The 144,179-nt window shown below is 40.4% G+C and overlaps 5 protein-coding genes across 5 annotated transcripts; 4 read left to right on the forward strand and 1 right to left on the reverse strand.

Moving 5' to 3' along the window:
- The first annotated feature begins 5,458 nt into the window (after positions 1-5,458).
- Positions 5,459-11,438, forward strand: LOC139764979 (gonad-inhibiting hormone-like). The gene is made up of 3 exons (XM_071692032.1): positions 5,459-5,943; positions 8,973-9,160; positions 9,818-11,438. The coding sequence occupies exons 1-3, from the start codon at positions 5,908-5,910 to the stop codon at positions 9,930-9,932; spliced, it is 339 nt and encodes a 112-aa protein (XP_071548133.1). The 5' UTR covers positions 5,459-5,907; the 3' UTR covers positions 9,933-11,438.
- A 9,878-nt stretch (positions 11,439-21,316) lies between these two features.
- On the forward strand, positions 21,317-25,348 carry LOC139764980 (molt-inhibiting hormone-like). Its single transcript, XM_071692033.1, has 3 exons — positions 21,317-21,718; positions 23,616-23,800; positions 24,942-25,348. The coding sequence occupies exons 1-3, from the start codon at positions 21,665-21,667 to the stop codon at positions 25,054-25,056; spliced, it is 354 nt and encodes a 117-aa protein (XP_071548134.1). The 5' UTR covers positions 21,317-21,664; the 3' UTR covers positions 25,057-25,348.
- A 6,492-nt stretch (positions 25,349-31,840) lies between these two features.
- On the forward strand, positions 31,841-33,994 carry LOC139764981 (molt-inhibiting hormone-like). The gene is made up of 3 exons (XM_071692034.1): positions 31,841-32,102; positions 32,562-32,746; positions 33,344-33,994. The coding sequence occupies exons 1-3, from the start codon at positions 32,037-32,039 to the stop codon at positions 33,456-33,458; spliced, it is 366 nt and encodes a 121-aa protein (XP_071548135.1). The 5' UTR covers positions 31,841-32,036; the 3' UTR covers positions 33,459-33,994.
- Positions 33,995-44,172: 10,178 nt separating this feature from the next.
- LOC139764982 (molt-inhibiting hormone-like) lies at positions 44,173-46,341 on the forward strand. Its single transcript, XM_071692035.1, has 3 exons — positions 44,173-44,446; positions 44,905-45,089; positions 45,686-46,341. Exons 1-3 carry the CDS (start codon positions 44,381-44,383, stop codon positions 45,798-45,800), a joined length of 366 nt encoding a protein of 121 aa, XP_071548136.1. The 5' UTR covers positions 44,173-44,380; the 3' UTR covers positions 45,801-46,341.
- Positions 46,342-60,452: 14,111 nt separating this feature from the next.
- LOC139764993 (uncharacterized) lies at positions 60,453-79,389 on the reverse strand. Its single transcript, XM_071692046.1, has 4 exons — positions 79,155-79,389; positions 69,960-70,101; positions 61,831-62,005; positions 60,453-60,665 (listed from the first exon to the last, which is right to left on the reverse strand). Exons 1-4 carry the CDS (start codon positions 79,387-79,389, stop codon positions 60,453-60,455), a joined length of 765 nt encoding a protein of 254 aa, XP_071548147.1.
- Between the last annotated feature and the right edge of the window lie 64,790 nt (positions 79,390-144,179).

Here is a 144,179-nt window from a genome sequence, read left to right on the forward strand (position 1 = left end):
ATAATCTAAACCAATACTCTTTTTTGCGCTGAATTGACGCGTCTGAAATTTGATCGTCTTCGTACGATCTGAATAACTATGAATATGTGTATAGGTTTCTGTTCCCATGTATGCAATGGAGGATTCAGTATGAGATCATGGGCATCCAGGTGAAATCAAGTAGACTAGTGTATGTTTACCTCTGTCAGTGTGTTTAGGCAATATTACATGTGTGGCCATTTCCCGTAGACTACTTGAAGGCAATAAACAGCCATATTTTTAAAGATATATCTAAGAAGTACTGAGAATTCCCCTCGAAAAGTATTGCTGCTTTGTGATATCTTTTCCTCTCATGGGAGTATGGAAGGGAATAAAGACAAGCAATTCGGAAGGCGCCAAGATATATTTCACTGTGAAAAAGACAAGCAATTCGAAGGGCGCCAAGATATATTTCACAGTGAAAAAGACAAGCAAGTCGGAGGGCGCCAAGATATATTTCACTGTGAAAAAGACAAGCAATTCGGAGGGCGCCAAGATATGTTTCACAGTGAAAAAGACAAGCAATTCGGAGGGCGCCAAGATATATTTCACTGTGAAAAAGACAAGCAATTCGGAGGGCGCCAAGATATATTTCACAGTGAAAAAGGGGAATAATTATGACCTAAGGCCCGTCTTAATCTGGTTACGTCACGAGGGGTTAGTAACACCGGCAGATCGGTAAAGCCAACGAGGGAGTGATCAATGTTCATCATGGCAAATGTGAAGGTAGTGAGGTGAAGGAGTTATATCGAGCGCAAGACTTTATTCTTGGAAATCTTTCAACTTTAGCAGCAATCTCTCAGAGAGTAATCGCTTCGGCTTATAATCATTCCCTATTATTTTTCTGTTAACAGTTAAGGCATATTATCATCATAAACAACTTTTAAGATCACTTTTGATATTCGTATACTACGAAACAACAGTTTCTATATGTAGATGATTAAGTTAAACATGACACAGATAATTCAGACTAATTATTGTTATTCTGTATAGTGCCTTAGTCCAATTCTAAAAGCAGAAACACAAACATGCATACAAACACACAGACCTACACACACACACACGAGTCACTATGGTGAACTAGTTAGCGTTAATAGCCACTCGTCAACATTGGTTCGGATCCTGGGCCTAGGAGTCGGCCCACAGTCAACCCAGCTCTTCATCCTCACCTCTCGGGTAGCCGATAAGTGGGTACGTAAGTTGCGTGGGTTCGGATATGTATGTGTGTGTAAACATAGAGGTCAAGACATGGTACATATATACAAGGTTGAGACGTGGCAACACGAATGTTGAACCCTCTCCCTGTAACACACAAGCACAGAAATAGTAGTGTGTGGGTGTGTGTGTGTATGTGTGTGTGTGTGTGTGTGTGTATCTGTGTGTGCCCGCGTCATACCCTAATGACAAGCACTACTGGTTTATTTTCTGATGATAAGTGGTAGACTAAATGGAAGACTCAGTCACAAGGGGATCGGACCCAAATAATCATCTCTGGCTATGAATTAGATCGAAACAACTCTCCTGCTTGAGTTTATTCTTGGGGGTTAGGCTGCACAGACTGCATTACATCCCTGGTATACACTCATTTCAGGTCCAAATATAACTTTGGATATTACCTGACCAAAGGTCAGAGTCTCCCCTGACATGAATATGGTATAATAGTATAGTTCAGTTTGATATATAAAGTTGGCGAACTTGACATTCAAGAGGGTAAGAAAAAGTTATATAATCCTATATCAACAATTTGATTTGCATACAGCTAATGTGACTCCTCCCACTCCCTACCCCATTTCATATCTTTATCTCGTAAAATGTATTGGAATTGTATCATACCTTACGTTGAAGGCTTCAGTAAGACCTTTTGCCTCTCTTAGTACACTTACATAACCCTCCCTAAAGCAGAGTCTGATGGCACGTGTGTGTAAACTGAGTTCCATATGGGATAACCATCTTCGGCACCTGGTGTATCGGCTGATGAGTAGGTGTGTGTGTGTGTGTGTGTGTGTGTGTGTGTGTGTGTGTGTGTGTACGCTGAAAGGCAAGAGTGACTGAGTGTCCCCCTTCATTGCATGACCGTGCAACACGCAACTCCAGCAGGCAGCCAAGATTCGTTAATTAAGGTACATCTTGTGCCTATAATGCGTGGTCTCAGAGCCACCGTATTGGTCAACTGCATTTGTATATATATATATATATATATATATATATATATATATATATATATATATATGTATATATATATTGATGGAAATCGACCTCGGCCTTCATTCAGAGTCTTCTGCAACCTATGACGGTGGTAAACCGGGTAACTGTCGAGGATAATTGTCCTTGCAGTGGCTAACGAGGTAACAAGCACCTCGCCATGACTCATTTTGAGGAACTGGTGGCGATGCAAGTATCGTAAAGGTATATTAGATGACGCTAAATTATAAGGGGGAAGGAAGATGAAATATAGTTGTAAGCTAACTCAACAAGGCTTCGTCGTTATTATGTCAGTAACCCCAGTGGAGTGACACAGTTGTCCAGTTCTTTTATTAGACTGAAGTTTTAGGAGAAAAATTAGAGCAATGGTCGTTTCGGTCGTGGTGAAATCGGAGACCAGACGGAGGAACTGGTAGACGTTAAGGGTGGAGGATGAAATCCTATGGTAGCGACTGGACAAGATCGCTTTACACGTTCATTTCTCGCTATTAATTTCCACGACTTGCATCCAACAATGCGGCATCTGTTGAGGCAGCGAGACCACCACCACCACCTCCTCCTCCTCCGGAGCCCATCCCTCCCAACGGTGTTCACTCGAAGGGCAGAACCACAGCTCACAAGTGAGGTAAGGAAAATTAGTGGAGAAAGATTTGACGTAGTCTGTCTGAGATGTTTGACGAAACTGGCTCCCCCGCGTTAGATCAAACACTTGCTTGCTTGCTCTGGGTAGCGCTTTTGTTCAAGCATTAGGTTAGCGTCTTTTTATAGTTCAAATGAGTTGATAATATTCTAAATGTGTTCTTCCCCCTACAAATATCTTAGGTCTACTGGTTAGTGATGGCAGCCTACAACACACACACACACACACACACACACACACGTATGGGCCACCGTGGTGCAATGATTAACGTCAGTGACAGCATAAGCCAGGCCTAGGTCGGATCAGCAGAGGTTCGAATAAGGGCAGTCAGCCCTTATCCAACTTGGATATCCACCCTCCCTTCGAGGCTAGTCGACAAATGAGTACCTGGCTTCGGCTGGAATGTATGCATACATAGGAATAAAGACATGATGCATTTGATCGAGGTCAGGAGACGGGGCAACATATACCACACGTATAGTTGTCATACACACATAGGTAGTAGTTGGGACTCGACAGCCAATCAACGAGTTATGACCGCCTGGGTACAGGGAGGAGGAGTGACGACGCGCAAGTGCTGTCAAGTGCCCTGGGCGAGGGCTTTACCTCCTCCTCCTCCTCCTCCTCCTCCTCCTCCGCACATATGTATGGGAACCTGGCGTTCAGTCCACAAACTCACCATCTGCCTCATACATTACTCTTACAGACTAGTATCTCGCATTCCTTTTTATCAACTCGAAGATTTCCTGCGGTGAACACTACGCGCTAACTTACCCAGTGTCACAATCTGGAGCCCAACGAGAGTAAAAATTTGATAGGTAATTGCACATACGCATATACACGTCTGTATCTCTCAGTACGGTGAGGTTATCCGAAATAATTTCGGTTATGTTTAGTGGTGTCCGGTAAGTATTAAGTCCACTGTGGGAGAACCGCACGGTCCTTACAGCAAACGTGATGAGGCATGTGGCCATCGTCTCCCTCGCCCGGACATTCCGGAGTCGGCTCGACCATGACGAAACGAGATTAGCGAATCGTGGACCCCCATGAGGCAAACTGAACCGTCGGACGTATCGTAATTTCCTTGTGCGAGTCCCGTCCCTCGACTCCACATGGGCGACTCTCGGGCCGTAGCGACAAATTTTGGGAATATCCAAGAGTTTTCAGAAAGGTATATATATATATATATATATATATATATATATATATATATATATATATATATATATATATATATATATATGATGGAAAGGATCAAAATTTTGCGCGTGATCAAGATATTCCTATGAGTCCACGGGGAAAATGAAACACGAAAAGTTCCCAAGTGTACTTTCGTGTCTCCCCTGATGATGTGATTATTACACGAAAGTGCACTTGGGAACTTTTCGTGTTTCATTTTCCCCGTGGACTCATAGGAATATATATATATATATATATATATATATATATATATATATATATATATATATATATATATATATATATATATATATATATATATATATATATATATATATAACTGATACCTGAAGTACTGAATCCCGCTTCATATCCCGTTCTTTGGACACCCCAGGACAAAAGGCCTGCGACATACCAAGCCGCTGCAAACGGGCGAATCGCACTCCCTCCCTCCCTCTCTCTGCCGAGCGACAGGTAGGTACGTCCCACGCTCGGACGGTCAGTCAGTTGTTCGTTGTTCCAAGGTGAGGTGTATCAGCACATCCAGATTGTAACATCATTCTCAGGTGATAGCATCACAAGGGCTCTCATTCAAGTGGATCATTAACAACGTGTGATACGCCGGTTGTTGCGTCATTTCCCCTTTGGACGCGCTGCCTGCCCGCGAGTGTAGGCTGCTCACACCACGGAGGAGACGCCGCCGATTGCTCACTCAACCCCAGGGTAATCAAGAGGCAGTATCGTCCCGACTCGAGAAAGTGAGGTAACTCATGTCATAGTCTTTGACGTATTGCATGAAAAAGTAATTTGGAACTGGCTCCAACCGATGGGAATCTATTCCCTCTCTGGTAGTTCGAAGATAGGTGGGCAAGGGACTACATGCATCCGCTCAGGCGCGGGGTTTGTGGCGGAGCGAGACGCACGTAGATTCCGGGAACGAATTTCCTCACGGATGGACTAGACGCTTTTGACGAGTGTTTGTGGAAGGCGTATATCTCTCTCGTCCCTACCAGGAGGACGTGAGGCTACCGCACCGGAGTAGAGGATATTTTCGGTGTTGAGGGGAAGACTTGGTGTTGTTGATGACGTTAGGGTAGGAGAGAGAAGATTCTCCCTCTGAAATTACGTCGGTTCATTGATAAGTAAATAGTGATGACGCCGCACGTGAATGAATGATGGGGATTACCGAAACTATCCCTGGAGAGATTACGCCATCTGACGACTCAGAGGTGCCGTATTAGGAGTGAACGTTTATGATACGTGGAGAGAAGGATAGCATGCCAAGTGTCGCCTGATTTGCCATAGCTAGGGAAGATCATGTAAGGAAGCGGGTGTGTTGGGTGGCAGAAATCATTTACTGCAGCCAGAAAAGTGAGTCTCGGTGACCAATGGGAGAACCGGAGAGGGAGGGATGGTGGTGGTGGTGGTGGTGGGGTCTGTGTGTGTGTGTGTGTGTGTGTGTGTGTGTGTGTGTCGCCTCCCCACCACCACGAACGTGTGACGTCATGAGGCGGCGGTGCCTCGGCATATAAGAGTGGCTATACGTCGACGTCTAAGACCAGGCATAGAACGAGATCCTCCGCAGCCGCGACGCGGTGCATCTTGACTCTTACCATTCAGGACTCTACCTCGATCGGCTCACCTGCGGCCACTGACCTGCTCCACCCACGTTGTACCCCTGACTCCTCCTGCTGCTTGTCTTTGACGGTGATTTACCCCATCGCATCACCCGGTGGAGGGACCATTCCATTAGAACTTGACCCTCGTTTCTGGACGCTGTTGTCACGAGTTACCCAGAGAGAACGAGACCTGCAGGCTGAGAAGGTATTACACTTTGCATCTCGACGACTGAAGTTATCTCGCGAGGGATGGTGTCCCAAGCGGCGTTAGGCCTCTCTGCACAGGTTAGTCCCTTCTCCCCCTGCCTGCTTGCTGAGGACATCGTCATCTCTCTCTCTCTCTCTCTCTCTCTCTCTCTCTCTCTCTCTCTCTCTCTCTCTCTCTCTCTCTCTCTCTCTCTCTCTCTCTGCCTATTAATTCCATTCGCCTGTCATAATTTTGTTGTGGGTGTCAATTAAACATCGATGTTACCGCCAATTTCATATATAAATATATATATATATATATATATATATATATATATATATATATATATATATATATATATATATATATATATATATATATACATATATATATATATATATATATATATATATATATATATATATATATATATATATATATATATATATATATATATATATTAGTATATGGACTTTTGTCTAGTCGCTTGGAACTTGGATCTAAAATTTTGAGTACATTGCTAATCTAATGAATACCCTAAAATATTTTTTCACATACGAACTAACAATCAAAGATATTTATCAGTTTACGAAGGACATCTCCATTCCCATACTTTCCCCATCATCTTGACATCCTATTCACACGTCCACTTTTCATCCAATATCCACACGGTGTAGATGAGTCCATCAGCCCCGTGATAACACAACTCGCACTCTGTCTTATGCACTAACTTTCCTCACCAACGTCACCGCCTCAGTTTCATTTTCCCGCTACCAACGCTTGAACGAATAAGCAGACAGTACTTCCTTGTCCACTTCCATGAGTCTATCACCTCGTTAACTTCATTCCCATGTCTATCTTTCTGTTTTTGTCTCTCCCTCCCATTCCATTATTCTCATCTTTATCCCCGCACGCTTCCCTCATGTCCCTTCGACGTTGAGCCGCTCCAGTGCTTAAAATGGTAATTATCTCTTTCTAGGAACAGACCCTCAACAAATGTCTAAGAGGTGCTCGTTTCATGACCCTTATGACTTATTGTGACCACCCCCAACTGGTCAGTGACCCGTAGCCCCGTAGTGTAACCTAGAAAACACAGGACACGCCTCATATCATGAGGGGTAAAGTGATAATATATATATATATATATATATATATATATATATATATATATATATATATATATATATATATATATATATATATATATATATATATGGGGATAGGGGAGAAAGAATACTTGCCACGTATTCCCTGCGTGTCGTAGAAGGCGACTAAAAGGGAAGAGAGCGTGGGGCTGGAAATCCTCCCCTCTCGTTTTTTTTTTTAATTTTCCAAAAGAAGGAACAGAGAAGGGGGCCAGGTGAGGATATTCCCTCAAAGGCCCAGTTCTCTGTTCTTAATGCTACCTCGCTAACGCGGGAAATGGCGAATAGTTTGAAAGAAAGAAAGAAAAATATATATATATATGTGTGTGTGTGTGTGTGTGTGTGTGTGTGTGTAATGCGTGACGATATCAGGGATGCATGACATTCCTGATGGCAGACACTTCTTCAATCACGTCTGTCTAATGATGCCGTGCATTTGCCAGCAATTATAACTTTCATCTTTAATCATCATGTTATCAGCTGCCAGTAATGATGTAATTACCCCTCGTGCATTTTCTACGTTTTCTGTTCAATGGCGTTATCAGAGATAAGCTACGATAACCTCCCTCTTGATAATGGTGGCGAGTTTGATGCCGTAGTTTATCACCAGGTTGTCTGATGAAGCTTAGGTGAGACCTTGAGAGAGAGAGAGAGACAGTTGGGAGCATCAGTGTGTTTGAGAGCCTCTTGGTAGGTGGTGTAAGGGGGACAGACGATGATTGTGCATGCCAGTGTCAGCACATTTTCCAGTAGCTCCCGTTGCGTAATGTGTTAAGAGGGCGGAAGACCAGTTGAAGAGGATTGAATGAAGATGATAAGAATGAAAAGTGTATCAGTGAGTTTCGCTTCAAGTACAAGGAACACGGGGAGATAAGAAGATAACAGCAGTTGAATGTTCATTCCAAATTGGTGTATCATCCAGAATAAAATCACACTAAGCTTGTAGGACAGGGAGGGAGGAAACTGGGGTTTGATAAACAGCTTGGGTTAGGACATGGTCCAATTCTGAAGGTTGTGTGAGAGGGAGAGCTAATGCCATTATTGATACTGATGGTAGTAGAGTCGTCTACGTAGTTCCACAGAGCAAGTGGATCCGCCAGGGAATCATTTATATGTATAAAGCAGCAAAGGAATCCCATCCCAGTGGCCTGTGGGACGCATTTAATGGTAAGGGATTATATATAACTATGATAACGATACACTACAACCAGTAGCAGGGAAAGGATGGACTCTCTTGGAGTTCTTCGTTGAGATTGTACTCCGACGATGTAACCTTGCTGAGGGTATTTTTTATACTTGGGGTGTAACAACAAGCAAGCGGAGTCCAGAAATGCCTATCTATCTATCTATCTATCTTCACACACACACACACACACACACACACATATATATATATATATATATATATATATATATATATATATATATATATATATATATATATATATATATATATATATATATATATATATATATATATATATATATATATATATATATATATATATATATATATATATGGGGATAGTAGAGAAAGAATACTTCCCACGTATTCCCTGCGTGTTGTAAGAGGCGACTGAAAGGGGAAGGAGCAGGAGGCTGGAAATCCTCCCCTCTCGTTTATAATTTTTCAAAAGGAGGAGCAGAGAAGGGGGGGCCAAGTGAGCCCTCAAAGGCTCAGTTCTGTTCTTATCGCTACCTCGCGAACGCGGGAAATGGCGAGTAGTATGAAAAAAGAACGTGTGTGTGTGTGTGTGTGTGTGTGTGTGTGTAACATGATCCTATATAAATAGCTGGTAACTAAAAATAAGATGTTTCATCACGAAAACCTTTGTCGGGAGGAGAATAAAAGGATACGGAGCTTATGAATGGACGCCAGAGTGTCGTGGTGGCGGGGCCATAAATTATCAGCCATCTATCATACCCACTCGCGCTAACGTTGGGCTAAACCCTCCTCACACCCTGTACTTCTATCTTTACAGAGGGTTCGCGTGCTGGTCGTGGCGGCAGTCGTTCTGGGAGGTTTCGTCGCCCAGGAAACGTCAGCCAGATTCATTGACCACGAGTGTGTGGGTGCCATGGGCAATCGTGACATCTACGAGAAGGTGGTATGGGTCTGCGACGACTGTGCCAACATCTTCCGCAACAATAACGTCGGGGAGAGTTGCAAGTGAGTATTCTGGAGACGTTGTGAGGGAGGGATAATCTACGTCGAACCTTGGCCTCCAGGAGACGTGGAATGTACCAGGGGTACGTCTGGAGGGGAGTGTTATTTCTCTACACGAGGTCAAGGAGCTAGAACTTAACACATAGTACTTTGAATTACACCATTTGTCAAGGAGGAGTAATAAGAGGCGTTCAAAAGATTATCAGTTTTCATGACTTTCAAGAAAATTTGCACGCGCACACACACACACACACACACACACATATGTTGATACACTAATATATATTTTGAAAATCCAATCGTATAACAAGGATTACAGTTGATTGTGTTGTCACTGTTAACAAAAGGGCATATTCACTCAGCAATACGTAGGTCATAAAGATAATTGAATCAAGTACTTTTACAAGGGTAAGGAAGGTATAACGATGAAGACATATGGTGATATGAGTATTAGTTCTCTTGTTGGGTAAAAGTAATAGTTATGATTTAACTGATGAATGCTTGTGTCATTTTATATCACTATGTCTATACGAACATATGAAAAATCATTTGAAGAATACGTTGTGTATGGTATTTTGACGAGGAAGGGAAAGATATAAGACTGCCTTCATTAAATACATAACTTGAGTTCTTAACACAGATGTATCTACGTTTCCTCAGGAAGAACTGCTTCTACAACATGGATTTCCAGTGGTGCGTCTATGCCACGGAGCGACATGGAGATATGGAACACTTCAAGAGGTGGGTCAGTATTCTCAGTGCAGGACGCAAGTGAAGGGTGGATCTCCTCTCCTTACTCCAACTGGAACGCCTGCCTTTACGAACACACCTCCTACTCCTCCGCAGCCATTACTCTCCACATAATCCTCACGGGGATTGACAATTACGGTGACAGGGTACGAAGTCCACAAGTATACTTCTGCATGATATCACTGACGTCCATTTGTTTTCATTCACATAAGCCCTCTACCAAGCCTTTGACTGTACAGTTCTCTCTGTCCCTCTCATCATCCACAGAATAGCGATTAGTCTCATATTTTCTACTTGAATCAAGCACTCTGTTAAGGGGTCGCATGATCTAATTCAGATATATTGCTTCATAATTCATGATATCACATGACGAAATGACATGACAAAGTGTTTTAACCAAACACACAATATACCACATCTACAGTTTGACATGTAGAACTTAGAAAACACAGTTTCTTCACCGAGCTGATCAAATCAGCTCAGGGACCTGTTTGAGGTAGCGTATGCCATAATGTTCTAGTCGACTGTCTTGATCAAGGGAGCTGTTAATGTCAGTTGACCAACCATGGTGAATGGATAGTTTCCCATGGGGTCAACCTTCATATAAGCGTTGCTTTGTGTTGCCAATGCGTCTTCTTGATCTCAAGCCAAGAATATAGTTTTTTCCCGATACAAGTATATAATTTTCGAGTATATTTATTTGTGATAGATATATATTTACATTTTTGTACTTATCTTTTGTATAATTTATTATTTTGATATGTTATTCTCTTAGATAACTTGTGTCAGCCATAACTTAAAGGCTGACTGCCATATCTAAGAAGAAAGAATATACGAGGAGTCGAGCGCTTTCGTATGATTTCAATGTCAGGACTGTGTACAGATATACAGAACCAGAATATGATACACCAGGTGAAGGGATTAGGGCACAGGTCACACTCGACGACCTCACCTCTCTCAAGTTACAAACTCAGGTTAACCTATGTTCTGGGAAACATATACATTTTTTTTACACTTATAAAGTTACCTGATTTATATAAACCAACATTTTGATTCGTAGTGATATTTGTTATGTTTGGTAAGAGATGATGCAACAATGTTTCTCTCCATCACTGATTTATTGTATGTAATAACTTCAACACTGTTCCAGTCAGTCTGGTGACTAAAGTTTTTGAGGTGGATAAATATTGCATTAGATCCTTGATCATACGTAACATTAATTTCATGTTTCTACCCTGATATCAAGAACCTTACCAGCTTGACCACTCAACTCTTCTGACAAGTTACAGAATTTGTGACAAGACTTTTCCTGACCTCACTATCATTGCCGAAGACTACATTAATGCCAAAGTTAAAACAAAACAGTAACATTAAGCAAGTTCTCACAATAGGTTATTATTAGCAAATTTTTGTTCACAAGTGGTTCTTTAGGATGAACATTGTAAAGAGATTCTTTAGCAAAACTACAAGTGAATTAAGGAAATGTCTCGGACACTATTATTTAAAGTGTCATAGATATTGCAGCGTTCATCAGAGTATATATATATATATATATATATATATATATATATATATATATATATATATATATATATATATATATATATATATATATATATATATATGTATATATATATATATATATATATATATATATATATATATATATATATATATATATATATATATATATATATATATATATATATATATATATATATATATTTATTGGAAAGGATCACAATTTTGCGCGTGATCAAGATATTCCTATGAGTCCACGGGGAAAATGAAACACGATAAGTTCCCAAGTGCACTTTCGTGTAACAATCACATCATCAGGGGAGACACAAGAGAGAAATATAAGTCAGTTGATATGCATCGAAGTGACGAAGCAAGGACGCCATTTGGTAAACATGACGTGTGATGATCACATCGTAGGGGAGACACGGGAGAGAAATGTGAGTCGGTTGATATACATCGAAGAGACGGGGCTGGGACGCTATTTGGTAGATATGCAATTGTCAAATTGTCTTGGACAATTGCATGTTTACCAAATGGCGTCCTAGCTTCGTCACTTCGATGTATATCATCTGACTTATATTTCTCTCTTGTGTCTCTCCTGATGATGTGATTATTACACGAAAGTGCACTTGGGAACTTATTGTGTTTCATTTTCCCCGTGGACTCATAGGAATATATATATATATATATATATATATATATATATATATATATATATATATATATATATATATATATATATATATATATATATATATATATATATATATATAAGATTGATAATGGAATGGGCATTAGAAAATGTTTATTTGAACACCATAGCTTATTTCTTCTATAGATATCTGTCTGAAAGTCACAACTACTTTATTTTGTTCGTCCCAATTTACCATTAGACAACATGACAGCCACGAACGCAGCATCAGCTTGAAATCCACCATGATACAGACGAAAGCCTTGTGGAGTCAGTACTCTCAAGGAAAATATGATAGAGACATGTTCTTGATTTATTCCTGTACTGTATCGAGTTGAACCAAACTTAATGATGGGGTCAGCTAATCTGTAGTGAAAGATGGCCATATCCAAGTGTTTCCTGGGAAGTCTGCTGTATCCTGACCACTAGGTATGCCTCACCAGGAGCCATATGTGAGGAATCTCACCTTACTATGAGTTTTAAAGAGAAAACCTGATGTGTTAACTGATATTCAAATGTGAAATATAAACTGTATATAACAAAGACCATTTTTATTTCCCTGACTGATATTGTGTGTCTATGAATATAAGAATATAGTGGCTTCATTGATGAAGCTAACATGTAGCAAAAGTAAAGCAAATAAGTGAGAATACCATCAGCTCATTTGCATGTGGTAGGTTGGTGTCTGTACGGGTGGGTTGCTGTGTGTGTGGTAGACTTGTGTTTATATAGGAAGTTGCTATTCATGTGATGGGATGGAGTCTGTGAGGTTGGTTGCTAACCTAACCTTACCAACCAGTCAATAATACAGTCACCCCCTTTTTTAATAAATTCCACTGCAATTTGTTTATGGATGGGGTTGTTAGGGAGGTGAATGCAAGAGTTTTGGAAAGAAGGGTAAGTATGAAGTCTGTTGGGGATGAGAGAGCTTGGGAAGTGAGTCAGTTGTTGTTCGCTGATGATACAGCGCTGGTGGCTGATTCATGTGAGAAACTGCAGAAGCTGGTGACTGAGTTTGGTAAAGTGTGTGAAAGAAGAAAGTTAAGAGTAAATGTGAATAAGAGCAAGGTTATTAGGTACAGTAGGGTTGAGGATCAAGTCAATTGGGAGGTAAGTTTGAATGGAGAAAAACTGGAGGAAGTAAAGTGTTTTAGATATCTGGGAGTGGATCTGGCAGCGGATGGAACCATGGAAGCGGAAGTGGATCATAGGGTGGGTGGGGGCGAAAATCCTGGGAGCCTTGAAGAATGTGTGGAAGTCGAGAACATTATCTCGGAAAGCAAAAATGGGTATGTTTGAAGGAATAGTGGTTCCAACAATGTTGTATGGTTGCGAGGCGTGGGCTATGGATAGAGTTGTGCGCAGGAGGATGGATGTGCTGGAAATGAGATGTTTGAGGACAATGTGTGGTGTGAGGTGGTTTGATCGAGTGAGTAACGTAAGGGTAAGAGAGATGTGTGGAAATAAAAAGAGCGTGGTTGAGAGAGCAGAAGAGGGTGTATTGAAATGGTTTGGGCACATGAAGAGAATGAGTGAGGAAAGATTGACCAAGAGGATATATGTGTCGGAGGTGGAGGGAACGAGGGGAAGTGGGAGACCAAATTGGAGGTGGAAAGATGTAGTGAAAAAGATTTTTTGTGATCGGGGCCTTAACATGCAGGAGGGTGAAAGGAGGGCAAGGAATAGAGTGAATTGGATCGATGTGGTATACCAGGGGTTGACGTGCTGTCAAACCTACATTCACTGAGAACCAATCACTTTCCTCTCTTCCTACACGTACACATGCCTTACATCCTCGATAAAAACTTTTCACTGCTTCTAACAACTTGCCTCCCACACCATATATTCTTAATACCTTCCACAGAGCATCTCTATCAACTCTATCATATGCCTTCTCCAGATCCATAAATGCTATATACAAATCTATTTGCCTTTCTAAGTATTTCTCACATACATTCTTCAAAGCTAACACCTGATCCACACATCCTCTACCACTTCTGATACCACACTGCTCTTCCCCAATCTGATGCTCTGTACATGCCTTCATCCTCTCAATCAATACCCTCCCATATAATTTACCAGGAATACTCAACAAACTTATACCTCTGTAATTTGAGCACTCACTCTTATCCCCTTTGCCTTTGTACAATGGCACTATGCACGCATTCCGCCAATCCTCAGGCACCTCACCATGAGTCATACATACATTAAATAACCTTACCAACCAGTCAATAATACAGTCACCCCTTTTTTTAATAAATTCCACTGCAATACCATCCAAACCTGTTGCCTTGCCGGCTTTCATCTTCCGCAAAGCTTTTACTACCTCTTCTCCCTAACCCTCTCACTTTGCACACCACCTCGACCAAAACACCCTATATCTGCCACTCTATCATCAAACACATTCAACAAACCTTCAAAATACTCACTCCATCTCCTTCTCACATCACTACTACTTGTTATCACCTCCCCATTTGCGCCCTTGCTCCCTTGCTCCCTTGTCTTACGCACTTTATTTACCTCCTTCCAGAACATCTTTTTATTCTCCCTAAAATATATATATATATATATATATATATATATATATATATATATATATATATATATATATATATATATATATATATATATATATATAATGTAAGAACTTCCATGTGTCCAAATGTTCCATATATTCACAGGGATTCGTCCAAAACTAATAACTGCTGAATCATTTAACTTGTGGACCCCTTGCATGCAACCTACGAGGTCTTTAGTGAGTTGGCCACTAGAGGCGCTGCTCTCCAACACTTGAAGCATCCATAGTCACTTTTGTTTAGACTGTCTGATTCCCCTCTCTGTGTCCCGGTGGTTGATCTCAGTGGTATTGGACTCTATGAGAGGAGATTAGCCATTGTTTCACCATTTGTGCTTAAATCAGCGCAAGTTTATAGACATGATTGTCGGGAATCAGGAGAAAAGAAGTGAGAAGTGAGAAAGAAGTGACTCAAGGACAAGACTACATCTTAAGTTTAACACAGGAGAGGGAAATCTGAGTGAAGGCTCCACTTCACTTACAAATATGTTGCAAGGACTTGAGAGGAACTTAAGTATCTGTTTTGGTGATTGTATATACAACACAGCTCCGCATGATTATTTAATTCTAATATTTTCTGTTACATTTCACTGATATGAACAGAGCGTTGTCCTGAACTGTCTAGGGGTCTGAATATTACAGTTATCAGAGTTACTTCAGGACTCAAAGTTGTCGGAAATCGTACACTCACTGTAATGTATATATATATATATATATATATATATATATATATATATATATATATATATATATATATATATATATATATATATATATATATATATGTGCGTGTGTATGTGTGTTCAAACTACAGAAGTGTACGTTGCATGGGAGGGTATTGATTGAGAGGGTAAAGGCATGCACATAGCATCAGACAAGGAAGGAAAAGTGTGGTTTCAGATGTGGTAAAGGATGCATGGATCAGGTGTTTGTGGCATTTATAGATCTGGAGAAAGCATATGAGAGATTTCATAGAAATACCTTGTGGGAAGTTTTAGGAATATACAGCGTTGGAGGAAATCTGTTAGAAGAAGTTGGAAGTTTTCGTCAATGGTGTAATGCACCTGCACATGTAAGGAGAGAGAAGAGTCGATTACTCTGAGTAATGGCTGGTCTGCGGCATGGGTAGTGTGATGTCATAAGGCCTTTAATTTCTTTATGAATAGGATGGTGAGGAAGGTAAATGCGAGAGAGAGAGAGAGAGAGAGAGAGAGAGAGAGAGAGAGAGAGAGAGAGAGAGAGAGAGAGAGAGAGAGAGAGAGAGAGAGAGAGAGAGAGAGAGAGAGAGAGAGAGAGAGGGGGGGGGGGGGGCAAGTATGCAGTCTGTGGGGGATGAGAGGGACCATGAAGTGAATCGGTTGTTTTTACTGCTGATGGTGCAGCTCAGTGGCCGAATAAATGAGGTGTTGCAGATGATAATTACCGACTGGAAGATTGTGTGAAAGAAGAAAGTTGAGAGTAAACGCGAACAAAAGCAAGCTGATTGGGTTTAGTATTGTTAATGGACAGCTTTGTTGGTGTGTTTGAATAGGGGGAAAAAAAAAGAATGAAGGAAGCGAAGTGTTTGTATGTCTCGGAGTGCCCGTTGCGGCGAATGGAACTATAGAAATGGTAGATTCATAGGTTTGGGGAAGGAGTGAATGTTCTGGGAGCGCTGAAGGATGGTTGGAGAGAACGTTATCTGGGAGGGTAAAAATTGGTATGTTTAAAGGCTTGGTAGTCCCAACAATATTGCATGGGTGCGAGGCATGGACTGTAAATGAGAATGTGCAGGGGAGAGTGGAAGTGTTGGAAAATCTAATGCTTCAGGACAATGAGTAAGTAATGAAAGGGTAAGAGCGATGTATGGTAACAAAATGGGTGTGACCGAGAGAACTGAAGAGGGGATGCTGAAATGGTTTGAACATATGGAAAGAATTAGTGACGATAGTTTGACATAGGAGATATGTGTCAGAAGTGGAGGGAACATGGGGAACAAAAAGACCAAATTGGAGATGAAAGGATGGGGTGATAAAGATTTTGAGCGATCGGGGCACGAACATGCAGGATGGTAAAAGATAAGCACAGAAGTGTGTGAATTGGAAACATTTGGTATACTGGGGTCGACATGTTCTCATTAGAATAAACCATGGAGAGGTCTGTAGGGCCTGGTTGTGGATAGGAAGCTTTGGTTTCATTGCATTACACATGACAGCTAGGGAATAGATGTTGGCGGCTGCAGCCTTTCTTCGTCTGTTCCTGGCGCTACCTTCATAACAAGGAAACAGACGATTATATACATATATATTTTCTTTTTCTTTTCTTTCAAACTATTCGCCATTTCCCGCGTTAGCAAGGTAGTGTTAAAAACAGAGGACTGGGCCTCTGAGGGATTATCCTCACCTGGCCCCCTTCTCTGTTCCTTCTTTTGGAAAATTAAAAAAACAAAAAACCAAAAGAACAAAAAACAAGAGGAGAGGATTTCCAGCCCCCCGCTCCCTCCCCTTTTAGTCGCCTTCTACGACACGCAGGGAATACGTGGGAAGTATTCTTGCTCCCCTATCCCCAGGGATAATATATATATATATATATATATATATATATATATATATATATATATATATATATATATATATATATATTATCCCTGGGGATAGGGGAGCAAGAATACTTCCCACGTATTCCCTGCGTGTCGTAGAAGGCGACTAAAAGGGAAGGGATCGGGGGGCTGGAAATCCTCCCCTCTCGTTTTTTTTTTTTAATTTTCCAAAAGAAGGAACAGAGAATTGGGCTAGGTGAGGGTAGTCCCTCAAAGGCTCAGTCCTCTGTTCTTAACGCTACCTCGCTAATGCGGGAAATGGCGAATAGTTTGAAAGAAAAAGAAAGATATATATATATATATATATATATATATATATATATATATATATATATATATATATATATATTTTTTTTTTTTTTTTATACTTTGTCGCTGTCTCCCGCGTTTGCGAGGTAGCGCAAGGAAACAGACGAAAGAAATGGCCCCCCCCCCCATACACACGTACATACACACGTCCACACACGCAAATATACATACCTACACAGCTTTCCATGGTTTACCCCAGACGCTTCACATGCCTTGATTCAGTCCACTGACAGCACGTCAACCCCTGTATACCACATCGCTCCAATTCACTCTATTCCTTGCCCTCCTTTCACCCTCCTGCATGTTCAGGCCCCGATCACACAAAATCTTTTTCACTCCATCTTTCCACCTCCAATTTGGTCTCCCTCTTCTCCTCGTTCCCTCCACCTCCGACACATATATCCTCTTGGTCAATCTTTCCTCACTCATTCTCTTCATGTGCCCAAACCATTTCAAAACACCCTCTTCTGCTCTCTCAACCACGCTCTTTTTATTTCCACACATCTCTCTTACCCTTACGTTACTTACTCGATCAAACCACCTCACACCACACATTGTCCTCAAACATCTCATTTCCAGCACATCCATCCTCCTGCGCACAACTCTATCCATAGCCCACGCCTCGCAACCATACAACATTGTTGGAACCACTATTCCTTCAAACATACCCATTTTTGCTTTCCGAGATAATGTTCTCGACTTCCACACATTTTTCAAGGCTCCCAAAATTTTCGCCCCCTCCCCCACCCTATGATCCACTTCCGCTTCCATGGTTCCATCCGCTGACAGATCCACTCCCAGATATCTAAAACACTTCACTTCCTCCATTTTTTCTCCATTCAAACTCACCTCCCAATTGACTTGACCCTCCACCCTACTGTACCTAATAACCTTGCTCTTATTCACATTTACTCTTAACTTTCTTCTTCCACACACTTTACCAAACTCAGTCACCAGCTTCTGCAGTTTCTCACATGAATCAGCCACCAGCGCTGTATCATCAGCGAACAACAACTGACTCACTTCCCAAGCTCTCTCATCCCCAACAGACTTCATACTTGCCCCTCTTTCCAGGACTCTTGCATTTACCTCCCTAACAACCCCATCCATAAACAAATTAAACAACCATGGAGACATATATATATATATATATATATATATATATATATATATATATATATATATATATATATATATATATATATGTATATATATATATATAATATTTTTTTATTTTGCTTTGTCTTTGTCTCCCGCGTTAGCGAGGTAGCGCAAGGAAACAGACGAAAGAATGGCCCAACCAACCCACATACACATGTACGTACATACACGTCCACACACGCACATATACATACCTATATATCTAACATATACATATATATACACACACAGACATATACATATATACACATGTACATAATTCATACTGTCTGCCTTTATTCATTCCCATCGCCACCCCGCCACACATGAAAATAACAACCCCCTCCCCCCTCATGTGCGCGAGGTAGCGCTAGGAAAAGACAACAAATGACCCATTCGTTCACACTCAGTCTCTAGCTGTCATGTAATAATGCACCGAAACCACAGCTCCCTTTCCACATCCAGGCCCCACAGAACTTTCTATTGTTTACCCCAGACGCTTCACATGCCCTGGTTCAATCCATTGACAGCACATCGACCCCGGTATACCATATCGTTCCATTTCACTCTATTCCTTGCACTCCTTTCACCCTCCTGCATGTTAAGGCCCCGATCACTCAAAATCTTTTTCACTCCATCTTTCCACCTCCAATCTGGTCTCCCACTTCTCCTCGTTCCCTCCACCTCTGACACATATATCCTCTTGGTCAATCTTTCCTCACTCATTCTCTCCATGTGACCAAACCATTTCAAAACACCCTCTTCTGCTCTCTCAACCACACTCTTTTTATTTCCACACATCTCTCTTACCCTTACATTACTTACTCGATCAAACCACCTCACACCACATATTGTCCTCAAACATCTCATTTCCAGCACATCCGCCCTCCTCCGCACAACCCTATCCATAGCCCAAGCCTCGCAACTATACGACATTGTTGGAACCACTATTCCTTCAAACATACCCATTTTTGCTTTCCGAGATAATGTTCTCGACTTCCACACATTCTTCAACGCTCCCAAAACTCTCGCCCCCTCCCCCACCCCATGTTTCATTCCGCATCCATGGTTCCATCCGCTGCCAAATCCACTCCCAGATATCTAAAACACTTCATTTCCTCCAGTTTTTCTCCATTCAAACTTACCTCCCAATTGACTTGTCCCTCAACCCTAATGTACCTAATAACCTTGCTCTTATTCACATTTACTCTCAGCTTTCTTCTTTCACACACTTTACCAAATTCAATCACCAGCTTCTGCAGTTTCTCAAACGAATCAGACACCAGCGCTCTATCATCAGCGAACAACAACTGACTCACTTCCCAAGCTCTCTCATCCACAACAGACCTCATACTTGCCCCTCTTTCCAAAACTCTTGCATTCACCTCCCTAACAACCCTATCCATAAACAAATTAAACAACCATGGAGACATCACACACCCCTGCCGCAAACCAACATTCACTGAGAACCAATCACTGTCCTGTCTTCCTACACGTACACATGCCTTACATCCTCGATAAAAACATTTCACTGCTTCTAACAACTTACCTTCCCACACCATATATTCTTAGTACCTTCCACAGAGCATCTCTATCAACTCTATCATATGCCTTCTCCAGATCCATAAATGCTACATACAAATCCATTTGCTTTTCTAAGTATTTCTCACATACTTAGATCCACACATTCTCTACCTCTTCTGAAACCACACTGCTCTTCCCCAATCTAATGCTCTGTACATGCCTTCACCCTCTCAATCAACACCCTCCCATATAACTTCCCAGGAATACTCAACAAACTTATACTTCTGTAATTTGAGCACTCACTTTTATCCCCTTTGCCTTTGTACAATGGCACCAAGCAAGCATTCCGCCAATCCTCAGGCACCTCACCATGAGTCATACATACAATAAATAACCTTACCAACCAGTCGACAATACGGTCACCCCCTTTTTGATAAATTCCACTGCAATACCATCCAAACCCACTGCCTTGCCGGCTTTCATCTTCCGCAAAGCTTTTACTACCTCTTCTCTGTTTACCAAATCATTCTCCCTAACCCTCTCACTTTGCACACCACCTCGACCAAAACACCCCATATCTGCCACTCTATCATCAAACACATTCAACAAACCTTGTAAATACTCACTCCATCTCCTCACATCACCACTACTTGTTATCACCTCCCCTCTAGCCCCCTTCACTGAAGTTCCCATTTGTTCCCTTGTCTTACGCACTTTATTTACCTCCTTCCAAAACATCTTTTTATTCTCCCCAAAATTTAATGATATATATATATATATATATATATATATATATATATATATATATATATATATATATATATATATATATATATATATATATATATATATATATATATATATATATATATATATATATATATATATATATATATATATATATATATATATATACTAATGTAATACTCTTCTAACAGCTATTGAAATAAAGGCTCACATCTTTAAGAACATTTCTTGACCACATTTCCCTTTTCTCCATAATTTGCCACCCCGACCTGACGTCAGAGTTAGAGAGGAGGCTGTCGCCATATATAAGAGGCGCCATCAAGAGCAGGACGCAAGATCTTCACAGCTGCGCTCTGGTGCATCTCAGGCGACAGCCTCTGACCCATCCTCCACCTCCCTAGTAAAGCATTTCCTCCAACTCCCATTTTCCGGACCTCCTCTCCCTGTCCCACCGCGACCATTACTACCCTCCGTGACCCAAGTCCTTGCCACACAGACAGTTACACCCACCCACACCCACACACTTGCTATAGACCCTTAGGGTAACTAGCAACACACACAACGTCCTACAGAAACTCCTTTGCTAAGCTCTATCCTGAGCTGTAAGTGTCTTGGTAACTCGGCAATCAAGCGCTGTAGTTAGACCACACCGTGGGGATCTTGCCCGAAGATATGAAGGCGCCACAAGCAACTGTTCCTCAAATGGTTCCAAGCTTCTCTCTGCAGGTTAGTGTCGTGGCTCATAGGCCCTACCTTCTTCTGTAGTAAAGTGTGTGAATGTCTGTACTTCCCTTTCTACGTGTTCTCGACACATCAGTCATTTCAAGACTCGTCTACTTCCTATCATGAATCTGTTTCTTTGTGTGAATATATATTTCACTCGTATCTGTAAGTCTATTCCTCTGTTTTCATCTCTGCTTTGATATTTGTTGGGCTTATTTCTGTGTGCATATCTGAACCTGTGCCTCAACATCTGTTTATATGATTTACCCGGTACACTCTGTTTATATTTCCATGCACACACACACACACACACACACACACACACACACACACACACACACACACACATATATATATATATATATATATATATATATATATATATATATATATATATGTATATATATATATATATATATATATATTCTTTCTTTTAAACTATTCGCCATTTCCCGCGTTAGCGAGGTAGCGTTAGGAACAGAGGACTGGGCCTTTTTTGGAATATCCTCACCTGGCCCCCTCTGTTCCTTCTTTTGGAAAATACGTATATATATATATATATATATATATATATATATATATATATATATATATATATATATATATATATGAGAGAGAGAAAGAGGCTGACGTGTGTATGTGTGTGTGTGTGTGTGTGTGTGTTACAGAGGAATCCAGATAGAAGCAGAGCAGTGAAGAGGCCTTTTGAAGCTCTTTGTAAAAGTGGAAGTTTAGTTCGTCTGGTTGGCTCGTATGGTATTTGTTCGTCAGTCCGGAAATCCTCTTGGTTGCTTGCCACTATAATCTCTCTATTCTCTCTTTCAATTTTGGCTGACCAAGACTGGGCTCGATATTCAAAGTGAGAACACACCAGTGATTAATGAATATTGGGGATCAGACTGAGTGAAATGCTATACGTATGATGTCCTGGAAATATTTCGATTCATTTTTTACTGTCTGTATGCATTACTTGGCTATAGGTGACCAGACATGAATACCTTTTACCAAAAAAAAAATGTCTCCTTTATGACTGTTGTTTTCAACGAGCTCCAATAGGCACCATTTATACGAGATAATGTATCTATATCTTATGACGAGTAAATGGAAGATTAATTTTGCAATAGCATGCAGAATGGAGACACAGGGGTTAGTCAATGATCAAATCTTCGACCGTGAATAGTTACGATGTGGAGGAATGGAAGACTGATCAATGTGGAGGGATAGTTGCTCTTGTATATAGCCAGGTGGTTGTTCAGAGCAGAGTAATGTGCACTGTAACATGTGTTATGAGGAGTCTGGCATGTTGAAGACACAGCCCAGATGTGTAATCATATGCTGTGTATTTTGTCTGTGGAAAAGAAATGGTCCGGATAACAGAAGAGGTTTGTATTGTTCTTAAGTAGGATGGTGGAAAGTAAGATTCAACATATTTCATTTACCTTATTAATCATTATCTTTACTGAGTGTATATACTCTTCCTTAATGCAATACATACCTTATTGGTGAGAAGTTCATAAATATCTTATATCACTAAATGCTAATTGACATTTTACTAAATATGTTACTCTCTTCCTAGACATATTACTACTACTATATACATTACAATATCACTAAATATATTGCTATATTCCAAGATATATCGCAATTACTATATACATGACAATATTACTATATATATCGCTTTATTTCTAGAAATATTTAACCTTTACTAAACATCTACATACATTACTAAATCAGCCACGTTGAGCCACTAAGGTACAAGAAATATGGTGAGATTGCAGTGTGGAAGCGTGGTCTGTGTCATGACTGTGTGTGTGTGTGTGTGTGTGTGTGTGTGTGTGTACCCGTAAAGGTAGGTATCTTCTGGGTTAACGACGACTCTCTGTGACAATCCAAACAGAGAGTGTGGTTGCTGCTGCTGGTGGCACTCGTCGGCAGCTTCCTGGTGGAGCAATCCTCGGCCAGGTACGTCTTCAACGAATGCCCCGGCATCATAGGCAACCGGGACTTGTACAGCAAGGTGGAGAGAGTTTGCCGAGACTGCTACAATCTCTTCCGAGATGACATGCTGGAAGTTAGCTGTAGGTGAGTGAGTAGTTGCTTGGGGCCTCCTCTACTTACTATACCGCAAGCTCTTCCTCAATACAGCACAAATAGGTTAATTGATTTGAGTGAGTAATATATATATATATATATATATATATATATATATATATATATATATATATATATATATATATTTCATTTTATCTTACTTTGTCGCTGTCTCCCGCGTTAGCGACGTAGCGCAAGGAAACAGGCTAAAGAATGGCCCAACCCCCACACATACACATGTATATACATACACGTCCACATACGCACATATACATACCAATACATCTCAACGTATATATATATATATATATATATATATATATATATATATATATATATATATATATATATATATATATATATATATATATATATTTTTTTTTTTTTTTTTTTCCTGTCTCCCGCGTTTGCGAGGTAGCGCAAGGAAACAGACGAAAGAAATGGCCCAACCCACCTCCATACACATGTATATACATACGTCCACACACGCAAATATACATACCTACACAGCTTTCCATGGTTTACCCTAGACGCTTCACATGCCCTGATTCAATCCACTGACAGCACGTCAACCCCGGTATACCACATCGATCCAATTTACTCTATTCCTTGCCCTCCTTTCACCCTCCTGCATGTTAAGGCCCCGATCACACAAAATCTTTTTCACTCCATCTTTCCACCTCCAATTTGGTCTCCCACTTCTCCTCGTTCCCTCCACCTCCGACACATATATCCTCTTGGTCAATCTTTCCTCACTCATTCTCTCCATGTGCCCAAACCATTTCAAAACACCCTCTTCTGCTCTCTCAACCACGCTCTTTTTATTTCCACACATCTCTCTTACCCGTATGTTACTTACTCGATCAAACCGCCTCACACCACACATTGTCCTCAAACATCTCATTTCCAGCACATCCATCCTCCTGCGCACAACTCTATCCATAGCCCACGCCTCGCAACCATACAACATTGTTGGAACCACTATTCCTTCAAACATACCCATTTTTGCTTTCCGAGATAGTGTTCTCGACTTCCACACATTTTTCAAGGCTCCCAGGATTTTCGCCCCCTCCCCCACCCTATGATCCATATATATATATCGTAATCTGTATGTGTGTATTTTGCTCTGCAGGAAAGATTGCTTCGTCAGTCGCAAGTTCGGATTCTGCCTAGTTGCTCTCTTTAGGAGCCACGAACACAAAGACTTCCACCGCTGGATCAGCATTCTCAACGCTGGACGAAAGTAAGGCCCACATCCGTCGACTGGAACCACATCTCATGATCTCAAAGAAAATGTTGCCCTCCTCCTCCTCCTCCGCCTCCGCCTCCTCACCCTACGAGCCTGGTCCATCCGCCCTGATCAAGCTTAGCTTCAACTGTTTCAAAATTACTCACCTGTGTAATCCTTTGCATAACGCCTGCAGTTGCAAAACACAAGAGCTTAAAATTCAAGCTTTAGTCACTGTCCTACGTACTGACAAATAGTTAGTCTCTAATTTAGTTTCTCTCTCTCTCTCTCTCTCTCTCTCTCTCTCTCTCTCTCTCTCTCTCTGCCTCTCTCTATCTATCTATCTATATACATACATACATATATATATATATATATATATATATATATATATATATATATATATATATATATATATATATATATATATATATATATATATATATATATATATATATATATATATATATATATATATATATATATATATATATATATATATATATATATATATATATATATATATATGTATACAGTGATTGATTTGTAGACAAAATTAAAGTGAAACAATAAATTATTATGCACTTGCTGCATATACTTACTAAAAAAAAAAATTTCTTTAAAATTTTTACATCCTAGACAAAATTCTGTAAAGGTATGTACAAACAATCACTTTCAGAAATATTAGGGTATTTTCTTCATACGAGATGGATTGGAACGCCGTTTCAAATGGTTCTGTCTTAAATCAAATACTGTAAATATACATAAACGAATGTACGTATATATGTGTGTGTGTGTGTGTGTGTGTGTGTGTGTGTGTGTGTGTGTCTGTGTTTGTGTTTGCAGTTCAGCGTTTCCACTCGAGAAGTTTAGTCTATATGTCTCACCAGCCAAGTATCTGCCAGTTTCATGTATTCGTCAGCTTTCCTGACCGAGCCACAGCCAGAGAGACGCAAGCCTTTCCCAATTTGAGCTTACAACAAGGCACCAGTAATTCATGATGGAATCTCAGTCATTAGATATATCTATTGTTGAAACAAGGAGGCATTCGTTTTGAACCACGCGATTAATTCCCTGAATAGATAGCTTGCACGTCTGTCGGGATCATGTAAGTGAATGTGTGAGGTTATATAATCCACCCTGGCTTATGGCATCATTATTCTCAACGCGATTGATCTCGTTTAAGTAACATGAGCTTCTGATTTCTTGAAAAAAAATATCCATCCGCTGCTGAATTTGTTTTGCGTTTTGCATAGATCATTTTCTCAGTTTTTTTCAATAGGCATTTTCTGTACAAAGTCCAAATAGTCTTTATATTCATCATATCATGTTTCTGCTGGCTTTAGGGAATCGTTATAATGTTTCTATCTTATCATAAGTATGTTCGTATGTTTGTTTACTTTGTGCGTGTTAAGTTGTACATGTGTGTATGAGTGCTAATTTGTGTGCATGTTTACGCATTTCTTTGTTTCTGTGTGAGTGTGTGTGTGTGTGTGTGTGTGCACTTGAACGACATCGGTTTTCGGTTTCACGTTTTACCAGAAAGATATTTTGGGTTTAACTCAACCAATGGTAGAATGATTCAACAACACAGATTAATCCTGCTTGAGAATGTAGAAAAGAAATTTGTTCTAGTTTTTTTTTTATGCGTAATCTGTTGCTTTTAATTGTAACTCGATATACAAAACGAAAAGTTATCTCATCACAGTTACACTATGTGTTTGATTGTACCATTTATATCATCCAGATCATCAATGCTGCCAATGATACTATATTCCGATATGCATCTCATACCGAACTGCAGATAATCAGTATTCTATACAAAATACTACGTGTATTGCCCACACATATGTCAAGGTCTCATTTCCATATAAACTTGTACATATTTGTATTTATCATTATTATTATTGTATTTATCATTGTTATTGCTATTATTATTATTATTATTATTATTATTATTATTATTATTATTATCAAATTTGTCATTATCATTAATATTATCATTATCAAATCTGTCATTATTATTATCAATAATGTCATTATCAAATTTGTCATTATCAATTTGTCATTATCATTATTAATATTATCACTATTATTATCATTATGATTATCATTATTATCATTATTATTCATATAAGGTACAAATCATTGCAATTGATTTCCAAATGTATGTTTAAGCCCTCTAAGGAGGAAGAAGAAGGAGACAGAAGCAAATAACGTTTTATCATTTTTGTCAAGTGCTGCACTTTAGACATTTGCCATATATTAGGAGTCGAACTTTAACATATTACTGAGCCCAAAATTATGAATATTGTATGAAAAATCAACAAAAAAAAATATATTTATATACACCCCATAAACTATGGACTATAATTGATTATCCCTGTATCTAAGAAGAGACTAAATAGGAGAGAATACCTTGATTGCATAAATGCATTGATTTAATGTGATCAAGAAATTATATGGTCGACACTATCCAAAGTGTATGGTTATCAGGTACTTGTGAGGATTCCAAAATGAGATTGCGAAATTGATGGTAAATGACTCATATTTTACCTTCACTTTGTCCCATGAAAGTCAACGGCTTCTTAACTTTATATTGGCTTTACTTATGTCCGTTGTTCCCATTGTATGATGTCCCTATTGTCATACCCTTCCCTACTGCAACATACTGCAGGTGAATAGGACATTATCTATTTCGTGGTTGCTATCCCCTCCCTCTCGCCCTGGCACTTCTCACTACCAATTATTCCTGTCGTATGTGTATTCTGCCACTTGGAAGTATATCCAGATGTATATCAGAGCATGTAATGTTCACTTGCACATCAGTCTCAAGAAATCTACCATTGCACCGTCTGTCGAATCCATTCTCTGTAGCCAGGGTTCGACTCTAGGGCGCACAACGGTAAAAATCGTTGATTTATCCAGACGCTTTTGTTTTGTCATGCACCATAGCCATCCTTTTCCTTGAGATCAGATCATTACACACACACCTTTACATGCAGTCCTTACACTTCACGATCCTCCGTATAGTGTCTTATCTCCTCACCACTTTACCTCCCACTTATGGGGAAGACGGTCCACACTTGTCGCTTATTTCATAACTCTTCCGAGGCACTTTACAGGTACCCACTGCAGCATGAGATGAGAGTCCCACTCTGAAAGCCTCTTTACACTCTAGTGTTCACCGTCACCCCACCTGGTTGTTTAAGCTAAAGGACACATACGAATCTCTACTCATATAGTAGGAATGGCTTTCCATCACCCATCTTCGGCTCTTTTTTTTTTTTTAAAAAAGGAATAGAAATCCAAGCTCTTAAAAGCTTGCCGTATTAAGTGGTTATGTGAAAAGATCGACTTCTTTATACTTATCTAAGGTCTTTTTAGATTGAACTTTTTCTATTTTGTCACATTATAACTTTTAACATGTCACTGTCCTACCCTTATATATATCAGCATATGTCCAAAGAAACCGTAGTATATATATGTTTAACCATTTTGAAAAAAAATTCAAGAGTACTTTTTAGAAGATGGTGACGTAAGTCATCAGCAAGACTGAAGCTTTGCGTTTTAGCATTGACAGTGACAGGATCTGCTCTACACACGGGCCCTGGCTGCCATAGATCTGTTTTGTCTCTTAATATGGCGAGGATTTACAGAAATGCAAAGACATACTGGATTTTCAGTATCGTCATTATTATATCTATTACTATCATTATCATTGTAATTATCATTATTATCATTATTTCTATTATTACTATTATCATTGTTATTATCATCATTATTATTACTATTTTTATTATTATTACTATTATTATTATTATTATTATTATCATTATTATTATTATCATTATTATTATTATTATCATTATCATTATTATCATTATTATTCGATATCATTATCAGTATTAGTGGTAATAGTATTTTCATTATCATAATTCTATTCTGTTCTATTATACTTTGTCACTGTCTCCCGCGTTAGCGAGGTAGCGCATGGAAACAGAATAAAGAATGGCCAAACCCACCCACATACACATGTATGTACATGAACGCCAACTCACGCACATATATATACTCAAACATTTCAACGTTTACATACATATACATACACAGACACATACATACATAAACATGTACATATTCATACATGCTGCCTTCATCCATTCCCGCCACCATCCCGCCACACATGAAATGGCACCCCCATCGCCCCGCGTGCAAGCGAGGTCGTGCTAGGAAAAGACAACAAAGGTTGTCATGTGTATTGCACCGAAACCACAGCTCCCTTTCCACGTCCAGGCCCAACAGACGCTTCACATGCCCTGATTCAATCCACTGACAGCAAGTCGACCCCGGTATACCACATCGTTCTAATCCACTCTATTCCTTGCACGCCTTTCACCCTCCTGTATGTTCAGGCCCCTATCGCTCAAAATCTTTTTCACTCCATCCTCCCACTTCCAATTTGGTCTCTCATTTCTCCTCGTTTCCGTCACCTCTGACACATGCATCCTGTGTCAATCTTTCCTCATTCATTCTTCCCATGTGACCAAACCATTTCAATACAAACTCCTCTGCTTGCTCCACCACACTCATTTCTCTCATATCTCATATCTCATATCTCTCTTTCCCTTTCATTACTTACTCGATCAAACCACCTCACACCAAATACTGTCCCCAAATATCTTATTTTCAACACATCCACCCTCCTCCGCACAACCCTATCTATAGCCCATGCCTCGCAACCATATAACATTGTTGGAACCACTATTCCTTCAAACAAACCCATTTTTTTCCGCACATTCTTCAACGCCCCCAGAATCTTGGCCCCTCCCCCACCCTGTGACTCACTTTCGCTTCCATGGTTCCTTCCGCTGCTAAATCCACGCCCCCAGAACCTTCGCCCCCTCCCCCACCCTGCGATTCCATTCCGCTTCCATGGTTCCATCCGCTGCTAAACCTACTCCTAGATATCTAAAACACGTCACATCCTCCAGTTTTTCGCTATTCAAACTTACCTCCCAGTCAACTCGTCCCTCAATCCTACTGAACCTAATAACCTTGCTCTTATTCACATTTACTCTCAGCTTTCTTCTTTCACACACTTTACCAAAGTCAGTCAACAACTTCTGCAGTTTCTCACACGAATCAGAGCGTGGTATCATCAGTGAGCAAATGACTCACTTCTCAAGCCCTCTCATCCACAACAGACTGCATACTTGCCCCTCCCTCCAAAACTCTTGCATTCATCCCTTAACACCCCCATCCATAACAAAGAAAACAACCATGAAGACATAACGCACCCCTGTTGCAAACCAACATTCACTGGAAACCAATCACTTTCCTTTCTTCCTACTCGTACACATGCCTTACATCCTCGATAACAACTTTTCACTGCTTCTAATAGCTTACCTCCCACGCAATATACTCTTAATACCTTCCACAGAGCATCACTATCAACTCTATCATATGCCTTCTCCATATCCATAAATGCTGCATACAAATCCATCTGTTTTTCTAAGTATGTCTCACATACATTCTTCAAAGCAAACATCTGATCCACACATCCTCTACCACTTCTGAAACCACACTGCTCTTCCCCAGTCTGATGCTCTGTACATACCTTCACCCTCTCATTGAATACCCTCCCATATGATTTCCCAGGAATACTCAACAAACTTATACTTCTGTGATTTGAAACTCACCTTTATCTCCTTTGCTTTTGTACAGTGTCACTAGGCATGCATCCCGCCAATCCTTACGCACTTCACCATGAACCATACATACATTTATTGTCCTCACCAAGCAGTCAACAACACAGTCACCCCCCCCTTTTTTTTTTAATAAATTCCACAGCAATACCATCCAAACCCGCCGCCTTGACGGCTTTCATCTTCTGCAAAGCTTTCACCACCTCTTCTCTGCTTACCAAACCATTTTCCCTAACCCTCTCACTTCGCACACTATCTCCACCAAAACAACCTAAATCGGCCACTCTATCATCTAACACATTCAACAAACCTTCAAGATACTCACTCCATCTCCTTCTCACTCCACCACTACTTGTTATTACCTCCCCATTGGCCCCCTTCACCGATGTTTGTCATAATATTACTTTTTTTTGGGTGAGACTTTCCATACCAGCAGGATGCAGAGTGGCATTCTTAGGGAAAGGATCGAAAGAATCTTTAACCATACACAGACTTTATTCCATCCAGGAAGAAACTGACCCTACAAATTATGCGATTTGAATATTAAAAAAGAAGACGAGATTCATCGTATTAATGTTGGGATATATATCACTTCCTCAGGAACATAAGTGTTTGGAACCCTCTTGCTTGTGTCTTTCCTAATAACTAAACACTACTCATTTTCGAATATCAAGCATTCCACTTGCTCAAAGTATTTATTTCTGTTTCCTTCCATTTTCCCTTACTGCTAACTTTCTTTTTATCTCATTTCCATAATTCGTCTATGGCTTGAAAAGACTGAAGTATTCTGTTTGTGAAGTTTTTCTATTAGTTTTAGAGATTTCTATTTCATATTTCAATGTTTTCTTGCCATAGGAATGTGTCTCTTTGCGCGGACGAGTGCGCGCGCGCGCGCGCGCGCGTGTGTGTGTGTGTGTGTGTGTGTCGTTTATCTTTCTTAACCATTAAACAAAATAACCACGGGTCATTATCATGAAAACCTCACGTCGGAGAGACCATTTGATAAACCCGAGTTTTTTCAAGTTGTGCGCACTGACGTCACATACGGAACACTGGCCGAGTATATAAGGGGCACCATCGCCTGCCGAGGACAGGATCTCCACAGCTTTTGCCCTGGTGCATTTCCACTGGCGACACCCCCTTGCCTGATCCCTCCCTCCTTCCTCCTACCATAACTTCTCCACCTCTCTCACTGTTCACCCACGACCCTCCCTTCTCCAGCCCTTCACACCCACACGCATACCGACAACTTCGAAGTTGACCAGCGACACATATCACCCCGCCAAATACCATGTCTCAAAAGATGAATGCATCCCAAGTGACCGCAGCCCGAACGGTGCCAGGCTTCTCCATGCAGGTTAATACCAGAGTCGATGAATTCTCAAGTGTATTCTGCAGCTTCTGTGTATTATATGGCAAGAGTATCTTGTGGATATATTTCATGTGAGAGAGTGGTAATCTGTGCTTATAGATGTTCACAATTCCCTCTGTGCCGAAATCTAAACAAGTTTAGTATGAGTGTAAAGGCTGCGTGAGGCATTGACTTTGTTTTGTATCTCATAAGATATGTAGTCAGACTGGTGTATGTGTTACCCTCGACGTATGGTGTGGCAGACGAGAAACGTCAGATAATTCGATAGTTTTGGCAATTCACACATAAATAGTTTAAAATCATATTCGTAAATCTTGACACGAAATAGTTTTGTTAAAAACATAGGTATCGTTGAACTAAAACGTTATTCCAGTGTATACGATATGGAGATCGAGAGGTATCCAACACCTTCCACATTTAACATCATTTCATTTGACCCAACAGAAGGTGCAGCTGATTCTGTTGGTAGTTCTCCTGGGATGCATCATGATGGGGCAGTGCTCTGCTAGATTCTCCTTCAATGAATGCCCCGGGAAGTTCGGCAATCGAGACGCGTACGACAAAGTGGAACAAGTCTGTGATGACTGCTACAATCTCTTTCGTGATGAAGAACTTTCTGGGAAATGCAGGTGAGCTTCATCCTTGTCCTTACAGGGGCACTAGGTGCCATAGGTACGCTGCCGAAGAGGAGGACAATGATGATGATCTGCGTCATATCCAGAAATCACGACTCTCTAGTGACACAAATACGTCATAGAAATTTTTCTTTTTATGTTCACTCTCTACATTCTCGCAGATACGTAGGATTACTGGTGAGGATGTAATACGAATGAGTAACTGTGTTATACAAGTTTGTCAATCAAATATAATTCTGTCAGGATATGGTGGAAATATGATGAGGATGAACATCAACACGAGAAATGCTAGAGGTCAAAATGTATTATGCTGTATTTGGTGTTGGTTCAAATTAGGTGACCGTCTGACATGGCACAAAAAGAGGAATATATCAAAACATTGTACTAGATTTAGAATTTGTCCCTATGATTCTTAAAGACTTTTAACGTAGTTATCTAAGTAATATAATTCACTCGATAATCTTTTCCGAAACATATAGAGATATTGATAGTGTACTTGCATGTGCAATGGAAGGAGGCATAGGAAAATGATTGTTTTATAGAGCACTTGTTTCTGTTGAAAGGAACTAAGTATAATTCTTTGTTTTGCAGGGCAAACTGTTTCTTGAACAATTACTTCTTCGTGTGCCTCTTCGCCATGGAAAGGGAAAGCGAGTTGAAAGACTTCAGCCGTCGGCTTAGCATTCTAAACGCTGGACGATGGTAAGGATCACACCCATCAGCTCGAACAACGCCCATGATCTAACAACCATCAGGTCAACCATTCACGCCCCTACCACACCCATGGTCTCCAGCTACTTACCTACACATATACGAGCCACACCCATGTTTTCCTCAGTTCCTGACATCCTCTCCCACGATCAAGATTGATGGCCTCCAGGGAACATTCTTCACGCCCATAAACCATGCCAGATAACAGCTGTGATTGCGAACTAGGGTCATGCATAGTTGATGGTACGAATATACGACTGGTAGCATTATTCATGCCATCCATGTCTTGCAAAGTAATGCCCATACTTAAATCAACATGCATTTCATCAAAAAATTCCAAAAGCTCGGAAATTACCGAGAAAAGTAATCAAAGTGTATTTTCGCAAATAGGTATGGCCATTTTCGTTACAAACAAGCTTTTTTTTGTATAATTCATGGAACAGCTATCTTTTTATGTATGCATTTTTAGCAGTTTCTCTGGAGGTGATATATATATATATATATATATATATATATATATATATATATATATATATATATACACGAACAAATGCATATGAACGAGCACCTTCATCGAACATAGAAACCTCCAACAGACAGGATCGAACCCGGGATCCTGTGCAACAGACGGAAGCGCTACCGCTAGGCTATGATCATAGCCTAGCATTAGCGCTCGCCTTGTTGCACAGGGTCTCGAGTTCGATCCTTGCCTTGGGAGGTTTGTATGTTCTATGAAATATATATATATATATATATATATATATATATATATATATATATATATATATATATATATATATATATATATATATATTCAGATTGTAAAAGTCAATAATCTTATATTTTTTCTTAGTCATCTTACATTTACTAAGTGTTTGGAGTAGGCTGAAACCCTGGGGACTGTATGTTTACTGAGCCCTAATTATAAACATTCCACGAATAAACAAAATGTATATATATATATATACATATATACATATATCGATAGCAAGTCATGCATTTCAAGTCATCCTTTTCCTTTAAGAGAAAGAAATTCTGGACCCCAAGCCAATTAAGTTACTTGAATGGCAGTTGTACAATGGAACAAATACACTGGAAGCACCCAGAAGGTAAGGTACGTGTGTACTCGACTATGGGACGACCAAATTGTCGAGTGATAGACATATGCAATGCATAACCTGAAGCAAACTCAGGTTTTAAGATCTAACTTTAATTAATGATTCTCAAGCAGGAGGCCTCAGGAACAGTGGTACAATCCAGGCATCTCCTTAGTGTGACGCAGATATCTCCTCCTTGTACCGGTGATATCTTGCTGGTGTGACGCATGTATATCCTCTTCATACCGGTGTGAAGCAAATACCTCCCGTTTGCTGCGTAGAATTACCTGCCTGATGTAAGTACAAATCACTGACATTGAAGGAAGGGTGCCTTGAAATGTCGGGAACCAATGCTTGACATGAAAACTCTTTCAAGTTATTTAGTAATCGGAAAACTACTTGGTCGTTTCCTTATGAAATGGTACAAGAGGACACTACGCCTTTCTCTTACAGAAAATCCTAAAGGAGACAAGTCGCTAAGATGAAGGTTTAACAACGAACATGAATCATGAAAGCTATCACCTCTCCTTGATTCAATAAGTAAACATTGATGAATCTAATATCATGACTGGACTGAGGGAAGCCAAAGATATCCCTCTCGGTTGACGGTCAGAAACCATATATTTCCACTCCCTAACACCAGACGCTTCGAAGTAGAATTCCTAGTGTTGAACAATCTTGGCTGTGGTTTGATTTTTTTTAGCTTAGCTTAAGTTCATCTCATTTCAATTACTCTAAGGAAGAGAATATTCATCAATAATTTTCATCCATTTTCAGAGGATGAAAAGGATGACTTCAGCCCTGTTTCATACAAGGGGAATAATATTTCTTGTTCATAGGACACTAACAGGTTGTGTCAATACTGAACAAGTAGATTGAAGGCATTAAGGTCTCTTGACCTAGACACATAAGAATTCCATCTCATCTCCAGGTAACTCGTCCCGTTCTCAAAATCGTCTTAACACCTAAGTATTGCGATCAAGGGAATCGCCTCTTATACAGTGCAGTGTGGGCTTGTGTGTGTGTGTGTGTGTGTGTGTGTGTGTGTGTGTGTGCGTATGTGTGTGTTTGTATGTGTGTGTGTGTGTGTGTGTGTGTGTGTGTGTGTGTGTGTGTGTGTATGTGTGTGTGTGTTTGTATGTGTGTGTGTGTGTGTGTGTGTGTGTGTGTGTGTGTGTGTGTGTGCGTATGTGTGTGTTTGTATGTGTTTGTATGTGTGTGTGTGTGTGTGTGTGTGTGTGTGTGTGTGTGTGTGTGTGTGTGTGTGTTCTTGTGTGTGTGTGTGTGTGTGTGTGTGTGTGTGAGTGGATGTGTATTTTTGCATACCAGACTTGGGTTGTAATCCCTGACTGTCTTTATACATCGTCTAGTCCATACCATTTTTTTTTTTCATGAATAATCAACCATACCATAAATCTGTATCTGTTGATCATTCATTATACACCTAAAGCTTAGATATGAAGGTAATGTCTTTGTTGTTCTTTTTTCAGATTTTCTTCGAAAGTGGAACTCGAAGAGATCGCAGATTTCATATTACAGAGGAAATACATCAGATTCAGATATATATATATATATATATATATATATATATATATATATATATATATATATATATATATATATATATATATATATATATATATATATTGTATGGGATCTATGTAAACCATGAGTGATTAACATCTTATGTATTATTAACATTTTATTTAAGATAAGTAAATCATCGTGCGTTACTATTGTACAGGGATGAGGTGTGAAATGGAGTGACGCGCTGCGTATCTCTACAATCTTTAGTTTGTTGTTTGGTGTCATGTTCGATGAGAAGTGATGGAAGGGTTCTCGTCATGTTCAAACGTTTGCGAGGGAAAGGAATGCTTGCACGGACTTAATTCATGGCATTGGACCTCATGGGTATAATAGGTATGTTTTGCGGAGGCTTCAGTGTTTATTTTTCATTTGATTCTGGTAAATCATATGAGTTATGAGGTGAGGAAGTCTCATGGTGGCTGTGTCTTGCTCCGTTCATGGAGTCTTACTTAAATAGACAATTAGTATCTTGACATTTTCACTTACATATTTGTCACTGAATTGAAAAATGCAAATGATGTTGGATAAGGTATGTTTTACGCTTGTATAAATGTTTGGTTCATTGGAATCATGATTTCTGGGAGTCACTGGTACAGTCGTTGACTGGAGTCTTGAGGGTTCACTGGCGAGCTCACGGCTCTCGTATTCGAGTCATTATCGTATCGGAATCGTTTCGAATCTCGAGCCTTTGAATCATAGTGAGTGAACCCAGTTGCCTCGGTCGTGTAAGACCGTTGCTCTGGTGAGAGTGTAGGTGAAGGATACGATAGACTTACCAGAGAATCATTTGCCATATGATAATTCTCGAGGTGTTGAATTACATTCACTCAGAATTGCCACAGTTAGTTAGTTGTTGACATTGGTTTCCTTAACGATTTAGGGTTGTTTCAAGCTTATTTGATTTTAAGATTATATTGTTATGCTCTATAATGGTCACGACCTCGACACGGAACCAGGCATCTCTCTCATTGCTTATGTTACCTGATGAAATAGTATTTTCGGGTTAGAGTAAGAACAGAGAAACTCGGCAACTTGAGTTAGTTTTCTTTTTTATATAATTCACTTTACGCTTTCCTTGCTGAACAACAAAGAGCCGGGTTGGAGGGTATTAGGTGTTTTATGCAAGTGCGCGTTCATATGTGATATATTCGTGATCATACACCTCCGCGTTTGTATAGTAAGGTTCTATGAAATGCTACCTGTTGGTAATGTGAGCATGATAGGATTTGACTGATATAGACTCAGTTGCTCATGGATGTGAGACGAAGGGTATTCGATTACTAGCAATCGAATAGTCATTTCCCTATTAGAGGCGATCATAGCCTAGCTGTAACGCTCCAGCCAACCACACATAAGGTCCTGGGTTTGAACCTTGGCTGTTGGAGTGTTATCTGTTCAATGAAAAGGCGCCTTCATATGCACTCTATTCCTATACACACACACACACAGACACACACACGCACACACACACACACACACCCATATATATATATATATATATATATATATATATTTATATATACATATATATATTGGAAAGGATCACAATTTTGCGCGTGATCAAGTATATTCCAAGGAGTCCAAGGGGAAAATGAAGCACGATAATTTCGCAAGTGCACTTTCATGTAATAATTTCATTATCAGTGGAGACACAAGAGAGAAATATAACAGTCAATTGATATACAAGGAAGAGACGTAATTAGGACGCCTTTTGGTAAACATGCAATTGTCCAAGGTAGACAACGAGTGTATCATAAACTTATTATGTAGACAAGAAAGTGAAATGTTCACAAATTCTATGAAGAAGAAAGTTATCCAATTTGTATAGGCCATCAATAATATCATGATCTTTGCATATCTTATAATAGAAGATTCAATGATATTTCTAGTGATACTGGAGTTAGAGTTAATAAATGATGTTGTATTACTCCAGTCAATACAATGATCTTAGTTTTTATCATGATTAAAGAAGGCATTTGATCATTGTCCCATTCTTACAATATATTGCTATTACTTAAGTCGGCCAGAAAGATCCTTACCAGTCTGCCAAACATAAAACTTGTCAGTTTCTACATTGCACTTTATATATGCACCCAGGAGAATTTTCTGGTGAGTTCCTGATGAAGATATTCTTTATAGTATTATTGTTGCTGAAGGCAGCATTTACATTAAAGGATTTAAGCAACATGGGAATAAAGTAAAATCATTATTAAAACCGAGAACTAAAAGATTCTTGGTGTCAGTGGAAGGTTGGGGCTGAAGTCTATAAAATCATTTCTTTGCTAACTTAAGGGATTTATCAATGAAAGTTCAGGGTACTCTAACTTCGATCCAGTAGAAAATACCATTTCAAACCCATCATCGATATACTCTGGACTGCAAATGCGTAATGCCCTAAGAAACATAGACTGAAATTATGTTAATTCAGCTCTGTCATGTTGAGATGAGTAATAATGGATATATGAGCATACATTGGTAGGTTTTCTGTACATGCTAAATCTAAACTTTTTTTCTTGCCTATGGATCATGCAATGTAAAAAAGGTAACATACCATTATTTTCATTTTCTACAGTAAATTTGATGGAAGGTACTGAACTGTTAAGTAAAGGGAGAAATATTTGGCAATTTTCAGTTGTTGGCCAAACACAAATTACATCATCTTCATACCTAAATCAAAAAGCATTAGAAGGTAAGATACCCTTTAGTAATTTTGTTTCAAAAAATTCCATAAAAAGATTACTTAGTACAGGTGAAAGAGGGTTACATATTACCATGCCAATTCTATAAGCATAGTATCCATTGAATTAAAATACACAAGCTTTTATACACAATCTTATCAGTTTAGTGAAAACAGACTTTGGAACAGGTAAATGAATATCATTCAAAACATCAAATAAATATTTTACAAAGTCATCAACTGGAACTTTTTTGAAAAGTGAGGAAACATCCAAGCTAACAAGTTTGAAATCAAAATAAACATTGATATTGTTAAGCTTGTTAACTAAAACTATATTGTTCATATTAGATTTTGATATCTTACCCACTAAAGGGCTTAATGAAGAAACTAACCATTTTTATAATCTATATGTGATCGAGCTTACTAAATTCGCTTTAGGTCTTTCTTGAAAATTTTGTTCATGTGTTTTAATAAGTCCATACATATATGGCAATGAAGGGGACAGAGATGGCAAACTTTTGATAAGAAAACCTTTACCTTTCATCAACTTTATTTCTTTATTGAAATGAGAATTAAATGCTTCTAGGGGATTCCTTTTAGATAATTACTTTGGTCCATGATCACAACACTGTTGGTCTTATCTGCTTTAGTACATCACTGTTATTTTTTTCTAAGGTGTTGATAGCTATCATAAATCTTTTCTGGCAATTAGGTTCCACTGATTTTGATAACCTGGCATACACCAAACCCTTATGGATATCAATTTAATCGTTAGTTAAATTACTGTATTTCTCTAAATAGGAAAAGGACTTTGTGACATCAACACAGCTGGCTTCCCTGTTAGAGCACACAAAACTTAATCCGAATCCAAAAGCACACAAGTAATCCTTATCTAGATGTTTATTGGACCTCACGTTAGCGAGGTACTGCATGGAAACAGAAGAAACAATTGCCCAACCCACCCACCTACACATGTATATACATAAACGCCCACACACGCTCATGTTCATACATATACATTTGAACGTATTCATATATGTACATGCACAGACACATACATATATACACATGTACAAATTCATACATGATGCCTTCATCTATTTTCGCCGCCACCGCGCCACACATGAAATGGCACCCCCCTCCCCCCGCGTGCACGCGAGGTTGCGCTAGGAAAAGACAATAAAGAACAGATTCGTTCACACTCAGTCTCTACATGTTACGTGTAATACACCGAAACCACAGCTCCCTTTCCACATTCAGGCCCTACAAAACTTTCCCTGGTTTACACCAGACGCTTCACATGCCCTGGTTCAATCCTCATCTTTCCAATTCACTCTGTTCCTTGCACGCCTTCCACCCTCCTGTATGTTCAGGCCCGTAAGGCTCAAAATCTTTTTCACACCATTCTTCCACCTCCAATTTGGTCCCTCAGTTCTCCCCATTCCCTACACCTCTGACACATATATCCTTGGTGTCAATCTATCCTCACTCCTTCTCTCCATGTGACCAAACCATTTCAATACACCCTCTTCTGCTCTCTCAACCACTCTATTTTCATTAACACACATCTCTCTTACGTTTTCATTACTTACTCGATCAAACCACCTCACACCACTTATTGTCCTCAAACATCTCATTTCCGACACATCCACTCTCCTTCGCGTAACCCTATAGCCCATTCCTCGCAATCATATGACATTGCTATAAACACTATTTCCTCAAACATACACATTTCTTTTCTCCGAGATAACGTTCTCGCCTTCCACACATTCTTCAACGCTCCCAGAACATTCGCCCCCTTCCCCCACCCTGGGACTTACTTCCGCTTTCATGGTTCTATCCGCTGCTAAATCCAAACTCATATATCAAAATTCTTCACTTCCTCCAGTTTCTCTCCATTGAAACTTACTTCCCAATTTTCTTGTCCCTCAACGCTACTGAACCTGATAACTTTCTTCTTATTCACATTTACTCTGAGCTTTCTTATTTCACACACTTTACCAAACTCGGTCAACAACTTCTGCAGTTTCTCACCCGAATCAACCACCAGCGCTGAATCATCAGTGAACAACAACTGACTCACTTCCCAAGCCCTCTCATTCAGAACAGACTGCATACTTGCCCCTCTCTTCAAGACTCTTGCATTCACCTTCCTAACAACCTCATCCATAAACAAAGTAAAGAACCATGGAGACATCATGCACCCCTTTTGCAAACCAGTAATCGCTAGGAACCAATCACTTTCCTCTCTTCCTGCACGTACACATGCCTTACATCCTCGATAAAAACTTTTCACTGCTTCTACCAACTTACCTTCCGCACCATATACTTTTAATACCTTCCTCAGAGCATCTCTATCAACTCGATCATATGCCTTCTCCAGATCCATGAATGTTACATTCAAATCCATCTGTTTTTCTAAGTATATAATACATACATTCTTGAAAGCAACATCCTCTACATCCTCTACACATCCTCTACAACTTCTGAAACGACATTGCTCTTCCCCAATCTGATGCTCTGTACATGTCTTCACCCTCTCAATCAATACCCTCCCATATAATTTCCCAGGAATACTCCACAAACTTATACATTTGTGATTTGAACACTTAACTTTATCCCCTTTGCCTATGTACAATTGGAATATGCATGCATTTCGCTAATCCTCAAGCTCTTCACCATGAACGATACATACAGTGAATATCCTCACCAACCAGTCAACAACACAGTCACCCATTTTAATAAATGCCACAGCAATATCATCCAAACCCTCCGCCATTCCTGGTTTCATCTTCCGCAAAGCTTTCCCTACCTCTTCTCTGTTTACCAAACCATTCTCCCTAACCCATCTCACTTCGCACACCATCTCCACCAAAAGACCTCATATCGGCCACTCTATCATCTAACACATTCAACAAATCTTCAAAAAACTCACTCCATCTCTTCACTTCACCTCTATTTGTTATTACCTCCCCATTAGCCCCTTTCACCGATTTGACCTTTGTTTTCCTGTCTTACGCACTTTATTTACCTACTTCCAAAACATCTTTTTAGTCTCCCTTGATTTTAATAATACCCTCTCACCCCAACTCTCATTTGATCTCTTTTTCACCTCTTACACCTTTCTCTTGACATCTTGCCTCTTTCTCTTATACGTCTCCCAGTCATTTGCACTATTTCCCTGCAACGCTCGCCGAAATGCTTCTCTTTTCTCTTTCTCTAAAAATCTTACTTCTTCATCCCACCACTCACTACCCTTTTTAATCTGCCCATCTGCAACCTTTCTGATGCCACACCCGTCTTTTTCCATTCTGCCGTCAATATCTGGTACTTCCTCACAAAGGTGTCCTTTCCAAGCTCACTTACTCTCACCACTCTCTTCACCCCAACATTCTGTCTTCTTTTCTGTAAACCTCTACATATCTTCACCCTCGCCTCCACAACATGATGATGAGACATCCCTCCAGTTGCCCCTCTCAGCACACTAACATCCAAAAGTCTCTCTTTCATACGCCCATGAATTAACACGTAAACCAATGATTCTGTTATTGTTATTACTATTATTATTACTATTGTCATTATTATTATTATTGTTATTATTATTACTATTAGTATTATCATTATTATTATCATTATTATTGTTGTTATCATTATTATTATTATTATTACTATCATTATTATCATTATTATTATTATCATTATTATTGTTATTTTTAGTATTAGTAGTAGAAGTATTAGTAATAGTAGTATTAGTATCATGATCATACTTTATCATTACTATTACATTATCATTATCTTATCCTTATAGTTATTATTTATCTAGTGTTTCTATAATCCATGAAATATGTACAGATTATATTCTTCCTTCGTCCATTAGCGAAAAATGAAATAGTATTTCGTAAACTCGAAAAATAGTATTTCGTAAATCTCTCTATCATATCCCTATCTCTTTGATGGAGAAATGCAGGAAAGGGCTTTTTTTGTTTCCCTTATGCTAGAGTTACCTACTTATGAATTCTTTCTTTGCTGGTTGCTGTCTATATAGATAATTTTTTTTTCAGTTTAGTGGCTCCAGAGCAAAGACTACACTATGGGAATGCTACACTATGGGAAGGATACAATATGGGGAAACTGTCTTTTTATCAAGGAATGTAAATAGCTGAACAGAGATTACAGCGATATCAAAGAGACTAAAACTAATATAGGTAACTCTTTTACTTACAAAGTCCAAAGCTCAGTCGCGAAATGCAGTATGTCTCAGTCCTTAAATATCTATGTATCGGAACTCATTACTGTCAAGGAGTTTTACCAGCATTACTTAAAGAAAACATGACGAAAAATGTGTAAATTTTGGTAAAAGTTGCTTAGAACTGTTGAATTTTGACCACCATAGAAATGACAAAAAAAAGGTAAGTAATAGATTTGACCTCCGTTATGCCTGATTTGAGGCAGGAAAGAGACATTTATGTTCCTATCTTTAGGAATAACAGGTGAATTATTGTAAAGGAATGGGGAATACGTGAACTTTATTCCCTACAGAGTAACATATTCTAGAGTTCATTTTTAGGGTAAATCCATTACAGAATGTTTTAATAGCACAATGGTCATAATCTTACTTTTTTTTGGTGGGTCTTTCCATGCCAGCAGGATGGAGAGTGGCATTCATATTGAAAGGATCGAAAAGATCTATAACCACACACAGACTTTATTCCATCCAGGAAGGAAGTGACCCTAAAAATTATGCTATTTGAATATTAAAAGAGAAAATTAGATTCATCGTATTAATGTTGGGATATATATGACTTCCTGAAGAATATAAATCTTTGGTACCCTCTTTCTTGTGTCTTTCCTAATAACTAGAAACTATTGATTTTTGAATGTCAAGCATTCCACTTGCTCAAAATACTAATTTCTGTTTCCTTCTATTTTTTGTTAATGTTAAGTATCTTTTTATCTCATTTCCATGTTTCGTCTTTTGCTTGGAAGGATTGAAGCATTCTGTTTGTGAAGGAAGGCTTCAGTATATGAAAAGGTATCTTATTAGCTGTAGAGACTTGTATTCCATACTTCAATGTTTTCTTGCTATAGGAATGCGTCTCTTAGCGTGAGTGTGTGTGTGTGTTTGTGTGTGTGTGTGTGTGTGTGTGTGTGTGTGTGTGTGTGTGTGTGTGTGTGTGTGTAGGTGTCATTTATCGTTCTTAACTATTATATAGATTAACCACGGGTCATTATAATGAAAACCTTTCGTTGGAGAGACCATTTGATATACCCGAGTTTTTTCAAGTTGTGCGCACTGACGTCACATACGGAACACTGGCCGAGTATATAAGGGGCACCATCGCCTGCCGTGGACAGGATCTCCACAGCTTTTGCCCTGGTGCATTTCCACTGGCGACACCCCCTTGCCTGATCCCTCCCTCCTTCCTTCTACCATAACTTCTCTACCTCTCTCACTGTTCACCCACGACCCTCTCTTCTCCAGCCCTTCACAGCCACACGCATACAGACATCTTCGAAGGAAGTTGACCAGCGACACATATCACCCTGCCAAATACCATGTCTCAAAAGATGAATGCATCCCAAGTGACCGCAGCCCGAACGGTGCCAGGCTTCTCCTTGCAGGTTAATACCAGAGTTGATAAATTTTCAAGTGTCTTCTGCAGCTTCTCTGTATTTTATAGCAAGAGTATTTTGTGGATATATTTTATGTGAGACAGTAGTAATCTGTGCTTATAGATTTTCACAATTCCCTCTGTGCCGAAATCTAAACAAGTTTAGTATGAATGTAAAGGCTGTGTGAGGCATTGACTTTGTTTTGTATCTCTAAAATATGTAGTGAGACTGGTGTATGTGTTACCCTCGACGTATGGTGTGGCAGACGAGAAACGTCAGATAATTCGATAGTTTTGGCAATTCACACATAAATAGTTTAAAAACATATTCGTAAATCTTGACACGAAATAGTTTTGTTAAAATCATAGGTATCGTTGAACTAAAACGTTATTCCAGTGTATACGATATGGAGATCGAGAGATATCCAACACCTTCCACATTTAACATCATTTCATTTGACCCAACAGAAGGTGCAGCTGATTCTATTGGTAGTTCTCCTGGGATGCATCATGATGGGGCAGTGCTCTGCTAGATTCTCCTTCAATGAATGCCCCGGGATATTCGGCAATCGAGACGCGTACGACAAAGTGGAACAAGTTTGTGATGACTGCTACAATCTCTTTCGTGATGAAGAACTTTCTGGGAAATGCAGGTGAGCTTCATCCTTGTCCTTACAGGGGCACTAGGTGCCATAGGTACGCTGCCGAAGAGGAGGACAATGATGATGATCTGATTCATATCCAGAAATCACGACTCTCTAGTGACACAAATACGTCATAGAAATTTTTCTTTTTATGTTCACTCTCTACATTCTCGCAGATACGCAGGATTACTGGTGAGGATGTAATACGAATGAGTAACTGTGTTATACAAGTTTGTCAATCAAATATAAATCTGTCAGGATATGGTGAAATATGATGAGGATGAACATCAACACGAGAAATGCTAGAGGTCAAAATGTATTATGCTGTATTTGGTGTTGGTTCAAATTAGGTGACCGTCTGACATGGCACCAAAAGAGGAATATATCAAAACTTTGTACTAGATTTAGAATTTGTCCCTATGATTCTTAAAGACTTTTAACGTAGTTATCTAAGTAATATAATTCACTCGATAATCTTTTCCGAAACATATAGAGATATTGATAGTGTACTTGCATGTGCAATGGAAGGAGGCATAGGAAAATGATTGTTTTATAGAGCACTTGTTTCTGTTGAAAGGAACTAAGTATAATTCTTTGTTTTGCAGGGCAAACTGTTTCTTGAACAATTACTTCTTCGTGTGCCTCTTCGCCATGGAAAGGGAAAGCGAGTTGAAAGACTTCAGCCGTCGGCTTAGCATTCTAAACGCTGGACGATGGTAAGGATCACACCCATCAGCTCGAACAACGCCCATGATCTAACAACCATCAGGTCAACCATTCACGCCCCTACCACACCCATGGTCTCCAGCTACTTACCTACACATATACGAGCCACACCCATGTTTTCCTCAGTTCCTGACATCCTCTCCCACGATCAAGATTGATGGCCTCCAGGGAACATTCTTCACGCCCATAAACCATGCCAGATAACAGCTGTGATTGCGAACTAGGGTCATGCATAGTTGATGGTACGAATATACGACTGGTAGCATTATTCATGCCATCCATGTCTTGCAAAGTAATGCCCATACTTAAATCAACATGCATTTCATCCAAAAATTCCAAAAGCTCGGAAATTACCGAGAAAAGTAATCAAAGTGTATTTTCGCAAATAGGTATGGCCATTTTCGTTACAAACAAGCTTTTTTTTGTATAATTCATGGAACAGCTATCTTTTTATGTATGCATTTTTAGCAGTTTCTCTGGAGGTGATATATATATATATATATATATATATATATATATATATATATATATATACACGAACAAATGCATATGAACGAGCACCTTCATCGAACATAGAAACCTCCAACAGACAGGATCGAACCCGGGATCCTGTGCAACAGACGGAAGCGCTACCGCTAGGCTATGATCATAGCCTAGCATTAGCGCTCCGCCTTGTTGCACAGGGTCTCGAGTTCGATCCTTGCCTTGGGAGGTTTGTATGTTCTATGAAATATATATATATATATATATATATATATATATATATATATATATATATATATATATATATATATATATATATATATATATATATTCAGATAGTAAAAGTCAATAATCTTATATTTTTTCTTAGTCATCTTACATTTACTAAGTGTTTGGAGTAGGCTGAAACCCTGGGGACTGTATGTTTACTGAGCCCTAATTATAAACATTCCACGAATAAACAAAATGTATATATATATATATACATATATACATATATCGATAGCAAGTCATGCATTTCAAGTCATCCTTTTCCTTTAAGAGAAAGAAATTCTGGACCCCAAGCCAATTAAGTTACTTGAATGGCAGTTGTACAATGGAACAAATACACTGGAAGCACCCAGAAGGTAAGGTACTTGTGTACTCGACTATGGGACGACCAAATTGTCGAGTGATAGACATATGCAATGCATAACCTGAAGCAAACTCAGGTTTTAAGATCTAACTTTAATTAATGATTCTCAAGCAGGAGGCCTCAGGAACAGTGGTACAATCCAGGCATCTCCTTAGTGTGACGCAGATATCTCCTCCTTGTACCGGTGATATCTTGCTGGTGTGACGCATGTATATCCTCTTCATACCGGTGTGAAGCAAATACCTCCCGTTTGCTGCGTAGAATTACCTGCCTGATGTAAGTACAAATCACTGACATTGAAGGAAGGGTGCCTTGAAATGTCGGGAACCAATGCTTGACATGAAAACTCTTTCAAGTTATTTAGTAATCGGAAAACTACTTGGTCGTTTCCTTATGAAATGGTACAAGAGGACACTACGCCTTTCTCTTACAGAAAATCCTAAAGGAGACAAGTCGCTAAGATGAAGGTTTAACAACGAAGATGAATCATGAAAGATATCACCTCTCCTTGATTCAATAGGTAAACATTGAGAAATCTAATATCATGACTGGAATGAGGAAAGCCAAAGATATCCCTTTGGGTTGACGGTCAGAAACCACATATTTCCACTCCCTAACAACAGAAGCTTCGAAGTAGACATCTTAGTAGTGAACAGTCAGCTGTGGTTTGATTTTTTTTAGCTTACCACAGGTTTATCTTATTTCAATTAATCTAAGGAAGAAAATTTTCATCTATAATTTTTATCCATTTTCAGAGGATGAAAAGGATGACTTCAACCCTGTTTCATTCAAGGGGAATAATATTTCTTGTTCATAGGACACTAACAGGTTGTGTCAATACTGCACAAGTAGATTGAAGGCATTAAGCTCTCTTGACCTAGACACATAAGAATTCCATCTCATCTCCAGGTAACTCGCCCCGTTCTCAAAATCGTCTTAACACCTAAGTATTGCGATCAAGGGAATCGCCTCTTATACAGTGCAGTGTGTGTGTGTGTGTGTGTGTGTGTGTGTGTGTGTGTGTGTGTGTGTGTGTGTGTGCGTATGTGTGTGTTTGTATGTGTGTGTGTGTGTGTGTGTGTGTGTGTGTGTGTGTGTGTGGTGTGTGTGTATGTGTGTGTGTGTTTGTATGTGTGTGTGTGTGTGTGTGTGTGTGTGTGTGTGTGTGTGCGTATGTGTGTGTTTGTATGTGTTTGTATGTGTGTGTGTGTGTGTGTGTGTGTGTGTGTGTGTGTGTGTGTGTGGTGTGTGTGTTCTTGTGTGTGTGTGTGTGTGTGTGTGAGTGTGTGTGTGTGTGTGAGTGGATGTGTATTTTTGCATACCAGACTTGGGTTGTAATCCCTGACTGTCTTTATACATCGTCTAGTCCATACCATTTTTTTTCATGAATAATCATCCATACCTTAAATCTGTATCTGTTGATCATTCATTATACACCTAAAGCTTAGATATGAAGGTAATGTCTTTGTTGTTCTTTTTTTCAGATTTTCTTCGAAAGTGGAACTCGAAGAGATCGCAGATTTCATATTACAGAGGAAATACATATATATATATATATATATATATATATATATATATATATATATATATATATATATATATATATATATATATATATATATATATATATATATATATATTGTATGGGATCTATGTAAACCATGAGTGATTAACATCTTATGTATTATTAACATTTTATTTAAGATAAGTAAATCATCGTGCGTTACTATTGTACAGGGATGAGGTGTGAAATGGAGTGACGCGCTGCGTATCTCTACAATCTTTAGTTTGTTGTTTGGTGTCATGTTCGATGAGAAGTGATGGAAGGGTTCTCGTCATGTTCAAACGTTTGCGAGGGAAAGGAATGCTTGCACGGACTTAATTCATGGCATTGGACCTCATGGGTATAATAGGTATGTTTTGCGGAGGCTTCAGTGTTTATTTTTCATTTGATTCTGGTAAATCATATGAGTTATGAGGTGAGGAAGTCTCATGGTGGCTGTGTCTTGCTCCGTTCATGGAGTCTTACTTAAATAGACAATTAGTATCTTGACATTTTCACTTACATATTTGTCACTGAATTGAAAAATGCAAATGATGTTGGATAAGGTATGTTTTACGCTTGTATAAATGTTTGGTTCATTGGAATCATGATTTCTGGGAGTCACTGGTACAGTCGTTGACTGGAGTCTTGAGGGTTCACTGGCGAGCTCACGGCTCTCGTATTCGAGTCATTATCGTATCGGAATCGTTTCGAATCTCGAGCCTTTGAATCATAGTGAGTGAAGCCAGTTGCCTCGGTCGTGTAAGACCGTTGCTCTGGTGAGAGTGTAGGTGAAGGATACGATAGACTTACCAGAGAATCATTTGCCATATGATAATTCTCGAGGTGTTGAATTACATTCACTCAGAATTGCCACAGTTAGTTAGTGGTTGACATTGGTTTCCTTAACGATTTAGGGTTGTTTCAAGCCTATTTGATTTTAAGATTATATTGTTATGCTCTATAATGGTCACGACCTCGACACGGAACCAGGCATCTCTCTCATTGCTTGTGATACCTGATGAAATAGTATTTTCGGGTTAGAGTAAGAACAGAGAAACTCGGCAACCTGAGTTAGTTTTCTTTTTTATATAATTCATTTTACGCTTTCTTTGCTCAGCAACAAAGAGTCGGGTTGGAGGGTATTAGGTGTTTTATGCAAGTGCGCGTTCATATGTAATATATTCGTGATCATACACCTCCGCGTTTGTATAGTAAGGTTCTGTGAAATGCTACCTGTTGGTAATGTGAGCCTGATAGGATTTGAATGATGTAGACTCAGTTGCTCATGGATGTGAGACGAAGGGTATTCGATTACTAGCAATCGAGTAGTCATTTCCCTATCAGAAGCGATCATAGCCTAGCCGTAACGCTCCCGCCAACCACACATAAGGTCCTGGGTTTGAATCTTGGCCGTTGGAGTGTTATGTGTTCAATGGAAAGGCGCCTTCATATGCACTGTATTCTTATATATATATACATATATATATATATATATATATATATATATATATATATATATATATATATATATATATATATATATTGGAAAAGATCACAATTTTGCTCGTGATCAAGTATATTCCTAGGAGTCCAAGGGAAAAATGAAGCATGATAATTTTGAATGTGCACTTTCATGAAATAATTTCATTATCATGGAACACACAGGAGAGAGATATGTCACTTGATATACAACGAAGAGACGTAGCTAGGACGCCATTTGGTAAACATGTGATTGTCCAAGACAGACAACGAGTGTATCATAAACTTATTATGTGGCCAAGAAGGTGAATTGTTTACAAATTATATCAAGAAGAAAGTTATCTAATTTGTATAGGCCATCAATAATATCATGATCTTTGCATATCTTATAATAGAAAATTCAATGATATTTCTCTTGTTACTGGAGTTAGAGTTCATAACTGACGTGGCATTACTCCAGTCAATACAATGATCATAGTTTTTATCGTGATTGAATTGGGTATTTGATTATTGTCCCATTCTTACAATATGTTGCTGTTGCTTAAGTCTGCCAGAAAGATCCTTACCAGTCTGCCCAATATAAACTTATCAGTTTCTACATTGCACTTTATAGATGTACCCAGGGGATTTTCTGGTGAGTTCCTGGTTAAGATATTCTTTATAGTATTATTGTTGCCGAAGGCAACATTTACAGTAAAGGATTTAAGCAACATGGGAATAAAGTAAACTCATTATTAAAAGGGAGAACTAAAAGATTCTTGGTGTCAATAGGTTTGGGCCCAACTCTATAAAATGAGTTATTAGATAACTTAAGAGATTTATGAATGAATTTTCTAGGGTACTTTAATTTAGATCTATTAGAAAATATCATTTCAAACCCATCATCGATATGCTCTGGACTGCAAATGCGTAATGCCCTAAGAAACATAGATTGAAATGATGATAATTCAGCTCTGTCATGTTGAGATGAGTAATAATGGCTATATATGAGCATACATTGGTAGGTTTTCTGTATATGCTAAACATAAACTTTTTTCCTTGCCTTTGGATCATGGAATGTAAAAATGGTAACATACCATCATTTTCATTTTCTACAGTAAATTTGATGGAAGGTACTGAACTGTTAAGTAAAGGGAGAAATATTTGTCAATTTTCATTTGTTGGCCAAACACAAATTACATCATCTTCATACCTAAACCAAAAAGCATTAGAAGGTAAGATACACTTTAGTGATTTTGTTTCAAAAAATCCATAAAAGATTACTTAGTACAGGTGAAAGAGGGTTACCCATTACCATGCCAATTCTATAAGCAAATTATCCATTGAATTGAAATACACATTCTTTTATACACAATTTTATCAGTTCAGTGAAAACAGACTTTGGAACAGGTAAATGAATATCACCCAAAACATCAAATAAAAATTTTACAAGGTCATCAACTGGAACCTTTGTGAAAAGTGAGGAAACATCCAAGCTAACAAGTTTGAAATCAAAATAAACATTGATATTGTTAAGCTTGTTAACTAAAACTATATTGTTCATATTAGATTTTGATATCTTACCCACTAAAGGGCTTAATGAAGAAACTAACAATTTTGATAATCTATATATGATGTAGCCTACTGACCTCGGTATAGGTCTTGCTTGAAAATTCTGTTCATGTGTTTTAACATGTCCATACATATATGGCAATGAAGGGGACAGAGATGGCAAACTTTTGATAAGAAAACCATTACCTTTCAACAACTTTATTTTTTATTGAAATGAGAATTAACTGCCTCTAGGGGATTCAATTTAGATAATTACTTTGGTCCATAATCACAACACTGTTAGTGTTATCTGCTTTAGAAATATGTACACCACTGGTTTTTTTTTTAGGTGTTAATAGCTATTATAAATCTTTTCTGGCAATTAGGTTCCACTGATTTTGATAACCTGGCATACACCAAACCCTTATAGATATCAATTTCATCGTTAGTTAAATTACTGTATTTCTCTAAACTGGAAAAGGACTTTGTGTCATGAACACAGCTGGCTTCCCTGTTAGAGCACACAAAACTTAATCCGAATCCAAGAGCACACAAGGAATCCTTATCTAGATGTTTATTGGACCTCACGTTAGCGAGTTACTGCATGGAAACAGAAGAAAGAATGGCCCAACCCACCCACCTACACATGTATATACATGTACATACATGTACGCACATGTACATACATATACATTTGAACGTATTCATACATGCACATACACAGACATATATATATATATATATATATATATATATATATATATATATATATATATATATATATATATATATATATATATAAACACATGTACAAATTGATACATGATGCCTTCATCTATTTTCGCCGCCACCGCGCTACACACGAAATGGCAGCCCCCTCCCTCCCCTGGAGGGATGTCTGATCATTATCTTGTGGAGGCGAAGGTGAAGATTTTTATGGGTTTTCAGAAAAGAAGAGAGAATGTTGGGGTGAAGAGAGTGGTGAGAGTAAGTGAGCTTGGGAAGGAGACTTGTGTGAGGAAGTACCAGTAGAGACTGAGTACAGAATGGAAAAAGGTGAGAACAAAGGAGGTAAGGGAAGTGGGGGAGGAATGGGACGTGTTTAGGGAAGTAGTGATGGCTTGCGCAAAAGATGCTTGTGGCATGAGAAGCGTGGGAGGTCGGTTGATTAGAAAGGGTTGTGAGTGGTGGGATGAAGAAGTAAGATTATTAGTGAAAGAGAAGAGAGAGTGGTAGATGTATAAAAGAAAGAGACAGGAGGTCAAGAGAAAGATGCAAGAGGTGAAAAAGAGGGCAGATGAGAGTTGGGGTGAGAGAGTATCATTAAATTTTAGGGAGAACATAAAGATGTTCTGGAAGGAGGTAAATAAAGTGCGTAAGACAAGGGAGCAAATGGGAACTTCAGTGAAGGGGGCTGATGGGGAGGTGATAACAAGTAGGGTGATGTGAGGAGATGGAGTGAGTATTTTGAAGGTTTGCTGAATGTGTTTGATGATAGAGTGGCATATATAGGGTGTTTTGGTCGAGGTGGTGTGCAAAGTGAGAGGGTCAGGGAAAATGATTTGGTAAACAGAGAAGAGGTAGTAAAAGCTTTGCGGAAGATGAAAGCCGGCAAGGCAGCAGCTTTGGATGGTATTGAAATGGAATTTATTGAAAAAGGGGGTGACTGTATTGTTGACTGGTTGGTAAGGTTATTTAATGTATGTATAATTCATGGTGAGGTGCCTGGGGATTGGCGGAATGCGTGCATGGTGCCATTGTACAAAGGCAAAGGGGTTAAGAGTGAGTGCTCAAATTACAAAGGTATAAGTTTGTAGAGTATTCCTGTTAAATTATATGGAAGGGTATTGATTGAGAGGGTGAAGGCATGTACAGAGCATCAGATTGGGGAAGAGCAGTGTGGTTTCAGAAGTGGAAGAGGATGTGTGGAGCAGTTGTTTGCTTTGAAGAATGTGTGTGAGTAATACTTAGAAAAGCAAATGGATTTGTATGTAGCATTTATGGATCTGGAGAAGGCATATAATAGAGTTGATAGAGATGCTCTGTGGAAGGTACTAAGAATATATGGTGTGGGAGGCAAGTTGTTAGAAGCAGTGAAAAGTGTTTATCGAGGATTTAAGGCATGTGTACGTGTAGGAAGAGAGGAAAGTGATTGGTTCCCATTGAATGTGGGTTTGCGGCAGGGGTGTGTGATGTCTCCATGGTTGTTTAATTTGTTTATGGATGGGGTTGTTAGGGAGGTGAATGGAAGATTTTTTGAAAGAGGGGCAAGTATGAAGTCTGTTGGGGATGAGAGAGCTTGGGAAGTGAGTCAGTTGTTTTTCGCTGATGATACAGTGCTGGTGGCTGATTCATGTGAGAAACTGCAGTAGCTGCTGACTGAGTTTGGTAAAGTGTGTGAAAGAAGAAAGTTAAGAGTAAATGTGAATAAGAGCAAGGTTATTAGGTACAGTAGGGTTGAGGGTCAAGTCAATTGGGAGGTAAGTTTGAATGGAGAAAAACTGGAGGAAGTAAAGTGTTTTAGATATCTGGGAGTGGATCTGGCAGCGGATGAAATCATTGAAGCGAAAGTGAATGATAGGGTGGGGGAGGGGGCGAAAATTCTGGGAGCCTTGAAGAATGTTTGGAAGTCGAGAACATTATCAAGGAAAGCAAAAATGGGTATGTTTGAAGTAATAGAAACTTCTGCAGTTTCTCACATGAATCAGCCACCAGCGCTGTATCATCAGCGAACAACAACTGACTCACTTCCCAAGCTCTCTCATCCACAACAGACTGCATACTTGCCCCTCTTTCAAAAACTCTTGCATTCACCTCCCTAACAACCCCATCCATAAACAAATTAAACAAGCATGGAGGCATCACACACCCCTGCCGCAAACCTATATTCACTGAGAACCAATAATTTTCCTCTCTTCCTACACGTACACATGCCTTACATCGTCGATAAACACTTTTCACTGCTTCTAACAAACTTGCCTCCCACACCATATATTCTTAATACCTTCCACAGAGCATCTCCATCGACTCTATCATATGCCTTCTCCAGATCCATAAATGCTACATACAAATGCATTTGCTTTTCTAAGTATTTCTCACATACATTCTTCAAAGCAAACACCTGATCCACACATCCTCTACCACTTCTGAAACCACACTGCTCTTCCCCAATCTGATACTCTGTACATGACTTCATCCTCTCAATCAATACCCTTCCATATAATTTACCAGGAATACTCTACAAACTTATACCTCTGTAATTTGAGCACTCACTCTTATCACCTTTGCCTTTGTACAATGGCACTATGCAAGCATTCCGCCAATCCTTAGGCACCTCACCATGAATCATACATACATTAAATAACCTTACCAATCAGTCAACAATACAGTCACCCCCCCTTTTTTTTTTTAATAAATTCCACTGAAATACCATCCAAACCTGTTGCCTTGCCGGATTTCATCTTCCGCAAAGCTTTTACTACCTCTTCTCTGTTTACCAAATCATTTTCCCTAACCCTCTCACTTTGCACACCACCTCGACCAAAACACCCTATATCTGCCACTCTATCGTCAAACACATTCAACAAACCTTCAAAATACTCACTCCATCTCCTTCTCTCATCAACACTACTTGTTATCATCTCCCCATTAGCCCCCTTCACTGAAGTTCCCATTTGCTCCGTTGTCTTGCGCACTTTATTTAACTCCTTCCAAAACATCTTTTTATTCTCCCTAAAATTCAATGATACTCTCTCAACCCAACTCTCATTTGCCCTCTTTTTCACCTCTTGCACCTTTCTCTTGACATCCTGTCTCTTTCTTTTATACATCTCCCACTCATTTTCCCTGCAAAAATCGTCCAAATGCCGAAAAAAAAAAAAAAAAAAAAAATATATATATATATATATATATATATATATATATATATATATATATATTTCCTTATATATATATATATATATATATATATATATATATATATATATATATATATATATATATATATATATTATTGTTGCTGAAGGCAACATTTATATTAAAGGATCTAATCAGCACGGGAAGTAAAGTAAAATTATTATTAAAAGGGAGAACTAAAAGATTCTTGGTGTCAATGGGAGGTTTGGGCTCAACTCTATAAAATGATTTCTTTTCTTTCTTAGGGGATTTATCAATGAAAGATCTAGGGTACTTTAACCTAGTTCCAATAGCATATTTCTTCTCAAACTCATCATCAATAAACTCTGGACTGCAAATACGTAATGCCCTGAGGAACATAGACTGAAATGATGATAATTTAACTCTGTCATGTTGAGATAAATAATAATGGATATATGAGCATACATTTGTAGGTTTTCTGTATATGCTAAACTTAAACTTGTTTCCTTGCCTATGGATCATGCAATCTAAAAATGGTAACATACCGTTATTTTCATTTTCTACACTAAATTTGATGGAAGGTACTAAATTGCATTAGAAGGTAAGATATCCTTTAGTAATTTTGTTTCAAAAAGTCCCATTGTCCACATAATACTTTATGATGCGGTCGTTGTCTGTCTTGGATAATCGCATGATGGCGTCCTAGCTACGTCTCTTCGTTGTATATCAACTGACTGTTATATTTCTCACTTGTGTCTCCACTGATGATGTAATTATTACACGAAAGTGCACTTCGGTACTTATCGTGTTTTATTTTCCCCGTGGACTCATAGGAATATACTTGATCACGCGCAAAACTGCGATCCTTTCAGCGACAATAAAAAAAAAAAAAAAAAAAAAAAAATATATATATATATATATATATATATATATATATATATATATATATATATTTTTTTTTTTTTTTTTGCTTTGTCGCTGTCTCCCGCGTTTGCGAGGTAGCGCAAGGAAACAGACGAAAGAAATGGCCCAACCCACCCCCATACACAATGTATATACATACACGTCCACACATACATACCTATACATCTCAATGTACACATATATATATACACAGACGGACACATACATATATACCCATTCACACAATTCACACTGTCTGCCTTTATTCATTCCCTTCGCCACCTCGCCACACATGGAATACCATCCCCCTCCCCCCTTATGTGTGCGAGGTAGCACAAGGAAAAGACAACAAAGGCCCCATTCGTTCACACTCAGTCTCTAGCTGTCATGCAATAATGCCCGAAACCACAGCTCCCTTTCCACATCCAGGCCCCACACAACTTTCCATGGTTTACCCCAGACGCTTCACATACCCTGATTCAATCCATTGACAGCACGTCAACCCCGGTATACCACATCGATCCAATTCACTCTATTCCTTGCCCTCCTTTCACCCTCCTGCATGTTCAGGCCCCGATCACACAAAATCTTTTTCACTCCATCTTTCCACCTCCAATTTGGTCTCCCACTTCTCCTCGTTCCCTCCACCTCCGACACATATATCCTCTTGGTCAATCATTCCTCACTCATTCTCTCCATGTGCCCAAACCATCTCAAAACACCCTCTTCTGCTCTCTCTCAAACAAGTTCTTTTTATTTCCACACAACTCTCTTACCCTTACATTACTTACTCGATCAAACCACCTCACACTACACATTGTCCTCAAACATCTCATTTCCAGCACATCCACGATCCTGCGCACAACTCTATCTATAGCCCACGCCTCGCAACCATACAAAATTGTTGGAACCACTATTCCTTAAAACATACACATTTTTCTTTCCGATATAATGTTCTCGACTTCCACACATTCTTCAAGGCTCCCAGAATTTTCGCCCCCTCCCCCACCCTATGATTCACTTCCGCTTCCATGGTTCCATCCGCTGCCAGATCCACTCCCAGATATCTAAAACACTTTACTTCCTCCAGTCTTTCTCCATTCAAACTTACCTCCCAATTGACTTGACCCTCAACCCTCCTGTACCTAATAACCTTGTTCTTATTCACATTTACAACCACTGACTCACTTCCCAAGCTCTCTCATCCACAACAGACTTCATACTTGCCCTTCTTTCCAAAACTCTTGCATTCACCTCCCTAACAACCCCATCCATAAACAAATTAAACAACCATGGAGACATCACACACCCCTGCCGCAAACCTACATTCACTGAGAACCAATCACTTTCCTCTCTTCCTACACGTACACATGCCTTACATCCTCGATAAAAACTTTTCAGTGCTTCTAACAACTTGCCTCCCACACCACATATTCTTAATACCTTCCACAGAGCATCTCTATCAACTCTCTCATATGCCTTCTCCAGATCCATAAATGCTACATACAAATCCATTTGCTTTTCTAAGTATTTCTCACATACATTCTTCAAAGCAAACACCTGATCCACACATCCTCGACCACTTCTGAAACCACACTGCTCTTCCCCAATCTGATGCTCTGTACATGCCTTCACCCTCTCAATCAATACCCTCCCATATAATTTACCAGGAATACTCAACAAACTTATACCTGTGTAATTTGAGCACTCACTCTTATCCCCTTTGCCTTTGTACAATGGCACCATGCACGCATTCCGCCAATCCTCAGGCACCTTACCATGAGTCACACATACATTAAATAACCTTACCAACCAGTCAACAATACAGTCACCCCCTTTTTTAATAAATTTCACTGCAATACCATCCAAACCTGCTGCCTTGCCGGCTTTCATCTTCCGCAAAGCTTTTACTACCTCTTCTCTGTTTATCAAATCATTTTCCCCAACCCTCTCACTTTGCACACCACCTCGACCAAAACACCCTATATCTACCACTCTATCATCAAACACATTCAACAAACCTTCAAAATACTAACTCCATCTCCTTCTCACATCACCACTACTTGTTATCACCTCCCCATTTGCGCCCTTCACTGAAGTTCCCATTTGCTCCCTTGTCTTACGCACTTTATTTACCTCCTTCCAGAACATCTTTTTATTCTCCCTAAAATTTAATGATACTCTTTCACTCCAACTCTCATTTGAACTCTTTTTCACCTCTTGCACCTTTCTCTTGACCTCCTGTCTGTTTCTTTTATATATCTCCCACTCAATTGCATTTTTTCCCTGTAAAAATCGTCCAAATGCCTCTCTCTTCTCTTTCACTAATAATCTTACTTCTTCATCCCACCACTCACTACCCTTTCTAATCAACCCATCTCCCACGCTTCTCATGCCACAAGCATCTTTTGCGCAATGCATCACTGATTCCCTAAATACATCCCATTCCTCCCCCACTCCCCTTACTTCCATTGTTCTCACCTTTTTCCATTCTGTACTCATTCTCTCCTGGTACTTCCTCACGCAAGTTTCCTTCCCAAGCTCACTTACTCTCACCACCCTTTTCACCCCAACATTGACTCTTCTTTTCTGAAAACCCATACAAATCTTCACCTTAGCCTCCATAAGATAATGATCAGACATCCCTCCAGTTGCACCTCTCAGCACATTAACATCCAAAAGTCTCTCTTTCGTGCGCCTGTCAATTAAAACGTAATCCAATAACGCTCTCTGGCCATCTCTCCTACTTACATACGTATACTTATGTATATCTCGCGTTTTAAACCAGGTATTCCCAATCACCTGTCCTTTTTCAGCACATAAATCTACAAGCTCTTCACCATTTCCATTTACAACACTGAACTCCCCATGTATACCAATTATTCCCTCAACTGCCACATTACTCACCTTTGCATTCAAATCACCCATCACTATAACCCGGTCTCGTGCATCAAAAACCACTAACACACTCATTCAGCTGCTCCCAAAACACTTGCCTCTCATTATGTTTCTTCTCATACCCAGGTGCATATGCACCAGTAATCACCCATCTCTCTCCATCAACTTTCAGCTTTACCCATATTAATCGAGAATTTACATTCTTACACTCTATCACATACTCCCACAACTCCTGTTTCAGGAGTAGTGCTACTCCTTCCCTTGCTCTTGTCCTCTCAGTAACCCCTGACTTTACTCCCAAGACATTCCCAAACCACTCATCCCCTTTAGCCTCGAGCTCCCTTTCACTCAGAGCCAAAACATCCAGGTTCCTTTCCTCAAACATACTACCTATCTCTCCTTTTTTCACATTTTGGTTACATCCAGACACATTTAGACACCCCAATCTGAGTCTACGAGGAGGATGAGCACTCCCCGCGTGACTACTTCTGTTTCCCATTTTTTAGAAAGTTAAAATTACAAGGAGGGGAGGATTTCTGGCCCCCCGCTCCCGTCCCCTCTAGTCGCCTTCTACGACACGTGAGGAATGCGTGGGAAGTATTCTCTCACCTCTATCCCCAGGGATATATATATATATATATATATATATATATATATATATATATATATATATATATATATATATATAACAAGCTGGCAGGTAGGAAGTGTTTACGTGTGTGTGTGTTTTTGTGTGTGTGTGTGTGTGTGGGGTGTGTGTTTGTGTGTGTGTGTGTGTGTGTTTGTATGTGTGTGTGTGTGTGTGTGTGTGTGTGTGTGTGTGTGTGTGTGTGTGGTGTCAGCATCGACTCCCGCACAGCCGGATCCCGTGTTCTCTCTCTCTTTCTCTCTCTTTCTCATTCATTCATTACCTTTGTGTAATCAATCATTGTTTCAGTAAGGGGAGGGAGGCTAAATACTCGTGGGAGGCCTCATGTCTTGGACGCACAAGCACAAAGGAACAAAGGAGTTTCTCTAAATAACATAGCAGTACCTCCAAAATATGAAATCCAAGAGCCAGTAAATATTTCTTTTTTGTGAGATACTCAACAGAAGTGCAGACGTGATACACGATCAAGCATATTGCTTCAGCATATACAAGAGACGAGTCTCAAACTCACGGTAATACTGTTGTGCAGGAGATAAGTCCGGTAGTGGTAACCTTTGGTCCAGGACTCAATTGGCTTGTGTCTTAGGAGACGTCAGATGAGGATGCATTCTCGTCGCAAAAAAGCAGGCAGGAGGAGGAGTCACCACCTCACAGCGTCATTCCGATGACTCTAACGTCAGCAAACTGGAGGTTATAATTTTCAGGGGTAACCCGTTGGATGGTGACGTACCTTCCAGTAACACCGTCCATCCTCAGGCAGACGAGGCGGTCCTCGGCCACTTTGTAAGGACCCTCGTAAGTGGCAAACAACTTATACGACGAGAAATAGCCATCAGTTCTAAGCGAGTTACCCACTCGTACCTAAGACACACACGAATATTACTAACATGAATTATATTTGTCTCATGAATTACGTCTGAGAAAATGTTTCTGTCTGAACATTACATCTATGTTGGTGTCTGAACCGTACAGCCTTCTTTTATAGGTATTTACAATTCTTAAGTGAGATATAAAGAGTATTCACTCCAAGTAGTTAAAAAAAAATTGTATTCTGAAATGAGAAATCTATAAACGGGAGGTAAGGCTTAGACTGTGGTATAAGAATTATGTGAAAATTGATAACCCATAGCTACAGTGTCTCTATCTGAACTTACTACTCCTGGCCATCATAAAAGTGTAGTATCCTCTCGTGACCTTTACCCCTCCTGAGCACCAGTGCTCCTGTTTCTCCTTTCCTCTACAAACCCCGCCTAGAATAGTCTCTCCATCTGACCTTACCTCAGCATCCACCGGTAAGTAAATCCCACCACCTGGCTTTACACCCACCACTAGATACTAATCGGCACACTGCCAACATCTAATCTTGCCCCCATTGGTCACCAATGATCTCAGAGAACTCCACCCGAAACAAAACCTTTCTGGTTCACCACCGACCTTACAATAGACTCTGGTTTTCTTTTCCGTTACCTTATAGCCACATTCTATGTCGTAGTTCTCATTCTGTACCCCTGTGACAACGAACAACCTGCCACAGTAATTACATTCCTTGTTACAGGTATCCTTTGCTTGATAGCATTATTGGTTATTACTGGGATAGTATTATGAATGAAAGTACCAGTGATTTTCGTTTGGAGTGATAATAGAATTGGAATTATTAGCATCATTTTTATAGGATATAGTAGCAGTAACAGTATAGTAGTAGTAGTAGAAGTAGTAGTAGTAATGGCGGTAGAAGTAGTGGTAGTAATGACGGTAGAAGTAGTAGTAGTAGTGGCAGTAGTAGTAGAAATGACAACAGTAAAAGTAAGAACAGAAGCATCGATGTCGCAGATGAAAGGTAAAGGATGCTATTTTCTTCCGGCATGGCTGTAAACAGGATCAGAACAACGTTTAGAGATAATCAATCACACACAAATGCTATACCTTGGTCGTGCTCCAAAACCTTTGACACTGTCTCCACTTATCAATCAAAATGGTTTAGCAGACACCTTCACAAGTCATAGATAAAAGGAGTCATTTCACAAACCTCAACATCGTGGAAACTATGGGCACAGCAGTTACGCCGTGGGAGTATGTGCACCTCATTAATAACGCAGGTTTGATTCAGGTCAAGAAGCCACCATGGATACAGCTCGCCGATGGCGGAGCGATAACTACTTTCATCCGCGTCGTTATCGTCTATGGCGAGATCAGGTGACAACCTGTCGGTTGTGGGCTCTTTTAAAGTGGGCTCTCTAATGATCTATCTATGTATCCATCTATTTATATTTCTATCTATATATTTGTCTAAGTCTCTTTTTCATATATATATATATATATATATATATTTTTTTTTTTTTTTTTTTTTTTTTTTATACTTTGTCGCTGTCTCCCGCGTTTGCGAGGTAGCGCAAGGAAACAGACGAAAGAAATGGCCCAACCCCCCCCCCCCCATACACATGCACATACACACATCCAGACACGCAAATATACATACCTACACAGCTTTCCATGGTTTACCCCAGACGCTTCACATGCCTTGATTCAATCCACTGACAGCACGTCAACCCCTGTATACCACATGACTCCAATTCACTCTATTTCTTGCCCTCCTTTCACCCTCCTGCATGTTCAGGCCCCGATCACACAAAATCTTTTTCACTCCATCTTTCCACCTCCAATTTGGTCTCCCTCTTCTCCTCGTTCCCTCCACCTCCGACACATAGATCCTCTTGGTCAATCTCTCCTCACTCATTCTCTCCATGTGCCCAAACCATTTCAAAACACCCTCTTCTGCTCTCTCGACCACGCTCTTTTTATTTCCACACATCTCTCTTACCCTTACGTTACTTACTCGATCAAACCACCTCACACCACACATTGTCCTCAAACATCTCATTTCCAGCACATCCATCCTCCTGCGCACATCTCTATCCATAGCCCACGCCTCGCAACCATACAGCATTGTTGGAACCACTATTCCCTCAAACATACCCATTTTTGCTTTCCGAGATAATGTTCTCGACTTCCACACATTTTTCAAGGCTCCCAAAATTTTCGCCCCCTCCCCCACCCTATGATCCACTTCCGCTTCCATGGTTCCATCCGCTGACAGATCCACTCCCAGATATCTAAAACACTTCACTTCCTCCAGTTTTTCTCCATTCAAACTCACCTCCCAATTGACTTGACCCTCACCCCTACTGTACCTAATAACCTTGCTCTTATTCACATTTACTCTCAACTTTCTTCTTCCACACACTTTACCAAACTCAGTCACCAGCTTCTGCAGTTTCTCACATGAATCAGCCACCAGCGCTGTATCATCAGCGAACAACAATTGACTCACTTCCCAAGCTCTCTCATCCCCAACAGACTTCATACTTGCCCCTCTTTCCAGGACTCTTGCATTTACCTCCTTTACAACCCCATCCATAAACAAATTAAACAACCATGGAGACATCACACACCCCTGCCGCAAACCTACATTCACTGAGAACCAATCACTTTCCTCTCTTCCTACACGTACACATGCCTTACATCCTCGATAAAAACTTTTCACTGCTTCTAACAACTTGCCTCCCACACCATATATTCTTAATACCTTCCACAGAGCATCTCTATCAACTCTATCATATGCCTTCTCCAGATCCATAAATGCTACATACAAATCCATTTGCTTTTCTAAGTATTTCTCACATACATTCTTCAAAGCAAACACCTGATCCACACATCCTCTACCACTTCTGAAACCGCACTGCTCTTCCCCAATCTGATGCTCTGTACATGCCTTCACCCTCTCAATCAATACCCTCCCATATAATTTACCAGGAATACTCAACAAACTTATACCTCTGTAATTTGAGCACTCACTCTTATCCCCTTTGCCTTTGTACAATGGCACTATGCACGCATTCCGCCAATCCTCAGGCACCTCACCATGAGTCATACATACATTAAATAACCTTACCAACCAGTCAACAATACAGTCACCCCCTTTCTTAATAAATTCCACTGCAATACCATCCAAACCTGCTGCCTTGCCGGCTTTCATCTTCCGCAAAGCTTTTACTACCTCTTCTCTGTTTACCAAATCATTTTCCCTAACCCTCTCACTTTGCACACCACCTCGACCAAAACACCCTATATCTGCCACTCTGTCATCAGACACATTCAACAAACCTTCAAAATACTCATTCCATCTCCTTCTCACATCACCGCTACTTGTTATCACCTCCCCATTTACGCCCTTCACTGACGTTCCCATTTGCTCCCTTGTCTTACGCACCCTATTTACCTCCTTCCAGAACATCTTTTTATTCTCCCTAAAATTTACTGATAGTCTCTCACCCCAACTCTCATTTGCCCTTTTTTTCACCTCTTGCACCTTTCTCTTGACCTCCTGTCTCTTTCTTTTATACTTCTCCCACTCAATTTCATTTTTTCCCTGCAAAAATCGTCCAAATGCCTCTCTCTTCTCTTTCACTAATACTCTTACTTCTTCATCCCACCACTCACTACCCTTTCTAAACAGCCCACCTCCCACTCTTCTCATGCCACAAGCATCTTTTGCGCAATCCATCACTGATTCCCTAAATACATCCCATTCCTCCCCGACTCCCCTTACTTCCATTGTTCTCACCTTTTTCCATTCTGTACACAGTCTCTCCTGGTACTTCCCCACACAGGTCTCCTTCCCAAGCTCACTTACTCTCACCACCTTCTTCACCCCAACATTCACTCCTCTTTTCTGAAAACCCATACTAATCTTCACCTTAGCCTCCACAAGATAATGATCAGACATCCCTCCAGTTGCACCTCTCAGCACATTAACATCCAAAAGTCTCTCTTTCGCACGCCTGTCAATTAACACGTAATCCAATAACGCTCTCTGGCCATCTCTCCTACTTACATAAGTATACTTATGTATATCTCGCTTTTTAAACCAGGTATTCCCAATCATCAGTCCTTTTTCAGCACATAAATCTACAAGCTCTTCACCATTTCCATTTACAACACTGAACACCCCATGCATACCAATTATTCCCTCAACTGCCACATTACTCACCTTTGCATTCAAATCACCCATCACTATAACCCGGTCTCGTGCATCAAAACCGCTAACACACTCATTTTTTTTTTCATTCATTTCAAGCTAAAAGTTTGTTTCTAAATTGTTCTTACATTTTTCATATGTATATATATGTATGTGTGTGTGTGTGTGTGTATGTGCATATGTGTGTGTGTGTGTGTATATGTATATATATATGTATATTATCCCTGGGGATAGGGGTGAAAGAATACTTCCCACGTATTCCTCGCGTGTCGTAGAAAGCGACTAGAGGGGACGGGAGCGGGGGGCCGGAAATCCTCCCCTCCTTGTATTAACTTTCTAAAATGGGAAACAGAAGAAGGAGTCACGCGGGGAGTGATCATCCTCCTCGAAGGCTCAGAGTGGGGTGCCTAAATGTGTGTGGATGTAACCAAGATGTGAAAAAAGGAGAGATAGGTAGTATGTTTGAGGAAAGGAACCTGGATGTTTTGGCTCTGAGTGAAACGAAGCTCAAGGGTAAAGGGGAAGAGTGGTTTGGAAATGTCTGGGGAGTGAAGTCAGGGGTTAGTGAGAGGACAAGAGCAAGGGAAGGAGTAGCAATACTCCTGAAACAGGAGTTGTGGGAGTATGTGATAGAATGTAAGAAAGTAAATTCTCGATTAATATGGGTAAAATTGAAAGTTGATGGAGAGAGGTGGGTGATTATTGGTGCATATGCACCTGGGCATGAGAAGAAAGATCATGAGAGGCAAGTGTTTTGGGAGCAGCTAAATGAGTATATATATATATATATATATATATATATATATATATATATATATATATATATATATATATATGTATATCTTTTCTCTCATACTATTCGCCATTTCCCGCCTCAGCGAGGTAGCGTTAAGAACAGAGGACTGGGCCTCTGAGGGAATATCCTCACCCGGCCCCCTTCTCTGTTCCTTCCTTTGGAAAAAAAAAAAAAAATGAGAGGGGAAGATTTCCAGCCCCCCGCTCCCTTCCCTTTTAGTCGCCTTCTACGACACGCAGGGAATACGTGGGAAGTATTCTTTCTTCCCTATCCTCAGGGATAATATATATATATATATATATATATATATATATATATATATATATATATATATATATATATATATATATATATATATTTTTTTTTTTTTTTTATTATAATTATTTTGCTTTGTCGCTGTCTCCCGCGTTAGCGAGGTAGCGCAAGGAAACAGACGAAAGAATGGCCCAACCCGCCCACATACACATGTATATACATACACGTCCACACACGCAAATATACATACCTATACATCTCAATGTACACATATATATACACACAGACATATACATATATACACATGTACATAATTCATACTGTCTGCCTTTATTTGTTCCCATCGCCACCTCGCCACACATGGAATAACAACCCCCTCCCCCCTCATGTGTGCGAGGTAGCGCTAGGAAAAGACAGCAAAGGCCCCATACGTTCACACTAGTCTCTAGCTGGGGATAGAGGAGAAAGAATACTTCCCACGCATTCCTCACGTGTCGAGAAGGCGACTGAAGGGGACGGGAGCGAGGGGCCAGAAACCCTCCCCTCTTTTTATTTTAACTTTCTAAAAGGGGAAACAGAAGAAGCAGTCACGCGGGAAATGCTCATCCTCCTCGAAGGCTCATATTGGGGTGTCTAAATATGTGTGGATGTAACCAAGATGAGAAAAAAGTGTGTGGCGAGGTGGCGATGTGAATGAATAAAGGCAGACAGTATGAATTATGTACATGTGTATATATGTATATGTCTGTATATATATATATATATATATATATATATATATATATATATATATATATATATATATATATATATGGAGTGAAAAAGATTCTGTGTGATCGGGGCCTGAACATGCAGGAGGGTGAAAGGAGGGCAAGGAATAGAGTGAATTGGAGCGATGTGGTATACCGGGGTTGACGTGCTGTCAGTGGATTGAATCAAGCCATGTGAAGCGTCTGGGGTAAACCATGGAAAGCTGTGTAGGTATGTATATTTGCGTGTGTGGACGTATGTATATACATGTGTATGTGGGTGGGTTGGGCCATTTCTTTCGTCTGTTTCCTTGCGCTACCTCGCAAACGCGGGAGACAGCGACAAAGCAAAAAAGAAAAAAAAAAAATATATATATATATATATATATATATATATATATATATATATATATATATATATATATATATGTATACGTTGAGATGTATAGTTATGTATATTTGCGTGTGTGGACGTGTATGTATATACATGTGTATGTGGGTGGGTTGGGCCATTCTTTCGTCTGCTTCCTTGCGCTACCTCGCTAACGCGGGAGACAGCGACAAAGCAAAATTGATAAATGAATAAATATAAATATATATATATATATATATATATATATATATATATATATATATATATATATATATATATATATATATATATATTATCCCTTGGGATAGGGGTGAAAGAATACTTCTCACGCATTCCTCACGTGTCGTAGAAGGCGACTAGAGGGGACGGGAGCGGGGGGCCAGAAATCCTCCCCTCCTTGTATTTTAACTTTCTAAAAAAATGGGAAACAGAAGGAGTCACGCGGAGAGTGCTCATCCTCCTCGTAGATTATAAATTATTTTTTTTCTGTGGGTGGGTTGGGCCATTTCTTTCGTCTGTTTCCTTACACTAACTCGCAGACGCGAGAGACAGCGACAAAGCAAAATAAATAAACAAATATATATATATATATCTGATGCTCTGTACATGCCTTCACCCTCTCAATCAATACCCTCCCATATGATTTACCAGGAATATTCAACAAACTTATACCTCTGTAATTTGAGCACTCACTCTTATCCCCTTTGCCTTTGTACAATGGCACTATGCACGCATTCCGCCAATCCTCAGGCACCTCACCATGAGTCATACATACATTAAATAACCTTACCAACCAGTCAACAATACAGTCACCCCCTTTTTTAATAAATTCCACTGCATTACCATCCAAACCTGCTGCCTTGCCGGCTTTCATCTTCCGCAAAGCTTTCAGTGTGGTTTCAGAAGTGGTAGAGGATGTGTGGATCAGGTGTTTGCTTTGAAGAATGTATGTGAGAAATACTTAGAAAAGCAAATGGATTTGTATGTAGCATTTATGGATCTGGAGAAGGCATATGATAGAGTTGATAGAGATGCTCTGTGGAAGGTATTAAGAATATATGGTGTGGGAGGAAAGTTGTTAGAAGCAGTGAAAAGTTTTTATCGAGGATGTAAGGCATGTGTACGTGTAGGAAGAGAGGAAAGTGATTGGTTCTCAGTGAATGTAGGTTTGAGGCAGGGGTGTGTGATGTCTCCATGGTTGTTTAATTTGTTTATGGATGGGGTTGTTAGGGAGGTAAATGCAAGAGTTTTGGAAAGAGGGGCAAGTATGAAGTCTGTTGGGGATGGGAGAGCTTGGGAAGTGAGTCAGTTGTTGTTCGCTGATGATACAGCGCTGGTGGCTGATTCATGTGAGAAACTGTAGAAGCTGGTGACTGAGTTTGGTAAAGTGTGTGGAAGAAGAAAGTTAAGAGTAAATGTGAATAAGAGCAAGGTTATTAGGTACAGTAGGGTTGAGGGTCAAGTCAATTGGGAGGTGAGTTTGAATGGAGAAAAACTGGAGGAAGTGAAGTGTTTTAGATATCTGGGAGTGGATCTGGCAGCGGATGGAACCATGGAAGCGGAAGTGAATCATAGGGTGGGGGAGGGGGCGAAAATTCTGGGGGCCTTGAAGAATGTGTGGAAGTCGAGAACATTATCTTGGAAAGCAAAAATGGGTATGTTTGAAGGAATAGTGGTTCCAACAATGTTGTATGGTTGCGAGGCGTGGGCTATGGATAGAATTGTGCGCAGGAGGATGGATGTGCTGGAAATGAGATGTTTGAGGACAATGTGTGGTGTGAGGTGGTTTGATCGAGTGAGTAACGTAAGGGTAAGAGAGATGTGTGGAAATAAAAAGAGCGTGGTTGAGAGAGCAGAAGAGGGTGTTTTGAAGTGGTTTGGGCACATGGAGAGAATGAGTGAGGAAAGATTGACCAAGAGGATCTATGTGTCGGAGGTGGAGGGAACGAGGAGAAGAGGGAGACCAAATTGGAGGTGGAAAGATGGAGTGAAAAAGATTTTGTGTGATCGGGGCCTGAACATGCAGGAGGGTGAAAGGAGGGCAAGGAATAGAGTGAATTGGAACGATGTGGTATACCGGGGTTGACGTGCTGTCAGTGGATTGAATCAAGGCATGTGAAGCGTCTGGGGTAAACCATGGAAAGCTATGTAGGTATGTATATTTGCGTGTGTGGACGTATGTATATACATGTGTATGGGGGGGGGGGGTGGGCCACTTCTTTCGTCTGTTTCCTTGCGCTACCTCGCAAACGCGGGAGACAGCGACAAAGTATAATAAGAATAATAAATATATATATATATATATATATATATATATATATATATATATATATATATATATATATATATATGTTGAGATGTATAGGTATGTATATGTGCGTGTGTGGACGCGTATGTATATACATGTGTATGAGGGTGGGTTGGGCCATTCTTTCGTCTTTTTCCTTGCGCTATCTCGCTAACGCGGGAGACAGCGACAAAGTATAATGAATATGTAAATAAAGTAAATTATATATATATATATTTGTGTGTGTGTGTGTGTGTGTGTGTGTGTGTGTGTGTGTGTGTGTGTGTGTGTGTGTGTGTTTGTGTGTGTGTATGTGTGTGTGTGTGCAAAGGGCAGGAAAATGAAACATGATAAGTTTCCAAGTACACTCTTGTGTAATGATCACATCGTTGGGGGAGACACAAAAACGATTTATAAGACGTAGAACAGTTAGTTGATATACAAGGAAGAGACGTAGCTAAGGCGCCATTGGTGTATCACACTGGAAGTTCTAGGTCTTCTATATCATTCTTGCATCTCCACTGACGATGTGATCATTACACGTAAGTGCACTTGGGAACTTATCGTGTTTCATTCTCCTTTTAATTTGACAAAACTGAGGAGATGCATAAGGAAGCATATACTTATTCACTGTTGCTTAAAGTATAAACTCAATCTTACGTTCCATGATGAGGACTACCGTACGTCTGCTTCCCGATCGAAATCACCTGCACAGCATTCAGCCCACTTAGCGTGACAAAGCTTGCACTTCGAGAGTCGTGGGTCACTCCGTCACCAAAAGAAACGCATGTTCCATCTTGATCTGGGTACATAAAAACAGTGTTAGGTTTTCCAAGTTACTTTGTGTGTGTGTGTGTGTGTGTGTGTGAGTAACAATTACTGTTTTTGGGCGCGAATTTTACACCTGTGTTCCCCATTTCTTAACCCCGTCGGTTTGAGGCATGGGTGCGTGATGTCTCCATAGTTGTTTAATATGTTTATGGATGGGATGGATAGGGAGGCGAATGCAAGAGTTTTGGAGAAAGGGGCAAGTATGCAGTCTGTAATGGATGACAGTGCTTCGGAAGTGAGTCAGTTGTTGTTCGCTGATGATACAACGCTGGTGGCTGATTCATGTGAGAAACTGCAGAAGTTGGTAACTGAGTTTGGCAACGTGTGTGAAAGAAGAAAGCTGAGAGTAAATGTGAATAAGAGCAAGGTTATTAGATTCATTAGGGTTGGGGGACAAGTGAATTGGGAGGTAAGTTTGAATGGAAAAAGATTGGAGGAAGTGGATTGTTTTAGATATCTGGGAGCGGATTTAGCAGCGGGTGGAACCATAGAAGCGGAAGTGAGTCACAGGGTGGGGGAGGGGGCGAAGGTTCTGGGAATGTTTGAAGGAACAGTGGTTCCAACAATGTTATGTGGTTGCAATGCATGGGCTATAGATAAGGCTGTGCGGAAGAGTGTGGATGTGTTGGAAATAAGATGTTTGAAGATAATATGTGGTGTGAGGTGGTTTGATCGAATAAGTAATGAAAGGGTAAAAGAGAGGTTGTGGTAATAAAACGAGTGTGATTGAGAGAGCAGAAGAGGGTGTATTGAAATGGTTTGGTCACATGGAGAGAATGAGTGAAGAAAGATTGACAAAGAGGAGAAATGTGTCAGAGGTAGAGGGAACAAGGAGAAGCGGGAGACTAGATGTGAGTTGGAAGGATGGGGTGAAAAAAATTTTAAGCGATCGGGGCCTGAACATACAGGGGGATGAAAGGCGTACAAGGAATAGAGTGAATTGGAACGATGTGGTATACCGGGGTCGACGTGCTGTCAATGGACTGAACCAGGGCATTTGAAGCATTTGGGGTAAACCATGGAAAATTTTGTGGGGCCTGGATGCGGAAAGGGAGCTATGGTATCGGTGCATTACATATGACAGCTAGAGACTGAGCGTGAATGACTGTGCCCTTTGTTGTCTTTTCCTAGCGCTATCTTGCGCGCGCGCGGGAGGAGGAGGGTGCTATTTCATGTGTAGCGGAGTGTCGAGCGGAGTGGATGAACGCAGCAAGTATGAATATGTCTATGTATATATGTGTATATGTGTGTATACGTTGAAATGTATAGGTATGTATATAGGCATGTGAGGGCGTTTATGTATATACATGTGTATGTGGGTGGGTTTGGCCATTTTCTCGTCTGTTTCCTTGTGCTATCTCGCTAACGCTGGCTACAGCGACTGAGTATGGCAGCGGGGTTGGATGGTATTGCTGTGGAATTTATAAAAAAAGGGGGTGACTGTATTGTTGACTGGTTGGTAAGGTTATTTAATGTATGTATGACTCATAGTGAGGTGCCTGAGGATTGGCGGAATGATTGCATAGTGCCATTGTACAAAGGCAAAGGGGACAAAGGTGAGTGCGCAAATTACAGAGGTATAAGTTTGTTGAGTATTCCTGGTAAATTATATGGGAGGGTATTGATTGAGAGGGTGAGGGCATGTACAGAGCATCAGACTGGGGAAGAGCAGTGTGGTTTCAGAAGTGGTAGAGGATGTGTGGAGCAGGTGTTTGCTTTGAAGAATGTATGTGAGAAATACTTAGAAAAGCAAATGGATTTGTATGTAGCATTTATGGATCTGGAGATGGCATATGATAGAGTTGATAGAGATGCTCTGTGGAAGGTATTAAGAATATATGGTGTGGGAGGCAAGTTGTTAGAAGCAGTGAAAAGTTTTTATCGAGGATGTAAGGCATGTGTATGTGTAGGAAGAGAGGAAAATGATTGGTTCTGAGTGAATGTAGGTTTGCGGCAGGGGTGTGCGATGTCTCCAAGGTTGTTTGATTTGTTTATGGATGGGGTTGTTAGGGAGGTGAATGCAAGAGTTTTGGAAAGAGGGGCAAGTATGCAGTCTGTTGTGGATGACAGAGCGTGGGAAGTGAGTCAGTTGTTATTTCCTGATGATACAGCGCTGGTGGCTGATTCATGTGAGAAACTGCAGAAGCTAGTGACTGAGTTTGGTAAAGTGTGTGAAAGAAGAAAGTTGAGAGTAAATGTGAATAAGAGCAAGGCCATTAGGTACAGTAGGGTTGAGGGTCAAGTCACTTGGGAGGTAAGTTTGAATGGAGAAAAACTGGAGGAAGTGAAGTGTTTTAGATATCTGGGAGTGGATTTGGCAGAGAATGGAACCATGGAAGCGGAAGTGAATCATAGGGTCGGGGAGGGAGCGAAATTTCTGGGAGCGTTGAAGAATGTGTGGAAGTCGAGAACATTATCTCGGAAAGCAAAAATGGTTATGTTTGAAGGAATAGTGGTTCCAACAATGTTGTATGGTTGCGAGGCGTGGGCTATGGATAGAGTTGCGCGCAGGAGGGTGGATGTGCTGGAAATGAGATGTTTGAGGACAATATTTGGTGTGAGGTGGTTTGATCGAGTAAGTAATAATAGGGTAAGAGAGATGTGTGGTAATAAAAGGAGTGTGGTTGAGAGCGCAGAAGAGGGTGTTTTGAAATGGTTTGGTCACATGGAGAGAATGAGTGAGGAAAGATTGACCAAGAGGATATATGTGTCAGAGGTGGAGGGAACGAGGAAAAGTGGGAGACCAAATTGGAGGTGGAACGATGGAGTGAAAAAGATTTTGAGAAATCGGGGCCTGAACATGCAGGAGGTTGAAAGGCGTGCAAGGAATAGAGTGAATTTGAACGACGTGGTATACCGGGCCCGAAGTGCTTTCAATGGATTGAACCAGGGCATGTGAAGCGTCTGGGGTAAACCATGGAAAGTTGTGTGGGGCCTGGATGTGGAAAGGGAGCTGTGGTCTCGGTGCATAATTACATGACAGCTAGAGAGTGAGTGTGAACGAATGGGGCCTTTTTTGTATTTTCTTAGCACTACCTCACACACATGAGGGGGGAGGGGGTTGTTGTTACATGTGTGGCGGGGTGGCGATGGGAATGAATAAAGGCAGACAGTATGAATTATGTACACGTGTATATATGTATGTCTGTGAGTGTATATACATGTATACGCTGAGATGTATAGGTATGTATATTTGCGTGTGTGGACATGTATGTATATACATGTGTATATGGGTGGGTTGGGCCATTCTTTCGTCTTTTTCTTGCGCTACCTCGCTAACGCGGGAGACAGCGACAAAGCAAAATAAAAATAGATAAATAAATATATATACATATTATTTATTTATATATTTTGCTTTGTCTCTGTCTCCCCCATTAGCGAGGTAGCGCAAGGAAACAGATGAAAGAATGGACCAACCCACCCACATACACATATATATACATACACGTCCACACACGCAAATATACATACCTATACATCTCAATGTACACATATAAAAACACACACAGACATATACATGTATACACATGTACATAATTCATACTGTCTGCCTTTATTTATTCCCATCGCCACACCGCCACACACGGAATAACAACCCCTTCCGCCCTCGTGTGTGCGAGATAGCGCTAGGAAAAGACAACAAAGGCCCCATTCGTTCACACTCAGCCTCTAGCTGTCATGTAATAATGCACCGAAACCACAGCTCCCTTTCCACAGCCAGGCCCCACAGAACTTTCCATGGTTTACCCCAGACGCATCAAATGCCGTGGTTCAATCCATTGACAGCACGTCGACCCCGGTATACCACATCGTTCCAATTCACTCTATTCCTTGCACGCCATTCACCCTCCTGCATGTTCAGGCTCCGATCACTCAAAATCTTTTTCACTTCATCTTTCCACCTCTAATTTGGTCTCCCACTTCTCGTTCCCTCCACCTCTGATACATATATCCTCTTGGTCAATCTTTCCTCACTCATTCTCTCCATGTGACCAAACCATTTCAAAACACCCTCTTCTGCTCTCTCAACCACACTCTTTTTATTTCCACACATCTCTCTTACCCTTACATTACTTACTTGATCAAACCACCTCACACCATAGATTGTCCTCAAACATCTCATTTCCAGCACATCCACCCTCCTCCGCACAACTCTATCCATAGCCTACGCCTCGAAACAATACAACGTTGTTGGAACCACAATTCCTTCAAACATAACCATTTTTGCTTTCCGAGATAATGTTCTCGACTTCCAAACATTCTTCAAGGCTCCCAAAATTTTCGCCCTCTCCCTCTATGATTCACCTCTCCTTCCATGGTTCCATCCGCTGCCAGATCCACTCCCAGATATCTAAAACACTTTTCTTCCTCCAGTTTTTCTCCATTCAAACTTACCTCCCAATTGACGTAACCCTCAACCCTACTGTACCTAATAACCTTGCTCTTATTCACATTTACTCTTAACTTTCTTCTTTCACATACTTTACCAAACTTAGTCACCAGCTTCTGCAGTTTTTTACATGAATCAGCCACCAGCGCTGTATCATCAGCGAACAACAACTGACTCACTTCCCAAGCTCTCTCATCCACAACCGACTGCATACTTGCCCCTCTTTCAAAAACTCTTGCATTCACCTCCCTAACAACACCATCCATAAACAAATCAAACAACCTTGGAGACATCACACACCCCTGCCGCAAACCTACATTCACTGAGAACCAATCACTTTCCTCTCTTCCTACACGTACACATGCCTTACATCCTCGATAAAAACTTTTCACTGCTTCTAACAAGTTGCCTCCCACACCATATATTCCTAAAACCTTCCACAGAGCATCTCTATTAACTCTATCATATGCCTTTTCCAGATCCATAAATCCTACGTAAAAATCCATTTGCTTTTCTAAGTATTTCTCACATACATTCTTCAAAGGAAACACCTGCTCCACACATCCTCTACCACTTCTGAAACCACATTGCTCTTCTCCAGTTTGATGCTCTGTACATGCCTTCACCCTCTCAATCAATACCCTCTCATATAATTTACCAGGAATACTCAACAAACTTAATCTTTTGTAATTTGAGCACTCACTCTTATCCCTTTTACCTTTGTAAAATGGCACTATGAACGCATTCCGACAGTCCTCAGTCACCTCACCATGAATCATACATACATTAAATAACCTTACCAACCAGTCAACAATACAGTCACCCCCTTTTTTTAATGAATTCCACTGCAATACCATCCAAACCTGCTGCCTTGACCGCTCACCACCTCGACCAAAACACCCTCTATCTGCCACTCTATCATCAAAAACATTCAACAAACCTTCAAAATACTCACTCCATCTCCTCACATCACCACTACTTGTTATCACCTCCCCATTAGCCCCCTTCACTGAAGTTTCCATTTGCTCCATTATCTTACGCACTTTATTTAACTCATTCCGAACATCTTTTTATTTTCCCTAAAATTTAATGATACTCTCTCACCCCAACTCTTATTTGCCCTCTTTTCCACCTCTTGCACCTTTCTCTTGACCTCCTGCCTCTTTCTTTTATGCGTCTCCCACTCATTTGCATTTTTTACCTGCAAAAATCGTCCAAATGCCTCTGTCTTCTCTTTCACTAATAATCTTACTTCTTCATCCCACCACTCACAACCCTTTCTAATCAACCGACCTCCCACTCTTCTCATGCCACAAGCATCTTTTGCGAAAGCCATCACTGCTTCCCTAAATATATCCCATTCCTCCCCACTCCCCTTACCTCCTTTGTTCTGACCCCTTTCCATTCTGCACTCAGTCTCTCCTGGTACTTCCTCACACAAGTCTCCTTCCCAAGCTCACTTACTCTCACCACTCTCCTCACTCCAACATTCTCTCTTCTTTTCTGAAAACCCCTACAAATCTTCACCTTCGCCTCCACAAGATAATGATAAGACATTCCTCCAGTTGCACGTCCTAGCATATTAACATCCAAAGGTGTCTCTTTCTCGCGCCTATGAATTAACACGTAATCCAATAACGCTCTCTGGCCATCTCTCCTACTTACATACGTATATTTATGTATATCTTGCCTTTTAAACCAGGTATTCCCAATCACCAGTCATTTTTCAGCACATAAATCTACAAGCTCTTCACCATTTCCTTTTACAACACTGAACACCCCATGTATTCCAATTATTCCCTCAACTGCCACATTACTCGCCTTTGCATTCAAATCACCCATCACTATAATCCGGTCTTGTGCATCAAAACCACTAACACACTCATTCAGCTGCTCCCAAAACACTTGCCTCTCATGATCTTTCTTCTCATGCCCAGGTTCATATGCACCAATAATCACCTATCTCCCTCCATCAACTTTCAGTTTTACCCATATCAATCTAGAGTTTACTTTCTTACACTCTACCAAATGCTCCCACCACTCCTGTTTCAGGAGTAGTGCTACTCCTTCCCTTGCTCTTGTACTCTCACTAACCCCTGACTTTACTCCCAAGACATTCCACAACCACTCTTCCCCTTTACCCTTGAGCTTCGTTTCACTCAGAGCCAAAACATCCAGGTTCCTTTCTTCAAACATACTACGTATGTCTCCTTTTTCTCATCTTGGTTACATCCACACACATTTAGACACCCCAACCTGAGCTTTCGAGGAGGATGAGCACTTCCCGCGTGACTCCTTTTGTTTCCTCTTTTAGAAAGTTAAAATACAAGGAGGGGAAGGTTTCTGGCTCCCCGCTCCAGTCCCCTTTAGTCGCCTTTTACGACACGTGAGGAATGCGTGGGAAGTATTCTTTCTCCCCTATCCCCAGGGATATATATGTATATGTATATAAATATATATATATATATACATATATATATATATATATATATATATATATATATATATATATATATATATATATATATATATATATATATATATATTATATTTATATTTTTTTATTATACTTTGTCGCTGTCTCCCGCGTTTGCGAGGTAGCGCAAGGAAACAGACGAAAGAAATGGCCCAACCCCCCCCCCCATACACATGTATATACATACGTCCACACACGCAAATATACATACCTACACAGCTTTCCATGGTTTACCCCAGACGCTTCACATGCCTTGCTTCAATCCACTGACATCACGTCAACCCCGGTATACCACATCGCTCCAATTCACTCTATTCTTTGCCCTCCTTTCACCCTCCTGCATGTTCAGGCCCCGATCACACAAAATCTTTTTCACTCCATCTTTCCACCTCCAATTTGGTCTCCCTCTTCTCCTCGTTCCCTCCACCTCCGACACATATATCCTCTTGGTCAATCTTTCCTCACTCATTCTCTCCATGTGACCAAACCATTTCAAAACACCCTCTTCTGCTCTCTCAACCACGCTCTTTATTTCCACACATCTCTCTTACCCTTACGTTACTTACTCGATCAAACCACCTCACACCACACATTGTCCTCAAACATCTCATTTCCAGCACATCCATCCTCCTGCGCACAACTCTATCCATAGTCCACGTCTCGCAACCATACAACATTGTTGGAACCACTATTCCTTCAAACATACCCATTTTTGCTCTCCGAGATAATGTTCTCGACTTCCATACATTCTTCAAGGCTCCCAGAATTTTCGCCCCCTCCCCCACCCTATGATCCACTTCCGCTTCCATGGTTCCATCCGCTGCCAGATCCACTCCCAGATATCTAAAACACTTCACTTCCTCCAGTTTTTCTCTATTCAAACTCACCTCCCAATTGACTTGACCCTCAACCCTACTGTACCTAATAATCTTGCTCTTATTCACATTTACTCTTAACTTTCTTCTTTCACACACTTTACCAAACTCAGTCACCAGCTTCTGCAGTTTCTCACATGAATCAGCCACCGGCGCTGTATCATCAGCGAACAACAACTGACTCACTTCCCAAGCTCTCTCATCCCCAACAGACGTCATACTTGCCCCTCTTTCCAAAACTCTTGCATTCACCTCCCTAACAACCCCATCCACAAACAAATTAAACAACCATGGAGACATCACGCACCCCTGCCGCAAACCTACATTCACTGAGAACCAATCACTTACCTCTCTTCCTACACGTACACATGCCTTACCTCCTCGATAAAAACTTTTCACTGCTTCTAACAACTTGCCTCCCACACCATATATTCTTAATACCTTCCACAGAGCATCTCTATCAACTCTATCATATGCCTTCTCCAGATCCATAAATGCTACATACAAATCCATTTGCTTTTCTAAGTATTTCTCACATACATTCTTCAAAGCAAACACCTGATCCACACATCCTCTACCACTTCTGAAACCACACTGCTCTTCCCCAATCTGATGCTCTGTACATGCCTTCACCCTCTCAATCAATACCCTCCCATATAATTTACCAGGAATACTCAACAAACTTATACCTCTGTAATTTGAGCACTCACTCTTATCCCCTTTGCCTTTGTACAATGGCACTATGCACGCATTCCGCCAATCCAATATATATATATATATATATATATATATATATATATATATATATATATATATATATATATATATATAGTAAATTCTCGATCAATATGGGTAAAACTGAAAGTTGATGGAGAGAGATGGGTGATTATTGGTGCATATGCACCTGGGCATGAGAAGAAAGATCATGAGAGGCTAGTGTTTTGGGAGCAGCTGAATGAGTGTGTTAGTGGTTTTGATGCACAAGACCGGGTTATAGTGATGGGTGGTTTGAATGCAAAGGTGAGTAATGTGGCAGTTTATGGAATAATTGGTATACATGGGGTGTTCAGTGTTGTAAATGGAAATGATGAAGAGCTTGTAGATTTATGTGCTGAAAAAGGACTGGTGATTGGGAATACCTGGTTTAAAAAGCGAGATATACATAAGTATACGTATGTAAGTAGGAGAGATGGCTAGAGAGCGTTGTTGGAGACATGTGTGAGACATGTTAACTCACCGTACTCACAACTTAACTCATGCATGCTTCACAGTTCCATACTTACCATTGAACATATACTGTACAGCGCCTCTGTGGCCGCTGCGGATGGCACACCTAATCTCAGAGGCCACTGTAGTCACTGTCATGACGTTGAAGGGTGATTGTGAAGACTGCAAAGATTGACATTCTACTGATGCTACGACAGCCGCCTTCATGCTGGGTAATCCCAGGGTGAGGCTGAGGCTGAGGCTGAGGCACGCCGCCGCCCACAGCCATGTGTATCTCTTCATGGCGACCATCTCTGCCACGGAGCAGTGCACGCAAGAACTAGGAAAGGGAAGATGATTTGTTTATTGATTCCTGAACACTCTACGCTCACTGGTGACAAGTGCTTGAGATGTTCGCATTCCAGCGAACGCTACACACCTGTACAGACTAGTGAGAGCTGCAGTTGTCAGTTTGGAAAACTTTCGAAATGCAGGGCGCAAATGAATGCGATAATGACTTGACTGAATTCTTTCACCAAGGAGTGCGTTGCTACAGAATATATGCAAATGTGCACAAAATGAACGACAAATGAGTGGAGTAAACCCGAGACTGCAGAACCACCTATCCAAGGATCCAAACTCTTTACACTACCAATTTGCTATCTGAGAAAATATCTGACTAAACTTTAGAAATATACATAACCATGAAAATATACATAACCATCTGGAAACAAGCCGTCACAATACACCTGAATATATATATATATATATATATATATATATATATATATATATATATATAACGCGGGAGACAGCGACAAAGCAAAATAAAAAAAATAAATAAAAAAATTATATATATATATATATATATATATATATATATATATATATATATATATATATATATATATATATATATATTCCTATGAGTCCACGGGGAAATTGAAACACGAAAAGTTCCCAAGTGCATTTTCGTGTAATAATCACATCATCAGGGGAGACACAAGAGAGAAATATAACAGTCAGTTGATATACATCGAAGAGACGAATCTAGGACGCCATTTGGTAAACATGTGATTGGTTTTGGACAATCACATGCTTACCAAATGGCGTCCTAGCTTCGTCTCTTCGATGGATATGAACTGACTGTTATATTTCTCTCTTGTGTCTCCCCTGATGATGTGATTATTACACGAAAGTGCACTTGGGAACTTTTCGTGTTTCATTTTCCCCGTGGACTCATAGGAATATCTTGATCACGCGCAAAATTGTGATCCTTTCCAATATATATATATATATATATATATATATATATATATATATATATATATATATATATATATATATATATATATATATATAAGTGTTAAAGACAATGCAAGGAGAGAGCGAAAGGTAGCAAATAATGTTCAAACTCATTAGCTGAAGCGTCATGTAACATAATCCTAGAAACTTATCGTCAACTGCCAAAAAGGTATCGATAGATTGTTGCAAGATATCGATAGATTGGTGCACTGATAAGCAACTACACAGCCAAGGTTACCTGAAGGTCGGCTGCAATCGCAAAAAAAGAAAAACAGCGGAAGCAGCGTAGAGGAAAAAGCAGCCCTGAATGGTGGTAGAAGCACGGAGGTGATAGCGTACTGATGGAGCAGAAGCACGGAGCTGATATCAACGTACTGGTGGAGCAGCAACGACGCCAGCAGGAGCGCAGACAATGACGGTATCAGCAGCTATGGACCAAGGCACGAGTAGTCGACGACTGCGTAGCGCTCTCTCCCCAGTTACTCTGGCCTGAGGCGGGGGCCCCAGGGTGACTCACTATTTTCTTTATACATAGCTTGGACAGAGGAGACGAAGACGAGGTAGGAGAGGGGAAGCGGTAGTTTTTGAAAAGGTTGAACTGTGCACGGGTGTAAGGTGTAGGTGTAGGTTATGTCCTTCTAAGAGTGTTTTTGAATCTTATACTATGAGTTTTTATGGATGTGCATCTATTTTTTCTTCTTTTCTTTGTAAGGAAATTCACTAAGCTATGCTAAACATTGTTCATTGTGTACATTGATAGATGACTAGAGCCTCGCTTAATATTTTGAGGCTATCTGTCTCTGTCTGTCTGCCTCTCTCTCTCTCTCTCTCTCTCTCTCTCTCTCTCTCTCTCTCTCTCTCTCTCTCTCTCTCTCTCTCTTTCCTCTCTCTCTTTTAGCTGAGATACCACGGGCAATTAAATGCTCGTATATATATATATATATATATATATATATATATATATATATATATATATATATATATATATATATATATATATATATATAAGGTGTGTGGACGAGTATGTATATACATGTGGGTGGATTTTGCCATTCTTTCGTCTGTTTCCTTGCGTTACCTCGCTAACGCGGGAGACAGCGACAAAGTATAATAGATATAGATAGATAAATATTTATTCCTTTATTATACTTTGTCGCTGTCTCCCGCGTCAGCGAGGTAGAGCAAGTAAACAGACGAAAGAATGGTCCAACCCACCCACAATACGCATGTATATACATACACATCCACACATCCAATACATTTCAACGTATACATATATATGAATACATAGACATATACATATATACACATGTACATAATTCATACTTGCTGCCTTTATTTATTCCCGACGCCACCCCGCCACACGTGAAATGACAACCCCCTCCCCCCCATATGCGTGCGAGTTAGCGCTAGGAAAAGACAACAAAGGCCACATTCGTTCACACAGTCTCTAGCTGTCATGTATAATGCACCAAAACCACTGCTCCCTTTCCACATCCAGGCCCCACTAAACTTTCCATGGTTTACCCCAGACCCTTCACATTCCCTGGTTCAATCTATTGACAGCACGTCGACACCGGTATACCAGAACGTTCCAATTCACTCTATTCCTTGCACGCCTTTCACCCTCCTGCATGTTCCGGCCCCGATTACTCAAAATCTTTTTCACTACATCTTTCCACCTCAAATTTGGTCTCCAACTTCTCCTCGTTCCCTCCACCTCTGACACATATATCCTTTTTGTCAATCTTTCCGCACTCATTCTCTCCATGTGACCAGACCATTTCAAAACATCCTCTTCTGCCCTCTCAACCACACTCATTCTATTACCACACATTTCTCTTACCCTTTCATTACTTACTCGATCAAACCACCTCACACCACATATTGTCCTGAAACATCTCATTTCCAGCACATTCATCCTCCTCCGCACAACTCTATCTATAGCCCACGCCTCGCAACCCTATAACATGTTGGAACCACATTCCTTCAAACATACCCATTTTTGCTTTCCAAGATAGTGTTCTCGCCTTCTACACATTTTTGAACGCTCCCAGAATTTTCGCCCCCTCCCCCACCCTGTGACTCACTTCCATTTCCATGGTTCCATCCCCTGCCAGATCCACTCCCAGATATCTAAAACACTTCACTTTCTCCAGTTTTTCTCCATTCAAACTTACCTCCCACTTGACTTCTCCCTCAACCCTACTGTACCTAATAACCTTGCTCTTATTCACATTTACTCTCAGCTTTCTTCTTTCACACACTTTACCAAACTCAGTCACCAGCTTCTGCAATTTCTCATCTGAATCAGCCAACAGCGCTGTATTATCAACGAACAACAACTGACTCACTTCCCAAGCCCTCTCATCCACAACAGACTGCATAATTGCCCCTCTCTCCAAAACTCTTGCATTTACCTCCCTGACAACCCCATCCATAAAGAAATTAAGCAACCATGGAGATATCATGCACCCCTGCAGCATACCGACATTCCCTGAGAACCAATCACTTTCCTCTCTTCCTACTCTTACATATGCCTTACATCCTCGATTTAAATTTTTCACTGCTTCTAACAACTTGCCTCCCACACCATATATTCTTAATACCTTCCACAGAGCATCTCTATCAACTCTATCATATGCCTTCTCCAGATTCATAAATGCTAAATACAAATCCATTCGCTTTTCTAAGTATCCCTGGGGATAGGGGAGAAAGAATGCTTTCCACGCATTTCTCACGTGTCGTAGAAGGCGACAGAAGGGGACGGGAGCGGGGGTCTAGAAACCCTCCCCTCCTTGTATTTCAAATTTCCAAAAGGGGAAACAGAAGGAGTCACGCGGAGAGTGCTCATCCTCCTCGAAGGCTCAGATTGGGGTGTCTAAATGTGTGTGGATGTGAGCAAGATTAGAGAAAAGGAGAGATAGGTAGTATGTTTGAGGAAAGGAACTTGGATGTTTTGGCTCTAAGTGAAACGAAGCTCCAGGGTAAAGGGGAAGAGTGGGTTGGGAATGTTTTGGGAGTGAAGTCAGGGGTTGGTGAGACGACAAGAGCAAGTAAAAGAGTAGCACTACTCCTGAAACAGGAGTGGTGGAAGTATGAGATAGAGTGTAAGAAAGCAAATTCTAGATTGATGTGGGTAAAACTGAAAGTGGATGGAGAGAGATGGGTGATTATTGGTGCATATGCACCTGGTCATGAGAAGAAAGATCATGAGAGGCAAGTGTTTTGGGGGCAGCTGAGTGAGTGTGTTAGTAATTTTGATGCACAAGATCGGGTTATAGTGATGGGTGATTTGAATACAATGGTGAGTAATGTGAAAGTTGAAGGAATAATTGGTACACATGAGGTGTTCAGAGTTGTAAATGGAAATGGTGAAGAGCTTCTAGATTTGTGTGCTGAAGAAGGGCTGGTGATTGGGAATTCCTGGATTAAAAAGAGATATATACATAAGTATACGTATGTAAGTAGGAGAGATAGCCAGAGAGCATTAATGGATTAGGTGTTAATTGATAGGCGCGCGAAAGAGAGGCTTTTGGATGTTAATGTGCTGAGAGTTGCAACTGGAGGGATGTCTGATCATTATCTTGTGGAGGCGAAGGTGAAGATTTGTAGAGGTTTTCAGAAAAGAAGAGGGAATGTTGGGGTGAAGAGAGTGGTGAGAGTAAGTGAGCTTGTGAAGGAGACTTGTGTGAGGAAGTACCAGGAGAGACTGAGTGCAGAATGGAAAAAGGTGAGAGCAAAAAACATAAGGGGAGTGGGGGGAGAATGGGATGTATTTAGAGAAGCAGTGATGGCTTGCGCAAAAGATGCTTGTGGTATGAGAAGTGTGGGAGGTGGGCAGATTACAAAGGGTAGTGAGTGGTGGGATGAATAAGTAAGATTATTAGTGAAACAGAAGAGAGAGGCTTTTGGACGAGTTTTGCAGGGAAATAGTGCAAATGGCTGAGAGATGTATAAAAGAAAGAGGCAGGAGGTAAAGAGAAAGGTGCAAGAGGTGAAAAAGAGGGCAAATGAGAGTTGGGGTGAGAGAGTATAATAAAATTTTGGGCAGAAGAAAAAAGATGTTTTGGAAGGAGGTAAATAAAGTGCGTAAGACAAGAGAACAAATGGGAACATCGGTTAAGGGGGCTAGTGGGGAGATAATAACAAGTAGTGCTGAAGTGAGAAGGAGATAGAGTGAGCATTTTGAAGGTTTCTTGAATGTGTTAGATGATAGAGTGGCAGATATGGGGTGCTTTGGACGAAGTGGTGTGCGAAGTGAGATGATTAGGGAGAATAATTAGCTAAACAGAGAGGAGGTAGTAAAAGCTTTTTGGAAGATGAAAGCCGGTTAGGCAGCGGGTTTCAATGGTACTGCAGTGGAATTTATTAAAAAAAGGTAGTGACTGTGATGTTGACTGGTTGGTAAGATTATTTAATGTATATATGACTCATGGCGAGGTGCCTTAGGATTGGCGGAATGCATGCATAGTGCCATTGTACAAAGGCAAAGGGGCTAAAGGTGAGTGCTCAAATTACAGAGGTATACGTTTGTTGAGTATTCCTGGGAAATTATATGGGAGGGTATTGATTGAGAGGGTGAAAGCATGTAAAGAGCATCAGACTGGGGTGTCTGATGTCTCCATGGTTGTTTAATTTGTTTATGGATGGGGTTGTTAGGGAGGTGAATGCAAGAGTTTTGGAAAGAGGGGCAAGTATGCAGTCTGTTGGGGATGAGAGAGCTTGGGAAGTGAGTCAGTTGATGTTCGCTGATGATACAGCGCTTGTGGCTGATTCATGTGAGAAACTGCAGAAGCTGGTGACTGAGTTTGGTAAAGTGTGTGAAAGAAGAAAGTTAAGAGTAAATGTGAATAAGAGCAAGGTTATTAGGTACAGTAGGGTTGAGGGTCAATTCAATTGGGAGGTGAGTTTGAATGGAGAAAAACTGTAGGAAGTGAAGTGTTTTAGATATCTGGGAGTGGATCTGGCAGCGGATGGAACCATGGAAGCGGAAGTGGATCATAGGGTGGGGGAGGGGGCGAAAATTCTGGGAGCCTTGAAGAAGGTGTGGAAGTCGAGAACATTATCTCGGAAAGCAAAATTGGGTATGTTTGAAGGAATAGTGGTTCCAACAATGTTGTATGGTTGCGAGGCGTGGACTATGGATAGAGTTGTGCGCAGGAGGATGGATGTGCTGGAAATGAGATGTTTGAGGACAATGTGTGGTGTGAGGTGGTTTGATCGAGTAAGTAACGTAAGGGTAAGAGCGATGTGTGGAAATAAAAAGAGCGTGGTTGAGAGAGCAGAAGAGGGTGTTTTGAAATGGTTTGGGCACATGGAGAGAATGAGTGAGGAAAGATTGACCAAGAGGTTATATGTGTCGGAGGTGGAGGGAACGAGAAGAGGGAGACCAAATTGGAGGTGGAAAGATGGAGTGAAAAAGATTTTGTGTGATCGGGGCCTGAACATGCAGGAGGGTGAAAGGAGGGCAAGGAATAGAGTGAATTGGAGCGATGTGGTATACCGGGGTTGACGTGCTGTCAGTGGATTGAATCAAGGCATGTGAAGCGTCTGGGGTAAACCATGGAAAGCTGTGTAGGTATGTATATTTGCGTGTGTGGACGTATGTATATACATGTGTATGGGGGTGGGTTGGGCCATTTCTTTCGTCTGTTTCCTTGCGCTACCTCGCAAACGCGGGAGACAGCGACAAAGCAAAAAAAAAAAAAAAGAAATAAATAAAAAAATATATATATATATATATATATATATATATATATATATATATATATATATATATATTTCCCCTGGGGATAGGGGAGAAAGAATACTTCCCACGTATTCCCTGCGTGTCGTAGAAGTCGACTAAAAGGGGAGGGAGCGGGGGGCTGGAAATCCTCCCCTCTCGTTTTTTTTTTAATTTTCCAAAAGAAGGAACAGAGAATTGGGCCAGGTGAGGGTATTCCCTCAAAGGCCCAGTCCTCTGTTCTTAACGCTACCTCGCTAATGCGGGAAATGGCGAATAGTTGGTCTCCCCCTTCTCCTCGTTCCCTCCACCTCCGACACATATATCCTCTTGGTCAATCTTTCCTCACTCATTCTCTCCATGTGCCCAAACCATTTCAAAACACCCTCTTCTGCTCTCTCAACCACGCTCTTTTTATTTCCACACATCTCTCTTACCCTTACGTTACTTACTCGATCAAACCACCTCACACCACACATTGTCCTCAAACATATATATATATATATATATATATATATATATATATATATATATATATATATATATATATATATATATATATATATATATATATATATATATATCTTTCATACTATTCGCCATTTCCCGCGTCAGCGAGGTAGCGTTAAGAACAGAGGACTGGGCCTCTGAGGAAACATCCTCATCCAGCCTCCTTCTCTGTTCCTTCCTTTGGAAAAAAAAAAAAAGAGAGTGGAGGATTTCCAGCCCCCCGCTCCCTTCCCTTTTAATCGCCTTCTACGACACGCAGGGAATACGTGGGAAGTATTCTTTCTCCCCTATCCCCAGGGATATATATATATATATATATATATATATATATATATATATATATATATATATATATATATATATATATATATATATATATATTTTTTTTTTTTTTTTTCATACTATTCGCTATTTCCCGCGATAGCGAGGTAGCGTTAAGAACAGAGGACTGGACCTTTGAGGGAATATCCTCACCTGGACCTCTTCTCTGTTCTTTCTTTTGGAAAAAAAAAAAAAAAAGAAAAAAAAAAAAACGAGAGGGGAGGATTTCCAGCCCCCCCGCTCCCTTCCCTTTTAGTCGCCTTCTACGACACGCAGGGAATACGTGGGAAGTATTCTTTCTCCCCTATCCCCAGGGATCTACATATATATATATATATATATATATATATATATATATATATATATATATATATATATATATATATATATATATATATGTATATATATATATAAATATATATATATATATATATATATATATATATATATATATATATTTTTTTTTTTTTTTTTTCGAGTATATATATATATATATATATATATATATATATATGTATATATATATATATATATATATATATATATATATGTATATATATATATATAAATATATATATATATATATATATATATATATATATATATATATATATATATATATATATATATATATATATATATATATATATATATATATATATACATATGTATGTATATATCCTCTGAAAGTGGTATGTCACATAAATTGTAAGAATTCATGAAATGAAAAACAAAGAATATTGCACTGCTGAAAAATATTGGAAGAACAACATACTGTCTGCGTATCCACAATGCTGAATGCGTGTTGATTTTTTTTTTTTTGTTAAGGCTAACGTGATTGGGTGCTAGAATGTGGAGCTGCTTCTCTATACTCCATGTCAGTAATGACAGCAAGGAAACATGCAATCCACATAGACTGGACATATTCAGAGCATTACATTTTTTTTTGTCAAGCCATATTTCATCTTTTCTCAATATCTACACTTCTTTATCTGAGTCATTTATCTGTCCTCAGGATCATATTGAAAGCTTGATAAGTAGGTCGAATATCAGCTATCGCTTTTGCTGCGAAATGAGGTTTACTCCAAAGCAGGAACTCGGCGAGGTCGTGAGCCTCTCGCTTCCACTCTGCAGTATTTTATCTGACACGTCTAACGTCGCTTCCCATGCGTCACTCAACGTAATCAAGTTCTTTCGTAGCTGAAAATGAATCAAGGTTGTTTTGAAATCAACTGTTTCTAAGTGTTTACGATTCTGTTGGACGAGGCATAATTACAGACACTACAAGCGTGAGCTCTTCATTTGTCCTTGAATCATTTTCTGTCTCTCTCTCCTAATTCGCCTTGAACTCCTAGAAAAAAATAAAGAAAAAGAAAAGAATCATAATCACGCTTCCTACCGAGTCAATTTCGATTAATATATATCTACTTATAGGTTGGCTCTCACGTCGTGTGACCCGTGCTCATTAGTAGCTGAATTCTTTCCACGTACAATTCTTGTAGGTGAACTGCTTAATTGATGGTTCGTTGATGAAATTCGAGTAGAAGTAGGACATTGATGTGCAGTTCTTTTCTTCGACCTGAAGCTTTATATCAACAGATAATTGGGTTCTCTCGAGGATAATTATGCTCATGAAAGTGGACAAAGGAACATCTTCGTGTCAGAGTAAAAAATAGATTTCAAAACTTAAAGGAAAAAAATCTGTAATCTGAGTATTAATGGAAGGAGCGCATGATGTCAAGTCGTGGACTTAGAGCAAAGTTTAGCCTTGTCATAAGCGTATCGTATGGTGTTAATTTCCACTACCCTTCTGTTGAGATAAAGCATTTTCCATCATTCGAAGTAAAACATTTGCCCATAAGTTGGCATCCTTTCCTACGAGCGAACTCTTACTGCTGATTTTAGATAGCTACTTATCGAAGGGATATAAGAATACCTGCATTAGATCACGTCTTAACCTTTTCTAAACAGTGAAAGTTCTATGTTGTTTTCAGCTGGTTCTCATAGGATGTGCCTTTCGCTGTATATTTTTTTTCATTGGTTATGCTGGGTAACTGATTCTAAATCCAGTTCTAAAGGATTGGGCACATCAGTAGACTATAAAGGATGGAGTTTATTTCCCTAATCCTGAATTCAAACGCTTACCCAGGAAGCTCATGGTTTTTGTTCGTCTGTTTTATTACTACCTGGCTGTGAATCATCGGAGATAATTATACTTAATATTTTTTTCCTAATTTATACTTCGTAGTGTACCTTATCTTTTTCGTTTTCACCGCTAATTTGTAAAATTTTACTCTTACCGATATCAAGATTCGTATGCTTCCTATATGTCCAGTCTATTAGTTTTCCTACGCCCACTCGCAACTACAGACGTTCGGTTTCTAGTGTGGCTTCATTTACCAGCTTCATTTCATCTGCAGATGTTGTCATAAAGCATAACTCGTTATAAGTGAGACTCATATGTATCAGAGAAGGTATTAGTCTCACGACTGATCCTCATGGCACACCACTTGACACGTCCAACCACTCTGAGGCTGAACGTTAATCACTTCTCCGTGTTTACGTCCAACAATCAATTTTCTCAAGTGAAGAATAACACCATCTGCACTGTGCGATGATCGTGTATCTATAAGATGTATACGCTTTCTAAACATTTCTATTTGGTCTTTACCCGGTTTGAAAGGAAAGGTGAAATGTTTTGTCTTCTAAACTGGAGTATACCAGTCCGATTATTTTTCTTGTGTGTGTGTGTGTGTGTGTGTGTGTGTGTGTGTGAAAATTGAGTTTTAGATGAAGAATTCACGATGAACAGACTGAATGATAATGTAGCTGCTGCATTCGTATCGTACAATAATACCCAGTGGGCAACCCATCATTACTTCATCCGTTTGCCTTGATGCACTGATTTTTCTTTTTTGTTCGTTGGCTTTAGATTTAGGCAATCGGATGGTCTAACGAAGTTTAACATTATTCAATGCATGTTTCATGTCGACATGGAGTTAGATGGCTCATGAGTGGCCATCGCATTCTAAGTATATGTATTCTGGACGACATGTAGACGGTACACGTTAATCTTTGTTTCTAAGTCTGCAGACGGATTCCATCTATTCTTGAATTACTTGAATTCGCGACATAATGACATTGTTTTACTTTATCACTCGTAATGTGTCGCGCCTTAATGTCCCTGGCAGTTGATAGGCCTGGGGCCCAAACAACCAAGCAACAACACTGCGTTTAGCATAGAAGTGGATAAAAGAAAATAGCCTTCTTCTTGATATCAATATTAGTTTATATTGGAATTCCTTCACGACGTGAGTATCAAGGACACCTACATTGAATGGTCTTTGTACTAAGTTAACTTTCTGTTTTTCTTTACAGAACGTAAAGGTAATTATTGGTAATCTTAGCCACGCAACCAGATCATATATGCTCTAAATATTTCAAATTCCATAAAAAAACATATAATCAATAAAGGAAGTATATCTATGAACGGGTCCCCTTTCATTTCATCGGTGTTGATTGGTGAAAAATTATCTAAACGAATTGATAATTCCTTCAGTGAACCCACCATTTGTACTTGGGAATATTGTATTGTATTTTCTAATTCTCATCAATGGCAAAGATGGTTTTACTCTCCGTAGCAAATTGACCGATTCATTACCTGAGGTTTATACACATGTTAACAAAATAGTTTCTAAAGCAAGAAATCCAATCCAATGCTTACTCTCATTCAAAGTTATTTCTTCGCATTTGCAGTCCTCAACTGTCTACCGATATGCGTGCTCTGTCTTAGCACGGTGAAGCGATACCTCAAGACACCTATCCACGAACACCATGGGTGATCTGTACGAACGATCCTTCTAACTACCAAACAAACTCACTCACCCTCTCAACAATGACCATCCAACGTCGGCATATGGTTCTCTCTGCTGACCAGTCGCTCATCAAAGATCCTACCGTTACTACCCGAGGCTGTGCAGTCTTGCAGGAACACATCCATTATAACTACTAGCGAGGCATCGACAGAGTTACTGTGTTTTTAGGTAAGTTTGATTAGATCTAAGGTAGAGTTGTCTAGTTGCTTTAAATGTATGTTTTAACGTTAGGATATTCTAGCCGTTGATTGCAGGATACTGATCTTGGTAAGAAGATACTTCCTCTGCTAGTTTACGTTAGATACGTTTTGATATACTTTAGGCTAGATATGGCAGGATTGTCAGTCGTTCATGGATTTGCTTAACTGTCTATTTTTTTTTCTTTTATCATTCGCTTCAGTATAGGCTTTTATGCTCATATCTCATTCAGATAATGTTTTGAGTCTTTATTGGGATTTTTACCTTATATCACAATCATGTCATCCTTTATTGGTGTGATGATGTTCTAGCTGATACTGAAACGTAAACAAATTAATATGAAGATGTTCCATAAGTATAGTGATTCATTTCATACATCAAGGGATTTTTTTATTTTCAATATTGAAATTCACTTTTCATCTGTAAAGCAGTCCCATGGGAATCGTTTTCAAACATCGTCTTTGAGTCGAACATGTGCATCAAACTAGTTCGTTCTAGTACTGTGCTTCAAAGCCACGTCATAAGCTTCGAGATGAGTGGTTCACTCAATGTTTATATGACCATTCCTGTAAAAGTGAATGAACGTCAATTTGCTTGAAGGTTTAACTACTTTTCAGCTGGGTGGAATTTCTCGTTCAATGAAACTTTGATATCGATAGTTTCAAATGAGTTTACGTGCGTCCTTGCTAGTAGACGTCAGCAGCAAATGGACAATAAAAACATGTAATGTAGAATGCTGTCCATCACAGCTTTTCATATAGAGTAGCAGGAATCATTAGTTAATGATGTTTTGATGAAACAAATCACTACGTACTTCCACATCCAATTAAGAAAGATAAATATATTAGAAGCAAAAATCATAAGAATATTGTCCGAGGTTTAAGAGAAAGTGGTTGAATTCAGCTATCGATCGTTACGGTAATAATGAAACTGCCAACGTAGTTGTTTCTGTGGGTGGTTAAGGGCTTTTTGCCCTTCAACATTAAATCCTTCATCGTAATTCTATGACGATGTAAAGTAAAAATACTTCCTTCAGGTAAATAAGGTAATTCTAAGGCTATACACACTCTCAAAATGCCTCAAATGGATGTTTGATTGGTACGATGTTCATCCAACTTGATTCGACATTACTGATCATACTCTTTACAAAATTCATTATTCAGCAAAAATTCTTCATTCATTTGCAAAAATATGTAGTCATGAATATGAGATAAAGGAAAAAAGAAAGACGGGCATGATAAGAGAAAATATTGTCTTCATTTAGTGAAGGATGCTTCTATGAGAGAGTTCACTATATAATAATAGTTACTCCTAAAACATCATTTGTCTGTGGCGGAATAGAGAAAATGGATTCGGATCTATCGGGGACGGAAGAAAAATGAACTTTTTAAATGGTTTTCATCTGCTGAAACTGAGATTACTTTGTATAAAGTACCTTCAGATCAGTGGAATTATCTAACATAAAGTGAATGATATAGAGAAATTCATAATGACAACAGTATATATATTTTTTCTAATCACTACGACAAAGATAATGGCAAATATAGAAAATAATAGGTATACCTTAAAGATTCCATATCAACTCAAAGAAATTCGAGAAATTATTATACAACCTATTGTATATAAGAAATATGCAAAAGCGATATATATGCATACACATGTATATACATACACGTCCACACACTCAAGTATACATACCTATACATCTCAACGTATACATATATATACACACACAGACATATACATATATACACATGTACATAATTCATACTGTCTGCCTTTATTCATTTCCATCGCCACCCGCCACACATGAAATAAAAAACCCCTCCCCCTGCATGTGCGCGAGGTAGTGCTAGGAAAAGACAACAAAGGCCACATTCATTCACACTCAGTCTCTAGCTGTCATGTATAATGCACCGAAACCACAGCTCCCTTTCCACATCCAGGCCCCACAGAACTTTCCATGGTTTACCCCTTATCGATACAAATACTGTCAAAATTTTGTGTTTTTACGTACCTGTGCAAAGTTTATCTTATTAGTTACGATCCGTTTGCTTATGTATCTTTTGCCTTCATAAAGAATGATTATCATATAGGATAACATCGTCATAAGGTTTCAGCGGATGCATGTATTTATCACAGGATTTAACTGGTTATGAAATGGGTTAGGCTACAAGGGATTAGATCAAGAGAGTCAACACAGGATTTAACTAGTTATGAGGATTAGATCAAAAGAGTCAAAGCAAATTTCAACATTACCATGAGGAAAAAGTTAAGAACTTTCAAATAATTTTCTTTATCATGTTGTTTTTACAGACCTATAGCTTGATAATCAGATAAATTTTTCATAATTGATAAAGATGGTAACTGATTCATTAAAATTCGGCCAACTCTTTTGTCAAATACGAATCTTTGAATCCTACGTCAAGCCAGTAATGTTAAAAATCAAAACTTTACATGGGTGAATTATGTAATGTTTTTCTCCTTGGTCAAATTATAACGTAAAAATTAGGTTGTGGTGACAGTGTGTGATTATCGATCTAATGTGACTTCGGCACTGTAGATCGTGTCTGACTGGAGAGGAAGGAACCTGGCCCCTCCCTCTCATAGAAGTTTCCTCAGTCTTAGATTGCACGGAGACATCAGCCTCGGAAACATATCTCATCAACTTCCAGATCAAAACAGATTCCTAGGGAGGTGAGGTATCTTAGTCCTCTTTACATATCGATTCTCGATGCTTTACTTAGCGGAGGTGTGTATGTCTGTAGGCACGCGCGCGCGCGCGCGCACACACACACACACACACACACACACACACACACACACACACACACACAAACACACACACACACAGTGTTACTGTGACTATTCATCATCACATGTTCAACGAAGTGTATGATGTATAAACCAAACTCTTTTCACTGTAAGATCCTTGCATATGTGCCACCTTGTCTATCTACTTGTACCTCAGTGACCCATATGCTTAACCTAAGCGAGGAGATTCATCCAGCCTCACTTTGATCTTAAGTTCTTATGTGATTAGTTAACTATTTACCATCGTAATCTCCCACTTCTGTAACACCTCAAGTAGGTATTTACAGCCGATTGCCTTCCTAAATTCAATAAACGAAATCCAATAAACCATTATTTATCTATTTATTCACATACGCGCGCGCACCTCCGTGGTGTACTGGTTAGAAGTTATCATATATTTAGTTTCATATCATTACTCAGACATTTGCATAAAAAGAGGAAATCCTCGATTCTTATTCATTTATAAATCTGTGTAGATTTGTAGCATGTTGCTGCTGCTGGTTATAACTCAACGACGACGGAACTATGAGGATAATTATCCACCGTCGTTAAGTCACGCTTATTAACGAGTTGCAATGGCCTTGTCATAAGAAATAACGTAGGTTGGTTGATTATCTAAGCTTTGGGCTTATCAAGTGCAAGAGTCATTGAGGCTATAAGAATTATAACCAGTAATGTGAAAATCTTGAACACCGCCTTCAAGTGTCTGAAATCATTCCAGGGTCATGCTTACTCCTACTGTAAATATGATCCTTGTTGGGTCCTAGAGAAACTGTTGCCTTATGGAAGGTAACTGAAATTACACACACGAATATACTCTAATGTGATTCAAATTGTATTCTTGTACTAACACTTTGGAAGGCAAAACTTGATTATGTTTCCTATCTTCTCATTTTCTCCGATTATCCTGTAACACAAATCCACAAAACACACAAGTATGGAGAGACTCATCTGAAAGAAGGTTTTGCAATCACACTCTGAATCCACGTCTTGGAAAGAATCGGTTCCTATTCGTTGGGTTTCATCCGCACGCTTTCAGCAGTGAGGAGAGGAGCAGTGTGCATGTTGGAGTCATCGGCTCTCACTACAGTCAGTCTCCCTGCGAGTTTGTACAAGCGTTTGCAGGAACACGGCAGTAGTCAGGCGAAGAAGTTCATGTTGAATTGGTGGCAAGACTCCACCGTTGTGTAGAGAAAAGTGTAAATGGAGATTTTTCAGCTTACAGACGTGTTGTTACTGCCTCACAGTAACAACAGGGTTGTAAGATAAAACGCGGCTATTACAGCGTGAGCGTCGTTAGATTAAAAGATAGCGAGAAGATGACAAGGTAAGACTCTGTCAATGGAGAGATCATGGCATTATAATATCTTTAAAGATGGCGGCAGACGGCAATGATCTCGGTCGATATAAAACGTAGTGAAGAAGATCGCAGACGGAAAACAGCCTCTGGGTTGCACATCTCAGAGCCACCTGGGTGTTGTGACTCCCCCACCGAGCATTGTGTTGTGATGGGGCCTTTGCTCGTACGTGGAGGACGCAGAGGAAGCGCCGTCTGTAACTGGGTTGGTGGTGCGTAAGGCGGCAACTGTGTGACAAGGCAATCTGTTTTCCAATACTTCGTGTAGTCGATTTGGGGATATAGTCACGATCTCCCCCTCCCACGAAAACCCCCTTCCACTTAACCCAGTCCCGCCCCGCCAGTACAGACGAGAGGCGTATTGAATCAATGTATTTCTTGCTATTCTTTGCTAACAAGTATGTGGAATGACACTACATTGTTGACAAGTTGATGATCCTGATAGGTTATCAGTATGTATTTTCGTCTGATATGTCCAAACACCAATGTAATATTTTCTCTAGGTGTTACGTCCCCTTTCAATTGCTTCACCACATATGTCAGTTTAGTTTTCGAATAGCATATTTACTTTTTGTCCGGAAGTGCTCAGAAGGTCTGCCACGTCCACCGGGTGTGACCGTAAGTCATAAAGATTTATGAAGATATCTCTAGGTCTGTTTGGGGAGATTACAGGGCAACTGAGCGGTAAATCTTCTGTTTGTTCCTTATGGCAGCTGCATCGTCGCGGACATGATGGCTGTTGGGATATGCTGAGTCGGTGTTTGTAATGTAAAGATGGGTGAGGTCCAGAGAGTGACCGGGAGAGTGTGAATCGGACCTGTCTGGGGAGACAGGTTTAAGATGAGCAGATGTCCGGAGAGGTGGTTGTATAAGACTGAGCTAAGAGGACGGCTACTTAGCACTTGTTTGACCCTATTGGTTTGCAGGTGTTTGGTGCGCGTTGGGTTGTCGATGGCTGGGATCTCTATGAATAGATGTTATTGAAGCGTCAGGTATGGGTAGTCTTTTTATACATAATTGAGCGTTGATGGTTTGTAATGAAGCGGTTTGGGTAGGATTGGTATATAGCAGTTGTCCCGGGAACCACTGTTTCACGGGCTGTTCTGCACTCAGTATCCAGGTCAGGTTGGACTCCTCTGAAGTAAGAGTTTTGTTATGGTTGAGACTGTACTGTTTCATCAATTGGCGATGATTATATTATATATATATATATATATATATATATATATATATATATATATATATATATATATATATATATATTATCCCTGGGGATAGGGGATTAAGAATACTTCCCACGTATTCCCTGCGTGTCGTAGAAGGCGACTAAAAGGGGAGGGAGCGGGGGGCTGGAAATCCTCCCCTCTCTTTTTTTTTTTTTTTTTTCTTTTTTTTTTAATTTTCCAAAAGAAGGAACAGAGAATTGGGCCAGGTGAGGGTATTCCCTCAAAGGCCCAGTCCTCTGTTCTTAATGCTACCTCGCTAACGCGGGAAATGGCGAATAGTTTAAAAGAAAAGAAAAGAAAGATATATATATATATATATATATATATATATATATATATATATATATATATATATATATATATATATATATATATTCTTTCTTTTTTCTTTCATACTATTCGCCACTTCCCTCATTAGCGAGGTAGCGTTGAGAACAGAGGACTGGGCCTTTGAGGGAATATCCTCAACTGGCCCCCTTCTCTGTTCACTCTTTTGGAAAATTAAAAAAAAAAAAGCGAGAGGGGAGGATTTCCAGCCCCCCGCTCCCTCCCCTTTTAGTCGCCTTCTACGACACGCAGGGAATACGTGGGAAGTATTCTTTCTCCCCTATTACCAGGGATATATATATATATATATATATATATATATATATATATATATATATATATATATATATATATATATATATATACCGGGGTTGACGTGCTGTCAGTGGATTGAATCAGGGCATGTGAAGCGTCTGGGGTAAACCATGAAAAGTTGTGTGGGGCCTGAATGTGGAAAGGGAGCTGTGGTTTCGGGCATTATTGCATGACAGCTAGAGACTGAGTGTGAACGAATGGGGCCTTTGTTGTCTTTTCCTAGCGCTACCTCGCACACATGAGAGGGGAGGGGGATGGTATTCCATGTGTGGCGAAGTGGCGATGGGAATGAATAAAGGCAGACAGTGTGAATTGTGTGCATGGGTATATATGTATGTGTCTGTGTGTGTATATATATGTGTACATTGAGATGTATAGGTATGTATATTTGCGTTTGTGGACGTGTATGTATATACATGTGTATGGGGGTGGGTTGGGCCATTTCTTTCGTCTGTTTCCTTGCGCTCCCTCGCAAACGCGGGAGACAGCGACAAAGCAAATAAATGTAAAAAATGAGATAAAATATATATATATATATATATATATATATATATATATATATATATATATATATATATATATATATATGTGTGTATATATATATCAGATTGGGGAAGAGCAGTGTGGTTTCAGAAGTGGTAGAGGATGTGTGGATCAGGTGTTTGCTTTGAAGAATGTATGTGAGAAATACTTAGAAAAGCAAATGGATTTGTATGTAGCATTTATGGATCTGGAGAAGGCATATGATAGAGTTGATAGAGATGCTCTGTGGAAGGTATTAAGAATATATGGTGTGGGAGGCAAATTGTTAGAAGCAGTGAAAAGTTTTTATCGAGGATGTAAGGCATGTGTGCGTGTAGGAAGAGAGGAAAGTGATTGGTTCTCAGTGAATGTAGGTTTGCGGCAGGGGTGTGTGATGTCTCCATGGTTGTTTAATCTGTTTATGGATGGAGATGGGGTTGTTAGGGAGGTGAATGCAAGAGTTTTGGAAAGAGGGGCAAGTATGAAGTCTGTTGTGGATGAGAGAGCTTGGGAAGTGAGTCAGTTGTTGTTCGCTGATGATACAACGCTGGTGGCTGATTCATGTGAGAAACTGCAGAAGCTGGTGACTGAGTTTGGTAAAGTGTGTGAAAGAAGAAAGTTAAGAGTAAATGTGAATAAGAGCAAGGTATTAGGTACAGTAGGGTTGGGGGTCAAGTCAATTGTGAGGTAAGTTTGAATGGAGAAAAAATGGAGGAAGTAAAGTGTTTTAGATATCTGGGAGTGGATCTGGCAGCGGATGGAACCATGGAAGCGGAAGTGGATCATAGGGTGGGGGAGGGGGCGAAAATTCTGGGAACATTGAAGAATGTGTGGAAGTCGAGAACATTATCTCGGAAATCAAAAATGGGTATGTTTGAAGGAATAGTGGTTTTAACAATGTTGTATAGTTGCGGGGCGTGGGCTATGGATAGAGTTGTGCTCAGGAGGATGGATGTGCTGGAAATGAGATGTTTGAGGACAATGTTTGGTGTAAGGTGGTTTGATCGAGTAAGTAACGTAAGGGTAAGAGAGATGTGTGGAAATAAAAAGAGCGTGGTTGAGAGAGCAGAAGAGGGTGTTTTGAAATGGTTTGGACACAGGGAGAGAATGAGTGAGGAAAGATTGACCAAGAGGATATATGTGTCGGAGGTGGAGGGAACGAGGAGAAGTGGGACACCAAATTGTAGGTGGAAAGATGGTGTGAAAAAGGTGTTGTGTGATCGGGGCCTGAACATGCAGGAGGGTGAAAGGCGGGCAAGGAATAGTGTGAATTGGATCGATGTGGTATACCGGGGTTGACGTGCTGTCAGTGGATTGAATCAGGGCATGTGAAGCGTCTGGGGGAAACCATGGAAAGCTGTGTAGGTATGTATATTTGCGTGTGTGGACGTATGTATACACATGTGTATGGGGGTGGGTTGGGCCATTTCTTTCGTGTGTGTCCTTGCGCTACCTCGCAAACGCCGGAGACAGCGACAAAGCAAAAAAAAAAAAAAAAATAAATATAGGGGGCGAAAATTCTTGGAGCCTTGAAGAATGTGAGGAAGTCCAGAACATTATCTCTGAAAGCAAAAATGGGTAGTTTGAAGGAATAGTGGCTCCAACAACGTTGTATGGTTGCGAGGCATGGGCTATGGATAGAGTTGTACGCAGGAGAGTGGATGTGCTGGAAATGAGATGTTTGAGGAAAATATGTGGTGTGAGGTGGTTTGATAGAGTAAGTAAAAATAGGGTAAGAGAGATGTGTGGTAATAAAAAGAGTGTGTTTGAGAGAGCAGAAGAGGGTGTTTCGAAATGGTTTGGTCACATGGACAGAATGAGTGAGGAAAGATTGAGCAAGAGGATATATGTGTCAGTGGTGGAGAGAACGAGGAGAAGTGGGAGACCAAATTGGAAGTGTAAAGATGGAGTGAAAAAGATTTTGAGTGATCGGGGCCTGAACATGCAGGAGGGTGAAAGGCGTGCAAGGAATAGAGTGAATTGGAAGGATGTGGTATACTGGGGTCGACGTGCTGTTTATGGATTGAACCAGGGCATGTGAAGCGTCTGGGGTAAACCATGGAAAGTTGTGTGGGGCCTGGATGTGGAAAGGGAGCTGTGGTTTCGGTGCATTATTACATGACAGCTAGAGACTGACTGTGAACGAATTGGGTGTTTGGTGTCTTTTCCTATCGCTACCTCGCACACATGAGAGGGGAGGAGGCTGTTATTCCATGTGTGGCGAGGTGGCGATGGGAATGAATAAAGGCAGAAAGTATGAATTATGTACGTGTAAATATATGTATATGCGTGTGTGTGCATATATATGTATATGTTAAGATGTATAGATAGGTATATATGCGTGTGTGGACGTGTATGTATATACATGTGTATGTGGGTGGTTTGGCCATTCTTTCATCTGTTTCCTTGCGCTACCTCCTCGCTAACGCGGGAGACAACGACAAAGCAAATTAAAAGAAATATATATATATATATATATTTTTTTTTTTTTTTTTTTTTTTTTTTTTTTTTATACTTTGTCGCTGTCTCCCGCGTTTGCGAGGTAGCGCAAGGAAACAGACGAAAGAAATGGCCCAACCCCCCCCATACACATGTACATACACACGTCCACACACGCAAATATACATACCTACACAGCTTTCTATGGTTTACCCCAAACGCTTCACATGCCTTGATTCAATCCACTGACAGCACGTCAACCCCGGTATACCACATCGCTCCAATTCACTCTATTCCTTGCCCTCCTTTCACCGTCCTGCATGTTCAGGCCCCGATCACACAAAATCTTTTTCACTACATCTTTCCACCTCCAACTTGGTCTCCCTCTTCTCCTCGTTCCCTCCACCTCCGACACATATATCCTCTTGGTCAATCTTTCCTCACTCATTCTCTCCATGTGCCCAAACCATTTCAAAACACCCTCTTCTTCTCTCTCAACCACGCTCTTTTTATTTCCACACATCTCTCTTACCCTTACGTTACTTACTCGATCAAACCACCTCACACCACACATTGTCCTCAAACATCTCGTTTCCAGCACATCCATCCTCCTGCGCACAACTCTATCCATAGTCCACGCCTCGCAACCATACAACATCGTTGGAACCACTATTCCTTCAAACATACCCATTTTTGCTTTCCGAGATAATGTTCTCGACTTCCACACATTCTTCAAGGCTCCCAGAATTTTCGCCCCCTCCCCCACCCTATGATCCACTTCCGCTTCCATGGTTCCATCCGCTGCCAGATCCACTCCCAGACATCTAAAACACTTCACTTCCTCCAGTTTTTCTCCATTCAAACCTACCTCCCAATTGACTTGACCCTCAACCCTACTGTACCTAATAACCTTGCTCTTATTCACATTTATATATATATATATATATATATATATATATATATATATATATATATATATATATATATATATATATATATATATATATATATATTATTTTATTTATTTTTATAATACTTTGTCGCTGTCTCCCGCGTTTGCGAGGTAGCGCAAGGAAACAGACGAAAGAAATGGCCCAACCCCCCCCCCCCCCACACACATGTATATACATACGTCCACACACGCAAATATACATACCTACACAGCTTTCCATGGTTTACCCCAGACGCTTCACATGCCTTGATTTAATCCACTGACAGCACGTCAACCCCGGTATATCACATCGCTCCAATTCACTCTATTCCTTGCCCTCCTTTCACCCTCCTGCATGTTCAGGCCCCGATCACACAAAATCTTTTTCACTCCATCTTTCCACCTCCAATTTGGTCTCCCTCTTCTCCTCGTTCCCTCCACCTCCGACACATATATCCTCTTGGTCAATCTTTCCTCACTCATTCTCTCCATGTGCCCAAACCACTTCAAAACACCCTCTTCTGCTCTCTCAACCACGCTCTTTTTATTTCCACACATCTCTCTTACCCTTACGTTACTCACTCGATCAAACCACCTCACACCACACATTGTCTTCAAACATCTCATTTCCAGCACATCCATCCTCCTGCGCACAACTCTATCCATAGCCCACGCCTCGCAACCATACAACATTGTTGGAACCACAATTCCTTCAAACATACCCATTTTTGCTTTCCGAGATGATGTTCTCGACTTCCACACATTCTTCAAGGCCCCCAGAATTTTCGCCCCCTCCCCCACCCTATGATCCACTTCCGCTTCCATGGTTCCATCCGCTGCCAGATCCACTCCCAGATATCTAAAACACTTCACTTCCTCCAGTTTTTCTCCATTCAAACTCACCTCCCAATTGACTTGACCCTCAACCCTACTGTACCTAATAACCTTGCTCTTATTCACATTTACTCTTAACTTTCTTCTTCCACACACTTTACCAAACTCAGTCACCAGCTTCTGCAGTTTCTCACATGAATCAGCCACCAGCGCTGTATCATCAGCGAACAACAACTGACTCACTTCCCTAGCTCTCTCATCCCCAACAGACTTCATACTTGACCCTCTTTCCAAAACTCTTGCATTTACCTCCCTAACAACCCCATCCATAAACAAATTAAACAACCATGGAGACATCACACACCCCTGCCGCAAACCTACATTCACTGAGAACCAATCACTTTCCTCTCTTCCTACCCGTACACATGCCTTACATCCTCGATAAAAACTTTTCACTGCTTCTAACAACTTTCCTCCCACACCATATATTCTTAATACCTTCCACAGAGCATCTCTATCAACTCTATCATATGCCTTCTCCAGATCCATATATATATATATGTATATATATATATGTATATTTATATATATATATATATATATATATATATATATATATATATATATATATATATATATATATATATATATATATATATATATATATATATATATATATATATATATATATATATATATATATATATATATATATATATATATATATATATATATATATATATATATATATATATATATATGTATATATATATATATATATATACATATATATATATATATATATATATATATATATATATATATATATATATATATATATATATATATATATATATATATATGTACATATATATATACTTTGTCACTGTCTCCCGCGTTAGCGAGGTAGCGCAAGGAAACAGACTAAAGAATGGCCCAACCCACCAACATACACTTGTATATATATACACGTCCACACGCGCACATATACATGCTATACATCTCAACGTATACATATATATACACACACAGACAGCGGGTTTTGATGGTATTGCAGTGGAATCTATGAAAAAAGTGGGTGACTGTATTGTTCACTGTTTGGTAAGATTAGTGCTATTGTGCAAAGGCAAAGGTGATAAGAGTGAGTGCTCAAATTACAGAGATATAAGTTTGTTGATTATTTCAGAGAAATTATATGGGAGGGTGTTGATTGAGAGGGTGAAGGCATGTACAGAGCATCAGATTGGGGAAGTGGTAGAAGATGCGTGGATCAGGTGTTTGCTTTGAAAAATGTATGTGAGAAATACTTAGAAAAGCAAGTGGATTTGTATGCAGCATTTATGGATCTGGAGAAGACATATAATAGAGTTGATGGAGATGCTCTGTGAAAGGTATTAAGAATATCTAGTGTGGGAGGTAAATTGTTAGAAACAGTGAAAAGTTTTAATCGAGGATGTAAGGCATATGTACGTGTAGGAAGACAGGAAAGTGATTAGTTCTCAGTGAATGTTGGTTTGCGGCTGGGGTGCGTGATGTTTCCATGGTTGTTTGATTTGTTTATGGATGGTGTTGTTAGGGAATTGAATGAAGGAGTGTTGGAAAGAGGGGCAAGTATGCAGTCTGTTGTGGATGAGAGAGCGTGGGAAGTGAGTCAGTTGTTGTTCGCTGATGATACAACGCTGGTGGCTGATTAGGGAGAGAAACTGCAGAAGCTGGTGACTGAGTTTGGTAAAGTGTGAGAAAGAAGAAAACTGAGAGTGAATGTGAAGAAGATCAAGGTTATTTGGTACAGTAGGGTTGAGGGAAAAGTCAATTGGGTGGTAAGTTTGAATGGAGAAAAACTGGAGAAAGTGAAGTGTTTTAGATATTTGGAAGTCGATTTGGCAGCGGATGGAACCATGGAAGCGGAAGTGAATCATAGGGTGGGGGAGGGGGCGAAAATCCTGGGAGCCTTGAAGAATGTGTGGAAGTCGAGAACATTATCTCGGAAAGCAAAAATGGGTATGTTTGAAGCAATAGTGGTTCCAACAATGTTATATGTTTGCGAGGCGTGGGCTATAGATAGAGTTGTGCGGAGGAGGGTGGATGTGCTGGAAATGAGATGTTTGAGGACAATATCTGGTGTGAGGTGGTTTGATCGAGTAAGTAATGAAAGGAAAAGAGAGATGTGTGGAAATATAAAGAGTGTGGTTGAGAGAACAGAAGAGTGTGTTTTGAAATGGTTTGGTCACATGGAGAGAATGAGTGAGGAAAGATTGACCAAGAGGATATATGTGTCGGAGGTGGAGGGAACGAGAAGTGGGAGACCAAATTGGAGGTGGAAAGATGGAGTGAAAAAGATTTTGAGTGATCGGGGCCTGAACATGCAGGAGGGTGAAAGGAGTGCAAGGAATAGAGTGAATTGGAACGATGTGGTATACCGGGGTCGACGTGCTGTCAGTGGATTGAACCAGGGCATGTGAAGCGTGTGGGGTAAACCATGGAAAATTTTGTGGGGCTTGGATGTGGAAAGGGAGCTGTAGTTTTGGTGCATACATGACAGCTAGAGACTGAGTGTGAACGAATGGTGCATTTGTTGTCTTTTCCTAGCGCTACCTTGCGCACATACTGGGCAAGGGGGTTGTCTGAATTTATTCATTCCCATCGCCACCTCGCCACACATGGAATACCATCCCCCTCCCCCATCATGTGTGCGAGGTAGCGCTAGGAAAAGACAACAAAGGCCCCATTCGTTCACACTCAGTCTCTAGCTGTCATGCAATAATGCCCGAAACCACAGCTCCCTTTCCACATCCAGGCCCCACACAACTTTCCATGGTTTACCCCAGACGCTTCATATGCCCTGATTCAATCCACTGACAGCACGTCAACCCCGGTATACCACATCGATCCAATTCACTCTATTCCTTGCCCTCCTTTCACCCTCCTGCATGTTCAGGCCCCGATCACTCAAAATCTTTTTCACTCCATCTTTCCACCTCCAATTTGGTCTCCCACTTCTCGTTCCCTCCACCTCCGACACATATATCCTCTTGGTCAATCTTTCCTCACTCATTCTCTCCCTGTGCCCAAACCATTTCAAAACACCCTCTTCTGCTCTCTCAACCACGCTCTTTTTATTTCCACACATCTCTCTTACCCTTACATTACTTACTCGATCAAACCACCTCCCAACACACATTGTCCTCAAACATCTCATTTCCAGTACATCTGCCCTCCTGCGCACAACTCTATCCATAGCCCACGCCTCGCAACCATACAACATTGTTGGAACCACTATTCCTTCAAACATACCCATTTTTGCTTTCCGAGATAATGTTGTCGACTTCCACATATTCTTCAAGCCTCCCAGGATTTTCGCCCCCTCCCCCACCCTATGATTTACTTCCGCTTCCGTGGTTCCATCCGCTGCCAGATCCACTCCCAGATATCTAAAACACTTTACTTCCTCCAGTTTTTCTCCATTCAAACTTACCTCCCAGTTGACTTGACCCTCAACCCTACTGTACCTAACAACCTTGCTCTTATTCACATTTACTCTTAACTTTCTTCTTTCACACACTTCACCAAACTCAGTCACCAGCTTCTGCAGTTTCTCACCCGAATCATCCACCAGCGCTGTATCATCAGCGAACAACAACTGACTCACTTCCCAAGCTCTCTCATCCACAACAGACTGCATACTTGCCCCTCTTTCCAAAACCCTTGCATTCACCTCCCTAACATCCCCATCCATAAATAAATTGAACAACCATGGAGACATCACACACCCCTGCCGCAAACCTATATTTACCGAGAACCAATCACTTTCCTCTCTTCCTACACGTACACATGTCTTACATCCTCGATATAAACTTTTCACTGCTTCTAACAACTTGCCTCCCACACCATATATTCTTAATACCTTCCACAGAGCATCTCTATCAACTCTATCATATGGATTCTCCAGATCCATAAATGCTACATACAAAGCCATTTGCTTTTCTAAGTATTTCTCACATACATTCTTCAAAGCAAACACCTGATCCATACATCCTCTAGCACTTCTGAAACCACACTGCTCTTCCCCAATCTGATGCTCTGTGCATGCCTTCACCCTCTCGATCAATACCCTCCCATATAATTTACCAGGAATACTCAAGAAACTTATACCTCTGTAATTTGAGCACTCACTCTTATCCCCTTTGCCTTTGTACAATGGCACTATGCAAGTATTCCGCCAATCCTCAGGCACCTCACCATGAGTCATACATGCATTAAATATCCTTACCAACCAGTCAACAATACAGTCACCCCCTTTTTCAATAGATTCCACTGCAATACCATCCAAACCTGCTGCCTTGCCGGCTTTCATCTTCCGCAAAGCTTTTACTACCTCTTCTCTGTTTACCAAATCATTTTCCCTAACCCTCTCACTTTGCAAACCACCTCGACCAAAACACCCTATATCTGCCACTCTATCATCAAACACATTCAACAAACCTTCAAAAACTCACTCCATCTCCTTCTCACATCACCACTACTTGTTATCACCTCCCCATTAACGCCCTTCACTGAAGTTCCCATTTGCTCCCTTGTCTTACGCACTTTATTTACCTGCTTCCAGAACATCTTTTTATTCTCCCTAAAATTTAATGATACTCTCTCACCCCAACTCTCATTTGCCCTCTTTTTCACCTCTTGCACCTTTCTCTTGACCTCCTGTCTCTTTCTTTTATACATCTCCCACTCAATTGTATTTTTTCCCTGCAAAAATCGTCCAAATGCCTTTCTGTTCTCTTTCACTAATAATCTCACTTGTTCATCCCACCACTCACTACCCTTTCTAATCAACCCACCTCCCACGCTTCTCATGCCACAAGCATCTTTTGCGTAATCCATCACTAATTCCCTAAATACATCCCATTCCTCCCCCACTCCCCTTACTTCCATTGTTCTCACCTTTTTCCATTCTGTACTCAGTCTCTCCTGGTATTTCCTCACACAAGTCTCCTTTCCAAGCTTACTTACTCTCACCACCCTCTTCACCCCAACATTCACTCTTCTTTTCTGAAATCCCATACAAATCTTCACCTTAGCCTCCACAAGATAATGATCAGACATTCCTCCAGTTGACCTCTCAGCACATTAACATCCAAAAGTCTCTCTTTCGCGCGCCTGTCAATCAACACGTAATCCAATAACGCTCTCTGGCCATCTCTCCTACTTACATACGTATACTTATGTATATCTCGCTTTTTAAACCAGGTATTCCCTATCACCAGTCCTTTTTCAGCACATAAATCTACAAGCTCTTCACCATTTCCATTTACAACTCTGAACACCCCATGTATACCAATTATTCCCTCAACTGCCACATTACTTAACTTTGCATTCAAATCACCCATCACTATAACCCGGTCTCGTGCATCAAAACCACTAACACACTCATTCAGCTGCTCCCAAAACACTTGCCTCTCATGATCTTTCTTCTCATGCCCAGGTGTATATGCACCAATAATCACCCATCTCTCTCCATCAACTTTCAGTTTTACCCATATTAATCGAGAATTTACTTTCTTACATTCTATCACATACTCCCACAACTGTTTCAGGAGTACTGCTACTCCTTCCCTTGCTCTTGTCCTCTCAGTAACCCCTGACTTTACTCCCAAGACATTCCTAAACCACTCTTCCCCTTTACTCTTGAGCTTCGTTTCATATATATATATACACATATATATATATATATATATATATATATATATATATATATATATATATATATATATATATTTTTTTTTTTTTTTTTTTTTATACTTTGTCGCTGTCTCCCGCGTTTGCGAGGTAGCGCAAGGAAACAGACGAAAGAAATGGCCCAACCCCCCCCCCCCCCATACACATGTACATACACACGTCCACACACGCAAATATACATACCTACACAGCTTTCCATGGTTTACCCCAGACGCTTCACATGCCTTGATTCAATCCACTGACAGCACGTCAACCCCTGTATACCACATGACTCCAATTCACTCTATTCCTTGCCCTCCTTTCACCCTCCTGCATGTTCAGGCCCCGATCACACAAAATCTTTTTCACTCCATCTTTCCACCTCCAATTTGGTCTCCCTCTTCTCCTCGTTCCCTCCACCTCCGACACATATATCCTCTTGGTCAATCTCTCCTCACTCATTCTCTCCATGTGCCCAAACCACTTCAAAACACCCTCTTCTGCTCTCTCAACCACGCTCTTTTTATTTCCACACATCTCTCTTACCCTTACGTTACTTACTCGATCAAACCACCTCACACCACACATTGTCCTCAAACATCTCATTTCCAGCACATCCATCCTCCTGCGCACATCTCTATCCATAGCCCACGCCTCGCAACCATACAACATTGTTGGAACCACTATTCCCTCAAACATACCCATTTTCGCTTTCCGAGATAATGTTCTCGACTTCCACACATTTTTCAAGGCTCCCAAAATTTTCGCCCCCTCCCCCACCCTATGATCCACTTCCGCTTCCATGGTTCCATCCGCTGACAGATCCACTCCCAGATATCTAAAACACTTCACTTCCTCCAGTTTTTCTCCATTCAAACTCACCTCCCAATTGACTTGACCCTCACCCCTACTGTACCTAATAACCTTGCTCTTATTCACATTTACTCTCAACTTTCTTCTTCCACACACTTTACCAAACTCAGTCACCAGCTTCTGCAGTTTCTCACATGAATCAGCCACCAGCGCTGTATCATCAGCGAACAACAACTGACTCACTTCCCAAGCTCTCTCATCCCCAACAGACTTCATACTTGCCCCTCTTTCCAGGACTCTTGCATTTACCTCCCTTACAACCCCATCCATAAACAAATTAAACAACCATGGAGACATCACACACCCCTGCCGCAAACCTACATTCACTGAGAACCAATCACTTTCCTCTCTTCCTACACGTACACATGCCTTACATCCTCGATAAAAACTTTTCACTGCTTCTAACAACTAGCCTCCCACACCATATATTCTTAATACCTTCCACAGAGCATCTCTATCAACTCTATCATATGCCTTCTCCAGATCCATAAATGCTACATACAAATCCATTTGCTTTTCTAAGTATTTCTCACATACATTCTTCAAAGCAAACACCTGATCCACACATCCTCTACCACTTCTGAAACCGCACTGCTCTTCCCCAATCTGATGCTCTGTACATGCCTTCACCCTCTCGATCAATACCCTCCCATATAATTTACCAGGAATACTCAACAAACTTATACCTCTGTAATTTGAGCACTCACTCTTATCCCCTTTGCCTTTGTACAATGGCACTATGCACGCATTCCGCCAATCCTCAGGCACCTCACCATGAGTCATACATACATTAAATAACCTTACCAACCAGTCAACAATACAGTCACCCCCTTTTTTAATAAATTCCACTGCAATACCATCCAAACCTGCTGCCTTGCCGGCTTTCATCTTCCGCAAAGCTTTTACTACCTCTTCTCTGTTTACCAAATCATTTTCCCTAACCCTCTCACTTTGCACACCACCTCGACCAAAACACCCTATATCTGCCACTCTGTCATCAGACACATTCAACAAACCTTCAAAATACTCATTCCATCTCCTTCTCACATCACCGCTACTTGTTATCACCTCCCCATTTGCGCCCTTCACTGAAGTTCCCATTTGCTCCCTTGTCTTACGCACCCTATTTACCTCCTTCCAGAACATCTTTTTATTCTCCCTAAAATTTACTGATAGTCTCTCACCCCAACTCTCATTTGCCCTTTTTTTCACCTCTTGCACCTTTCTCTTGACCTCCTGTCTCTTTCTTTTATACTTCTCCCACTCAATTGCATTTTTTCCCTGCAAAAATCGTCCAAATGCCTCTCTCTTCTCTTTCACTAATACTCTTACTTCTTCATCCCACCACTCACTACCCTTTCTAAACAGCCCACCTCCCACTCTTCTCATGCCACAAGCATCTTTTGCGCAATCCATCACTGATTCCCTAAATACATCCCATTCCTCCCCCACTCCCCTTACTTCCATTGTTCTCACCTTTTTCCATTCTGTACACAGTCTCTCCTGGTACTTCCCCACACAGGTCTCCTTCCCAAGCTCACTTACTCTCACCACCTTCTTCACCCCAACATTCACTCCTCTTTTCTGAAAACCCATACTAATCTTCACCTTAGCCTCCACAAGATAATGATCAGACATCCCTCCAGTTGCACCTCTCAGCACATTAACATCCAAAAGTCTCTCTTTCGCGCGCCTGTCAATTAACACGTAATCCAATAACGCTCTCTGGCCATCTCTCCTACTTACATAAGTATACTTATGTATATCTCGCTTTTTAAACCAGGTATTCCCAATCATCAGTCCTTTTTCAGCACATAAATCTACAAGCTCTTCACCATTTCCATTTACAACACTGAACACCCCATGCATACCAATTATTCCCTCAACTGCCACATTACTCACCTTTGCATTCAAATCACCCATCACTATAACCCGGTCTCGTGCATCAAAACCGCTAACACACTCATTTAGCTGCTCCCAAAACACTTGCCTCTCATGATCTTTCTTCTCATGCCCAGGTGCATATGCACCAATAATCACCCACCTCTCTCCATCAACTTTCAGTTTTACCCATATTAATCGAGAATTTACTTTCTTGCATTCTATCACATACTCCCACAACTCCTGTTTCAGGAGTATTGCTACTCCTTCCCTTGCTCTTGTCCTCTCACTAACCCCTGACTTCACTCCCCAGACATTTCCAAACCACTCTTCCCCTTTACCCTTGAGCTTCGTTTCACTCAGAGCCAAAACATCCAGGTTCCTTTCCTCAAACATACTACCTATCTCTCCTTTTTTCACATCTTGGTTACATCCACACACATTTAGGCATCCCATATATATATATATATATATATATATATATATATATATATATATATATATATATATATATATATAACTGGAGGAAGTAAAGTGTTTTAGATATCTGGGAGTGGATCTGGCAGCGGATGGAACCATGGAAGCGGAAGTGAATCATTTGGTGGCGGAAGGGGTGAAACTCCTGGGAGCCTTGAAGAATGTGTGGAAGTCGAGAACATTATCTCCGGAAGCAAAAATGGCTATGTTTGAAGGAGTAGTAGTTCCAACAATGTTTTATGGTTGCGAGGCGTGGGCTATGGATAGAGTTGTGCGCAGGAGGATGGATGTGCTGGAAATGAGATGTTTGAGGACAATGTGTGGTGTGAGGTGGTTTGATCGAGTAAGTAATATAAGGGTAATAGAGATGTGTGGAAATAAAAAGAGCGTGGTTGAGAGAGCAGAAAAGGGTGTTTTGAAATGGTTTGGTCACATTGAGAGAATGAGTGAGGAAAGATCGATCAAGAGGATATATGTGTCGGAGGTGGAGGGAACGAGGAGAAGTGGGAGACCAAATTGGAGGTGGAAAGATGGAATGAAAAAGAATTTGAGTGAACAGGGCCTGAACATGCAGTAGGGTGAAAGGCAGGCAAGGAATAGGTTGTACTGGATCGATGTGGTATACCGGTGTCGACGTGCTGTCAATGGATTGAATCAGGGCATATGAAGCGTTTGGGGTAAACCATGGAAAGTTCTCTGGGCCTGGATGTGGAAAGGGAGCTGTGGTTTCGGGCATTATTGCATGACAGCAAGAGACTGAGTGTGAACGAATGTGGCCTTTGTTGTCTTTTCCTAGCGCTACCTCGCACACATGAGGGGGGAGAGGGATGTTATTCCATGTGTGGCGAGGTGGCGTTAGAAGTGAATAAAGGCAGACAGTGTGAATTGTGTGCATGTGTATATATGTATATGTCTGTGTGTGTATATATATGTGTACATTGAGATGTATGGGTATGCATACTTGCGTGTTTGAACGTGTATGTATACACATATGTATGGGGGTGGGTTGGGCCATTTCTCTCGTCTGTTTCCTTCCGCTATCTCGCAAACGCGGGAGACAGCGACAAAAGCAAAATATAATAGTAATATTCATATATATATATATATATATATATATATATATATATATATATATATATATAGATATATATATTGGGAAGGATCACAATTTTGCGCGTGATCAAGATATTCCTATGAGTCCACGGGGAAAATGAAACACAATAAGGTTCCCAAGTGCACTTTCGTGTAATGATTACATCATCAGGGGAGACACAAGAGAGAAATATATGTCAGTTGATATGCGTCGAAGAGACGAAGTTAGGACGCCATTTGGTAAACTTATGATTGTCGAAAACAAACAACGAGCGTTCATAAACTAATCATCTTACAAATTTGATCATCAATAAAAATATCTAATTTGTATAAACCATCACTAATATGAAGAATATAATTCTTTGTGTATTTAGTAATAGAAGATTCAATGATATTTCTCTTGGTAATAGAGTTAATAATGATTGTGCAAAACATTCAACGAGCGTTCATAAACTTATCTTTTTATAAGTTTTATCAACAATAAAGTTAAATAATTTGTATAGACCATCACAAATATTAAGATTATAATTCTTTGTGTATCTAGTAATAGAAGATTCAATAACATTTCTCTTGGTAAAATAGTTAGAGTTAATAACTAAGATGGCGTTACTCCAGTCAGTACAATGATCATAGTTCTTAATGTGATTAAACAAGGCATTTGATTCTTGCCCCGTTCTTATATTATATTTACGTTGCTTAAGTCTAACAGAAAGATCCTTACCAGTCAGACCAACATAAGATTTATCACATTTTCCACAAGGCACTTTATAGATGCATCCAAGTGAATTTTCTGATGAAATCCTGATTATGATATTCTTTATTGTATTGTTGTTGTTAAAGGAGAAATTTACATTAAAGGGTTTAAGCAACATGGGAAGCAAAGTGAAGCTATTGTTAAAAGTGAGAACTAAAAGACTCTTGGTGTCAATGGGGTGTTTGGGCTCAACTCTATAAAATGATTTCTTTGCTAACTTAAGGGATTTATCAATGAAAGATATAGGGTACTTTAACTTGAATCCGATAGAATATATCTTCTAAAACTCATCATCAATAAACTCTGGACTGCAAATACGTAATGCCCTAAGGAACATAGATTGAAATGATGATAATTTAACTCTGTCATGTTGAGATGAGTAACAATGAATATATGAACATACAATGGTGTGTTTTCTGTATATGCTAAATTTAAAATTGTTTCCTTGTCTATGGATCATGCAATCTAAAAATGGTAACATACCATTATTTTCAATACCGACACACTGGAAGTTGAACTGGATGTTGGACTACTGCTATGATAAATTAAGGAAAGAATGCAATCGGCTACAAGTGTCCCTAAATCGTAAGTTGGACCATCTTATTGAAAATAGCAACTGGACCAAGAACACAAACCCATCTTTTGTGGTAAACCTGTCTAATAAACAACTAGATAAAGATTCCCTATGTGCATTAGGCTATGGTTTAAGTTTTGTTCGCTTTAACAGGGAAGCCAGCTGTGTTGATGTCACAAAGTCTTTTTGTGGTATAGAAAAACACAGTAATTTAAGTAATGATGAAATTAACATCTGTAAGGGTTTAGTATATGCCAGTTTGTCAAAACCAGTGGTAGCTAATTGCCCTAAAAGATTCATAAGAGCTATTAATACCTTAAAAAAGACAAGGATATGCATATTACTAAAGCAGATAAGTCTAACTCTGTTGTGATTTTAGAAAAAAGTAACTATTTATCTAAAATGAATGATCTTCTAAATGATGACACAAAATATTCTAAACTTAGCAAAAATCCCTAAGAAGCAGTTAATTCTCAGTTCAATAAAGAAATGAAGTTGCTGTTGAAAGGTAACACTTCTCTGATCAAAAGTTTGTCATCTTTGTCCCCTTCATTGCCATATATGTATGGACTTATCAAAACACACTAACAGAATTTTCCAGCAAGACCTATAGTGAGTTCAGTAGGCTCCATCACATATAAATTGTCAAAATGGTTAGTTTCTTTATTAAGCCCTTTAGTGGGTAAGGTATCAAATTCTAATATCATGAACAATGTAGATTTAGTCCACAAGCTAAACAATATCAATGTTAATTTTGATTTTAAACTAGTTAGCTTTGATGTTTCCTCACTTTTCACTAAAGTTCCAGTTGATGACCTTTTAGAATATTCATTTGATGTCTTGGATGATATTCATTTATCTGTTTCAAGGTATAATTTCATTGAATTGATAAAATTGTGTATAAAAGACTGTATATTTCAATTTAATGGAGATTATTATGCTCAAAAATTTGGTATGGCAATGGGTAACCCTCTCTCACCTGCACTAAGTAATCTTTATGTGGAATTTTTTGAGACAAAATTACTAAAGGATATTTTACCTTTTAATGCAATTTGGTTTAGGTATGTAGATGATGTTCTTTGTGTTTGGCCAACAAATGAATATTTACAAATGTTTCTCCCCTTACTTTACAATTTAGCACCTTCCATCAAATTTACTGTTGAAAATGAAAATAATGGTATGTTACCATTTTTAGATTGCATGATCCATAGACAAGGAAACAAGTTTAAGTTTAGCATTTATAGAAAATCCACCAATGTATGTTCATATATTCATTATTACTCATCTCAACATGACAGAGTTAAATTATCATATTGGATTCAAGTTAAAGTACCCTATATCATTCATTGATAAATCCCTTAAGTTAGCAATGAAATCATTTTATGGAGTTGAGCCCAAACATCCCATTGACACCAAGAGTCATTTAGTTCTCACTTTTAATAATAGCTTCACTTTGCTTCCCATATTGCTTAAACCCTTTAATGTAAATGTTACCTTTAGCAATATAATACTATAAAGAATATCTTAATCAGGAATTCACCAAAAAATTCACTTGGATTCATCTATAAAGTGATTTGTAGAAAATGTGATAAATCTTATGTTGGTCAGACTGGTAAGGATCTTTCTGTTCGACTTAAGCAACATAAATATATTACAAACACGGGACAAGAATCAAATGCCTTGTTTAATCACGTTAAAAACTATGATCATTGTATTGACTGGAGTAACGCCATGTCGAGTTTATGGATCTGGAGAAGGCATATGATAAGGTTGATAGAGAAGCTTTGTGGAAGGTCTTAAGAGTACATGTTGTGAGATGTAAGCTGCTAGAAACAGTGAAAAGTTTTTGTCAAGGGTGTAGAGCATGTGTACGAGTAGGAAAAGAGAAGAGTGATTCGTTTCCAGTAAAGGTCGGCTTGCGGCTGGGGTGTGTAATGTCCCCAAGGTCGTTTGATTTGTTTATAGATTCGGAAATGGGGTTTAGGAAGGTAAATGCAAGAGTTTTGGAGACAGGGGCGAGTATGCAGTCTGTTGGAGATGAAAGGGCTTGGGAAGTGAGTCAGTTGTTGTCCGCCGATGATACAGCTCTGGTGGCTGATTCGAGTGAGAAACCGCAGAAATTGGTGATTGAGTTTGGAAAAGTTTTTGAAAGGAGAAAGCTGAGAGGAAATGTGAATAAGGGCAAGGTCATTAGGTTCAGTAGGATAGAGGGACAAGTTAATTGGGAGGTAAGTTTAAATGGAGATAAATTGGAGGAAGTAAAGTGTTATAGATATCTGGGAATGGACTTAGCAACGAATGGAACCATGGAAGCGAAAGTGAGACACAGTACTGACATAAGCACGATGAAAGGAAACCAAGGAATGTGGTCAGCAACTCTATCCCCTTGAAAATTCGGTTTACTGAACAGGATATATAAGATATATAGGTACATATTCCTTTATTGTTAGGTAAGACATGAATGTTCATATGCTTAAGTATACACATTATATTAGAGAAAAATCATTTTGCATCAACATACATGAAAATCTACCTATAATGCACATATGATCGGATGTTCTACTCATATATACGTAAAGAGAGAATCACATAAAACATCATAATGTGATAGAATCTAAAAGTGCATCATTTATTCAATTATGCAAACGCATACAGCTCCCCCTTGGATCAACAAACAACTTGGCGATAAATTCTTACCCAAGGTCAGCTCAAGTGGGACTCGGCCTAAATGATCTCATTGCGAGTTGTTAACCGCAAATGCCAGTTGCAGGCGCTGCAGTTTTGGTCATATTCATGTGTGTGTGTGTTGTGTGTGTGTGTGTGTGTGTGTGTGTGTGTGTGTGTGTGTGTATGTGTGTGTGTGCCTGTGTGTGTGTGTGTGTGTGTGTGTGTGTGTGTGTGTGTATGCCTGTGTGTGTGTGTGTGTGTGTGTGTGTGTGTGTGTGTGTGTGTGTGTGTGTGTGTGTCATATGACCTATCTTTTACAGTACGGGAAGGGAATCCTAAACAAGTCGAGCTTAACTTATAAGCACACAAGTTCGCCATTTCCCGTGTTAGCAAGGTAGCGTTAAGAACAGAGGACTGGGCCTTTGAGGGAATATCCTCACCTAGCCTTCTTTTGGAAAATTTCAAAACAAACGAGAGGGGAGGATTTCCAGCCCCCCGCTCCCTTCCCTTTTAGTCGCCTTCTACGACACGCAGGGAATACGTGGGAAGTATTCTTTCTCCCATATCCCCAGGGATATATATATATATATATATATATTATATATATATATATATATATATATATATATATATATATATATATATATATATATATATATATATACATGGTAATATGATATTATTATTTTTTTTTTTTTATTATACTTTGTCGCTGTCTCCCGCGTTTGCGAGGTAGCGCAAGGAAACAGACGAAAGAAATGGCCCAACCCCCCCCTCATACACATGTATATACATACGTCCACACACGCAAATATACATACCTACACAGCTTTCCATGGTTTACCCCAGACGCTTCACATGCCCTGATTCAATCCACTGACAGCACGTCAACCCCGGTATATCACATCGCTCCAATTCACTCTATTCCTTGCCCTCCTTTCACCCTCCTGCATGTTCAGGCACGTCGACCCCAGTATACCACATCGTTCCAATTCACTCTATTCCTTGCTCACCTTTCACCCTCCTGCATGTTCAGGCCCGATCACTCAAAATGTTTTTCACTCTGTCTTTCCACCTCCAATTTGGTCTCCTACTTCTCCTCGTTTCCTCCACCTCTGTCAATCTTTCCTCACTCATTCTCTCCATGTGACGAAACTATTTCAAAACATCCTCTTTTGCTCTCTCAACCACACTCTTTTTATTACCACACATCTCTCTTACCTTTTCATTACTTACTCGATCAAACCACATCACACCACGTATTGTCCTCAAACATCTCATTTACAGCACATCCACCCTCCTCCGCACAACTCTATCTATAGCCCACGCCTTGCAACCATATAATATTGTTGGAACCACAATTCCTTCAAACTTACCCATTTTTGCTTTCCGAGAAAACGTTCTCGTCTTCCACACATTTTTCAACGCTCACAGATATTTCGCTCCCCCCCCCCCATGTAACTTACTTCCGCTTCCATGGTTCCATCCGCTGCCAAATCCACTCCCAGATATCTAAAAAATTTCACTTCCTCCAGTTTTTCTCCATTCAGACTTACCTCCCAATTGACTTGTCCCTCAACCCTACTTTACCTAATAACCTTACTCTTATTCACATTTCCTTTCAACTTTCTTCTTTCACACACTTTACCAAACTCAGTCACCAGTTTCTGCAGTTTCTCACCCGAATCAGCCACCAACGCTGTATCATCAGCGAACAACAACTGACTCGCTTCCCAAGCTTTCTCATCCACAACAGACTGCATGCTTGCCGCTCTCTCCAAAACTCTTGCATTCACCTCCCTAACAACCCCATCCATAAATAAATTTAACAACCATGGGGACATCACGCACCGCTGCTGCAAACCGACATTCACTGAGAACCAATCACTTTCCTCTCTTCCTACACGTACACATGCCTTACATCCTCGACAAAAACTTTTCACTGCTTCTAACAACTTGCCGCCCCACCATATATTCTTAATATCTTTCGCAGAGCATCTCTATCAACTCTATCTTATGTCTTCTCCAGGTCCATAAATGATACATACAAATCCATTTGTTTTTGTAAGTATTTCTCACATACATTCTTCAAAGCAAACACCTGATGCACATATCCTCTACCACTTCGCAAACCACACTGCTCTTCCCTAATCTGATGCAGTGTACATGCCTTCACCCTCTCAATCAATACCCTCCCATATAATTTCCCAAGAATACTCAACAAACTTATACCTCTCTAATTTGAGCACTCACCTTTATCGTCCTTGCAAGCATTCCGCCAATCCTCAGGTACCTCACCATGAGTCATATATACATTAGATAACCTTACCAACCAGTCAACAATACAGTCACCTCCATTCTTAATAAGTTCCACTGCTGCTTTGCCGGTTTTCATCTTCCGCAACGCTTTTATTACCTCTTCTCTGTTTACCAAATCAATCTCCTAAACCTTCTCACTTTGCAAACCTTCTCGACCAAAGCACGCTATATCTGCCACTCTATCATCAAACACATTTAACAAACCTTCTAAATACTCACTTCATCTCCTTCTCACATCATCACTACTTGTTTTCATCGCCCCATTAGACCCCTTCACTGATGCTCCCATTCGTTTCCTTGTCTTACGAACTTTATTTACCTCCTTCTAAAACATCTTTTTATTCTCCCTGAAATGTAATGATACTCTCTCACCCCGACTCTCATTTGCCCTCTTTTTCACCTCTTGCACCTTTCTCTTTACCTCCTGCCTCTTTCTTTTATGCATCTCCCACTCATTTGCATTATTTCCCTGCAAAAATCGTCCAAAAGCCTCTCTTCTTTCACTAATGATCTTATTTTTTCATCCCACCACTCACTACCATTCTAATCTGTCCATCTCCCACGCTTCTTATGCCACAAGCATCTTTTGCGCAAGCAATCACTGCTTTCCTAAATACATCCCAATCCTTCCCCACTCCCCATACGTCCTTTGTTCTCACCTTTTTCCATTCTGTGCTCAGTCTCTCCTGGTACTTCCTCACACAAATCTCCTTCCCATGCTCGCTTACTTTCACTACTCTCTTCACCCCAACATACTCTCTTCTTTTATGAAAACCTCTGTAAATCTTCCCCCTCTCCTCTACAAGATAATGATTAGACAGCCTTCCAGTTGCACCTCTTAACACATGAACATCCAAAAGTCTCTCTTTCGCGCTCCCATCAATTAACATGCAATCCAAGAACGCTCTCTGGCTATCGCTCCTACTTACATACGTATCGTGCATTCATTTATATCTCTCTCTTTAGACCAGGTATTCCCAATTACCAGTCGTTTTTCAGCGCACAAATCTACAAGCTCTTCACCATTTCCATTTTCAACACTGAACACCCAAAGTACACAAATTATTCCCTAAACAGTCACATTACTCATCTTTGTATTCAAATCACCCATCACTATAACCCGGTCTCGTGCATGGAAAACTACTAACACACTTGCCTTTCATGATATTTCTTCTCATGCCCAGGTACATAGGCACCAATAATCACCTGTCTCTCTCCATCCACTTTCAATCTTACACATATTAATCTAGAGTTTACTTTCTTACACTCTACTACATACTCCCACCACTACTGTTTCAGGAGTACTGCTACTCCTTCCCTTGCTCTTGTCCTCTCGCCAACGCCTGACTTTACTCCCTAGACATTCCAAACCATTTTTCCCCTTTACCCTTGAACTTCGTTTCACTCAAAGTCAAAACATTCAAGTTCCTTTTCTCAAACATACTACCTATCTCTTCTTTTTTCTTATCTTGTTTACATCCACACACATTTAGACATCCCAATCTGAACCTTCGAGGAGGATGAGCACTCCCCGCGTGACTCCTTCTATTTCCCCTATGTATATATATATATATATATATATATATATATATATATATATATATATATATATATATATATATATATATATATATATATATATCCTCATCCCCAACAGACTTCATACTTGCCCCTCTTTCCAAAACTCTTGCATTTACCTCCCTAACAACCCCATCCATAAACAAATTAAACAACCATGGAGACATCACACACCCCTGCCGCAAACCTACATTCACTGAGAACCAATCACTTTCCTCTCTTCCTACACGTACACATGCCTTACATCCTCGATAAAAACTTTTCACTGCTTCTAACAACTTTCCTCCCACACCATATATTCTTAATACCTTCCACAGAGCATCTCTATCAACTCTATCATATGCCTTCTCCAGATCCATAAATGCTACATACAAATCCATTTGTTTTTCTAAGTATTTCTCACATACATTCTACAAAGCAAACACCTGATCCACACATCCTCTACCACTTCTGAAACCACACTGCTCTTCCCCGATCTGATGCTCTGTACATGCCTTCACCCTCTCAATCAATGCCCTCCCATATAATTTACCAGGAATACTCAACAAACTTATACCTCCGTAATTTGAGCACTCACTCTTATCCCCTTTGCCTTTGTACAATGGCACTATGCACGCATTCCGCCAATCCTCAGGCACCTCACCATGAGTCATACATACATTAAATAACCTTACCAACCAGTCCACAATACAGTCACCCCCTTTTTTAATAGATTCCACTGCAATACCATCCAAACCTGCTGCCTTGCCGGCTTTCATCTTCCGCAAAGCTTTCACTACCTCTTCTCTGTTTACCAAATCATTTTCCCTAACCCTCTCACTTTGCACACCACCTCGACCAAAACACCCTATATCTGCCACTCTATCATCAAACACATTCAACAAACCTTCAAAATACTCACTCCATCTCCTTCTCACATCACCACTACTTGTTATCACCTCCCCATTTGCGCCCTTCACTGAAGTTCCCATTTGCTCCCTTGTCTTACGCTCTTTATTTACCTCCTTCCAGAACATCTTTTTATTCTCTCTAAAATTTAATGATACTCTCTCACCCCAACTCTCATATATATATATATATATATATATATATATATATATATATATATATATATATATATATATATATATATATATATATATATCCCTGGGGATAGGGGAGAAAGAATGCTTCCCACGTATTCCCTGCGTGTCGTAGAAGGCGACTAAAAGGGAAGGGAGCGGGGGGCTGGAAATCCTCCCCTCTCGTTTTTATTTTTTTTTTCCAAAAGAAGGAACAGAGAAGGGGGCCAGATGAGGGTATTCCCTCAAAGGCCCAGTCCTCTGTTCTTAACGCTACCTCGGTAACACGGGAAATGGCGAATAGTTTGAAAGAAAAAAGAAAATATATATATATATATATATATATATATATATATATATATATATATATATATATATATATATACATATATATATATATATATATATATATATATATATATATATATATATATATATATATATATATATATATATATATATATATGTATATATATACATATATATATATATACATATATATATATATATATATATATATATATATATATATATATATATATATATATATATATATATATATATATATATATATACGAATAAAGTGCATATGAACGCGCACATTCATAGAACATACAAACCTCCAACAACCAGGATCGAACCAGGGACCCCGGTGCAAGAGGCAGGCTATGTGCGTCTGTGCACTTTATTCGTATTCATATACCTGCGCGTTGTACAGTTAGGTTCGGTAAAACGCTATCAGCTGGCTATGTGCGTCTGTTCGGAAACAACCGGTATATACCCCGTTGCTCGCGATTGTGAGAAGAAGGGTATTCGAGTACTTAGTATTTTGAATAGTTGTTTCCTATTATACAGTCCCATAGCTTAGCGGTTAGCATGTCTGCCTCTTGCACAGGGGACCCGGGTTCGATCCTGGCTGTTGAGGTTTGTATGTTCTATGATATATATATATATATATATATATATATATATATATATATATATATATATATATATGAGAGGCAAGTGTTTTGGGAGCAGCTGAATGAGTGTGTTAGTGGTTTTGATTCACAAGACCGGGTGATTTGAATGCAAAGGTGAGTAATGTGGCAGTTGAGGGAATAATTGGTATACATGGGGTGTTCAGTGTTGTAAATGGAAATGGTGAAGAACTTGTAGATTTATGTGCTGAAAAAGGACTGGTGATTGGGAATACCTGGTTTAAAAAGCGAGATATACATAAGTATACGTATATAAGTAAGAGAGATGTCCAGACAGCGTTATTGGATGACGTGTTAATTGACAGGCACGCGAAAGAGAGTTTTGGATGTTAATGTGCTGAGAGGTGCAACTGGAGGGATGTCTGATCATTATCTTCTGGAGGCGAAGGTGAAGATTTGTATGGGTTTTCAGAAAAGAAGAGAGAATGTTGGGGTGAAGAGGGTGGTGAGAGTAAGTTAGCTTGGGAAGGAGACTTGTGTGAGGAAGTACCAGGAGAGACTGAGTACAGAATGGAAAAAGGTGAAAACAAAGGAGGTAAGGGGAGTGGGGGAGGAAAGGGATATATTTAGGGAAGCAGTGATGGATTGCGCAAAAGAGGCTTGTGGCATGAGAAACGTGGGAGGTGGGTTGATTAGAAAGGGTAGTGAGTGGTGGGATGAAGAAATAAGATTATTAGTGAAAGAGAAGAGAGAGGCATTTGGACGATTTTTGCAGGGAAAAAATGCAAATGAGTTGGAGATGTATAAAAAAGAGGCAGGAGGTCAAGAGAAAGGTGCAAGAGGTGAAAAAGAGGGCAAATGAGAGTTGGGGTGAGAGAGTATCATTAAATTTTAGGGAGAATAAAAAGATGTTCTGGAAGGAGGTAAATAAAGTGCGTAAGACAAGGGAGCAAATGGGAACTTCAGTGAAGGGCGCTAATGGGGAGGTGATAACAAGTAGTGGTGATGTGAGAAGGAGATGGAGTGAGTAATTTGAAGGTTTGTTGAATGCGTTTGATGATAGATCGGCAGATATAGGGTGTTTTGGTCGAGGTGGTCTGCAAAGTGAGAGGGTTAGGGAAAATGATTTGGTAAACAGAGAAGAGGTAGTAAAAGCTTTGCGGAAGATGACAGCCGGCAAGGCAGCAGGTTTGGATGGTATTGCAGTGGAATTTATTAAAAAAGGGGGTGACTGTATTGTTGACTGGTTGGTAAAGTTATTTAATGCATGTATGATTCATGGTGAGGTGCCTGAGGATTGGCAGAATGCTTGCATAGTGCCATTGTACAAAGGCAAAGGGGATAAGAGTGAGTGCTCAAATTACAGAGGTATAAGTTTGTTGAGTATTCCTGGTAAATTATTTTTTTTTTCAAACTATTCGCCATTTCCCGTGTTAGCGAGGTAGCGTTAAGAACAGAGGACTGGGCCTTTGAGGTAAATTATATGGGAGGGTATTTATTGAGAGGGTGAAGGCATGTACAGAGCATCAGATTGGGGAAGAGCAGTGTGGTATCAGAAGTGGTAGAGGATGTGTGGATCAGGTGTTTGCTTTGAAGAATGTATGTGAGAAATACTTAGAAAAGCAAATGGATTTGTATGTAGCATTTATGGATCTGGAGAAGGCATATGATAGAGTTGATAGAGATGCTCTGTGGAAGGTACTAAGAATATATGGTGTGGGAGGCAAGTTGTTAAAAGCAGTGAAAAGTTTTTATCGAGGATGTGAGGCATGTGTACGTGTAGGAAGAGAGGAAAGTGATTGGTTTCGAATGTAGGTTTGCGGCAGGGGTGTGTGATGTCTCCATGCTTGTTTAATTTGTTTATGGATGGGGTTGTTAGGGAGATGAATGCAAGAGTTTTGGAAAGAGAGGCAAGTATGCAGTCTGTTGTGGATGAGAGAGCTTGGGAAGTGAGTCAGTTGTTCGCTGATGATACAGCGCTGGTGGCTGATTCATGTGAGAAACTGCAGAAGCTGGTGACTGAGTTTGGTAAGGTGTGTGAAAAAAGAAAGTTAAGAGTAAATGTGAATAAGAGCAAGGTTATTAGGTACAGTAGGGTTGAGGATCAAGTCAACTGGGAGGTAAGTTTGAATGGAGAAAAACTAGAGGAAGTAAAGTGTTTTAGATATCTGGGAGTGGATCTTGCAGCGGATGGAACCATGGAAGCGGAAGTGGATCATAGGATGGGTGAGGGGGCGAAAATTCTGGGAGCCTTGAAGAATGTGTGGAAGTCGGGAACATTATCTCGGAAATCAAAAATGGGTATGTTTGAAGGAATGGTGGTTCCAACAATGTTGTATGGTTGCGAGGCGTGAGCTATGGATAGAGTTGTGCGCAGGAGGGTGTATATGCTGGAAATGAGATGTTTGATGACAATATGTGGTGTGAGGTGGTTTGACCGAGTAAGCAATGTAAGGGTAAGAGAGATGTGTGGAAATAAAAAGAGCGTGGTTGAGAGAGCAGAAGAGGGTGTTTTGAAATGGTTTGGGCACATGGAGAGAATGAGTGAGGAAAGATTGACCAAGAGGATATATGTGTCGGAGGAGGAGGGAACGAGGCGAAGTGAGAGACCAAATTGGAGGTGGAAAGATGGAGTGAAAAAGATTTTGAGTGATCGGGGCCTGAACATGCAGGAGGGTGAAAGGCGGGCAAGGAATAGAGTGAATTGGATCGATGTGGTATACCGGGATTGACGTCCTGTCAATGGATTGAATTAGGGCATGTGAAGCGTCTGGGGTAAACCATGGAAAGTTTTGTGGGGCCTGGATGTGGAAAGGGAGCTGTGGTTTCGGGCATTATTGCATGACAGCTAGAGACTGAGTGTGAACGAATGGGGCCTTTGTTGTCTTTTCCTAGCGCTACCTCGCACACATGAGGGGGGAGGGGGATGTTATTCCATGTGTGGCGAGGTGGCGATGGGAATAAATAAAAGCAGACAGTATGAATTATGTACATGTGTATATATGTATATGTCTGTGTGTGTATATATATGTGTACATTGAGATGTATAGGTATGTATATTTGCGTGTGTGGACGTGTATGTATATACATGTGTATGGGGGTGGGTTGGGCCATTTCTTTCGTCTGTTTCCTTGCGCTACTTCGGAAACGCGGGAGACAGCGACAACGGAAAATATATAAATATATATATATATATATATATATATATATATATATATATATATATATATATATATATATATATATATATATATACATATATATATATATATATATATATATATATATATATATATATATATATATATATATATATATATATATATATATATATATATATATATATATATTTCTGTTTGTCTGCTAACTACCCTTGGTTTGGCTGACAGTCTGGAACGAAGGGTATGTTAGTGCTGGGTTACATTCTTCTCCACCCATAACTCTCATGTAGAAATGGGGGTAACTTATATTCGCATTGTAATTTTGGGTAAAACGAGTGTTGATAGAATAGCATTCATTAGTGTATCTCACCTAAGGGCTACTGGTTATAATCCTGTAGTAGAATCTAAGTCTGTGGGAAAGCCTTCGAATATACTTGTATATTGATTGTGTATATCCAGCCACTTGTGGGGTTGAAGCCTGAAATATACTAGTACAATAACCGTATACCCAAACACTTATGTGGTAGAGGCCTGAAATCTACTAGTACATTAACTGTATACCCAGCTACTTATGTGTTTAATCCAAAGTACAGAGGAACACAAACGGATACAAAGAAATTAGAAAGGAACATTCCATTGCGTACTTTCGAGGCTACTTGTGGCAGAGGAAGAAACCTGTCGAAGCGTACATCAGTGTATTAAGAAGAGACATACAGTTATTTTGAAGAGAAAAAAACCCTGTAAATTGATCGTGTAACTAAGGAGGTGTAAATACTGTCAGTTAGTGGAATTGACGCGAAATATTCAAGTCTGTTCTTAAACGTATCTATGGTACCACCATCAGCCAATGTAGATGGTAAATCCAAATATTAACAATCCTATTGAAGAAAGTTCTTCGCCTCATTCGAGGTAAAACGTTTGCCTATAAGTTTCTAACCATTACTAAGAGTGAAATCAGAAGAATCTATACTTTGAATTGTTAGATCTAGATTATTGAAGCCTTTGATAAATTTTCATTCTTGTTTTACACCACTTTTGAATCTTCTATTTTGTAAGGCAAATAGATTTAATTCGTTCAGTCGATTATATTAAGAAATATTTCTTAGTCCAGGAATCATCTTGGTGGCTCACCTCTTTACTCTCTTCAGTCTATCTATGTCTTTTTTAAAGTCGGGTGACGATATTCTCGGCGAGAAGGCACCAGTGGTTTGTAAACAGTAAGGATAATCTTCCGGGACTAAAATTCGGTAGTCTTACCTATAAATCAAAAAAGAAAATCTTTTTAGATGCATATGTGAAATGCTTACTTAGATCTAGGTAACCAGAGATTATTACATCAAAGTCGCTTTCCTCATTTATCCTTTATAGTTCAAGAGAATTCGGATAGTAGCTTGCCTTTTCGTTTTCATTACTGCTAGATAAGACTTTACACCTGCCACCTGTGAGCCAAGTCCATTTGAAGTTCGTATTGCTTATAAATTTTGACATTTTAGAGTGCAGCCAGTATGTATGAGAAAGAAAACGGGTTCTAAGACTAATTCTAGTGGCATAACACCTGTTACATCTAAACATTCTGAGGCTTGGCCATTGATCATTACTCTGTTTACGGCCAGTCAACCAATATCCTAATTACCAAAGTACAATCCCGTCTATATCATGTGACTAAACTTTTTATTCGAAAACCTTGATGTGGAACTTTATCAAATGCTATTTGAAAATCTATATAGATGACGTCAGCTACGTTACTTTCATCAAACATGTTAAACATATCATAGAAGAAATCATGTAGATTTGTCAGACATGAGTGATTTCCTCGAAAACCATGTTGGGAATCGTTTATCGATTGGTGGTTTACAAATGGTTTACAATCTTATCCCGAATGATGGTATCCATAAGTTTCCTTACGACAGACCTTAAGTTAATTGGACAATGATTTCCAAGCGGTGATTTATTACCTTATTTTTTTTGAAAATCGGCGTTACATACCTCTGGTACTTTCCCCGTAGTAAGTGACACTAGAAAGAGCAGTCAAGAGTTTAAGCATCTCATCTTTTCTCCTCTTTCATTGTCCTTGGATAAACTTATCCGGGACGGCCGATTTGTTCACTATCATTCCATCTAGTGTTGATAGTATATCTTCAACTCTTAGTGTCAATATGCCGCTAAACGTTTTCCTCGTTTGATAACGGAATTGGATTCGGGACAAGAGCTGTGTTGTCAACTGTAAATAGAGATGAAAAAAAAAATCATTAAAAACCTTTGAAAATTCTTCATTGTCTTGATCGAAGTCACCATTTTCTGTAACTAATGAGCCAGTTGACTGGGTCATGACTCTCTTGCTTCTAAAATAACCATAAAACTCCTTAAGTTTTTTCTTTTGCTATTTTCAGCATTTTACGCTTCATAGGCTTCACTGCTGTGCAATGAGAGGCCACTTCGCTGGCTGCCAAGTTTCAATCCTTTGACCTGGGTTGCTTGTCTTTTCATTCACCCACATGTGGGCTGCTGGCATTGAGTCAATGACCATAAAATCCTTCTAACTCACAAATAACACTTGACAACACCTAACACATACAACTCGTTCTTCCTTTCTCCAGATTTCCCAACGGTCACTGTTATTTGCAAACACTGCTCTTCGTCGATTCTCTCTCTCTCTCTCTCTCTCTCTCTCTCTCTCTCTCTCTCTCTCTCTCTCTCTCTCTCTCTCTCTCTCTCTCTCTCTCTCTCTCGTTATCGTTCTTTTCCTCTTATCAGACTACATATCCTCGTGTGTGGAAATGAGCTTATATGACCACGTTGGGCGATGTTGTGGTAAGCTTGGATCCGGGTTCGATCCCCGGCACGGGCAGACTGCACACAACTCACCCAACTGTTCAGTCTTCTTCTGGTTGGTCGATGAAGGACACGAACCTCGGCTGGGTTGGGACCCCATATCTGTTAAGGGCCTGGCCAGTCAGCAGCACGTTACTCGCCTCCAGAGTTCCTTTAGTGTCCATAACCAGGTCTATAGCCCTCCTACCAAGACCTTTAGCGAGCATAATTCCACGCTGTCATGTGTCTGTAGATACAACAGTATATAACGCTCTATGCGCCACCCTATTCACGTCAGTGTATTGTGTATTCTGTTGAGCCCACTCGGGCCCACGTGTCACCCACCTATGTTGATGTACTGTATCCACTGTACGTTCTACATTTGCTTGGCATCGAGAACATATGCAAAGGATGGATCACATAAGCTTAGAGTTTCTTGTCTGATTATTTAAGCCAGAATCTTCATATGTAATTTGTAAACCATATACCTGCTTGTATGTGTCGTGTGTCCTATGTAATATGTCCTTTGCTAATTCATTCAAATGTCATAAATGCCTTCCCTCCCTTTCTGACGGGGTGAGGACCCTCTCTGTCTCTGTCGTTCGCTCGGGCACATCTGTCACCCTCCAGTGTCGATGTATTGTCCCTACTTTATGCTGTATACTTACCTCCACCTACTCCAAGACGTGCACCCCGAATCCATGCTGTCGTTGAAATGCTTTAGCTCAGCATGACTTAAGAATGGGATTCTTAAGAACAAACGGGACGATAATATGGTAAAATTTAGTGTCGGTTGTATGAATACATTTACGTTTGCACGAACCTATATTCGTGCGTTTAGGTATATCAGTGTGCCTGGCCTTTATATAAACATGAGGCTGTGTTTGTGTTAATAAGTTAAAGAATCAAATTTGTAAATGAAGCTGAGTTTTTTATAGTTAACCATATCCCTAATGCCCTATAGACGATTTAGTGCATGACGTTATGCATAGATACATATCTGTGTGCTTGTATATGCATATCTCTTACGTCACCCCATGTGTATGTATGCATCTGTACGTACGCAAACCTTCGGTTATAAGTATAATGTATACAGGCCATATGTACGAGTAAATGCCAGGATCTAACCAATAATGTATACAGGGCACATGTACGAGTAAATGCCAGGTTCTAACCAATAATGTATACAGGGCACATGTACGAGTAAATGCCAGGTTCTAACCAATAATGTATACAGGGCACATATACGAGTAAATGCCAGGATCTAACCAATAATGTATACAGGGCACATGTACGAGTAAATGCCAGGTTCTAACCAATAATGTATACAGGGCACATGTACGAGTAAATGCCAGGTTCTAACCAATAATGTATACAGGGCACATATACGAGTAAATGCCAGGATCTAACCAATAATGTATACAGGGCACATGTACGAGTAAGTGCCAGGTTCTAACCAATAATGTATACAGGGCACATGTACGAGTAAATGCCAGGTTCTAACCAATAAAGTCATATATGACCAAGGGTCAGAGAATACGTCTCTCCCATAAAGCTGGTCTGTGACTCTGGTGGCGGGCAGCCTCAGTCACTTAACCCCTGACGAGCACCTCTTATTGGTAGTGACAATTCAACGTACGAACCCTCGATGCCCGTCGCTAAACATCACACACGCATGATGAATCACTTCCCATCTGGTGTCATCCAGTGCCATCCTCATCTCCTCCTAGTCTGCCAACGGCAAGGAAGACAACGCGACGTTCCTGTGAGATCTGTGGTATAAGGGACAGGCGTATGGCTAGGTTACTGTGGGCATGAGAATGATTGTGATGGCGAAGATTGGTATGATTGATTAATTGGTATGATGATTGGTAGAAGGTCTGCAGGAAGCTTTTGGTATATGATGCATGTCATTTGACGACTACTGCATGATGATGGTGTCATGACGATACGCTAGCATGACACATAAGGCATGCTAGGAGTGTTGCATGGCAATGATGTTGTCACAAGCCTCATTCTAATCTCAGTCTTATCTATTTTCTTCTGTCTGTCTGTCTGTATCCCTCCCTCCCTCCCTCCCTCTCTCTCTCTCTCTCTCTCTCTCTCTCTCTCTCTCTCTCTCTCTCTCTCTCTCTCTCTCTCTCTCTCTCCTCCCCCATTCCACCGTCCCCTCCCTCTCACTCAGATATCGCTCTATTGCCTCATCAATCTGTTCCTCTCTCTCTCTCTCTCTCTCTCTCTCTCTCTCTCTCTCTCTCTCTCTCTCTCTCTCTCTCTCTCTCTCTCTCTCTCTCTCTCTCTCTCTCTCATCTCGTCCCCCCTCTCCACCGTTAACCTCGGCATCAGAGAACCACCACTACAGGAAGGGGCTTGTTAAGCCCACAGTATATACCAGTGGTTGACAGCCTCTGGCTTGTGTTTGTTCTGTGGTGATGCGAGTCCCTGGACGGTGGAGTCACAGAATGGGTCGTGTACACTGGCCGGACGGAGACTTGGACGCTGAAGAGTGATGCCATCAAGGGTCGTCAATACCATATGACTGAACGCCGTAGAATCAGGTTCAACCTCTTGAGCACATTAGAAGATCTAAGATATTAACTGTGGTCAGGAGCCATCACCATGGTGGAGAGAGAGAGAGAGAGAGAGAGAGAGAGAGAGAGAGAGAGAGAGAGAGAGAGAGAGAGAGAGAGAGAGAGAGAGAGGGCGGGGGGAATAGATTGATTAGGCAATCGAGCGATATCTGAGGGGATGGGTTGACGGTGGGATGGGGTACGAGAGGGGCAGAGAGAGAGAGAGAGAGAGAGAGAGAGAGAGAGAGAGAGAGAGAGAGAGAGAGAGAGAGAGAGAGAGAGGAGCTTAAAGGAAAAAAAAATGAGACTCTTATGGTGTACAGAGTGATTAGAAATGAACATGAGATGAATAACTACAAGATTACAAGGTGATGCTTTAGAAAGTAGAGCTGCACGAAGGCGAGGGCTGGGTTGGAGCCAAACCCACGACAACGACTTGTGAGGGTTGGCCTGTCCGGCGGGAGGAGGAAACTCACTCACACAGAGGGAGGCGACGAGTGTGGCTGGGACGGTCATGGGTATGGTATGTTGGCCCGGCGGTTCCCAGGCCAACATATACTGTGCTGCAGGCCAGACAAGCGGGTAGGGTTCAGCACGCGAGAGATTACTCGGTGTGAGGAAAAGTTTTGTTGCTCTGAAGCCAGATAAAGTGATTGAAAGCCAACATAAACACGACAAACATGTCTTTTACCTAAAAGGAAGCTCATGGTCCGCCACAATATCCTACACGGCATTGGATGAAGCCTTTTAAGTAATGAAGTTTATGCAAGCCTTTTAAGTAATGATGAAGTTTATTCAAGCCTTTTAAGTAGTGATGAAGTTTGTTCAAGCCTTTTAAGTAATGATGAAGTTTATTCAAGCCTTTTAAGTAATGATGTTTACTCAAGCCTTTTAAGTAATGAAGTTTATTCAAGCCTTTTAAGTAATGACGAAGTTATTCAAGTCTTTTAAGTAATGATGAATTTTATTCAAACCTTTTAAGTACTGATGAAGTTTACTCAAGTGATGCTATCATAACTGCCTCACAGCATCATCTTGCCTAAACTCAGTGGAAGCATTTATCTCGTGCTAGTGTTTGTTGGGCATATCTACTACGCTTGTATGATGTCTGCTGACGTCATGAGCGTTTAAATTCCTCCCTCTGTCAGTACTTCATGACCCAAAGGACTTTATCTCTTGGCATCTAATCCACCGGACTTCTTGGTCTCAAAATTAGAAGCGCTAGTTTCTTAATATCGTAGAAGGATGTAAACACCACATGCACCCAAAGTCCTTGAGGCATCAACATCAGACAACACTGGGCGTCATCAGCTCACTCCTTAAAATCCCTGAGGGAACACCATGCCACCAAAACCCGTTGATCATTGCCATGAGATGACTTCTTTATATCAGACATACGCAGATCCCTGGGGCCTCAACATCAGGGAACCTTCAGTTGCCTAGACCATCAACAAGAGCCCTCAGATCACCTGTGATCATACTCCTGTCTTGTTAACACCAAGAGCACATGTACTAGAAGTGTGTGAAGCTAATGTTCTTGATATCATGGATAGGACGATGTCGCACTGTACGACAAATATTCAGGTAATCGGTGCAGGTTTGAAATCCGACTTGGATTATTGAACACATGTTCAGTGTTAACGTAATTGATTTGTGCCTGATCAATGTGCTTCTGTTATTTCATACTCTTTATTTCTTGTATCATAAGTAGTTTTACTACTGGTCTTTGGTGTAATCCCATAACTCCAAGATCATATAATCTGTGTGCGTAGTTGACGATCCTTCTCAGTAAGAGGATCCGTAGTTCTCGAAGTATTCAGAAGCAGGACCTGCTAGCGCTAAGAACGTTCCATATTGCTTCAGGTGTTCAGCAGATCAATGACGCAAGCGGCTCGTGAGCTGTGTTACAACACCTCAAATGTTGATCAGATCTGATGGGACAAACGTCTCGAGGAACGTGTGATACTGCCTCAAAACGTCCAAGAGATCATTGGTTTGCGGGAACACATCATACAGCTTCAAACGTGAAGGTAAGAGAACTGCCATTAAGGAGGTTACTGTCTTCGTGGAGCACCAGCCGCCTTCGGTAGGAACCACATGCAGGACCTCATATGTGAAATGCATTGGCTCTTCTTGCTGTAGACGCGGTCTTAAAGTGAACCTATAGATAAACACTGCCATCGGGAGTGTAATAGTAAAAGTGAGGGATCAGGCACCTTAGGTGGATCGTATCCTCAGATCTGGTAAGGCCTTATGCTCTATTTCCACCACCGAGAACCACTGGAGGTGCTGGCATACTCTGCCTGGAAGGCTGTATGGTGCTGACTACGTAGTTTTATAACATCGCTTTAAATACCTCAAATACGACGAGTCCTCACAATTGCGTTCATTACCTCATCAAGCGGATGAATTTAAATTGTAGTGTCTATGAAATAATCGGTATGACTTCATTCATAAAGAGGACGGTTAAGAAAGCCACATGGACATATTTTGTGTAAAACGACCCGAGTTTTTTTTTTTTAATTCTATTTTAAGCATCCATGGGGCATCCTCATTCATTTTTCTGTTGATGATAATATACAAGAAAATTAGAAGGTGGATTCCAGCCACGACTACTGAAGTACATAAAACGCCACTTGGACAAACATAACACAAAGATAAACGAATAGAGAAACACAAACACACACACACACAAAAACACACACGAACACACACCCACACACACACACACACACACACACACACACACACACACACATATTCACTCACGCATGAATACATGCACCTACACATGCAAATATATATCTTCTTATCTATAGTAAACTTTACATCTTTCTAAGCAGGAGTCCTGGTGTTATCTTCGTCATCTTTCTAAAGGCTCCTGCAGCCAATGGCTAAGCTAATTCCAGTAGCCAGGGAAATGTGAAACCCTTTGAAGTGAGAAGTTCTTTAAGAAGACTGAACTTCCATAGAGGTACAGCCTCGAGCGGACAGAGTCCGGTAACATCATGCATACACATACACACGCACACATACACACATACACACACACACACACACACACACACACACACACACACACACACACACACACACAATTTATGTACACTCTTGGAAGGAGAGGATAAAGGAAAGGAATGGATACAATCAAAGGAGGAGGAGATGATTGTAGGAAGAGAGAGAGAGAGAGAGAGAGAGAGAGAGAGAGAGAGAGAGAGAGAGAGAGAGAGAGAGAGAGAGAGAGAGAGTCTTGCTGACCCAGCGGAGGTCCGTGACTCGGCAACCTCCGGGACACGCACGTGTGGAGTGGGGTGGCGGGTCGAGTGGGGCGGGGGGGAGACACAACACGGAAGCACAAAAAAAAACCCCAGAAAAGCGTTCTAAGGCAGTTGTGCCAATAAACGCCACACTCCCATTGTTTTGTCTGGGAATTCTTTTCTTATTTCGTTTTCAGTCATATTACCCTGTGTCTGTGACGTACCTTGTGACGCAGACAGTGTCAAATGTCCTAGTGAGGATAGTGCTCTTGGTGACGTACTGTGTGTGTGGTAAAGAAAATATGTTCACTTTAATGAAGACAAATGGGACTGCCCATCAAGTCACCGACCCACGCATCAGAGGGGCCAAGCAGACAGATATCCTGTGCGTGACTATACAACAGAGGAACTTGTGAAAGGCACTGTCTTCAAGCTTTTGATCTCGATAGTTACGAAATCTCAGTCATGGTCCAGTCGCTGATCTGTTCAACTTAAGGTGTCATGATCATATGGACCTCTGTGGTATAGGTGTTAGCTGTGCTAACCATGGTGCTTTCGTGGGTCGCCCAGGGTCGAGCGTGGAGGTTCTAATCCTGGTTGCGGCAGCTGGTCCTCAGTCAATCCAGCTGTTCATATTCCCCTAAGATTTGGTCGATGAATTGGGTACCTGGCTTACGCTATGGTATACATACATATACGTCGTTGATGAGATGGCTTTGAATAGGGCAATCAGTCGCCCGTCCCGTCTCAGCTGATCCGTATACCTTAAGAAAATGTGTTAATCGCGGTCCTGCTTATCTGAAGAAACAGTCTACAGTCACAACTCCGCCCAGCTCACAGTCCAGACAGTCCTAATGTGTTAGTTTCACGCTCCGATAGAGAAATAACTGACCAGTCACTAATCAGCAACTTCGCCTATGCTTCCATCGTTATCCCCCGGCCATTTATCCATTACCAAGTAAAGCCGTTCTCGTTTACGGAGATGGATTAGACAAGCTCTTTGGGGGGGAATAATCTTACATGAGTAAGGCCCCCAGTCGCGACAAAGGAGGCTGGAAAAGACCAGGCTGGAACGTGTAGTTCCCTGAGAAATGCATTATGACGACCGGATAGTCCTTTCCAGGCTTAAAGTCTTATAACGTCACAACAATAAGTATGCATCTGCAACTCCCAACTTTGCCATTAGGTAACCTGAGCTTTTGGTTGGTCTGTGACGGAGGAGCTAGACCTGACTCCTCCATCTTGAAGGAGAGACTACGTACATCCTCCTCTCTGGCCCAGATGTTCACAGCTGTCGTATTAAGGAAAGAGTTTTGGCTCTCACGCCATGCATTTTTATTCTCTTTAATGTTAGTTGAGACAGCACGGGCAAGTGAATGCCCTAATCAAGGAAACAGCATCGCTACCCCTCCAATTCAGCGAGGTAACGCTAGGAAAACAAAGGCCAAAAAAAGGCCACATTCGTTCACGCTCAGTCTCTAGCTGCCATGTGTATTACACCGAAATCACAGCTTCCTATCCACATCCAGGCCCCATAGACCTTTCCATAGTTTACCCCAGACGCTTCACATGCCCTGGTACAGTCCACTGACAGCACGTCGACTCTGGTATACCACTTTATTCTTTGCATGCCTCACCCTCCTGTATGTTCAGGCCTTGATCGTTCAAAATCTTTTTCACTCCATCCATCCACTTCTAATATGGTCTCCAGCCTCTCCTTGTTCCCTCCACCTCCGACGCATATATCTTCGTCAACTTTTCCTCGCTTATTCTCTCTATAGGTCCAAACCATTTTAACACACCCTCTTCTGCTCTCTCACCCACGCTCTTTTTATTTCCACACATCTCTCTTACCCTTTCATTACTTACTTGATCAAACCGCCTCACACTACATATTGTCCTCAATCATTTCAATTCCAACACATCCACCCTCCTCTGCACAACCCTATCTATAGCCCATGCCTCGCGACCATATGATATTGTTAGAACTACTATTTCTTCAAAAATACCCATTTTTGCTCTCCGAGTTAATGTTCTCTCTTTCCACACTTTCTTCATCGTTTCCAGAACCTTTGCCCCCTACCCCAACCTGTGACTCACCTCTACTCCACTGTTCCATTTACTGCTAAATCCACTCCCAGACATCTAAAACACTTCACTTACCCCTATTTTTCTCCATTCAAACTTACATCCTAACCCTGCTGAACATGATAACATTTCTCTTATTCACATTTACTCTCAACATTCTCCTTTCTCACACTTTTCCAAACTCAGTCACCAACTTCTGCAGTTTCTCACCCGAATCAGTCACTAGTGTTGTATCATCGGTGAACAACAACTGACTTTCTTCCCAGGCTCTCTCATCCCCAGCAGACTGCATACTCGCCCCTCTCTCCAAAACTCTTGCATTTACCTCCCTAACTACCCCATCCATGGGGACATCACACACCCCTGCCGCAGTCCGAACTTCACTAGAAACGAGTCATTCTCCTCTTTTCCTACTTATACACATGCCTTACATCCTTGATAGAAACTTTTCACTGCTTGTAGCAGCTTACTTCCCATGCCATATACTCTTGAGACCTTCCACAAAGCATCTCTATCACCACTATCATCTTTGGTTGAGTATGACAGGGCATTTACAATTCATCTTTATGTAAATTTTCTATTCTCTGAATTAATTTCCTTAGTTGTGAAGGATACTGGAACACAACTTCTCTGAAAGTTCTATTTTGATGATAAATTCCAGAAACACTAGACATTTAATTACACACAAAAAAAAAAACAATTTCAAAGATTTCGGTTAACTCTGAGCCATTATCAAGTGAAGATGAAGAATGATACAGGAGGAGAGAATAACCCATCCAGTAGAGTAGGTCGGCATGATGTGGTCAATGCGTGGAGTAGACTACGTTGGCCGTTCGTGGGGCGTCGTTCAGCTGGGATATGTGGTTCCCGTGGTGGTGGTGGTAGTTGGCTCGTCAACCGATAGCTGGGTTCCTCATCCGTTTCTCTGTCTTGTCCGGCTGAGCCACGTGTTTCTCGTGGCAGTTGGCTGAACGTCATATAGTGGAGGGGTTCCGCGTGCATTCACCTGCCTATTGATGTGAGGGTCCAGGACGCCAATATATACAGCCTCCAGAACCTGTAACTTCCTTAAGGCGTTGTACGTTGCCAAAGCCTTGATATTTGATACGACCTCCTCCCTGCTTGCTCACTCCTGCTCAGGCTTGTGGAGGTGTGACCAACGTAGCTAGTGTTGGGTGGGACAGAGTGCACAGTCTCCGGTACTACATCTATGCATGTAGATAATACTGGTCTTCCTCAGCATTGCAGGTTTGTCATATAAGATATTTTTCATGACGGGGGACGACGCTCTAGGGCTGTTGTAGAAGATGATGAGTTTGAGCCCATCTTCAAGTGTCCTAGTTTTACAGCTTCTCATAATGAATTCTTGGATTATGTTTCCATCTTTTTTTTTGTATTCATAAGACATCGCGTTTCTGTAGTAGAGTTTGCAAGTACTGCCTGTGGTTTGGGCAGTGGATGCTTGGTGGAAATTCTTGTGCTTATGTCTTTCGATTTCTATGTCAATGTCATTGGTGCTGTAGCTGTTGATAGTAAGTATCTGCTTGATTCTCACTATCTCATGATGTAGGAAGGGATCAGGATGAGGAAATTTGAATGATCGGTGAATGTATACACTAATGACACTAAGTTTTGGGCATTCATTGTCTCCATTAAGGCAACGTCCTACTTACGTAAGTCTTTCCTGTACACTTGTGTCGTGAAAACTTGGTTAGAGTCGATGTGGACGTCAAAGAAAGAGGGTTTTATTTCTGACACTTTTCTCAGACGTAGAGAACTGATGTGAGCGAATGTGGCCTCTCTTCGTCTGCTCATGACGTTACCTAGTCAACACGAGAAACGGCGAGCAAGCATTACATACGTATATATATATATATATATATATATATATATATATATATATAAACGAACAAAGTGCTTATGAGCACGCACCTTCATAGAACATACAAACCTCTTACTGCCAGGATCGAACCCGGGACCCCTGTGCAACAGGCGGGAGCGCTACCGCTAGGCTATGATCGCCCCTTATAGGGATATGACCATTCGAATACTATGTACTCGAATACCCTTCATCTCACGTTGGTGAGCAACGGGGTCTACACCGGTCATTTACCATCAGGCTCACACAGCCAGTAGATAGCATTTTACCGAACCTAACTGTACAACGCGGAGGTATATGAATACGAACAAAGTGCATATGAACGCGCACCTTCATAGAACATACAAACCTCCAACAGCCAGGATCATAGGGGGCGATAATAGCCTAGCGACAGCGTTCCCGCCTGTTGCACAAGGGTCCCGGGTTCGATCCTGGCTGTTGGAGGTTCGTGTGATATATCATGGCGCGCATGATCTAGTATTTGCTGATAACCATGAGGAAAATGACACACGATAAGTTCCCAGGTGCTCTTTCGTGGAATGACCACATCGCCAGTGAAGATACAAGAATGAGACAGAAGACGTAGAACAGTCAGTTGATATACAAGGGAGAGACGTAGCTAAGACACTATTGGTAAACAAGTGTCACCGGATGGTGGTGTTCGGATTGGTGGTGTTCGGGTCTGGCACCATACCTGTCATGAAATTTCATCATGTGGACAGGAAAATGATGTTTACAAATTTTGCCTACGACAAAAATATCCAGTATGTATAGAACTTCACCATTATCAATGTTACAATTCTTTATGTATTTGATAATAGAAGATTCAATGATATTTCTCGTGGAAAAGGAGTTACAGTTCATTAACTGAATTAGCGTTACGCCAGTCAGTACAATGGTCATAATTCTTAACATGATTAAACAAAGTATTTGATTCTTGTCCTGTTGCTTATACTGCATTTAAGTTGTTCAAGTCTAACATGATGATCCTTACGAGTCTGCTCAACGCAAAACATATCACAGCTTTTACAGGGGATTCTGTAAACCAGAGTATGTGTGTGGAAATCTGTTCTCTTGAAGACCAATGCACGTTTGGCATTGACCAATATCTTTGTGTACCTTATCTTTATTACAGAGGTTATCACTATCGAAGAATGACTGTAAACCATGTCTCAAAAATTTTGTCCTTGCATATTCATCGTTGATAATGTGGGACAATTGGATATATGTATCTCATCATTTGCCAAGAAGTTATAGCAAAACAGAAGATATGAGCACAGGATGATGTACTTATCACCGAATATATTCACAACTAGTGATAATTACAAGATACAAAGTAGTCGCTGGTTAGAGAGGGGTGCGTCCACGTGCAGGTGTGGGTGGAGAGTGGTTATGTCGGCTCCTTAGGTGATACCCGGCGGTGAGGAGGGTATGGGGCTCGGCCACCTGGAGAGGACTGGGGTTAAGTGGAGTAAGGTCGGTTTCCGCTGCAGGTGCGGTCTGATTGACATCCAGGCCTGGTTCTGGTGAGCTATGAATGGTAGTACTTGATTCCCTGTCATGGATGATGAAGCTACGTTTGGCTCCATGGAATAATAGTATGATTCACTTATTGATTGATTGATGAACTATTTGTATATGTCTCAGTCATGTAACCAGTTTTTATTGACCATGCCCGAGAGGAGGATGAACAGCAGGGTGAACTGCAGGCTAACTGCCATGCCCAGGATTCGAACCTATGCTGGCCCGTCCTAACCAACAGAATATCTAGACTGCTTCAGGTATGTTGTGTTTGATCCTTGCAAAGTGTTTTGAGACACGTTTGCCTTTTAAGTTCTTGTAGTCGCTCATGAAGTTGAACCTCACGTTAGCGAATCTCCTTGTGATGTTTTTCAATATTTCTTTTCCCAGACTCATTCGTCAAATTGGAATACTGAGATTATTATAAAACTCTTTATGTCTGATGCCTGATCGTTAATGGTGTATGTTTTAGGAAGTTTTCTTGAGAGTAACACTCTAACATTGCTGATTGATTTCAGATCTCTCATTTTCATGGCGTTGGAGTCTCAAGATGAACAGTTTCTTTAGGTTCTATTTATGTATGCCCTGTACCTACGTGGGCATTCGCTATCTGCACGTAGGCACCATCCCACTTATGTAGGCGTAGAGTGTGCACGTGTTGTGTAGTCTCCATTGCGAACTTTGATATTCACACTCATATGAGACTTTAAGCAATGATGATTATTCCATGGTTGGGCTTTGTTTGTTGTAGGTGGTTACTCGTTCTTATCTACTACGAAAATGTAATTATAACGGCAATAGTTGCTGGGACGAAGTCTCTGATCCAGTGGGAGTATATTTCCCTGAGGCACATGTAGATATCGGCGTAAGTTCCCTCAAGAGAGGATCCTATCGCTACCCCTTCATCTTAGTACAATACTCTGTGTTGCATGCTTGGAGTACATCTTCCAGGTTGCTTCGAGGATGATTTGAATTGCGATTTCCATAGGAGACTCTCTATACATTCAAGGATATTAGGGACCCATCGATGAGGGAATTGCGAAGGATTTGGATGAATTTATAAGTGAAGCGGAGCGAAAACTTGGATGGGAGGAATGTAGCTGTTGTGTTGCTGGTCTACTGGAAATGTTGGGTATAGGTCTTGCCTGGGAGATGATATGACGAAGTGGGAAGGCATTCTTATGGGCTTTGACTTTTCCTTATTCATATATAATCGAAAGTGTAAAGTACAACGATGAATCGGAAGTTATGTTGGTCAACACCATCACTGGCTGTAGCTAGAAACTTAACCCTCTGTCTAGGGATTCCTTTGGGACATAAGTGGTGGGACGAAACTTGGTCCTGATATTCAGAATGGTGATGAGTTTATATGAGAGAGTCTAAAAATAGATTAATAGGAGGAATTCTTTATACAAAAACGCTGAAAGCAAGTTGAGCCTGAGTATCTACCACAAGAGCAAAAAAGTAAGCAACAAAGTGACTCAGATCACTGGCCATCTGCAACATACCTAATGCAATTTACAAATTTTTGTGTCCCGCTGAAGACTGTAGACTTCAGGATACTGAGAATTACGCTGGCAAGGCTGACAGCTCACATTATGTCTACAACAAGGAATGATAAGAGAACATGTGAGGGAACATCATATCTCTCTCTCTCTCTTCTCTCATATTTTCTATATCCGAAGTGTTTGAAACTCTCCAAACCTCTTACTTTCCCAAATGATTAGAATCCCTTTTCCTTCTTCGATCTCCAGTATGGATTTTGCAGCTCTAGGTCTACAGCTGATCTTTCCAATGTCACTCACCTCTGGTTCTCCTCTTTCGGGGATTTTGATAGAAAATTTTGTCTTGATCCGCGACATCTCTAAAGCATATGAGAGAGTGTAGTGCAAGTCTTGCTTTCTAAGCTACCATTCTTTGGTTTCACTGCTTCTCACTGTTCTTTGATGTATAGTTTCCTCTCAGGCCGTTTCATCGCAGTAGTGATCGATGGAGTGACTACCCCTTCTTATCCTGTCATTAATGGTGTTTCTCAGGGGTCCTGTCTGATCACCTACTCTGTTTCTTTTCTCATTACATGATCTCTCTTATACGTCAAACCAAATTCCTTCTTACGCCAATACTTCAATCCACATTTTTCCTCTTGCCTCATCCCTTTGATACTCATTCTCTTTCTCGTACTGATCATATTTCTTCTCTCGGGTCTGACACGCCCCGCGTTTCAGAATAGGGAACCACCAACCTTGCAGAATTTGACAGTGCTAAAATGCAATTTTCGTTATATCTCTTTCTCAGAATCATTTCTTGTCCTTTAATCAATTTCAAAACATTACAATTCTACCCTGTGTAAGTATAATCATGTTAGGTATAGCCATATCCTCCACTTTGTCCTAGAAACACCACATAATCATCATCACAAAGTCTGCCTCCCAAGAGCTGAGAATGTTGTGCAGGTGCCGTCATCGTTTTTCTTTGTGAGCAGCAGTTTTATACTTACAGGGAAGACCCATGCATGGAATAATGCTCTTAAATCTGGTATGGCTCATCCTCCATCTTTCGCATAACTAGAGTAGAATCAAAGGCCTTGTCTCATCCATTTTCCCGGCGTTACTTATTCAATCCTCCCTTTCCGCGATGTTGCTTCGCTCTCTCTATTCTACTGGTATCATTTTGGCCATTGTTTTCACGAAGGCTTGGACCTATGCCGCACTTTGGTCTGTTGCTTCTCACAGCTTCGGGATGGAGACTAGCCACTTGAAGGTTGGCTGTTATGATGCCACCTTCTTCCCTCGAGTAACTAGGCTGTGAAATTCTCTTCCTTCTCTGGTCAATCCCTCTTCATATAACCTTTCTTTCTGTATGAGTCAGGTCGACAAACTTTATTATCTTAGCCTTTCTCTTTCTTTTACTTTTATCTTTATCCCGATATGATACCGACTTAGGGATATGTTTTGCTATGTCGGTCACTATAAATAAAACTTTTTCTTTAATGGACAGAATCTCATCAGAAACCCGAAATCGTAAAGTACTGCAAGGATCAGACATGACTAACACATAAGCAGTCAATCTTACCATCAGCGACCAAACTAAAGGGCAAAGCAAAAAGCTGAAACTCGTCTTAGGGAATGAGAACCAAACCCCAATGCCAAACCAGGGCACACCTGCAGCGGAAACCGACCTGACCTCACTCACCACCCCAATCATTCTCAGGTGGCTGACCCCTAAGGAACCGCCGTACCCAGTCTCCTCCAGAGACCTCAGTATCAGCGCTTCTTTGCCTGGCGTATCTTCCCGTTGTAGCTTGTTATGGTCTCATGAGCTGTGAATATCTTCAGTACCAATATGTTGTGTTCCACTTTTCACCTTTGTGTTGTGGCTAATGATGAGATACATGTCTTGAGACGCCCCAGATTATCTAGAATAAACATGGAAAGCAACATTAGAGTTTCGATTTGCAATATTTCTCTGACCTTGAAGACCACCATAAAGAAAACAGAAAATAACAATAAGGAACTAGTGAACACCAAATGTGCATTAGTCTATCACAGAAATTGTTTAAAAGAGACTTTCCTGTACTATTTCTTCAATAGGATTGTTAACTTACGGAACGATTTGCCTCCGTGGTGTAGCGCTTAATGTTCCCAACCGTGAAGCACTCTTGGACCACACTGGTTCGAATCCTTGTCGCGGCTGATGGTCCATAGTCCACCCATATATATATATATATATATATATATATATATATATATATATATATATTCTTAATATTAAGAATATATGGTGTGGGAGGCAAGTTGTTAGAAGCAGTGAAAAGTTTTTATCGAGGATGTAAGGCATGTGTACGTGTAGGAAGAGAGGAAAGTGATTGGTTCTCAGTGAATGTAGGTTTGCGGCAGGGGTGTGTGATGTCTCCATGGTTGTTTAATTTGTTTATGGATGGGGTTGTTAGGGAGGTGAATGCAAGAGTTTTGGAAAGAGGGGCAAGTATGAAGTCTGTTGGGGATGAGAGAGCTTGGGAAGTGAGTCAGTTGTTGTTCGCTGATGATACAGCGCTGGTGGCTGATTCATGTGAGAAACTGCAGAAGCTGGTGACTGAGTATGGTAAAGTGTGTGAAAGAAGAAAGTTAAGAGTAAATGTGAATAAGAGCAAGGTTATTAGGTACAGTAGGGTTGAAGGTCAAGTCAATTGGGAGGTGAGTTTGAATGGAGAAAAACTGGAGGAAGTGAAGTGTTATAGATATCTGGGAGTGGATCTGGCAGCGGATGGAACCATGGAAGCGGAAGTGGATCATAGGGTGGGGGAGGGGGCGAAAATTCTGGGAGCCTTGAAGAATGTTTGGAAGTCGAGAACATTATCTCGGAAAGCAAAAATGGGTATGTTTGAAGGAATAGTGGTTCCAACAATGTTGTATGGTTGCGAGGCGTGGGCTATGGATAGAGTTGTGCGCAGGAGGATGGATGTGCTGGAAATGAGATGTTTGAGGACAATGTGTGATGTGAGGTGGTTTGATCGAGTAAGTAACGTAAGGGTAAGAGAGATGCGTGGAAATAAAAAGAGCGTGATTGAGAGAGCAGAAGAGGGTGTTTTGAAATGGTTTGGGCACATGGAGAGAATGAGTGAGGAAAGATTGACCAAGAGGATATATGTGTCGGAGGTGGAGGGAACGAGGAGAAGAGGGAGACCAAATTGGAGGTGGAAAGATGGAGTGAAAAAGATTTTGTGTGATCGGGGCCTGAACATGCAGGAGGGTGAAAGGAGGGCAAGGAATAGAGTAAATTGGAGCGATGTGGTATACCGGGGTTGACGTGCTGTCAGTGGATTGAATCAAGGCATGTGAAGCGTCTGGGGTAAACCATGGAAAGCTGTGTAGGTATGTATATTTGCGTGTGTGGACGTATGTATATACATGTGTATGGGGGTGGGTTGGGCCATTTCTTTCGTCTGTTTCCTTGCGCTACCTCGCAAACGCGGGAGACAGCGACAAAGCAAAAAATATATATATATATATATATATATATATATATATATATATATATATATATATATATATATATATATATATATACACAAGTCAATTAATATACAACGAAGAGACGTAGCTAGGGCGCCATTTGGTAAACATGCGATTGTCCAAGACAGACAACGAGCGTATCATAAACTGTTATTGCTTACAAATATCATCAACAATAAAGTTATCCAAT

Source organism: Panulirus ornatus, chromosome 52 (genome assembly GCF_036320965.1).
Source record: "Panulirus ornatus isolate Po-2019 chromosome 52, ASM3632096v1, whole genome shotgun sequence".
NCBI lineage: Eukaryota > Metazoa > Arthropoda > Malacostraca > Decapoda > Palinuridae > Panulirus > Panulirus ornatus.

Excerpts from the sequence above, each read along its gene's own strand:
- LOC139764979 (XM_071692032.1), top strand. The coding sequence starts at position 5,908 with ATGGTGTCCCAAGCGGCGTTAGGCCTCTCTGCACAG. Across the intron at positions 5,944-8,972 it reads CGTTAGGCCTCTCTGCACAG|AGGGTTCGCGTGCTGGTCGT; the intron begins GTTAGTCCCTTC and ends CTATCTTTACAG. Across the intron at positions 9,161-9,817 it reads AACGTCGGGGAGAGTTGCAA|GAAGAACTGCTTCTACAACA; the intron begins GTGAGTATTCTG and ends ACGTTTCCTCAG.
- LOC139764980 (XM_071692033.1), top strand. The coding sequence starts at position 21,665 with ATGAAGGCGCCACAAGCAACTGTTCCTCAAATGGTTCCAAGCTTCTCT. Across the intron at positions 21,719-23,615 it reads TTCCAAGCTTCTCTCTGCAG|AGAGTGTGGTTGCTGCTGCT; the intron begins GTTAGTGTCGTG and ends CAATCCAAACAG. Across the intron at positions 23,801-24,941 it reads ATGCTGGAAGTTAGCTGTAG|GAAAGATTGCTTCGTCAGTC; the intron begins GTGAGTGAGTAG and ends TTTGCTCTGCAG.
- LOC139764981 (XM_071692034.1), top strand. The coding sequence starts at position 32,037 with ATGTCTCAAAAGATGAATGCATCCCAAGTGACCGCAGCCCGAACGGTG. Across the intron at positions 32,103-32,561 it reads TGCCAGGCTTCTCCATGCAG|AAGGTGCAGCTGATTCTGTT; the intron begins GTTAATACCAGA and ends TTGACCCAACAG. Across the intron at positions 32,747-33,343 it reads GAACTTTCTGGGAAATGCAG|GGCAAACTGTTTCTTGAACA; the intron begins GTGAGCTTCATC and ends TTTGTTTTGCAG.
- LOC139764982 (XM_071692035.1), top strand. The coding sequence starts at position 44,381 with ATGTCTCAAAAGATGAATGCATCCCAAGTGACCGCAGCCCGAACGGTG. Across the intron at positions 44,447-44,904 it reads TGCCAGGCTTCTCCTTGCAG|AAGGTGCAGCTGATTCTATT; the intron begins GTTAATACCAGA and ends TTGACCCAACAG. Across the intron at positions 45,090-45,685 it reads GAACTTTCTGGGAAATGCAG|GGCAAACTGTTTCTTGAACA; the intron begins GTGAGCTTCATC and ends TTTGTTTTGCAG.
- LOC139764993 (XM_071692046.1), bottom strand. The coding sequence starts at position 79,389 with ATGGTCGCCATGAAGAGATACACATGGCTGTGGGCGGCGGCGTGCCTC. Across the intron at positions 70,102-79,154 it reads TGTACAGTATATGTTCAATG|ATCAAGATGGAACATGCGTT; the intron begins GTAAGTATGGAA and ends TTATGTACCCAG. Across the intron at positions 62,006-69,959 it reads GGTAGTCCTCATCATGGAAC|GTTGTCACCTGATCTCGCCA; the intron begins GTAAGATTGAGT and ends CACAACCGACAG.